General features: G+C 38.0%; 1 protein-coding gene across 1 annotated transcript; it reads right to left on the reverse strand.

Moving 5' to 3' along the window:
• Positions 1-25,088: 25,088 nt before the first annotated feature.
• On the reverse strand, positions 25,089-120,377 carry HHIP (hedgehog interacting protein). The gene is made up of 13 exons (XM_014066027.2): positions 119,627-120,377; positions 97,308-97,500; positions 81,536-81,692; positions 78,866-79,067; positions 52,289-52,440; positions 50,238-50,411; positions 48,320-48,463; positions 45,511-45,632; positions 45,022-45,145; positions 42,822-42,952; positions 40,712-40,793; positions 27,828-27,976; positions 25,089-26,955 (listed from the first exon to the last, which is right to left on the reverse strand). The coding sequence occupies exons 1-13, from the start codon at positions 119,897-119,899 to the stop codon at positions 26,762-26,764; spliced, it is 2,097 nt and encodes a 698-aa protein (XP_013921502.2). The 5' UTR covers positions 119,900-120,377; the 3' UTR covers positions 25,089-26,761.
• Between the last annotated feature and the right edge of the window lie 23,802 nt (positions 120,378-144,179).

Raw genomic sequence — 144,179 nt, forward strand, 5'->3', positions numbered from 1 at the left:
TTTATGTAGCATATTAGGCATTGGCAAATAACTTGCACAAGTGACCTTCCTGAATTGCAGTTTCCACTTTGCTTCACTACTTACTTTACATTTATTTTATTTTGCTAATGGTCTATGACAGAGCAAACTTCCAAAGAAGAATTAAGTTGGCCAAAGTTTAATGTAAAAGCATGTTGCATTACTGATTCTAATAAATAGAGTTAACCAATATATTTCAAGTATAACTTGGGCCTGGGCAGAGATTTGGGGATTTGAGAATGTTGTTAGACACCGAGAGCAAGATATGAAACAGAATCAGGAGGAGAAAGCTGACATCGTGACGATACGACGTGCAATCTTGGAGCTCCAAGATCGCAGTTGATATTTCTGCCACTGGGTGGTCCTTTTGGACCTAAACTGTCCCGAAGATACAGTGATAGAGAAGAGTATGTCCTGCTGATCTCAGGGACACCGCAAAGTCTCTGATTGATCCAGGAGAAGCTCTTTTTCCTGATGACAGAAACCCAGCCCTGAAGCTGCTGAAGTTGGGACAGCTCCGGAACGGAAAGAAAATGGAAGAGAATAGTGTATCGGAAATTTTATTATTAGAAAAGAGACTACCCAAAGAAAATTAAAACTAAATTAAAATTGAAGACAAAAGAAAACAAGTGGCAAAATTAAGCTACATTAAACTTAGTGTGTTATCCTTTTTTTAAAATTCTCTTTTTACAAAAGGAAGTTCTGCAAATGTTTCCTATTTTTCAAATTGGAAGGCTCAGTTTTTCTTCTACTTTTTATTTTTTACTTTTTCTATATATATACTTGTGGATTAAAAATTTCTTGCTTTTCTACAACGTTTGATTGGATTGTGTTTTTTTTAATTAAGAATTTTTCTCCGTAAGTCTGCTATTTAAAAAGGGCTGTAATAGCAGAGAGAGAAAAAGTAACACTGCCACTTTAAGGCTGAGGGCTGAATCATTTTATTTTCTTTCCATTCTTTGATCATCGGAGTTCCTTTCAGTTTGTTTATTGAGAGTGATAGTGGAAAGAGCATGGTTTGTTTATACAGCTGCTGTTTTGGAGTTTTTGCCTTGAAGGCAAAGTTTTGACTTGAAAGATTATAATGAACTTGTTTGGAATACAATAAAAGCCTCAAATGCTATAGTGGCAGTGTTTATAAATTGGAAGGATGGCGCAACATGAAAAAGAAACATTAATATTGCAAATGATTATGTTTAAAATTCAAAAGATATTAATAATAACATAGAAAATTGATGAGAGTGGATGACGCAGAACAAAAACAACAAAAGGAGATGGAAAAATTGAGAATATTTATCAAAAGAAAGTTTGGAACAGAGTTCCAAAAATTGAAGGAAAAAAGGAACAGAGAGATAAGAAAATTGTGGATACGTGGTTGGAAATAGTAAGAATGGACTATGGAAAGGGGAGATAGGTGGACTGGAACTCTACTACCTCAGACCTCAAAGTACAGAAGAAGAAAAAAGAGAAAATTTGATGGAAGTAAGAAGAAAAATCTTGACTGAAACATCGGTGATAACCAAAGATAAGTTGATGAAAGGAACAGATGGAAAGTTTTGAGTGCTCATACGATATACAATGAGCAACAAGCTGCGAAAAGAATTCCATAAAAGACCCACTAAGAAAACAACCAGAATATTAATTCCACAAATGACACGAGATATAAAACTGCACTACTACTGGAAAGATACAGGTTGATGTAGTGAAAGTTTATAATAAAAATTGTCAAATTTAGTTAAATTTAGAGTATTATATATAGTCATATAAATAATATTGATAATAATACATATATTGGTACTAGTTTGAGGATATGAAATTTTATACAAACTGCAAATGAGGACTACAAGAGGAGACTTTATTTGTTATTAAATATAATCAATTTTTATTTAGAATATATTAGAAAGATGAAATGTTATCGAATGGAATGCTATTATATAGTTTTACCTCAAATTTAGGATATTTCATACAAAAGGATGTAAAAGCAATTTATAGTCAAATGAATGTTTAATAATTATAATAATTTTTATATAATATACTGGATTGATGATATGAGAATTTGTTTGAAATGAGTTGATAATTTGTGATCTTACATACATTTGAAAGTATCTATGGAAGTGATGCACAAAAACTTTACAACCAAACGACATGCTGTACGTGATTGAAAAAGGTTCTATGTGTTATTTGTTGTCTGTTTTTGTCTGACCAAAAAAGAAAAATATTCTTTTTTTAAAAAAAAACCAAGAAAATAGAAATTAAGAGCTGGAAGAGATACCTGCAGCAATAGAAAAAGAAAGGAAGAGAGGAAAAGGAGGGAAGGAAGAGAGGAAGTGAGCAGAGGAAGATGGAAGAGGGAAGCAGAGAAGGAGAGAGGGTAAGAAGGGGAAGAGGTAGAGAGAAGTAGGGGAGAAGGAAGGGAAAGGAGAGGAGGAAAGAAGAAGGAGAAGGGAGAGAAACAAAGAGAGGACAGCAGATGAGAAGAAGAGGAAAGGAAGATAGTGAGGAAGAGAGGAAGATGGAAGGGAGAAGAAGAGAGGGTAGGAAGGGGAAGAGGAAGAGAGGAGGGGAGAGGTAAGGGAAGAAGGAAGGGAAAAGAGGAAGGATGTAGAGAAGGGAGGGAGGGAGAAAAGGAAAGGAGAAGAAGGTGGTGTCAAAGTAGACGAGGCATAGTAAACAAAACAACCCGAATGGAATATTACAATTCTATAAATGGACTCCAGTGACGTGCAGTGAGCTTTATGGCTGGTGAGGCAGCAATTTTTTTAGACTTGTGGGCTTCAACTCCCAGAATTCCACAGCCAGGCATGCTCAGTTCCGATTTAAAGCGACAGCATTTTTCCCCCTTGCAAAATACGTTTTCCCATTCTTTTTCTTCTCCCTCCCCCCTCTCTCAAACAGACACACGCACACAGAGAAGTTGGATCCCTCTCTCACTCACTCACTCTCAAACAGACACAAACACAGAAGTTGGATTGGATATATTTTCCAATGGCTTGAAAGCAGCTCCTCTGCCATACCCCCCCATTCCCCTGCTGCCTTCCGATCTGAGCCTTTGATTGCAGGCAAAGGGTGTCTCATTTTGTTTTGCTCGGTTGCGCTTTGGGCTCTTTTTCAGTGGCAGCTTTGCCTGCTCTGGCTCCAGAGTAGACAGAAGAGGGCAAAAGCAAAAGGCTCGCCCTTAGGAAGGTTGAGCCGCGCCGAGCCCCGAAGCGCATTGCGCTCTTCGGCTGGCTGGCTTGCTTGCTTGTCCAGCAGGGTGGGGGGAGAAGGAGAGGAGCAGGGCTCGGCTGGGTAATAGAGAAAGCTGTGCCTTGCCTTGAGGCTCAGATGTTGCAAGCCGGGGCCTCAGAGCCGCCGCCACCAGGAGACCTAGTGACACGAGCTGCTTGGAGCAAGGGAAAGCCTGTGCCTTGCGCCCCAAGCGCGGTTGGCTGCATGGTGACTTTTCCCTCCCTTTGATGTTCCCCACCAGGACCACTTGGATGGGCTGAACGGGACCTCCGCCGGTGACCGCCTCTCCCAGCTCTCATCCCTCAACCAGGCGGTGGCATACTCCTCGGCTCCCCCTCTGTGCCACACGCCGGCCTCAGACTTCCAGCCTCCTTACTTCCCATCCCCACGCCTTCGCGATCTCCTCCCAGCCTGGGTCAGAGCTGTGCCGAGCCCCCCCTTCCCAGCTCAGAAATGGAGAGGGGGGATCGAGGCTGTGAATAGGGCCCCTTCTACTCCTTTCTGCTGCTGCCCGCCCGCCCGCCCGCCGCCGAATAATTCTTCCTCACCGAGCATATCCAGCTGCTGTGGGAAGACTGCTCCTACGAGATCCTCAGCCAGAGGACCAAATTTGGGGAGAGCCAGCAGGCTCACTTGGGCACTCCGTGCGGAGGCTGCTGCCATTGAGGATATGACACAAAATCAGATATTCCAAAGGATGTCTTCCAGTCAAGATGCATAAACTGGGGGGCTATGTAGAAACCCCACTTAACTTTTTAAATATATATATTTTATTTTAAAAAATTAGGTACAACAGTAAAAACTAATACAAATTAAACTTAAAGAGAAGACAATGGAAAAATATATTGGGGAGAAAGAAAAAGGAAGAAAAAGACAATAAAAAATATAACCAAAAGAAAAGAATCATATAAAGGAGTTACTTCCATCCTTCATCACAACAGGTGTAAAAAACTGTGCTTCTTAACATTTCACATTTTTTCTGCTCCATGGATTACAGGCAGTGGTGGGTTTCAAATTTTTTTAGAACTTCTTCTGTAGGTGTGGCCTGCTTGTGGGAGTGGCTTGCTGGCCATGTGACCAAGTGGGAGTGACTTGCCAGCCATGTGACTGGATGGGCATTTCCAACTTGTAAAATATGGTGAAACTCACTTAACAATGCTCTTGCTTAGCAACAAAAATGTTCGCTCAGAAACTAGCATTTCAAGCACGCAAGTCTTAAAGCTCTCAAGTTTCAAGACCCTTGCACCCCTAACCCTTTAGAGAAAAAACCCCCCAGGGGTGTTCAAACTTGACAGCTTTAAGACTTGTGGACTTCAACTCCCAGAATTCCTCCTCTCGTTCTTCATCTTGATGATGTGCAGATGGGCGGGGGGAGAGAGCTGGAACCGGTTCTAAACGGCACTGTAGATTTGTGGAACCTCTTCTATAGAACCACCCCTGATTTCAGGGGACATTATGGCCAAAAAGGCAGCTGGATGCAAGATTCAGGCTGCTAAAATTTTCTTTGGAAGAAAAATAGAACTGGAGTTTACTAATATGTACATATATACAGCATTTTTTTTTTCATGAACCAATGTTTCTACAGCTACTTGTGATCAACTGGCAATTGCAGGTTCCCTCATACTCTGAGCCATAAATGTAGACATTCACTGACTCAAGTTTTGACCAAATCATCTTTTTAATCACTTAGGAGCTTTATTTTCTTTATCATTTTATTAAACAATACAACAAAACATGAACAAAACTATCAGAACCACAAGCTTACCAGTCATTGTCTTGGACTCCCCACAATGCAGAACTTCTAAGTTGGAGACATAGTGTTGTCAATGAAGGCCAAGGATAGAGTGGAACATGTACATGTGGAAATTTCTCCAGTTGTTTGATGTGCATTGTGAAGAGTAGGATGAAGGAGCAGGATTGAAGCTTGAGACAGATTGAAACAATAGTTAAGGAATACCAGTTTACTTAGAATGAATTTAATGTACAGGTTCAGAAGCATGTTCTAGGGAACTGAAAAAAGTTGACATTCTGGCTAAGTCTTTATGTTTTGGAAAAATCTGGGAGTGAACAAGTTTTTTATTTTCAGGAAGGAAATGAAGGATCCTGGGAATCAAAAATCAATCAGACACTAATAACCTGAAAAAAATTGTGCAGCAGGTCATAAAGAACTCAATATATTACCAAAATTACCCAAAATTATGGATTTATAGCAATAGCAATAGCAGATTTTTATATACCGCTTCATAGGGCTTTCAGCCCTCTCTAAGCGGTTTACAGAGTCAGCATATTGCCCCCAACAACAATCCAGGTCCTCATTTTACCCACCTCGGAAGGATGGAAGGCTGAGTCAACCCTGAGCCGGTGAGATTTGAACCGCTGAACTGCTGATCTAGCAGTCAGCTGAAGTGGCCTGCAGTACTGCACTCTACCCACTGCGCCACCTCGGCTCTTGCCAAATTAATTTATTTAACTTTTCAATTGGGAAAGTTCCTTGATAGACTGTGGGACATATGTTCAGTTCAGCAAAATGTTTGACAGAATATCTCGTGTCATATTGATTAGCAAGCTTAACTTAACTTACTTAAGCAATGGTGGGGCTGGGATTACAATTAAGTGGATACAGAACTGGCATGAAAGTTCTTTCTTCATTAAACTAGAGAGAAGTATGAAATGTATGAAATTAAGTGATGAAACTAGTATGTCTACTCTTTGACTTTTTGAGTTTTCAAATACCTTAGGATTTAACATGCTATCTAATTTTCTTTAAAGTTCAAGTGCCGGCTGAAAGCTGTCTGAAATGCTTTAATTTGGATTCCTGTATTGAGCATAGATTTGGACTTGATGGCCTAAATGGTCCTTTCCAGCTCTACAAATCTGTGGGATATTGCTTTGTACCACACATGACTCCTCCATATTTTCAGGTGAACATAAGATTGTTAGATGTTGTTTTATCATAGAAAATTAGGGAGCCTTACATATTGTCAGCCTCTCAAGGTAGTTCAGACTAAGAAACTTATATCATGTAGGTTTATTGTAAAGCTATTATAACAGAATCTTGCTAGTCTGAATTTGCTTCTACGGTCTGACCTAAGCATAGTACACAAAAATATATGGTACAATGTCCTACCTGTCAACAGCTATTTAGCTTCAACCTCAATAATACATGGACAAACAATAAATACAAACTCAAGATAAACTGCTCCAAACTGTATTGCAGAAAAATACAACTTCAGCAAGAGAGCGGACAACACCTGGAACTTTCATGCTCTACCTGACTCTGTTGTTATATCCTCTAACCCCCACAGCTTCAACCTTAAATTGCCTACCGTGGACTTCACCCCATTCCTAAGAGGTCTGTAAAGGGGGCATGCTGCATAAGCGCACCAGCGTGCCTACCGTCCCTGTCATACTATCCCCATTTATTTGTACTCATTTCCTTGTCCATGTCCATGTTTATATTTATACCTGTTATCTTGTACATGTTCAACAAACTAACTAAATACAAATACAAAACTAGGGAAGGGTTTGTCAGACATTTATTCACATTACATTTATATTTTGTAAAAATAAAACCAAAACTGGGTAGGTGAATGAGAAATTGTGTAGGTATTTTAAGTAAGTTGCCCAGAATGTGTCTGGGAAAGGGTAAAAATAGTATAATGAACACTTGATAGCTCATTTGATAGAATCAAAATTGCTATCACAAAAGGTGAACGGTAATTGGGGGGAAATTTTGACAATTAAATAATGTATAAGTTTTCAGGAACTTGAGATAGTCTGTAATTTAAAATTGGGAATGCAAAGAAGTAAATCATGGAGTTGAGGAAAGGATAAAAGTGCACTAAAGGGATAGAGAATAACTAACAGCATCTGGAGAGAACAAAAACTAAAAGTGAAACTAGTAAGATAAAACAAAATGTAGATTGCAACCAATTACCAAAGATCAAAACAATTTGTGGCTGAAACAGCATGCTATATAAAACAAATATAATTTTTCCTTTTTCTTTGAAAAGCCATATTGTGAATTCACGGCACCCTGAAATCTTTGCATCTTTTCCCTCAGCTTGATATCCAGGCTCCAAAAGATCTATCTAAGCGGGCAGTATATGTTTGTAAAATAGTAGGTCTATATTCCCCTGCCATCAAAGATCATATTAAGATCCATAGGTTTTTTTCCTCCCCCAACTAAACAATAAAATGGGCTCATGGGTGTACAATCATTTAAGTAGGGAGCATAGTGCTACCTTCTCTGATGTGCCCTAATGGAATATATATGCTACAGGGCTTGGCTGCTCATAAATCATGTTATCAACACCTTTTCCAGTCACATGGAGCCAATCATAACTGCCACTATCCATTTCATGGAAAGGCAATGTACATAATACAAAGCAATCCTTGAATCCCTAAGATTAAAAGCAGAATCAGACTTTGCTGTTTCAATAAATAGCTCCCTTTTCTGTTCTGGACATAGCTAGTCTGGGTGAAGATCCAATGATTTTCAAAGAACTTTCATGTTTAAAGTACAATAAATAAGGAATATAATATAATACAATGCAGTGCTATGCAATACAGATTCAGCAAAACTTGGATATCTACTGTAGTACTAATTTCACAGTAAATTTCTGTCTGCCTCTTTTTTTCATTTCTCCCTCTTTCCCATTTATTTTTCCATTGGTATTATAGACTTAATATATAGCAGTTTAAATTGATTTTATCTACTAATGTAACAACTGATTTGCTGATTCATTAGAGTTTCATATATTGGCACAATTAAGGATGCTTCTGAACATTATTGTTTATACTACATTGTTTATTCACATATTTTATATAGGTGGTCCAGGCATCATGGTCTTCTATTTTTAACTTTATTAAATTTCTATTCTTTTAGTTTTTACACTAAAGCAAGCATGGTGCTTTATGATCAATCAGGAGCCCATTATCTGGAAGCATCCTTCAACATAAACACTTTTTTGAGAATATTAAAGCGAGTCTAGGTTATTTGCAATTCAATAAATATAAAATAGCATATTTATAATTTATTGTTTTCCACTATAGCAGTGGTTCCCAATGTGGGGCCCATGGCCCATAGGGGGGCAACTTGATTTTTAATGTAGGCAATTTGAACCTTGTTTAAACCAAGTTAATGGTCTTTTAGGCTTTCTCCACATGAGTAGAGTTCACTTTTTGAGTAAAGTAAGAATTATATGTCACGGATGGGGGGGATCAGAATTTTAGAGATGCTTAAGTGGGGCATGGCCAAAAAAAGTTTGGGAACCACATAGTAACCTCCACTGCAAACAAACAAATAAATACTGTAATACAAATGTGCTACTCTGTCTCAGTTCCAAAAATAATAATTGGTCACTATCCATTTCTCTTCACTTTTTCTAATGCTATAGCAAGCATATGAGAATACATTCTTGCATATCTTAATAGTGAAAATCCCAATAGGATTATAATTAAAGAAGGCTGGCAAAAAACGAAATTTTGATTTAAAAAATTGTCTATATCAAGCATATTATAAAGGTAGCCCTTGACTTAACAATCACATTTTCCAATTCTAAGCAAAACAGTGATTAAATGACTTTCTCCCCATTTTACAACCTTCCTGACATAGTTGTTAAGTGAATCACTGCAGTTGTTAAGTTAGTAACATAGTTGTTAAATGAATCTGGCTTTTCATTGACTTTGCTTGTCAGAAAGTCGCAAAAGATGATCATATGACCCCAGGACACTGCAACCGTCATAAATATGTAAGGATCTTAATTTTGATCACGTGACCATGGGGATGCTGCAATGGTCATAAGTGTGAAAAATAGTCATAAGTCCCCCCTTTTTAGTGCTGTTGTAACTTTTAACTGTCACTAAATCAAAGGTTGTCAAATCAAATCAAAAGTCAAGAACTACCAGTAAAATAGGTGATTCTGTAAGATGTGTAAGGCTTTATATGAATCTTTATTAAGGCATTTTCCCCAACTTAACATCATCCACAATGCCTGATTAGTCAGTTTCAAAACATTTAGATGGTGGCACATTGAAATGTCCATCGCTATCTGTTGTTCCTGCTTCCAGATGCTGCCTGATTAATAAAGCAAATGATTTTATTATGACTAGCCACTGAGTACTTGATCAAATATAAAAAGTGCTCTAATGCATTCACAGACTAAAAAAATGTTGGATTTATATGTGCTCAGTCATTGACAATAATCAGCCAGCTAATTACCACTTTTTCCCATTAATTTAAAACATTGGGTGAGGTAGAAAGCATGATAGGTATCAGGAGTAGAAGAGTTTGGCTACCTAGTTCAGGGGTGTCAAACTCGTGGTCCATGGGCCAGATGCATCACACGCTGGCCATGCCCACCCCTGGTTTAGCAAAGGGGGGGGGAAGTTGCAATATATCACATGACAACAATGTGCCGTCACGGTTTTACACCCCTGACGTAGTTGGAACATTAAAAGATATGCTTATGCTTCAGATGAGTGGGGTGAAAATGCACAGCAACATTTTCATACACGTGTCTAAAGGGCTCTACTTTCTAAATTTTGTTGTAGGAAGAATAGTAAGTGAGAAGGCGGTGATTTCTACATACCATTTTTTGAATTGTCTGATTTTATGATAATACTTTAGAACTTTTAACTACATTTTTGACTGCCTAGATCAGGGCTGTCAAACTTGAGGCCCGTGGGCTAGATGTGTCACATGCTGGCAATGCCCACGCCCAGTTAGCGAAGGAAAAAACAGTCCTGCTGTGATGACGCAAGCTTGATACCCCTGGCCTATATGAACATGATAACCAAAGTCTTTCAAGAATAGACCTTTAAGATACAATATTAAAGTCATGCATTATTTCAAGAGGATGAATCCTAGAATATGCAGATTTAACCATAGCTGTTATCTTAGATTTTTTTTTCTCCTTCATGCTGCCTAACATCACGTGAAGTCATTGTCCAAGAAGCTGGAATTTGATGTAGATTAAGTCTTTTTGTAATAAATTCAGGATTCAGCATTTTTCTGTTTGTCCTGCTCTATTGGAAAGGATGATTTTGAGTATGTGCCATCAAATCAGTGTAGATAAACCTTCTCCATAATAAGTTGTGCTTCAACTGGTTTTTCAGGTCTTCAAATGGAGCACTTAGCACTAAGCACTACTGTAATTGAATCCATCCAAGTTGCTGCTGGTTATCAACTTTATAGAGGAGTGGAAGTGATATTCAATTATTAATGTACTACAGAATAGTGAAATGTTGGCAAATGAAGCTAATGACTAGCATTTCAAAATTATCTCTTTTTTTCCCATCAGAAAACCAGATTGAGTTCCACAAAATTGAGCTGATGAACTGCCTTAATATATGTGGAGTGAGACTTCAGCATCAATCCCCAATTCACATTTAAAATTTAATGTTAGTCCATGCCATGCCAATCCCTGATACTGAAAATTTAAAACACAAAGAAGAAAAGATTGGTTAAAAATTATATCTTAATTATTTTCAGCAGTGACTATAGATTCATTACGAATGTGTAGCAACAAGTTACACAGAGCGTATTTGTCTTATGTGCACACCATGAAGTACAAATAATGGCTTTGAACTAGAGAATATCTAGCAGTCAGATGAAAAGATTCAACAGATGGAAAAAACACAAATCAGTGAAATGTGCTACCAATCTACTTGGGAAGCTGAACTTGTCTACAGATACAGATGTTGATGAGAGATCTCAGGGTTATATTACCTTAAAGGAATGTATTAGGTGAATGGGTGGTCTTCAGAAAAATTAACATTTGAGATAAAAATCAAAGCAAAGGGCCACAGAGAGAAGAAGAAGATATGGTTAACCTCTTTATTTAGACATGGATTCAGTTTCAGAAGAGACCTTTTTTTCAAAAACATGACAGCATTTGGCTCTCTAAACAGAAATAGTTTGTGGGCAGTGATATGACAACATTTCACAGCTGCATGAAAAAGTATTTGGTTCACCTGGGGTTTTGTGTTTGATACGATGCGACATAATAAAGGACTGAAGTACACTGCATCAAGAAATAATCTCTTATGAAAAATGAAGAATAGAAAAATATTAAAGATTATTCAATATAATCCACCAGAAGATGCTGAGTTTGATTTATGTGGGTGATTACTTTTTGTTTGATTTTAGAACTTTGGGATACCTCACCTATTTTTTCATTCTTCATAGGTATTTGGGGAAATATAATGCTCAGAAGCTGGTATTATAATAAACTTTTGTCACCTTGCTAATTCTTAGGCTATTTTAGTCCACGAGAAGGTATGAAGATAAAGCAATAAATGGATACAAGATGCTCTCCGTAGGCATTCCTTTTGAGAGGACTGATTTCTTTTCCACTACTAGCATTCTTTCTTTTGGTCTGGGTTTTCCAAGGGAGAAGCAAACCAATTTACTCTTCATTCCATGACTGCACATTGAATCCACAGGAGAAGAAATGGTAACCCATCAAGCTTCCAAAACTGTATAGCATCCCATCCCACTAATGCTTAATTCTGGGGTAGGCAACCTTGTGAGTCTGGTAGGCACATTTGGAAGTTTGAGATTTTGTGGGTGCCACAGGGGGTGAGGAAGGGGGAGCCATTAAATTCGGTAATACATTCTGGTGAGCATAGTCAGTCATAAAATACCAATCTTCCAAATAAGTCTTTAGCTATTTTTGGATTTGGTTGGTCTGACAGCAGGATACCTCTCTAGAAACTCAACATGATAGGTTTAATGGTATAGGGGGAGAAATGGCAAAATAAAGACTTGAGTTCAATGTTGTCCGTATTATGCTGTAGAGGAAAAAAAATCCAGAAAAATTCTCTCACTGCTTCCTTATGGGAGTAGGGACAGAAATTTGGTGTGTTGCCAACTGCTGTATTCTAATTACAGGACCCAGAATGGAGTTAGTTTTAAGAGATTGGAAAGAAATCCAGGAACCATCCATTTAAATGCTTTATCTATCTTAGTTTGATTACAATAATTACCTAATTTATTAAAAGAATTATCTGATCTATATTTGGACAGGACACACACACACACACACACTCCAGAGAGAGAGAAAATCTGGAAAAAGGCAATGATACCAAGCTTGGCAGACTTTCTTTTTACACTTATAATTATTGTTGTTTTTCCTTTGCATGACAGTTTTGTTTATGAAATAGGGAAGTTTGGTAGGTTTAGTTCTTTATCTTCATTTTATTTTTTTACTAGCATTATAAAGCATTGTACACTAAATAAGGCTGTACTGATGATTGGTGTTCATTTGAGTTCAGTTTAAAGAGCTTATTAGGAAATGTATTACATTAACAATATTCTCTGATTTAGATATTTGAATTTTGTTTGTTAGCCCTTCTCCTGCCAACCTAGTCAGGGGTGGGTTGCTGCTGGCATTACTGCCGGTTCAGTGCACGCACGTGTACAGTTGCCTGTAAATGCGCAGGCCACTAAAAATGTCAAAAAAAAACCATGCCGCAGCGTGGTGAGTCTGCCGTCCCTACCAGTTCAGCAACCAAGTTGCAATTTCCATTGCCGGTTCACCCGAACAGGTGTGAACTGGTAGCAACCCACCTAAATAGGTACCACTTTGGTGGGAAATTAACAGCGTTCCATGCACCTCAGCATATAGTCATGGTGGCCACATGGCCACAGAAGCATCTCCAGACAATGCTGGCGCTCTCAGTTAGGAAAAGGAGATGATCACCATTTCCTGGAGCCGGAAACCTCTGGACTGGGGAAACCTTTACCTTTTTAAAAAAATTGTTCCATATGTATTCAATTTATCTAATTAATAAATCATATTGTTTTGGTCTGTTTCTCCATAATTTGGTGTATATGTTATGTTCCTTACATGATTCTGGTGAAATTTCTTTTCATTTATCAATTAATTATGTTTAATCTATACAAATGATCAATTTTTAAATAGTTGCATTTTCTCATAATTTTTTGTGTTTATAGCAATGGTCCTAAATAATATGTATTTTATGATGTATGTTTTTTCATTTTTAAATACTATTATATGACCAAATGTTTTCAAAGTTGATATTTTTTTTTATAAATGCTCAATCACATATTATTTTTTTACTCAGTAGTGATAAACAGGATCAGATTTGTAAATATGCGTATTGGGGGAAAAAAAAGGATACTAATTCTTAGAATCTGAACTGAAACCAGACTTAAAACAGATCCATTAAAATCAATGAGAGTAATCTTTTTATGGATTTTGGCAAGTTAGAGTAAATCTGGATTTGTTAGAAATATATTTAATTAAGCTATTGGTATAGCTGCCAGAAGAAGAAAAATATTTTCCTGATTGTAATCAAACACAAATTGATTTATTAACAAGCATCTTACCAGCAGCCAGGAGGCAAGAATCCCCAAAGAATGGAATTACTTTTTTGATGGGAGAGGAAGATCAAGTTTTTAAAGCCTTATGAAAGGCAAGCAAAGTTGGGAACCACTCAAATTTCAAGGGGTGTACTGTTATAAAAGGTAGGCAGCACAACAGAACAGCACTGGGCTTTTCCTCGGCCCCATTATATGGTATTGTTTCACGGGTAACATATGCATTGTGGGCATTAGTGATATTATCCTACCTTCCTTATAGGTAGTTAAGACCAGCGTATAAGCTGATATTTTCAGTATGTTTTCAGAACTAGAATCAGTTTACCAAGTTAATAATGCAATCTTCCAGAGAAAGAATAAATAAAAATTTAATGTATCATGCATCAATTGTAAGTTTCTCTTGTATGGATGAGGATCTGAGAAATTTGCTAACCCAAGTCAAAGCAGGTATGAGGTACAGTTGTCTGTCAACTAGAGTGAGTGGTTTAATGGGAATGAAAGGGAATGAACTGAAAGACATGTAAGACCATTAGTTGCTCTACCCTTCTCCTTCAACCAAATATTTCTGCAGTGATGTTAATTTTCCACCCAGACAGTACTGAATGAGGTAAGAGAAGGGAACCTTCCATATAGCTTTACCAATGGATACTGTGTTAAATTTTCTCTGCTTGGAAGACTTCTGGTGCTATTTCAAAGATTAATGAATAGCATCTTGTCAAGTTTAACAGATTAGCATGCTTTAGTTTACATTGATGATGTAATAAAAAATTCCCTGAGTGGCGGGCTATTCCTTAAGAATTTGCATGAAACTTCTATGAAAGAAGCAACTGAGAAATAATCATTAAAGGGAATGTGCCAGTTTGGAGGAAAGTAGTTCCTACTTTTACTCTTAAAAAAAACATTGGGTGTCCTTTTTATTTTATTTTATTTTATTTATTTAGTTTGTCACTCGTGTACAAGATAACAGGAATAAGAATAAACATGAATAAGAACACAGGAAATGGGTACAAATACATGGGGACAGTAGGGCATGGACGTTAGGCACACTGGTGCACTTATGCACGCTCCTACTGACCTCTTAGGAATGTGGTGAGGTCTCCTCCTTCTCAAATTACATATGGACTAAGCAGAACTGAAATAATTAACCAAACAATATATCACAAATAAGATGACTTAAAAATATGACACAGTAGTAGAGACAATTTATACCAAATTATACCACTTAAGCAGAACTGTTAATTAACCTAATGTTAATTAACATGCTTCAGCAGCATCCAGAATTTTTAAAATAACACCCACTCATTGTTCACTTTGCAAACTTATTCTAGCACTGATACTAAGAAGAAGGTTGCCGGTCTTAATAAAAAGGAGAGGGTATAGTCTTTCACATAATCTATCCAACTACACATAGGATATGTGAAAAAATCAATAGCTTTAATCCCCTAGCACAACGGCCCCCAATCCTTTGGGCACCAGGGACAAGTTCCATGGAGAACTTTTTCCATGGACAAGAGGGGGCATGGTTTTGTGTGCTGTCTGCATCCACAGATGAGGCTTTGCTTGTTTGCACGGACCGGTTATGGCATGCCACGGCTCAGTACCGGTCCACGGGTATATCTGCTTGCTCAACTCATAATTTATAAAGTTTGAAAAACTTCTTAAAATGTATTTTATCTTTGAAAAAGTGAAAGCATACATTTACCATGGCTTATCTGTAGGGTATCAAATATTGTACATGTTAACAGATTCTAAAGCAAATAATTTATTTATTTCTGTTACATTCCAAATTATTATTGCTAGAGTTTGGTGCCAATTGTACTGAATTTTTAAATCTTTATAACGATCTAAAGATTATAACGTGAAGCTTGAAAACTTCTCTTGATTTTATGAGATTTTGGATTTTTTAAGATTTAAAAATATCATTTATTTTGGACTTCTGTGAGTATAGTTTAGAATAGTGAGCACTTACATATTCCTTAATTACACACATTTTCAATCCCTGGTATAACTTTAATTTATTTATTTATCACATTTAGAAACTGCCCATCTCCCTCATAGACGGATTCTCTAATAGCTTTAGGCTATTATATTGTGATTCACACAATCCTAATAATGTTTGTTTATTGGTTGAGATAATTTTATATATTTTTTTAAAATTCGAATTCTTTTTTGTAGCATATTGGTATATTGAGCTATCTATTCAAAAAATTATTTAAAAAACAGTTTATGGCCAATGGATTTTTATATTTTCAATAAACATTTGGAAAGCCATTAATGGTTATCTCTGAGCTTCCTCACTCTTGGCAAGCCTTCACTTATTCCATTTAAGGATACTAAGCAATGAGTTCCGACCTTTTTTGGAGCAGTAAGATCACACTGGAGAAACCTAAGCTAAAGTATTTTCTTTCTGAATCAAAATCCCTCCCTCCCCCTGCAAGATATCCAAATGTACTGATATTTTTGATTATTTTGAAAACTCAAAACTGGACAGGTTAAATAGTAGTTGGGTTGTTCAATTTCATGAGATTCACAACATACCTTGCTCTTCTGGTCAATGGCCCCAGAATCGTTATCTATTATGTAACTTCCATGGCAGGTATGAGAAGCAGAATAACAGAAAAGCAGAATTGGAAAAGACCCTGGAAATCTTGTAGTCCAACCCGTTGCTCCAGCAACAGACCATATACCAGTGATGGCTAATCTTTTTCTAAAGATGTGTCAAAATTGTTCCCATCCCCCTGTGCATGTATGCGTGACACTCCCACTGCACGAGGTGGTGGTGGTTCACTCTTCCTAGGCTCTGGAGACTTTCCTGAAACGGCCTCCCCCGGCTCTCTGGAAACAAACTTCCAGTTTGCCCGTTGGGCTATTTTTCACTCCCCCCAGGCTTCAGGAAAGTCTCCGGAGCCTGGGAAGGGTGAAAATCATCCAATGACCCAAGGGGAAGTTTGGGAAAAAACTTCTGGTTTGCCCACTGGGCCGTTTTTTGCCCTCTCCAGGCTTCAGGAAAGCCTCAGGAGCCTGGGAAGGGTGAAAAATGGTCCAACTTCATCCTCCTGGTGCAGCTTTTTGTTTGTGTGTGTGTGTGTGTTTGAGAGGGCGAGGGAGCATATTGAGACAGTTCTTTAGTTTATGCACTATGTCACACTCCAATACTATGCCTTTGGGCCTTCTGAAATTTTAATTATCCAATCATAAGCAAAAACAATGTTTTCAGTAGAATGAATTTCCACTTCTACTTACACCTGCCAGCCAAAATAATACTAGTGGTATTGCTAACATGGGCTAAGGAGAAAAACCTAAATTTTCTGAATCCTAGTGCAACTTTGTTTGTGTGTGTGTGTGTGTGTTTGAGAGAGAGGGGAGGGAGGGAGAGAGGGAGGAAGGAGGGGAAGGGAAAAGAAAAAGAAAGAAGGAAACTTATTTAGCAAAGGAGAAAAACAAATGCTGTCGCTTTGAATCGGAACTGAGCATGGCTGGCTGTGGAATTCTGGGAGTTGACGTCCACAAGTCTAAAAAAATTGCTGCCTCACCAGCCATAAACCTCACCGCACGTCACTGGATGTTGGAACAGTTATCATATCATCCCTAATCTTTCTTTCCATTAAACTAAACATACCCTATTCCTGCAACTGTTCTTTGTATGTTTTAGCCTTAAGTCCCCTAACCATGTTTGTGCACGCTTTCTAGATTTTCAACATGTTTTTTATATCATGGTGATCAATATTCCAAGTGTGGTCTTACCAAGGGAAATGTATTCATGTGATCCTGATTCTATCCATTGATGCAACCTAGGACTATGTTGGCTTTTTTGCAAGCTGTGGCACACTGCTGTCTTGTATTTAAGTCCTGCAGCTGCCAAAAAAGCCAACATTCCTAGGTTAGTATTAACAGAGGGATAGAACTAGGACTCCAGGATCCCTCTCATAGTTACTACTATTGACCCAAGTACCACTTATTCCATACCTGTGCACTTGGTTTTTCTTGCCTAAATAAACCTTACTCAGAACTGAGTTTAATTTTGTTAAATAGGAATTCAAGTCTGCCAAGATCCTTCTGTATCTTGAGCCTATCTTCTGTATCTTAGCCAACTTTTGCCTTAACTAAATATAAAGATGGGTATTAAGTACATTTGCTAGTTTGAGTTGATCAAATAGAAAGGCAGAATAAAAATCCAATAATAATTTGCCAAGAAAACCACAATCCACAATTGTTGAGTCCAGTTGAAAGGTGCATTGGCCTGTTAGGTTCATGAATGATCCAGCATCCTATTGGAAACTAAGGTTTGGGGGTTGTTTTGTGGCAAAACGATGGGAAAATGAGGAAATGGCTGAGGCTTTGACGACTACATAAATATTTATATCCTGAGAAGAGGAAGAAACCACAGAATTTGAGGCGGCAACATCATCGGGGGCAGATGACATTAGGTGCAGCCAAGAGGCTGCCACCGGGGCCAAAGAGTGACGCAGCCAGTCCAGGTTCAGATTTTTGACCATCTCCCTTTTCCTCTCCCATTTTCATCTTTTCTTATCATTCCTTTCATATAACATGAAATAAACTCCTTTAATGCAGGGGTCTCCAACCTTGGCAACTTGAAACCTGGAGGACCTCAACTCCCAGATTTCCCCTCCAGGCTTCAAGTTGCCAAGGTTGGAGACCCCTGCTTTAATGCACTTGGCTGACATTCATTCAGGTTTTTTGCTCCAGCAAGAAATGGATCCCACGGCTAGAGAGGATGGGCGATCTATTCCAGCCGTGGTGCAGATCTTTTAATCTGAACGGCCAAGGAACGATCTCCAGTGGGCTCTCCATGAAAACAGCATTTTCTGAAACCCCCTGTTTTTTGTTTAATTTCTGCCTGTGGAAAAATTATGAGCTGAGCTGGACGGAGCAAAAAAAACAAAACCAGTTCTTCCCATCACATAGTAATGCCTGGTTCCGGATTCAGATGTGCTGACGCAGTTAACAGGCTCGCAAAAACAGGTGCGTCGCCGCTCGGCGCGCAAGAAACCCAACACGTCTCTCTCCCTAGTCTAGGACAAAGTCTCCTTCGCCTCAAAAATCTGGGGGGAAAAGCCTGACTTCCTATTGGTTCCCTTCTATCGGAGCGGAGAATGATTGGCTGGTGGGTGTGTTAACCTTCCTTTTCACCCGCTCTCCGCCACGCGCAGCAGGAGGCCGCTATGATTGGCTGATCCTTAGGGCAAATCATTCCCTTGGCTTTGTCCACTGCAGTTTTTCATCCCATGAAGTTATAGACGGAGACTAACCCATCGTCTTACTGGGAGCGCGGGATATTGATTCTCTTCCTCGGATTGGCTAGATCGAAAGAGGGGCGGGGAGAGAAGAGAGAGAGAGAGAGAGAAGAGAGAGATGTGCGCTCAGGGATGGGCGGAGCCTCTGAGTGGGAGGATAACCCGTTCTGAGTCGGGCTGAGGGCGAGGATGGGAGTGAAGCGTGTGGTTGTTTTCGCGGTTAAGGCGCGCGCTGCCAGGGTTCGTCGTCTCCGACGCCCGGGTGTTGCATTGTGGAGCTGCACCCAAGTTTCCTGTCTGCGATTATTAGGACGCCCCAGATTCTCCACAACTCGGTTCTCTTGAATTCGGCCTTTCACAGGCAGTATGAAGTCTCCTTCCTGCCTACCGCTCCTTCGTGTTGATTCTTGGCAATACTGATGACCCCATTTGCTGCGGTCTTTTTCTTTGAGTTGTCTAGGTGCGGTGGGACCTCCTGGTGGTTTCACCTGACCAGCCACCGAGAACATGATGACGTATTTCGAAATTTGACAGAATTGTCCTATACACTAAAATAATGCTGATTATTGATGATATTTAAATAATCGTAAGATCTTCCTGAAGTGTTTGGTGGCAAGTTTTCTGGGGCTGGCATTGTTTTCTCTCTCCAGTGATATTACTAATACCAAATTTTGATGGAGAAATCCAGATCTTCAACTGAACAAGGTGAAAAGGATTGTCATCAATAAAGATTTACGGTGTTTTATCACTGTCCTCATCCTTACCAGTCATATTCATAAACATACTATGATAATAGGGTAGTGATAGTTATAATGATCATAATTAAAGATTAAAGAAAGTTATAAGTAGTTCTGACTTCATTTATTGTGGGCTTGAAATAAAGTGCTTCAAAATTGGATTTGGTGTTGAACTGTCAGATTCAAATTGTGATATATAGAGACCTCTAGGGACTGTAAATGAAAATTGCAGCTCACGGTGTGCAGACTAAATTAGTTAAATATAATAAAATGACAGTGGGAACTCTTGAAAGAAGCAATCTGGAAAAGCAAAATAACATTCAGTCTCCAGTTAAAATATTGTCTGTCACATGCATATTTTCCCCTAAATATGATAGCAAAGAGTTAATACAGAAAAAGAATGAAAGGGAAAAAAGACATGGAAAGTTTCATTTGCGCATGCGTTAGGCACGTGAAACCATTCCCTCTCCCAGGCCATTGCTGCCACCACTGCTACCACTAGTCCATGGACCCAGAAAGTTTGGTGACCACTGCTATAAGTTCCCAGTCAGCCACGAATGTAGATATTGCTTTTTATCTGATAAAAAACTGATTTATTATCTTCACCAGCTGTTCATTTATTGTGGTTGGGATGAAACCTTTCAACATTTGAAGATATAATCTTAGTGCATTTGTTTATGAGCCAGGGTGCCGCAGCTAAGCCAGGTGAAAGGTATCTATTTAGAGTTACAACTCTAAATAGATACCTTTTCTGTCTGGATGGTCTCTTGTGACGAGCCGATGGACAGAGAATGGAAGTAATGACCTTCCTCCCATATTTGGGCATACTGGGGGTTGTAACTCTAAATAGATACCTTTCACCCTGGCTTAGCTGATAAGGAGTCGAACTCTGTGGCTTAGTGGTTAACACATCTGCCTAAGATGCAAAACAGTACAGGTTCGAATCCCAATAAGGGTATGGCTAGCTGATGAGAGCTAAATAGCTTGAAATAGATCTATACTCCCTTTATTTATCAGCACAAATACAACACATATGTAAAAGGCAACAGTAAAAATATTGGGTTTCTGTCTGGATGGTCTCTTGTGACGAGCCGATGGACAGAGAATGGAAGTAATGACCTTCCTCCCATATTTGGGCATACTGGGGGGTGTAACTCTAAATAGATACACACACACACACACACACACACACACACACACACACACACACACAACAGTATTTAAGGGTCAACATTAAAAGTTAAGTAAAAGATGGGGGAGGGCCTTCAGAGCATTAACCAGCCCCATGACTGCATGTTCCTCTATAAGCCCCAAGAAGATGGCAGAGCCAGGTCTTTAGACATTCCCAAAAGGCAAGAAGAGGATCCAAAATGTATTAATTTCAATGGAACTTGCTCTTAAATAAATGTATACAAGTTATCAGCCTTGGTTGCTGAAGAGCACCCTTCACTTAAGCTGAAGAATACAATTCAGACTATAATAACTATATTGGTTGAAATTCTGGGTATTGTAGTCCAACAAATTTTATCAGGCTAGCTGAGGCTGTCTAGTACTATTTCCATCCTATTAATCACAGTTTGCTGCAGAGTTGTAGTATGGCATAACATACCATCAACAGGATGGTCTAATAAATTGAAGGACTACTCAAATGTTAAATGCTGTCACAGCTGTTTATGACAAGAGTGTTTGACTTAACACGTTGCAATAAAATAATGTTTACTATTAGATTGGCATATAGTTTGAAACTAGACATTGCAATTGTAAAACATTATTTAGGATTTATTGTATGTAGCTTGTTCAACAAATTATGGCTATGATTTGTGATTTAGTGTAATGTATAAACCATGGTAGTGTCTGAAGTAAGGGAGACTGAATAGCATTAAAGCACTGAACAATATCTATTTTGTTTTCTCAATTATCCAGGATATAATAGAAACATATTTTTCTCCATGAAATTCCTTCAAAAAAATATATCCAAATATATTTTTGAGTGGGAATGATGAGTGATACAGCAAACATTCTTAAAAAGATTAAAAAGTAATATATTTTATTGTGAAGGAAGAAAACAATGCATGACAAGTTGTAGAAGAAATACAAATATGCTAAGCAACATTAATTAACAATATAGAATTCTTAAAATAGACCATCAAAAGAGAATCCACACATTACACTTCTTTCTTCGTTGAAAAAAATCTGCCTTATTTTTTGTTTGTAATTTTATAATGTACGTATATAAGAGTTGAATAATGAAGTGCTATGTAGAGAATAAGGATTTCTATAAATGTGTGGTCAGAAATAACTGCTGGATCTGGTAGTTTTTAAAATAATAAATGGCCATTAAAATCTTCTCTTTTTGTCTTTAGATTTTGGATATTGATAACTTTCAAGATTGCAAGTTTTCTTCGGTAAAGATTAAAACTTGGTACATGGATGATTTTTCAGTATCACTGTTTGTTATTCCACTCAGTAGAAATGAGTATCTGATTGCTTTTCATTAGTCACATTAAATTAGTGTTCATATACATCATATACTACTTTGTGTGGACACCTCCTGTCTGTTAATGAGCTTTTAAAATGTAAACAAAGTAAGGAATATTGTGATGTCTAACGTTTCAGGTATCATGGGCTTTCTTCTTAGTTCTTGATTATAGTCCTTGATCAGAAGTGTCTTAAAAGATTAATATAATACTATTGTGACAAAAGTTATTATGTACTTCTGCTTCATTTCTATCAAAAAAAATCAAGAAATCCTCTTAATATGATCACTGAGAGAAATTGGATTTTGTTACTTTTTTTTGCTGCACATTTCCTTCTTTTATCATTTGACAAAGGTAGTAGTAACCATTTTTAAGCAATAATGAAATTAAAATTACTGATATTTTCTAATTTATGATGAGCTGTAGGCAATTGTTTTTTGTGTACCACCAGTAGAAGTGGAAAATATTTTTTTCCTGTTGAGGTATATTCATCTAGATGGGTCTCCCTCTGCGATAATGTGTTGAAAGGAACTTGCCAATGGCAACAGGCCAGGCCAGAAACAAAAGAGAATGAGCCGCCACTATTTTTCTCTGTCTCCTCTTTCCATCCTGCCTAGTAAATTGCCAAAAGAATGGTAAATTACTTTTACAAGTCATCTCAATTTATAACTTGATTGAAGGCTCTAGCCAAATATACATTTGCATAATAAATATAGGGCAGGCATGAAAGTTTAGATTGCTGTGACCCTAAAATTATATTTGGCTGCCATTTTTTTTTAATTTGCAAATTTATTATGTCATAGGTTGTATCATTAAATATCCGTAAACTTATCCGAAAATGATCCCCAAATCCCACTACTATTGTAAGATTGACCTTTCCAATGTGCCCAATACAATCTTTGTGCAAAAAAATTAAAATAAAATCATGCAACCCATACTGTAAATAATTGCTCCATCCCATTTTAGTGAGTAAAAGAAGGGGGAAGTAACATTTAATTTAGTTCTATGTGTTTTCCACACTCTATTCTCATGAAATCCTCTACCTCATTACATCATTATCAGGCAACTGAAATATGTGATCTATTAATATCTGAACAACATCCTTTCACAAACTATTGTTTCTGGATATATTGCAATTTTAACAAGGCTAACAGAGAATTCTGAAAACCATATCCTATTAAATCAGCATGCAGAAGGCATGAAGAAACAAAGTACTGTAGTTTCTTATTCGGAATAGTCATAAATAAATAAAATGGATGTTGTAATGATTTGTCTATCTTTTCTTTTTGAAAATCTATAGAAACGATAGACAAATTATGAAATATACACCAGGTTACAATATAAATTATGTCTCTTTCTGCTTATTGTGGTTTTCATACAAGCACATAATGGCAGAGTTTGTCACAGATCATATTCATTTCATCATTTTGACTCAAATCTCCAGTTGCAGATGAATGAGATTGCACAGTAAACTATATATTCCCAGGAACCTAGCAGACGAAGTTCTGTTTTCATTAGATAGAATGCCTACTTAGACATTCAGATTCAGTGTCTTTATCCCAATTATACTTTTTATGAATTGTTACACCACTTTGGTATTACAAAATATACATTATACTACTACCATACAAGCAGTACAACTAGATATTATTTATTATTTTTATGACAGTTGCAAATGACTGATTCTGCTTATTCTATAGTTTTGAGTTACTAGGTGAACCTTGATATTATATTTTTACTTGTTTCAATACTTTAATCTCCAAGCAATGATTTCTGGGTATCTTATTACTGCAATAAACTTTTTATTCTTTAAACTATTTTAGTAGTGTAAGAACAAAAATTATTTTCTTAAAATGGATGGAATTGTGTAAACTTAGAAATAACTCTCCTTTCGTTCTCCACAAGGACTCAATTACTTAAAATTCTAAACTCTTATTTATGTATAGAAGCTTCCAGCATTGACAGAACTAGGCAGCTGCCTCTTTCCCTAGAAGCTCAGATTCTGTTACTATCGATGCCATATTGAACAAAGGAAGATTGGATAATAAAGCCTGATGTGCACATATAGTTCTTGGGGCATGTTTTTAATGGTAAAACTTTTCGTGAAGCAACTCAGTAAAAAGACAATTAAAAAAGCCATGGAAATAAAGAGTCGTTATCAAACTACAGATGGAAGCACTTACAAGGTTCATCACAAGATCTATCACACTACCTAGCAATGAGGTGCTTGTATGATTGGAAGAACATTCTCTTTCCTGGAGTAAAAGAGTAATTTAGTTTCCATGCTCATTTAATTCTGAACCTTCTCTGAACAGAGCACAAATTGATCTACAACATGTAATAATAGCAATAGCACTTAGGCTTATATACCACTTCATAGTGCTTTACATCCCTCTCTAAGTGGTTTACAGTCAGCATATTGCCCCCAACAAGCTGGGTCCGTATTTTACTGACATTGGAAGGATGGAAGGCTTGGCAGTGATCAGAGTCAGCCTGCAATAATGCATTATAACCACTGTTACTATAATAATTATTCATATTTTTAATTACAGTTCCTTATTCACTAAGGATTAATTAAGCACTTAACCAATTTCCATTTGTCAGGAAGTTACTTGAAACCCAAGGTGGATGGACTCATTTTCTTCTCTTGCTTAAGCAGAAATATTTGATCAAGAACAGTCTATCATACGGACTCTGTGTACAAATTTATTATTAAAATATAATAAATATTTTTATTTCAGCCTGTAGGCTTTCTCCTTGTCTACTGAAGCCTCATTCAAGCAATGTATTACTTAACATCTTTGCATAGTACTGGAATAGGAACAGGTGTTTTATGAATTGTGGTATGAAGAACACACTAATTCATTCCTTTTCTCAGTGTGAGAAGATTTCTCTGTAAAAACAATAGCACAAAGAGAAATTAATATCTGCTGCAAGAATGAACTACTCTGACCTGTCCTGAGTATCACAGAAATAACATTTAAAATTCTGAGAAAATATCAATCAAAACATTAACAATTATGAATACAGCATGTACACCAAATTTATTGATACATTTACAAAAATGAAACAATATTCTGTTTATTCTCCAAGAAGCATTTACATTTTAAACCATATTTGGCAATAATATTTTTTGATGTTTTTATACATGTTCTCTTACACAAACAATTTTTTTTAGTTAAAGTGACCAGTCATTGGCAAGGTTTTATTTAGTGTGAATTTTGTAATAACATATGAAGGCCAGTCCTGATACAGTGGCAAGTATTTTATCAGTATTTAAAAGGACCAATTAGTTGGTACTACTACTCTGTGGATTATAAACAAAGAATGGCATCATAATATAGGTCTATATTAGTCCACAATACATTAAACAGTGTGCTGGCTCTTGTACTCTCCAATTAAGGTGAAAGAACATATAACTTTAGTATTTTACAATGCTGTTCATCTAGGTGATATCTATATTATAAAAAATAAAATAAAATAAAATCATATAAATATGTAAAACAAACCCAGTGCCCATTATTAAATAAGATATTCAATAAAAAGCAGACCTTTTAGAATTATTGTTTTTAAAATATATGGATATAATTTAATTGTTATAAAATTAAAACAGTGTGGAAATCAAGCTGTGACAGTCAGACTTGCATCTATGTTAGGTAAAGCAGTTAAGTGCATAACATTCTTTTACAATGATAGAAGTGAAGATTACAAACTTATAATGAACTGCCTATATAAGAATGCATGAAGGAGTTGTGAAATAGAGCTAGAGTGGGAAAAGTAGATTCATATGGCCATGTTTTTAACAAAGTAACAGTGATTTCTCTAGTCATTTGAACAATTGCAACACAGTCCTTGTTTAACAATTACCTCATTTAGCTACCACTTGCAGTTACAATGGTAAAAAGTAACTTACAACCAATCCTCATATTTATGACCTTCACAGATCAGTAAAGCAAAGAAAAATTTTGAAGCACAGTCATAGTTTTGCTTAATGACTGCTTTGCTTAACGACTAAGTTGCTGGCCCCAGTTGTGGTTGTTAAGCAAGGGCTACCTGCAGAGGTGGGTTGCTCCCCCTTCGGGCAAACTGGTAGTAGAGGCAGCAGGAGACTCTGCCGACCCATCCAGATGCTTCTGCATATGTGCAGAAGTGTTGTGCATGCACACAAGCAAACTGGTAGTAAAAAAATTTGAAACCCATCACTGACTATCTGTAGCTCTTGCTATATTAGCTTTCTTAACCTTTAAAAAAAGGTTTTAATGGGAGAAAAAAATGGCCCAATGTAATATTCGATGGAAAAGTGGTCATCTGAATCCATTTGTCATTTTTGTACTTTTTTTTCTAATTATTTCAAAAATTTCAGAACTCCTTTCTGATTGCAATAATAAAATAATGATAGATTAACATTGGTAGAACATCAAAGAATTCATAATGACATCAGTGATATTTTCTGTAGCTTCCAGTGGAATTTCCATGTAAATTATTCCACCTGAAAATGTAATGTTAATGTTCCACTAATTATGCAATCAGATATTTGTAAGTGAATGGGTACATTTCTGAAAATAAAGACAGATTTACACATCCAAAGGAATCATTGAAGTTTCAAAGCAGGAAAACAGTCTTTACAAATAAAAGGAAAGAGAAGATTCAAAAATATATGCCCATTGAAAATGTAGTGTCTCTAAATAGTCCCAGAAACTATACAATGTAGCTGGTTAAATCCAGCAAATAAGATGTCATGTCTATGATCTGATCAAAAATACCTGCCCTTGTCACTCTTCGGATGTTTCTATCCATTTGTTCACATTGAGAACCAAGGTATCCTTTTTTACACAAGCATTTATTTGGTCGTATGCAGACACCACCATGTCGACAGACTGGATCACACTTTGCTGTAAAAAAAAAAAAGTAAGAGTTGAAATCTTCTGTTAGTATTTGAAGCAAAATATGCAAAGGCAACAATGTCGGTATCATGGGGGTGGTATGAAATTATTTCAGACAACATTTTGAACAATGCACACATTTTATTACAACGAAAATATATCTTAATGTTTAAAACTAATTCTACATGTTCTGCTTATCTGATGTCATGCAACATATATAATTCAATTTCCTTTTTCTGTGCAGAAGATGTTGCTTTGATCTGCAAGAAACTCCAAGTATGATCATTTATTCATTCTAAAACTAAGTTTTAAAAATGTCAATTAAATATTTAAACAAGATATTTAAGTTTGTTTCAATACGGGCTTTAAGTTCTTTACAGAGGATTAGGACTCAGAAACTCTTGTGAGTGGATATTTCACATGTCTGTTCAGAGATTGATGAATGTATTCCCATACTTCAACATTTATAATCTGGTGCCTTTCAGATGAGACAGGACTGCAGCTCCCAGGATTTCAGCCAGTATGGAAAGTGCAAGGCACAACATTTTGGGAATTTAGGCTGCAGACTTATATGTACTCATGGGGAGTCAATTCTGTTGAGTCCAATGGAGCATTTCTGAGTAGACATTTTGGATTTAAAACTGGGTTGAATGATCTAAGAGTGTCATCTTTGAACATTTTGTTAGAGTGAAATCTTGAGTGCAATATTTGCCTTGTGATTGCAAATTTACCTATGAATGTTACTAAACGAATTCTGAGTTCATAAATCAGGTTTTTTAGTCTATTTCTCTAGACATTCATTATAAATTTTTTTAAAAAAGAATGTCAGAAATTGTTATTGGCTTGCTATGTTCAGCAATTACTATGAATAGAATACCCACCAGTTCGGCAGAATTCACCTTCCCAGCCTTGATTACAACAACATTTTCCAGTGGGAGTACAATGCCCATTTTGGCAATGCCTTGAGCATTCAGATGTCAATATCTGGGCAGGAAATGCTGTTCTTTTACATTCTTCTGGAATTAAAGGCCTATGGGGAAAATACAGGAAATGCACCTATTTAAATGTCACGATCAAAGATAAACAATTTACATGTATCTTCATTTTTGCAGTCTTCATTTTTATTCTCCAAAACTAAAGCTGTTTAAAATACTGGACCATGAGGCAGTATTTTTGTAAAGTGCAAGAAACAGAAAATTTAATTTTCATTATGATAATCCAGTGTGCTATTTAACAAACATTGCTACTATAGCCAGCAAAAATATTTTTAAAAATGCCAAAAAACCTTATTTTGTCAAAAAGGATTGTTCAAAATTAGGAGTCCTCTGAATATTAGTAAAGCCAACGTGGCACCTTTTAAACTGTATGTAAAACAGCAATCATTATTATAAAAATGATACACATATGAAGATGTATTCCAAATTCATATTGACAATCACATACAGGAAGTTCACACAAGAACACGTATTCACATTGCACACTTTACTCATGCATACTTTTAATTGTGTTTTGATTAATTCTCAGTCCTCAATGTTCACTTGATACATTGAACCATAAACTAACAAAAATGTGATTAGCTCATAAGTGAGCATCTCTCTTAGTCTTCAGGAATGCCTTTCAAATGTGCTTCTCAATGATATAGTCTAGATTTGGAATGTTAGGTAACTCTATGGAATGTAGCCAGAATTAAACAGAAAGTTTTATAGATGAATGTTATAGTTACAAAATAGCAACAGCACTTATATATTGCTTCACGATACTTTACTGCCCTCTCTAAACGGTTCACAGAATCAGCATAATGCCCCCAACAATCTGGGTCATCATTGTACTAACCTCAGAAGGATGGAAGTCTGAGTCAACCTTGAGCCAAAAATATTGCGACCATATAATTATTGCACGAAGAGTTAGCTAAAACACGTTATGGGCATTTGTTATGCTAGAACAGGGCCCTCAAACTCGCAGGCTAGATGTGTCACACGCTGGCCACGCCCACATCCAGTTTAGCAAAGAGGAAAAAATCCTGATGCGTCACGTGACACCACTGTGGCACTATGAGTTTGACACCCCTGTGCTAGAACTTCAAATCTCTGGATCTTTGGCAATAAATATATGTAATGCCAGCATATTTGAAGAGCATTTGTTAGAACAAGACTGCTTTAAATCTAATTTCATCTGTCCCTTATCAGAAGCAACTTCATTAAAATGATCATGATCCTAGTTATCCTGGTGGTGAGAAGAAAAATTTTCCATCTTCAAATTATAACAATGGGAATATGTTATGGTATAGAATCACCAGCGGAACATAGAAAAACATCTACTTTTCTCAGAATAAATACAGCCCTCTTTCAGATATTTTTCAGTACATTTGCTTTCTTACTGGGAAGTTTGCCAAGTGCTCATTACTTGATTTACTGCAAGGGAATGAAGTGGGAAGTAAGGAAAAGAACCTTTCCAGCTTTCGGATTTTTTTAAAAAGCTCAGCAGCATATCAAATGTATTCTTATATGGTATACTTGTTCATGACCCCTAGTCTTTAAGCAATTCTGTCATATTTGAAAACTAGCTCTACAGATGAAGTCTGTATCAGTGTTAATAGCTGTGAGGTCAATGCAACTGCTAAACAGTTTGTATTACTGTCAGGGTGGTCATAAAAACAACACCTGCTGTATGAGGCCTTGGCAGCTGGGTCAACAGGCACTGTGGGAATTTATCAATTTAGGGGGCCACTTGCGTTGCACTTTGACGGATGAATCGGGAAAGAACTGGCTGGTGGAGCTAAAGTTGCTCAATTATGTATTACATACTTTATGATAGCAGACGCAGGATTTCCTTGCACGCATCAGAAAATAGGAAGATATAAACAGATAGGTATTTTTGCCTTATAAAGGGAAGGCCGCAGAGCAGTCTATGCAAGAAGAATGGAACATGCAGGGAAGGAGGGAGAGAAATAGACTGTTGCTCTGAAGCTAATTTTGAGCTTACATATTCAAGGAAATTTATTGTGAAAAAAATTCAGTGCATAAAATTAGGCAAGCATGCCAATCAATTATCATTTCATTAAAGCTAAAGTATACTGAAGAATTGCAGCTGACTTCAAGGTTTATTTATATTTTTGTTGAAGGAAATCACCTTTTAAAATTGTTCTTTGTGGATAGCTTTTGCATTAATTTATGAATATATGATTCTCAAATAAGTGCAATAAAAATTAACAAATATTTTAACATATCTTAATATTTTATCTTATTTATTAAAAAGGTAAAGGTTCCCCTTGCACATATGTGCTAGTTGTTCCTGACTCTGGGGTGTGTTCATCTCTGTTTCAAAGCCGAAGAGCCAATGCTGTCCAAAGATGTCTCATGTGGCTGGAATGACTAAATGCTGAAGGCACACGGAACACTGTTACCTTCCCACCAAAGATGGTTCCTATTTTTCTGCTTGTATTTTTTACATGCTTTCGAACTGCTAGGTTGCCGGAAGCTGGGATAAGTAATGGGAGCTCACTCTGTTACGCGGCACTAGGGATTCAAACTGCCGACCTTTCTGATCTTAGCCACTGAGCCACTGTGTCCCTATAGATTTTATTTATTAGTGAACCATATATTCATAAATTTGAATTAGGCTACAGGTCAAGTCAAATCCTTTGATATCTGTAAGAATCAAGTTTAAAGTGTCCCTGAGAGATGGCTGTCTCATCTTTACTTGAACAAATTCAGGAAGCCACTCTTTTGGGTTGTTGTTTTCATTGTCATATTAATTTTATTGCTAGGATTTTTTTCTAACGTTACATCGAAATCTGTATAACTTTAACGTAAATGAATTTTGTGTCTTGCCCTATTAAATGATGGTGGACAACTCTTTTGACCTTCTTAGTGACATCCTTTAAAGCTTTTGAAAAAAGTTTTCCTAATCTACCCCATCTTCTGTTTAGACTGCTCAAAACTAAATATTCTGTGCCACTTCCATTTCCCTTAATAGAACCAAACTCATTCTGAACAATCAGTTCCAGTTTATATGTATCCTTCATAAAATAGAGTGGCCAGATCTGAGCACAATAGTTGAAATGGAGTCTGACTAATGCAAAATAAAATGCAACAATTACACCCAATGATTTGGAAATCATATTCCTTTAGTGTAGTTTAAAATTGTGTTTGATTTTTTCCCCACCTGTATCACACTGGTGGCTTCAGTTTGCAGTCAACCTAAGTTCCAAGTGTCTTTATGGTTTGCTCTGGAATTCTAACCACTGTAAGAGTTATTGGTCTGGAGTTATAAAGATAGGGACAATTTTGTCCTATAATCATTTAAAGTTTAATTAGTTCTCCAGCATTTCTTAGCCATAATATTTAAAAGTTCTGTCAGCCCATTAGCTACTTCTGTTTATTAGAAAAAATTCATTTGGTCCTGGAGATTTAAACTTTACTTTCTATTCCAAAGCTGTATTTCTATCAACCTTCATCTTCAGTTCTGCTCTTTCATCCTTCCTATGACAGTTTCCTGGAGCAATACATGCTTTCTTGCCTTCTTTAACAAAAAGTTGGATTGTTCTCTTTCCTTTGTTACCTTTACTGTTTTGCCTTCTTCACTGAACAGCTGGTATAATATCTTGTCTTTTTCTTTTAACATATCTTAAGAAGTTTTAGTAACATCAGATCATTCTGAGATTTTGATTTCTGACACCAACTCTAGAGTTTTAAGTTACTGTTTATGTTTTTCTTTTGGGATTTGGCATTTTTTCCATTCCATGCATATTTCCTTTCTTGTTTTCAGAGCTTTACTAAGATTTAAACAGCTATATTGGCGTTTTCTGTTGCCTTCTTGCTTTTTTTCTCTCATTGGAATTATTTACATGAACTGAGCAATTTCTCCCACTAACTTTCTCTGCTATAGAATCTTGCTTACCATTGCTATAAATATATTAAGATTACTTTTTCAAAAATCAAAGATACATGTTCTGTTTTAGTTTAATTTAAAAACAATAACTTCAGCATTACATGGTCATTTCAGCCAATATTTCTGCTAGTCTCAATAAGAACTTTCACGTTAATAATCAGTATTAAGTCAAGGATAACTGATATTCTTCTACCTTTCTTCAACCTTCTCTTGGTGAGCCAGGTGTTTGTTGGAAAGACAATGGTTGGTAAATTTAAACAAATCTGAGTAATTATGTTTATTAGGACAACTTAAAAAAATACTCTCAAAAAAAGAAACTTTTAAATAATTTTGAAGCATTATAACATCCAATCTGTGCTATCCCTGCAGAAATATTACTAAATGAAATGGACAAAATATAGTTAATACCTAACCAAATATTATTTAAAAATTTTAAACAGGAAACGTCCTTCTTAAGAGGAAAGGAATGAATGAGCAAATAAAGCTTTAAATAAAAGTAGGGAGAGAGGAAAAAAAAGGAAAGGCAGGGTGTGGAATGTGTGGTGTTTATGTTTTTTGGAATGCTGGAAATTTATAGCAATTGGAAAGCGGTAGGTTCCCTAGTTAGTTAGAATTGGCACGTTTCTTAAAATACTTCAAAAATCCGTCTACACATAAAAATAAAGCTAATATATCATTATACCAGTGGCCTTCTTAATGTAAGGAACATCTTTTCTTATTTTAGGTAGCCTAACAATGTTAATTTGTCTGCTTTCTATAGAGATTACACGCAGGTATGAACACTAAATAAGGAAAAATCTCTGCTGTTACCAGGTACCAGAAATGTATGTTAGAATACATAGAATACTATTGTTTTAAAGGTATGGGCCATGCTTTTCAGATGGGCATGCTAGCTAAAAATTTGGGGAGTTATACTTTAACATTTTTGAAAAAATCCAGTTGGGAAAGGTTGCTTTGGGATAACAAATGATTATTGTACAGGGCACCATTCATTCCTCAAATGAACTGGGAAAGCTTGGAACTCTCAAATGCTTCTTCAACTTTACCATATACCATATTTTTCAGAGTATAAGATTCACCGGAGTATAAGAAACACCAAGGTTTTGAAGAGGCACTTTAAAAAAAAAAAAAGGTAGGTAGGTAGAGGGATAGAGAGAGAGAGAGAGAGAAAGAGAGAGAAATATAGTAGGTAGGTAGGGAGAGTGAATAGTTAGGTAGTTAGGTAGATAAAGGGAGAGAGAGAGAGAGTGAGAGAGAGAGAAATACAGTAGGTAGATAGAGGGATAGAGAGAGAGGAAAAAAATACAGGAGAGAGAGAGAGAGAAATACAGTAGGTAGGTAGGAAGAGAGAGAGTAGGTAGATTGGTATATATATATATATATATATATATATATGTTTGTGTGTGTGTGTGTGTGTGTGTATGTTGTATATATGTTTTTCACGAGAATGGGCTCGTTTTTTGTCAAAAAAAAAGCATGCATAGCCTTTAGAAAGCTTATAGAGTGCTGCTGGTGGCTGGGGGGGGGGGAACGGGCTGTTTTTCTGTCATTTCTGCCCTCCCCAGCCCCCAAGAGCTCTCTAAAAGCCTCCATAAGTCTATGCATGTCCATTTTGGTGAAGGGAGGCAAAAAAATGCTGTATTCAGTGTATGACGCATCTAGATTTTCAGCCTCTTTTTTTGAGGCAAAAAGGTGTGTCTTATACTCCAAAAAATACGGTATATTCTTGCGGATAAGCTCACAATTTTAGGTGACAAAATATAATCCCTAAATTGGGTTTGACTTATCTGCAGGTAGCATTCTATCTGAATATACTATATATGGTACATTTAAAATTGAATTTCTGATAAGAATTTTAAAAAAATGGATCCAATGAATATTCCTTTGGAAACCATTTTTAAAAATCCTGTTTTCATTGATCTAGAAAAATATTAGCACCAGTAATTAAACCATAATTGATGTGATCAATGAGTGCCATGACTATTATTAATTATCTTCCCCCACAAGTATTATATTCCTCCAATATATTATTACACCAAATGGCCTAGGACAAGGCAATGCTATCCTAGAAAAAATATTAACTAATCAGAATGTTTATTGTACTGGTTTGAGAAATTGATACTTGGTATATTTCTATGATATTGGAAAATGTTTTAATTCAATGTAATAATTCCTTCCCATACCTCATTTTGATGTTTGGTATACAGAAAGTTTTGGTTTTACATGCATTGCCCTTGAAATCCTACCACCATCAAATTAGAAGAGATCCATCATTCATGTTTTTACTCTCAACAATTGGCCTGAGATTCTGCTGCAAACATGCAATTCATGCAAACTGTGAAGAAAATCCAGGAATATATTTCTATAGATTCAGAAGCTTGTATTTTCATGAGAAAATAGAACTTGGGAAGTGTGGATATATTATTATTATACAATTGTATCACAACGGCCAGTTGTTTCGCCGGATTTGGTATTGGTTACTAGTCGGGCCCCACCCAGGGGCCTAGGACGTCGTAACGTATTTTTGTAATATGCATGCAGATCCAAGCAGTGCGGCTTTTTGCATTTGACTGATGGTGATTTTGTCCATTTTTAACTGTTTTAAATGTAATTCCAGTGCTTTTGGAATAGCACCCAGTGTGCCAATTACCACTGGAATTACCACTGCTGGTTTGTGCCATAGTCGTTGAATTTCAATTTTTAAGTCCTGGTATTTTGCGATTTTTTCATGTTCCTTCTCGGCGACCCTGCTATCACCTGGTATTGCGATGTCTATGATTGTAACCTTATTTTTCTCAATCATTGTGATGTCTGGTGTATTATGCGCCAGTATTTTGTCCGTTTGTATACGGAAATCCCACAAGATCTTGACCATCTGATTTTCGGTGACTTTTTCAGGCTTATGTTCCCACCAGTTTGTTGCTGTTTTAATATTATAATTTTTGCACAAATTCCAATGGATCATTTGTGCTACTGAATTGTGCCGCAATTTATAATCAGTCTGCGCGATTTTTTTACAGCAGCTGAGTATGTGATCAACAGTTTCATCAGCTTCTTTGCAAAGTCTGCATTTGGCATCATCAGAGGATTTTTCGATTTTGGCCTTAATGGCATTTGTGCGGATAGCTTGTTCTTGCGCAGCCAGGATTAGTGACTCTGTTTCTTTCTTTAATGTACCTGTTGTTAACCATAACCAAGTTTGTTCACTGTCCACTTTATCTTTTATTTTTTCCAGAAATTGGCCATGCAGTGCTTTGTTCTGTCAACTCTCCATTCTTGATTTTATCACATCTTTTCTGTATTCTTGTTTCGTCTGTTGGGCCTTCAGTAATTTTTTGTTCTTTACTTCAATTAATAGATTATTATTATTATTATTATTGTATACTTTTTGAGACTCATCATTTGAAAGTTGCACTGAGAATGTTAATAAGGCTTTAAGTGTTATTTTATGCTCATGTACACATATCAAAAATGGTAACTCTATAAAACGTCCTTTCAGTTTCATTTCATATGTATTTCAAAGTATTTGCTGTCCTTATGTTAGGCCACACATTAAATAGCGAACAGAGAGTTTTGCTTTGAGAGGTCTGGCGTTTAAGATATGCCAATTTCAGGCCATTCTAAATGGTGAGGTAACAAGAGCACAAATCCAAGGTCAAACAAACAGCCTCTTTGTAATCAGAAACTAATAGTGGATTAAAGGTGTAAAATTCACCTAAATCCACACACCAACAGACTAAACAATCTCAGTGAAGTGGAGTAGTATTTGTTTTATAAAAATACTTTCGCTAGAAATCTTTAATAAACAAAACAAATAGAAGAGCATGATTGGCAGTAACATCTGCTTCTTAATTAATAACATGTTGTTTCAATGACAGATCCATGACAAATCATTAGAACTTTTTCTGTGGCATGCAATGTTATTTAATTTATAGTTTAAAAGCTTTTTATTTCTCCCCTACCACAAGCAAAGGCTCCAGGATCACCTTCCCTACAGCTCTGTCAGTTCTTGCAGATCTTACAATATATATTTCAATAAATTAATTTTCAATCATTCATACTAGATCCTGTCCAATTTTCTTAGAAAGAGAAACTTTTCATGAATATTTTCATGAAAAACTTAAAACATTTATATGCAGAAGCATCTATACAAAAAGGCACACATACAAATACATATGGATAAGGTGTAGCATTAAAAAAAATGTATTAGAAAAGTTGCTTACAATAGTCAATCTATTGGGAAAGTTGTGTGCAAATATTAATATAATTGTATGAGTTTCTCTATGTTGCTTTTGATGGAAAATATATTCAAAATGGGTATTGCATAAATAGACAACAGCCCATTGTAACATTTCAATCAGAATAGAGCTGGAAGGTACCTTGGAGGCTTTCTATTCTGTTTCAGACAGGTGGCTGCCCAGCCTTTTCTTTAAAAGCTACAATCTTTGAAGGCAAGCTGTTCCAGTGGTTAATTGTCCTCACTGTTAGGAAGTTTCTCCTTAATTAGAGTTGTTACTCTCCTTAATTAGTTTCTATCCATTGTTTCTTGTCTTGCTTTCTAGTGCTTTGGAGAATAATTTGACCCCCTTTTAGAGTATCTGCACAACTTTTAAGATCTGCGCAAACTGTCTTGGTATGTGGAGTCCTTGAGTATGTATACTAGTGAATGATCCCACTTTTTATTAATTTTAACTTTTATACCCTGTTTTTATTATACCTACTTGTTTTTATTGTTATAGTGGGGTGTGTATGTTGAGTATGGTTGCTTGGTATATATGAGGGGATCGGGAGTGCGGCCTGGATCCCCCTCCACTGAATGCAGAAGCAGAAGTGGATGGGGGCCCGGAACCACCTCTCGTCCCGGAGTGCATGGGGTGAATGGCCTGTCGGAGAGAGCAGGGCCATGGGAGTGGAGGAGGGGTCTACAGAGGGTGGGACAGGCCGGTGCATCCCAGTTACGTTTGGGAGAGGCAGGTACGACGGGAGCTTCAGGGCTGGCCATTACCGGGGAAGGAGGGTTCACTACGTCACAGCGATCCCTTGTTCCGGCCTTGATAGCTCATCTCAAGGACCAAGTGGCAAGATATGTCAGGGCCCTGGTCTCAGGTTGCTGTTGCTAAATGCCAAGTCTGTGATTCATAAAGCTCCCCTCATCCGGGACTTAATATTAGACGAGGGGGTAGATCTGGCATGTATCACTGAAACCTGGCTGGGCCATGAGGGAGGAGTCCCCCTCTCAGAAATGTGCCCAGAAGGATTTCAGGTGCTCCACCAACCACGACACCAGAAAAGGGGTGGGAGAGTGGCTGCTATCATCCGAAAATCATTAATTCCTCGTGGGATCCCTGCTCCGGAGAGTGAAGCTGGATCTAGGGGATCAAGTGGGCTTGTTCCTAACATACCTACCTCCCAGCTGCGTTACAACAGCCCTGCCTGCGCTTCTAGAGTCAGTAGCCGGACTGGCGGTTGAATTCCCCAAACTGATAGTATTGGGGGATTTCAACCTGCCATCTCTCGGCGAACGCTCTGATGGGGTGCAGGAGTTCATGGCTTCCATGACAACCATGGACTTGACCCAGGTAATTCAGGGTCCGACTCATACAATGGGACACACACTTGACCTTGTGTTTCTCTTGGGGCAGTGGATCTGGAATTGAAGGACATAGAGACCTCACCCTTGTCATGGTCAGATCACTTCCTACTGAGGCTGGATTTTCAGAAACTGCTCCTCCACTGCAGGGAGGTGGAGCTGATTAAGTGGTTCCGCCCCAGGCACCTGATGGACTCATTGGGATTTCAGATAGAGCTTGGGGAGATACCTGACTCCCTTGCCCACAATCCGACAGAGTCCTTGGTTTCTGCTTGGAATATAGCGGCAGCTGGGGCTCTTGACTGGATTGCGCCTTTGCAGCCTCTCTGCGGCAATGGATCCAGGAGGGCTCCTTGGTTTACCGAGGAACTCCGGGAGATGAAACGCCAGAAGAGACGCCTAGAGCGACGTTGGAGGGCCAGTAACTCTGAATCTGACCGAACACAGCTAAGAGCCTTTATTAGGACTTACTTAGTGGCGATACGGGTGGCAAAATGTGCTCATTTTTCCGCTCTTATTGCGTCTGCAGAATCTCACCCGGCCGCCCTGTTTAGGATAACTCGCTCCCTCCTGAAAGGAAGGGATGCGGAGGAACCCTTACAGGGAAGAGCTGAGGAATTTGTTCAGTTTCTGTTGGACAAAGTCTCTCAGATTCGGACGGACCTGGACTCCACTTGGACAGTACCTGCCGAGATGCCGAGGGTGGGCCTTGATCGGATTTCTTGGAGCGAGTTCCAGTTTGTCACTCCTGAGGAAGTGGACAAGGCCATGGGAGCGGTGAGTGCCTCCACCTGCTTACTGGACCCGTGTCCCTCCTGGCTGGTTTCGGCCAGCAGGGAGGTTACACAAGGCTGGCTCCAGAGGATTATTAACACCTCTCTACAGGAGGGATCTTTCCCGCAGCCTTTAAAGGATGCAGTGGTGAGACCCCTCCTTAAGAAACCTTCTCTGGATCCAGCTATTCTTAAAAACTATCGTCCAGTCTTTAACCTCCCCTTTGTCGGGAAGGTTGTTGAGAAGGTGATGGCCTTTCAACTCCGACGGTCCTTGGATGAAGCAGACTATCTAGATCCCTTTCAGTCGGGTTTCAGGCCTGGTTACCGAAACTGCTTTGATCGCGCTGACTGATGATCTCTGGCGGGCCAGGGATAGAGGACATTCCTCTATCCTGGTGCTTCTTGACCTCTCAGCGGCCTTCGATACCATCGACCATGGTACCCTTCTGCAACGACTGGGGGAGGTAGGAGTGGGAGGCACCGTTTTGCAGTGGTTCTCCTCTTACCTCTCAGACAGGTTGCAGTCGGTGTTGGTCGGAGGGCAGAGGTCGACCCCTAGGCCCCTTACATATGGGGTGCTGCAGGGCTCGGTCATGCCCCCCTCCTATTTAACATCTACATGAAGCCACTGGGGAAGATCATTCGCCGGCACGGGATTAAATACCACCAATATGCGGACGATACCCAGCTGTATCTGTCCGCCCCGTGCCAACTCAGCGAAGCAGTGGAAGTGATGTGCCAGTGCCTGGTGGCTGTTAGAGTCTGGATGTGAGTAAACAAGCTGGCACTCAATCCAGACAAGACCGAGTGGCTATTGATGTTCCCTCCCAAGGATAGTCCAGACTTTCCATCTATTAGCCTGGGGGGTGAAAGTTTACACCCCTCAGAGAGGGCCCGCAACTTGGGTGTCCTCTTGGATCCGCAGCTGACATTAGAACACCATTTGTCGGCTGTGACCAGGGGGGCCTTTGCCCAGGTTCTCCTGGTGCACCAGTTGCCACCCTATCTGGACCGGGAGGCACTTCGAATGGTCACTCATGCCTTCGTCACCTCAAGGCTCGATTACTGCAACGCATGGGGCTGCCCTTGAAGAGTGTTCGGAGACTACAGTTGGTCCAGAATGCAGCCGCGCAAGCGATATCGGGTGTACCTCGATACACCCATGTTACACCTATCCTCCGCGAGCTGCACTGGCTCCCTATTGGTCTCTGGACGTGATTCAAGGTGCTGGTTATTACCTTTAAAGCCCTTCATGGCCTTGGACCTGGATATCTGCGAGACTGCCTCCTGCTACATACCTCCCAACGGCTGATAAGAACTCACAGACTGGGCCTCCTCCAGGTCGACCAGACAATGCCGGCTGGCGGCCCCTCGGGGGAGAGCCTTTTCTGTAGCTGCTCCGGCCCTGTGGAACGATCTTTCCGCAGAGATCCAGACCCTTCCCACTCTCGCGGCCTTCCAAAAAGCCACCAAAACCTGGCTGTTCCGGCAGGCCTGGGGCTGCTGACCCATGAATGAGGTCCAGCCCGCAGCTAAGTCGAGTGTATGGTGTGTTCCTTTTAAATTGTTCCCGTTTTTCCCCTATTTTTATTTTTGTTTTATCTCTTTATTTGTAAGCTGCCCGGAGTCCTACAGGATTGGGCGGCATATAAATTTATTAAATTATGAATTACGATTTTTTTTTGTGGCAGCCCCTCAAATACTGGAATACTGCTATCATGTCACCCCTTGTCCTTTTCTCTAAATCAGTGATGGCGAACCTTTTCGAAACTGTGCCCAAACTGGAATGTATGTGCATGCACATATGCATGCCAGAAAACCAAAGACCAGCTGCCTGGTGCGCATGCTAGCCACCTGGTCTTTGGGTTTCCGGGATGAGCATGCACACTTGTCCAGTTGGTCTTCGGTTTTCTGGCACTTTCGTGCACGCTAAGACCATCTGGCCAGGGCACAGGCGATGGCATGCGTGCCCAGAGAGAGAGCTCTACGTGCCACCTCTGGCACGCATGCCATAGGTTCGCCATCACGGCTCTAGACTAAGCATGCCCAATTCTTGCAACCAATTGTTTCATTTGTATGTTACTAAGCTGGAATACTGGTGAGAAGACAGCACCCACTTATCTAATGAAGTCCTAGTAGTAGCTGGGTTATCTTGGCTTGTTGTGCCCTTGCAGATAGCAATCACGTGTTCCATATACAAAATTTTATATTGCAACCTGCTGATGTAGAACAAATATTCCACTTTTTAATTTATTTTTATCCCATCTTTAACATTTTATAAATATCTCAAGGTGACAAATATACCTAATGCTCCTTCATCCTAATTTCCTCACAACAATGCTATGAGATGGGTTGGACTAGCCCAAGGTCTCCCAATTGGCTTTCATGCCTTGTACGGGACTAGAACTCACAGTCTCCTGGTTTCTAGCCTGATACCTTAACCACAGTAACAAACTTGCTCTGAGTTTTATTATTTATTTGTTAGATTTATGTCTTATTCATTTCTTACCTTTTGGGATCAATGATTTTAAAGAGTTTTCCATTATGTGATTGTGTCATGCTTTTACTGCTTGCTAAGATGTAAATCTCACCTGTCAATGAAGCACAATAAATAAATAAATATTGGTATTCACTAAAAATATCAGGCAACATAAGCATTATGATGAAAAGTACACTGTTATGGATATGTTTATGTAGAAGGAATTAAATAAATTGACCATTGCATCAATGTGTATCCTCATTTTTAAAACTGCAAATAGAAGCTGAGATAAAGTAACTTGATGAAGTAAGAGTGGAACATGTTCTGGGTCAGAAGGTTCTGTAGGGAAAAAGGGGTGAAGATAACAAAAATGATTAAGTGATCATTGTATAGTGCTGCAAACTGAGGCTCTTAGACTTATGTGTAGAAGTGCTGTCATGAAACTCCTTTAGTCATTTTGACAAAATAGTTGGATTCTGCAGTTCTTTAGTCAAATTTGTTCTTGCGTTTTTGAAATATTGTGGTGCATGCTGTTGTTTGCATTTTCCTTAAAATATTTGGTAACCTGAATTATGAAGTATGCTTCATATTTCTTTACCATTTTTCCACAGATTATTTAATAATTTAAACAGGATATTTAGTGATCGGAGAGCCAAATGTATTCATAGGATTTTTTAGAAATAGAAAAAACAAATGTCAGCAGATATGTTGTAACATACTGTATTCTATTAGTATATTGCTGCCTTTTAGAGATACAATAATCAGTTTCTTTACAAGATTTAAGTAGATATTCAATATGCATCATATTTAGAAGAGTGAGAGAAGACCATCATAACATTCTTTGTATTTATACCATTTACAAAACCCTAAATCCAGATTAATAAAATGTAATTTCTGTGATTACATATTTTGGTTTAGTACAATGGTCTGTTTTATACTATATGTTAGTTCTCAAAACATTTTAGTCTAGAATCCCAGTTTTCAAGTACTTTTCAATCTCATGGTAGATCAAATTTTTAGTGGATTCTGTACTGAATAGATCTGTTAAAAATGGTTTTATTTTCCCTGCACTGAGCAGGAAGATATAATCAGTGGAGTAGTTTTTATATGTTTCATATGTTTATATGTTGCTCATCTAAAGTAAAGGAAACCATGGCCAGCATGACTGTATGCCGAAGTACATGAAACAGTTACCTTACCACCAATGATACCTGCTTATCTATTTGCATCTGCATGCTTTCGAACTGCTAGGTGGGCAGGCATTGGAGCAAGTAACAGGAGCTTATCCCTTTGCATGGCGTTTGGGTCTCGAACCCCGGCTGTCAGCTTTCCAGCAGATAAGGTCAGTGTCTGTACTCACTGAGCCATTGCACCCGCTTGTCATCCAGATTATTCCAAATTACCATCTATAATATTCTCTTTAAATATTGCTTGTACTGTAGATAATACAGCACATGTCTATTGGGACCATTAGGAATATGCTTCCTTCACACTTCTATAGCTCCATTGCCTATATAATTTAGCTATTTCTGACCACAGTTCAAAATATTTATCTATAGTAGTTTTTTCCAATTTGATGTTCTCCAGATATTTTGGCTTTAACATCCATAACTCTTGCTGGTGATACGTTTGTAATCTTAACATACCTGGAAAGTGTACTACATACTGGACAATCAAAGGGAATTCAGTCCTCACATTTTAGAAGCTCTGAGGTAAAACAATGGTGAATTAAAAATAGAGTTACTCTCTGAAGTCAGACAATTAGAAGAGAAAGGGTATTCTTCATATATAGCCCTGTTAAGGGGTAAATCTATACAAATGTTAAGCTTTCTGTTGCCAGATGACATTATTTGCAAAATTATTTAATTGAGTTTTTATAATTGACTATATCAACCTCCTACCATTTTATTATATTGTTATTTTTCTGTTTTAATATTATGAATGATTTGGCTCTTCTTCACTGGATTTGTCCAAGTGGAGGCTGGTTATTAATGTGTACTTCACACAATAAACTAAATGACTCTTCCTGGAATTATGCTTATTTTACAAAAATGTATTACCGTAAATAATCATAAGATAATTCTGGGATAAATTCCAATTAATATATTATAAAACAATAAGCAGTTGCTTTTTGTCTTACCCAATTCATCTTCACCAAATCCTAAAATGTGTCCAGCAAAGAAACCCTGACATGAACCACTGTTGCCCATACATAATGGTTTTTCTTGCCACTGTCTTGTAATAGGACTCTGTTGTAGTGTTAAAAAATTCCTAAAAACAGATAAAACAGATAAAAAGAGAAGGGTTACACAATGCTTCCATTAACTTTATTGAGGTCAATGTAGAAACTAAATATTAAATAATATCTGAATTGCAATCCATCTTTCTCCAAATTCTTTGGCATTATACCTTTCAGGTTGGGTTTTCTAGCAGTTGTAATCCCTACACATCTTGAAGGCACCAAATTTGAGAAGGTTGCATTTAAAGTCTGAGCTATAAAGCTTATGATTCAATTTTCATTTTGATAGATACTTAAAAGTGATTTTGAAGTTTCTACTCCAGTTACAACTGATAAGCCTATATAGATTGATATCATACAACCAGAGTTGCCCAAAGACTCGTTTTTAATGTGTGATAATAGAACTAACAGCACAATTGCCTATATGTTTCTTTTAAAGCAAGTCCCATTATGTCAACAGAATTGACAGGACTAACATAAGCATGGATATTCCAAAGGAGATTCCATAGGAGATTTAGAAATTCTCAACTAATCCCGATAAAAGTTAGGCAGGATAGATATGGTTAGTATTTAGTTCAGAGACAACAAGGAAATACCAGGGATGTAGGATAGAAAAACAAAGAATTAATAGAACAGAAACATTGCTGAGAAAATTGTGGGTGTGTCCATGTAATCACCTGAAGAAGAGCTTGATTCAAGAGAATCTCTACCTTTTAAGCATGAATAGGACGACAGTATGATTTGAAGCAATGCTTATAATTTTAACATGGGACCTTTAATGTCATTTAGAACACTATAGATATGTTTGCACAATACATAAAAATATTACTGAGAACTCACTATTTGTTTGCATTAAGGGTATGTCATACTCTAGAGACCTATATTCAATTGTGCAAGTTTATACAGCACAATCAATGCTCGTATATATGCCCTAGTAGAATATAAATGTGAGAGTTGTCATGAACTAGGGAGAATATACCTTCTCCATAAAGGGATCCTAGAAGCTGTCAATTTCTTCATTTTTGGGGATGTGCGTGGAAATTAAAACATTTCTGAATGAGGATGTTGTTTAGCTACCTTTCTCCTTTCTTTCCATATTTCATTCCCTCATGTGGCCAGAAAAAATAAAATAAATTTTGAAAGGAACAGCACTATTTTTTCACTCTAAGTTTGATTTATAGTGATAGCACCAACAAGAAACTAACATTTAATACTGCTGATTGAAGTCAAAGTAAATATCTTGAGCATTAACTAATCTTGAGAACTAACTAAGCCCATAGTTTACTGCGTGATCATATTTTCATGATATCCTTACCTAGACCACACAATCTAGGTAACATGATTCGAGTTGTGTTAGAGTCCTAACACAATACATTGTTATATGCTCCAAATACTTAGCATCTACTGGTATGGGATCATCTGCATTGTGTAAAAGCTGAACTTTCAAGAAAACAATGCAATTTCATGTAGAGCTCATTATAACGGTTCTGTCTAAATGCAAAGCAATGTTGTATTTTTTCCTAGAGGATTGGCAGTTATTTTTATTGGTGAAAAGTAACACAATAACTCTGCTCCTTGCATTGGAAGAACTCAGATCCGAATTAACCACAAACTCCAAAATTGATCTTCAAGATCAAAGATGAAGATTTACCAATCCATGATTTCCTCAGTTTATTTGAATTAGCACTAATTATAGCTGTTTATCTTATTAATTCCCAACTGCCTTCAGATTCATGTTCAGTTTTTCTACTATCTCCCTGTGACTAATAGATCAAAAAATAAGGTAAAGCTATATGTCATCTATATACCAATAACATTTTAGATCAAATTTAGTTGAGTTTACCTCATGGTTTCAAATAAAGGCTGAACATGGCAGAGAAAATGCAATTCTAAAGCAATGGAATAAAAGTCCTTCAGTGGCCTCATCTTAGTTCAACCTTCCATTAAGGGCTGGAACCATTATAATATTTTAAAATTAGATTTCTAAAATCCATCCTGGCAATACATATTACTAGCAAACTATCATCACCATATAATGCACTTTCATTTTTAAGTTAGAAATAACACATCACTTTTTCTATGAGAATTATAAATAATTTACCCATTGCGGTCTGCAAATATGTAACTTCCATAAAGTCTTTCAGATTGGCAACCTCTGTATATAAATCCACCAACCAGTGGTCCAGAACTGAATGGCTTAAATTCTAAAAGTGAAGGTTCGCTTTCTGGAAAAGAACTACCCTAGTGTTAGATTAAATTAAAGTTGATAAAAGCATGTGCTAAGAATAATTTAAAATACATTATTTCAGAATTAGGTTTATATTGAACAATTCTCTATAAACATTCACAATTAAGTTTCTCAGTATGTAACATGACTTATACCCAAATAATATTCAAGGAACTTCAAATACAGATGCTAAAAATAGCTACCATCTATGCCCATTATTTCTTGGCCTTCACTGTAACATGAACTTCTTTTAAAAAACAAAATAACATCTAACATCTGGACACTATACTGTTGCTATATTAGATTTTCTATCTATTTTTGAAGGGAATATGAATATTAAATGCTTCATGATCCAGCACTTACCATAATCTTTTCCTTTTATTATCTGAAGAATCCTCGCTGATGATCTGTTCTTCTCATTCGAGTCTGAACAAAGTATTGTTAAATTAATATTTACATCTGTTGGATGGCGATCCACTGCACACCTGTTCAAGGACATTGTTTTGTGATGACATGAACTAATTCATTTGTTTGCTACATATGACTTCTATTTCTATATCACCAATTTATTTCTATTTACTGATGTTAAAGTGTACATTCTTAAATGGAGCATTAAATAGCAATCATATGGAAACTGAGAAATTGGATAATTAGAAAATATAAATTCATAGGCAACTCACTCAGAAAAGAGCAAATATGTTTGAGTGCCTGGCTTCCAGGAATAGAAAAAATAAAAGAATTACTAGAACACAAAGAAACTTACATCCCAGTGAATACCAACCCATTAGAGAACCAGATCAAGGGACATTTCAGTGACTTCACCAAGAAAGGTCAAATCACCAAAGAAGACCAGTGGTAGAGGAAATGTAGTGGAACCAGTCTGCCATGGTTCTATGAATGCTTCAAAACACCCAAGCCAGACATACCTCTCTATCCAACTGTATCATTACCAAGGACCCTAACCTACAACATCTCTAAAGAATTGACAAAAAAGCTTGGACACTTCACAGCAGGAATTAAATACTCCATCAACTCACCACTATAGTGCCTCCAAAGAATCAAAGATGTGATAACAGATGAAGATGAAACCATGGTCCCATTTGAAGTCACAACACTTTTCGTATCCTTAGACCCAGTATTAGCCAAAGAATCCATGAGAGCATACCCAGTCTAACCAAATACACCAAGATTGAAATAGCCATAGTCATGGATCTTATCAACCTTTGTCTAACCACATACGTTCAGTTTGATGAACAAATATATCAATAAATCAAAGAAACACCCATGGGATCACCTTTTTCAGGACTCATAGCAGAGACTGGATAGCCATTTGTCTGAAATGGTATAGGGTTTCCTGCCTAGGCAGAGGGTTGGACTAGAAGACCTCCAAGGTCCCTTCCAACTCTGCTATTGTATTGTATTACTGTAATGGAACTCTTGGAATTAATAGCAGTCCCATACACACAACCCAAAGTATGGACCCAGTACATAAATGATACCTTTGTTATAATAACAAGAGAACACATACCAAACTATCAACACCACCTTCAAATGAATAAAATTCACTGGGAAAAAGAAAACAACATACTCCCCTTCCTGGGTATTCTCCTCAGCAGGGGCAGTGATGGCAAATTAGAAACATCAGTGTATCATAAAACCACTCACACTTCACACCTTGGGTTGTTGTTCTGGTGCTCCATTACCAAAGCAACAACAAAATCCCACAAGAGAAACTGTGTAAGAACATTATTTATATAAGCATAAAACTCACTGTAGTAATCCTGAACGTTAGAAAAGGGAAACAGACCATAAAACATATATAATATCTTCCAATAAGATGGATAGCCATGCAACTTAATCAAAAATAATCATTCAACCCAATGCAGCACAACCCATACAAGCTGTGAAAAGGATAACACTGCCATATGTCAAAAACATCTCAAAAACCACCAACAAACTATTACATCCACATGGTGGCATCATAGCACACAAACCAACCATTGGTGGGTTCCAGATCCTGGTGCAACTGGTACAGTGCAACGGGACCAGGCGTCCACCACATGAACACATGCAGCGTGCGCATGCGTACTTATTGCCTGCAATATTCCGCGATGCCTTCACAACGCTCCAGCTGCTCGGTGGAGCATCACGCAGGTGCTGTATGCTTTGTTCAAATACCGGTAAGGAGCACGGGCGGGTGATAGGCCCTCTGGAGCATCATACTGGAAAGGTACCTGGTGCTCCTGGCAGGCACTGGTACACCCGTACCGGGGCGTACCGGTCATAATTCACCACTGAAACTAACTAAAAATCTCCAAAACATCCAAAATAAACCAAAAGAACCCAGCAGCCCCAAAAGGAAAATCAAAAGTCACCTACAACATACAGTGTAAGGCAACAACAACTATGTAGGACAAACAGACAGAAGTCTAGCAGAGTGCATCCATGAGCACTAATTAACAGTCAGAAGATATTTCACAATACAGACTTAACCATATTTTCAACTGGGAAACTGTGAAGCCTACTAGACTAGGCCCAGTCCAAACACAGTAGATAATTGCTGGAAACCAGGCACTCAGTCAAATCAGACATTAACAGGCACAAAGAATATCTACATGCCATTCAAAAGAGACAATCAAAAAGCCGAAAGGAAACAAAAAGATCAAAACATCTCCTTACCAGCAATCAACACCCACATGAGCAGAGAATTAACACCAAGATTAACATTCGAACAATAAAAAAGCAAATAATATCCCAATCAAGGAACTGCCAAACAACTACAGTAAATAATAATCCAATAAAAGAATCACCAAGACCACTTCCACCAACAGAAACAGGTAAGCCACTAAAATATAAAATGAGAGCAAACTCCATTCCCTATGAGAACTGATGGTGTCACCTAGTTTGCTAGTGAAACACCTGCAAGGAAACAACCAAATTCAGAAAGCAGCAAGGACACCACAAACTGACTGTTCTAATTTTACACATTTATAACTTCTTTTTCTCATTAGTAAAAGAAGATTCCAAATACTTTGATGAAGAAAGAGCTACTTTAGGCTATATTTATTTAGCTTCTTTATTCCCTGTATTATTTTCCACATTGCTTTGATTAAGTTTTAGAAACTATGTTAGTATCCTTTTCCATTCTTCAAAGAAAAAGTAATTTACCTACCTGCCTGGATTATGGAGTCCATGGGCAAAAATTTCAGGAGGCTGATTAGTGCTGTTAAAATGTGGGTTAGACTGTGGTACGGAATAAGGCACATGGCAGAAATCAGTGTCTACATCCAACCGCAGTACCGAACCTGTAAAATCACTGAAAAAGTTGGAGACAAGATAATTTATTTTTAAAAGGCAAAAGCATTTTAACTTCTACTTTATGTTCTGAACAGTAGTCACTTGTTAGAGAATCTTTTAGAAGAGACATGACAGGGGTGGGGGATTTTTTTAGGGATGGTGTGGTGTGTGTGTGGATTGTTATGTGTGTTGGGCCTGGTCTCTGGGTGTTATGTGAATTTCGTTGTATGGGTATACTGTGTATATATGTACAATGACAATAAAATATAACTAACTATAAAACTAACTACAAGGGGTGGGGCATGGGAAGTCAAAGTGATGCAAACAGCATTGTGCCATTTTCCATGGACACTGACATATTACATATAGGCCAATATTGGTGAGGCTTGCTTTTTTTCAGAGTAACAAAAGCCAGTGATGTTGTTAAGAATGGAATATTCAAAGATTTAGAATCAAAATAATATACCATATTTTTAATTTTTTATTACATTTCAGTTCTGCTAGTCATTCAAATAGTTCAATCCACTGTATCTTTCTGCGCTTTGTGTCAAATTTGACTGATGTCACACATATTTAAAATACTATCTATATGGATATTATGGTAAAGGTTCCCCTCGCACATATGTGCTAGTTGTTCCTGACTCTGAGCATCGGTGCTCATCTCCGTTTCAAAGCCGAAGAGCCAGCACTGTCCGAAAACGTCTCCGTGGTCATGTGGTCAGCATGACTAAACACCAAAGGTGGATGGAACGCTGCAACCTTCCCACCAAAGGTGGTCCCTATTTTTCTACTTGCATTTTTTACGTGCTTTCAAACTGCTAGGTTGGCAGAAACTGGGACAAGTAACAGGAGCTCACTCTGTTACGCAGCACTAGGGATTCGAACTGCCAAACTGCCGACCTTTCTGATCGACAAGCTCAGCATCAGCAAGAAGCTTAGCCACTGAGCCACCACGCCACCGCGTCCCATATTATGAGATACATATAAATGTCTATCCACAGACATTAATTTCATTCTATATCTTTGCTTTAAGTCTATTAAGTCTATTAATACCTGGCTATTGCGGCAGGCCTGGGGCTGTAGATCCTTGATTGAGTTCCAGCCCCACTAAGAATAAGTATGTTGTGTTCTTTTAACTTGCTTGTCTTTGTATTTTAAATTTATTATTATTTTATTATTATTATTTTATTATTATTATTTTATTATTATTATTTATTATTCCTTCGGGATTGGGCGGCATACAAATTTATTAAATCTTAAATCTTAGACCTCCCCTTATTGTAATCGTAATGTGCATATCTCCTCTAAAAATCTTAACATCAAAATGAGCACAAATGAACAATGAATTCAATACAATGAAACTTTGGCAAGGTGTATGTATTCAGGTTCTTCATGCCTCCCCTGGACCCTGTCTTCCCCTCCCCAAAGAGATACCCCATACCATTTGGAAAACCTGATTTAAAAAAAAGTTTGTTTCTGAAAAATTAAGAAAGTCAATATGACTGATCTTTAATTTTTAATGGTCACATTTTTGTTTATTTTAAATCAGATTCTCTTCTGAAAATGAGTAATAGATAATAAATAACACAACTTTAGCAATTAAATTATTTATTATAAATTATTTCCAACTATTTGTCATGGGGACAAATTTTAATTTCTCATTCATTCAGTAAAGTGATATGAAATTATGTAAATATAGAATGGTAATTACTTATATTTCAAGAGCAGAATTAGGGTGGAAATTTTAAAAATCAAAAGATAAAAAGGTTTTTATCTACTGGAAATTCTTATACCTCAGACCATCCATCTCCTCCATATCATCTATTGTGATCATTCCATCACCAAGGATTATATATAAAAACCCATCAGCACCGAAAAACAGCTGTCCTCCAAGATGTTTTCTATGTAGTTCTGCAACTTCTAGGAAAGGTCTTCCAGTCCTCATATCAACTTGGTGTGGATTCTTCCTGCAATAAGTGGGGGAAGAAATGAATTCCAGTAATATATTTAACTCAAAGTAGGTATATCATTTTTGTTTTCAGCCTGTAAAATATTTTTAACTAGTGACAGACAGCAATATAAACAGTTGCTTGCCATAATACAAATGGATATACGTTTTTTGTTGCTTTGCCTTCCTTTTTGCAAGAGTTTGCAATGTGAATGAATTTGAATATTTAACAGTGTAGCAGGTGAAGGAGTAGATTCTAATTAACATGCGAGTAATTCAAATTCACATTTTCAGGCAGCTCATGAAGCCCATCTTATGGCACAATACTAGGTTGCCCTCAGATGACATGATGCAGAGTTGTTGTGCTGCAGAAAATCAAAGGACCCAGACTTCAAGATCAAGAGAAACTTTATTTTGGCCAAAAGGCTCAGACAGTGTAAATCCACATCTTACGTCTGAACAAAAGATCTGGATATAGTTTATACTATATAGTTCAAAAGCAGCAAAACACAGAAATATCTTAAAACATTCCTATTGGCTAAGCTCCTTATTGCTAGGCAGAAGCCGGTTGTCATGCAGGAAATATTGACTTATGCGGTTTGGCTAGGTGTGAAAAACTAGCTCTGTGGTTTGACATTTTAAACTTCCTGAGTTCAAGCTTCCTGTCTCAAAGATGCTATTTGTACCTTTCAAATTACAAAGATAAAAAATGACAGATCATCTAATCTGACCCCAAATTATCTCACTCTTATGTCCAAATCTCACTTTACAGCCTACTTTACTTGTGAATGTAAAATAGTGCTGGGATATGAGACAGGATATACAGCAAGTACTATCTAAAGTTCTTTGAAGGCAAGTCAGGATCTAAAACACATAGAGTTGCATACAGAGAGGAATTACTTTTAGATTGTCACTAATGATTGATTAAAAGGATAGGCACAAAAACACTTTCTAGAGGGAATGTATTTTGGTGGAATATAGTCTGTATTCCCAGAAGGGAGGGGCTGCATTCCAGAGGACCAAGAAATAGCAAAGTATAGATAGTTTGGTTGGGAGAAATAGGGTCAAGATAGTTCCTCCCTACAACTTGTCAAAGTGTATTTTTAATGATGTAAGTCATTCCTTTAGTTTGGCAAGACTTATGTCTAGGAATGAGGACAAATACAGGAAACTGCATTGAAATAAATCTGGGCGTCCTTCTTGGTTTTGGGGACCAGACATCTATGAAAGACCATATTATAACAGATAACAAATTGAAGAATATTAGGAACCAATCAATATAGTTGTAATCTTAGTGTAAGGAAAACATTCTGATAATGAGAATAAGCAGGGTACCCTGAATAGAACTTCTGAAATCATCATAAGGGCCAAGATTTTGCCTACATGTTACTGATTAGCCTGGAAAAGAAAGTAATATATTATTTATCCTGTGCACTCATGTCTCTCAATTAGTTTGTTGGTTATTCCTCAATATATAAGAAATCATTTAATTCCAAATACAGTGGGATATCAGATTTTTATATTATACACTGAATTATCTAGTAATCAGAACATTACCATAATTATTATTATCAGAATTACCGTTATCAGAATTATTAACATAAGAATAATTGAATAAATATAGAAGGGAGAAAAGTAAATGTAATTGCTTCTAGTCTCAAAATTATTTGCCTGAAATTTAGTTTGGATTGTATTATATTACACAATATAGTTTATATTATATATAGCATAGCAAAGCATAGCACTGTGTAATATCTATATGTATCTTTCATCAATCAAGAGTTTCATCTTTGAATGTAAAAGATACAAATGTAGGATTTAAGAGAGCAGACAAGGGACACAAATACTTTAAAGCATACTAGGAAACACTGTAGAGATTGTACATAAAATTGATACCTGAACACAGTGTATTCTACTATCCGAAGAATATGGTCATGAGGCCCACTAGCCCATCGTTCTTGGTTGGTGGTATAGGACAGATACAACTTCCCGTTTTTTTTGTAATCGGGATGGAATGCAAGACTTAGGAGCCCTCTTTCATCTCCACCCTGTAGTCAAATGAAAAACACAAAGAATTGTGAAGTTAATTATGTTCCTTATTGTGTTTAAGAAACAACCCCCCCCCCTCCCCAGTTTCTTTCTTTCTTGTGAGTATTCTTTGCCAGGCTTCTTTCTTCCTTTTCTGTTTATGAGGGAAAGGATTATAAAACACTTCTTCTGGATTGGGTGATGGGGGCAGGGATGTTTCTTGAGAGTTGGAATAAGGCAACTGTTTTGTTATCAGTATACAGGCCTCTTTACCTCCACTTTTATGGAGTGAGTTTTGAGTGGAATCTATGGGAAGCCATGAAGACAAGTTTAAGTGCTTGTGAGCATTCTTTATTGGATTACTTGGTTGCCTGTTGTATGCAGAAGGCAAATCAAAAGGTCTATAATCAGCAGTCACTTCAAGTATCCAAGCTTTAAAATACAGTGCCAACTCCCACTGTCTTGGCAATCTGTTTAGAAAACAGTTAAATTGCTTGTGTAATATCTAAAGCTTTGTTTTACCCTGGAGGCAGCTACATCACTTGTCACAACTATGGTGGTCTGTTCATCAGGGCTAGCAAGCATACTGTAGGTAATAAGCAGACTCCAGTCTCTTTGCATAAAAGCATCACTTTGTATGGGGGCCTATAGTGTACAGCTTTTTATTATTTCAAAAAAAAAAAAAGGAAAGAAAATGCCCAAACATCTTTCTTTCATTATTTATGTATGCCACACCGATTAGTATAGTTACATGTTTAGCATCAGTTTCACATACTGTGACAATACAAATGTCAGTAACAGAATAGAGAAAGACAATTCTCCCTAAATAAAAAATAAAAACAAGAAAAGGCAGGAAGGGTTAGATCAGAATTAGGAATTACAATAATCAGAAACTCTCCTCTCCGCCTTTCAAACAGCTTACAAGTATTCTTGCACTATTAGAAAATGTTCTGATGATATAAACATGTTCCCATAATGATAGAAAAATTATGGTTCAGTTCCAGTCATATTAATTAAACCACTGCACACCCAGTGGGAGTTAATTCAGTTATAAGCAATGTATGCACTGTTGATTTTAATGGATTTATTCTATGTAACTCTGGATTAAGGTTTGGATGCGAAAATTATATGTGAGACTAACTAATGTTTTAATACTATGTATATGGGAAGAAAGCAGATTGACTAAAGTCTGTGTGCTCTCTTTCCTCTTTTCTGCATCATAACAAGAGAAATAAATCCAATTTCCTTTTCTCTGTGTCCAATAGAATTCCGGAATTTATTTAATAAAAGATGGAAATATTATATTGGAACACATTATATAAAATTGCTGAAGAACCATTCTATAAAGTTAAGCTGCTTAGCTGAAAGGATCAAAATACAGAAAATTGCTTAGGCACATGCAGGCCTGTCCACTATTCTCTTCTCTTCTCCCCCTCCCAATTCCCCCTTGTTATGCTACACTAGAGGCCACCATCAGAGACCATTCCCAAATTTCCATTGAATTTTAGGTGAGGCTTGTGTGGCAGCCTGTAGGTCCATTCTCAGAGTTTCACTGCTCTTTGGATCCTAGCCAGAGTTCACTAGACAGCATTTTCAATAGCCTGATAAGTACTTCTCCAATTAGCAGCATGTAGGATGAAAGCTTTGCAAAACCATCAATCCCTTCTTTTAAAATCCATAAACGAAACTATTGCAGAGCAGCTTCGAAGTTACTTGGACATTCTGATGCCAGTTTTCTTCTAAAGAACATAATGGAACAATAACAATTCAAACTCTAATTATTCTTAATCTAATTGTCTTTCACTTGAATAACTTTTTATATGATTTATACACACTTCACTGACTCTTCATTTTTCGCTGTAAACTTATGTTCATGTTGCTTCCAGGAAAAGCATCCTGAAAATTTCTGAAAACAGCTGTTGAAATTCAAAGATCTAATTTACATTTAACTGACGTACTCTTTTAACAGAAATGAAATTCTAGCAAGTCCTTTTGTATTATATGTTTTTGGGTAATGTAGAAAATACTGCTATAATTATTGGCACCTTTTCCAAATTAATGGCATGTGTTGGGATTCCATTAACATTTAAAAATTAAATTCCTTTTTTTTAAAACAAAAAGCACTGACCACAGTGCAGTGATAAGCTGAATCTGCTAAAAACAATAAACCCACATTTGTGAAAATATACAGTCTGAATGATTTTGAAATCCATTTTGTATTAAAACTTCTACTTTTCTTTAGGGAGAAAGTTGAAAATTAGTATTTGACAGGAAACTATACCATTCCTATAAATGTGTATTTATATGAAATGGATCATCATATTATGGATGTACTGTTTGCTTCTATAGAACCATGTTATATGAAAATTTATGAGAACATTAATAACCGGTTTGACATTTGATTCAGAAGAACACTGGACACATTGAGGTAATTCTGTATTAGGTTATGAAAAAAACGAAATGAAATTCATGGCTTAATCTCTATGTGCTTTACTTAAGAAATATAAAAGTGCAAGAAGCTTTGGCTGGACATCTATGATTCTAAAAACAATCTTATTCAAATCAGATGTATCTAGAAGCTGCTCATTTGTCTTTCCCATTAACCTGACAAGAAAATAATACAGGTAGTCCTCAAATTACAACAGTTCATTTAGTGACCACTCAAAGTTACAACAGCATGTGAGCATCTTTCCTAACCTTCTGACAAGCAAAGTCAAAAAGCTAGACTTTTTGAAAAAGCTGGAAAAGCTAGATTCATTTAACAGCCATGTTATTAACAACTGCAGTGATTCACTTAACAACTGTGACAAGAAATGTTGTAAAATGAGGCATAACTTAACAAATGTTTGGCTCAAAGGCTAATCAGTAAATGCCAACAAATGTCTTGGTTAGCAACAGATATTTTGGGTTCAATTGTGGTTATAAGTCAAGGACTACCTGTACATTTCTTTTTTTTAACACAATGAGTTAAAATTTCCCAAATCAATAAATGTATTATCAGGATATGAAAAGTAATAAATTTCCAAGAAATAATGTTTGAGTTTTAAAGAGTTTTGAAACTTAATCACTTTCAACTTTCCTCGTTCTCTCCTTCCTTTTCCTTGTAATTGCATAGGTAATGCACTTCTTGGTATTTCGGGGACAAAACACTTAAGATTATTTTTTTTAAAAAATTACTATGTAATTTTATTCAGCATGTGAGCACTAATAAGCAGCATCTCCTCTTTCCATGTCATGCTGAATATGATATTGAAAAGCTGGTCTTCACATACAGTATATGCAGTGTAAGTCTTCCACACACTGTGTACAGAAAGGCTTCAAAGTTCTAATTCACATTAAAATTTTGCTCCCATACATAAAATAGAAGTTACAATCATTTGGGATTGAGATGTTCTATTATTTTGCTACAATATAGTTGTTAAAATCACTGTGCAATAAAGATCAATTGTGGTAATGAAAAAAGAAAATAATTTAAGGTCAGATTAGGTTAGATGAGAACAGTTAATAAAAGATCAGTGAACTTTATAGAAATTGAAACAGGTTGGTCATAGGGTCATTTCACATTATGCCACATTGTGCAGTTCTTTGAATACGACTATTTGTTTAATAACTGTTTAAAGTTACAGTGGTGTGAAAAAGTGACTTATAACTGGTCCTCACACTTACAACTGTCACAGTATCTGGGTGGTCACAAAATGTGTATGCTTGGCAATTGGTATCTAGTGACAACTGTTGCAAGATCCCGAGGTCACCATTTGCAGCCTCCCCAGTGGGCTTTCAATAAGCAAAGTCAGTGGGGGAAAACAATTTGCTTAGCGACTACAGCAAAAAGGTCATAAAGTTGGGTCCAGCCCATTTAATGAAAGCATCACTTAATAATGTTCCAATTGTGATTGTAAGTCAAGGATTACTTGAATTACATTGTCTACCGTTTTTTGGGGGGAAAATATCATAGTGGAAATGTAAGTTATTGTGTTAGAAATAATAGTTTCTATAGTTCCTCTAATAGAAGGTCCTTATGGCACATTCTAGTCATATATTTAATTTATGGTCAAAAAGCAGGACACTCTGCTATTTTACACTGTCATCTTTGGTTTATCTGCCAATAAACACAAAAATAGAAAGATAATAATGAAACAGGGGCTTTGACCAATCAAAATATTACTAATGACAAATAGAAGAACACAATATAATTTCTGACTCCCAGTTTCCATAAAGATGTTTAATGGACTGTAGCTAATATAGTGGTCATGCAGCTGAAGAGATTATCTTCACATCATTAGAATGAAATATAACACTGAAGTGCCTGACTTCATTGCTTAAGGTTTCACTGCTATCTGATATTATAGTATATAGTTCCCATTGTAAGTATAAATAAGAACTTGCCCTGACCTTTAATACAGCAAACATTTAAACAAGTTAGCAATATTATTATGAAATGGAACTTAGTGGTTTGGACCACCAAGAAACAATCATAATTTTTTAAAAATTTAAGTTTTGACCATGTGATTTTCCTTGCGAATTATGCAACTGCTTATTGAAACATTAGGGTTAAACTTTTAAAAAACGACACTTTTAAAGGAGATTTATAGAGTTTCTATTTCTACAATGATCATATCAACAATTAAACAAGACATGTTACTAATGCATCAAATTGAATTTGCTTGATTCTCTGGCTAAAATGTTGAATGCTAGACCAATAGAGAATTATGTAATTCACAGTTGCTTTAATGGAGACAAAAATAGTTTAGTTCCATAACTTCAATCATTTAATATTGTGAAATGCTTATAACTTTATTTATTTATTTGACTGCCTTACTCTGACTGGCTAATATAGAATTAAAACATAGAACAAAATAAACAATCAACACCAAAATGACAAAAATATAACATAAAACTACATAAATTGAGGCAGACACCATTTGTTCTAAACTCGATTTCATTTCTTCATTTAACATGCAGACTATACTATTAATAAAATGATCAATCCAGGAAGAACGTTGCCGTCCATACTACACCTGAGACACTGCACAAATAAATAGCACCAATAAATCTGGCAAGACAAAGAGACTCCAGCTTCAGGTTGTGGGTACTTTGGGCAAGCTATGCTTTATAAATGCTGCAACTTTTGCTTCAGATGTCTAAATTTATTGTTTGATGCCCAGATTCTTTCTCAAAGTAGGCACCTATACAAATAAATAAATGCTCCGCTACTTACTTGATAATAAGCAGCCTATCATATGCTGACTACAGATATGTTGGAAACACGTAATATTGAAGAAAATGTCGTAACCCAGCAAGATAAGGTCATTGAGACAAAACATGGATATCCTGTTGTTTAATACATCACACAATAAGTGTAAGCATCCAGTCGGGTGATATTTCTAGGTGAATTATTAAGTACAGTTTCTGAACAAGTCACTAATACCAAGCAATAGCCATTACAATCTAATACTGTAATTTAAGTTTCAGAATTGGTATTATAAAATAAGATGATATTCAACAATATCCTCAAGACAGAAGTACCATTTGTATTTAGTTTTAGTCCTTTTATACGTTGTCTCAAAAACAATGTCAATTTATCAAACAGCAATAATTGCTACTTAGATAATTTTATCAATATACCAGACAGCACTAGGCGGCGTATGCAGAATAGAATCCATTGCCTTTTGATATACTTCAAACACACTTGACAGTCAAAATGAAATTTTATAGCAACCACATTCCATTCTAAAGGCTGAAAATTATACAATTCTGATGCCCACTGTATTTGTCAGCTCAACACCTGAAACTGTATAACTTGCATAGTCTTGTTTATTAGCTTCATATGAAAACAAATAAGGGTTTTGTTAACATTTTTCCCTGGGACAATCAATATGCTATATATTTAATTTGTATATTCATGTACTTGTTTTGCAATATCATTTTCAGCATTTTGTTTAATTCAGAATACAGAGTTTCTACCATATTGTATGGTCTATTTCCCAGGTTGTGTGGAACAGTACGACTCACATACTATAACTCTGTGAACATATTCAATCATTTGCCCGAGCCCTTTATACAAAGAGTTATACTATTCTACTATATTGACTTTGAAAATGAGCAGTAACAGTTGTAATATAATCCATTTTCCTTTCTGAAGAATGACAGTAAATTTTGTTTGAAAACATTTTGCTTTTCATCCAAGAAGCTTCTTCAATTCTTAACTGGATGACAAGTGAAATGTTTTGAAAGAAAAAATCAAGAAAGTCCAGTTGCCTTTTAGAAAAAGCACTTTGGGACTTTGAGTCAAAAATGTTGTCTTTGCCTTAATATGAAGAAATGGTAATTTTGTAGCTGTGATCTACGCAATAGTTTGGAAAGGTGAGGGCAACAGAGAATGCATCAATCATAACAAGTGTTAAGAAGCCTATCACAAATTAGATTGGTTTTTGACAGCATATAATTATGTAATGAAGGACAACTTCCATGTGACACACACACAAATATCCAGGGACTATCTGTAGTCCAGGGCCTTGGTTATTCAGTCCTGTTTTAAGTTCTTTAGTGGAACATTGTTCTAAGACTACTATTCAGTTATATCAGAGGCCTTTTCAATTAGGGCTAATCCAGTTGCAGAATTCTTTCTCAGCAGGCTTGCCCAAAACCAGGTCTGTACACCTTTCATTTTCAGGCAAAAACAAAAGAAATATATAGACACTCTCTGCCATTTCTTATTTGTTTGCTTTAGTGTGATTTAAATAATGATACTGTTTGCTTGCTTATTTTATTTGTCTTTTCATTCAGGAGGGAAAACTTAAGCTATGTTTTCCCCAAGAGTGATAAAACAAGTCGGAGATATGTGGATTAAAAAGGATCAAATATAATGTTCTGATTCCCAAGCTGAACTTTAGCAATGAAACCAAGCTTTCAAAAGATTGTTTCTTCCTCTTCTTCACTGCAATTTATTAGTCCTTCAGTTCACTTTTATCCTTTTTAAAAAATGAAACGAAACACAGTTTCCTGTTAAAACTGTAGTAAGTACAAGAGCGGAGGCAACATTTTGAATGTTGTTTTCTTTTACAACAGTCTATAATTTCAAAAAAGGGACAGGGAAAACACTAATAAAAGTCAGCCATCATTATGATGTCATTGTTATGGTTTCCCCTGAAATAACCTAGCAAGTACAAATAATATTTGTAATGTGTGACATCATTAATATAATCCTTCCATTTCTCAAATTTTATGTTATATTTAGACATATTTCTTGTTTGTTGTAAAGAGTACCTTCTGCATGGCATTTGTTCCATTAACAAAACTCTGCTGTATATTAAACCATCTTTGCTGAAATACACATGGACATATCAGGCTAGAATTGATACAGATCCAGGGTGGCAATTCATGGAAAGTGATAATGACTTATAAATCAAAGACTCCATTACACTTAACTGACTCAGCTGGTCCTTTTGATTCAGTAAATGCTAAAGTAGGGGTCATGACACCTTAATTCTGTGTGGCCAATCTGCTATCATTGCTCTTATTGTTCTAGTCCTTGATAAATTGTGATGATTATGGGCACCTTGAGCCTTTCACTATCTCTGACTTTATTCCATAATGTTATTTTAAGGATGGAGATTGGGAGTGAGCCAGATCAGTAAGAACAATTTTGCCTGTATGTACAATTTACTTTACAAGCCCCCAGGAGGTTGCAGCACAGGACTTAGGATATCACTACAATAGAGCTCAGGATGTCATCACACAGCCCATTACCCAGGTCGTTACAACACAAAAGAACAATAGGTACACAGCCAGTACCTCAGCCACACAAGGATGTTATGAAACAGCCAACTAATCTGCAAACATCAACTCCATCAACTAATCAAGATGTTACAACACAGCCAATCAATCCACTTACAGCAACAAGGCCAGCACTCCACATACACCTACCAATATTTATAGAGGGACAGCAGCTCCGAACGTGCTTTGCTCACACAGGCATGAAGCCAAAGGCACCAGCCTGAAGATGAGGAGTGGGACCTCGTTGAAACGTCGCCAAGATACTCTCAATCTTACACGGGAAAAGACCCGAATATGCCAAAACCTGGACACCTGTACCCGTGAAAATCTACGAAAACAATTTACTTTAAATATATATATATGGAAATGAAATGAAATTAAGTTTTATCCAAATTGTATTCGAATGTGTTCATGTGGTGAACTGTGGTGAAGTAGCAGAAAATATTGTGCTAAATATAAATAACACGAGTTTGAAAAAAATTACTAAACTACCTCATAAATATATTCAACAGAGCATACAGCTCAATTTTGGACAAAAAGCTATGCTTTTACTTGTAACTGTGAAGTATACAAGGTCCTTTTGATGCTCATAATTATTATAACAGTCGTAAAAGTGATATTGTTTTTCAGAAACTACCATTTTTTGCACTCAGTCATTATATAAATATATTAAGAATTCTTCTGTGTTATCCTTATCAAACAAAACAATTGCAGTCAGCAGAGAACAAGAAAATTTCAGAGCCTGAAAGAACTAACAAGTTTGCAAAAGTGTAAAAAGTCTTTAAGGAAAAGGCTTCAGGCTTAAAAAAATTTTCCCTCCTGCAAAATCTCAATGACTGTTGATCATATTTAGTGGCCATATAAAGTTGAAAGACTATTAAATGGAAAGGAAGGAAGGAAGGAAGGAAGGAAGGAAGGAAGGAAGGAAGGAAGGAAGGAAGGAAGGAAGGAGGTAAGGTGGCTTAGGAGAAGCGTTTTTCTATACAAAACAAAATTTAATAGATTAGAAACTAGATCAAAACCCTTCTTGTGTGGACCTAAATAAACATAAAAATCAATGTTTGGAATTTGCTCATAAAATTTAACGGAATCTACCTGTTGCAAGTACATAAATATGATGTTATAAAATGTGTAAATCTTTCAGGGGGGGGGAGGGAGGGGATAAACAGTTTATTTTCCATTACAGATTTCAAGCTGGAAGGAAGTGTCAAATGACATATCCCAGGATTCTGTTTCAGATCCTGCACTATTCAACACTTTAATATATTTGTGTACAATGGGAGTAGTAAACATCTTAGAAGAAAGCACCATGATTCAGGAGTATCTTGACAAGTTGGAATGCTGGGTAGAAACTAGCACAATGAATTTCAGTGGAAACAAATGCAAAGTCCCACATATGGTAGAAAATATTAAATCACAAGTATAAAATGGATTGGATCCCATTGTGGAGCAGTGCATGCAGAAAAAGGTTGAATGGATCACAAGCTAGACATGAGTCAAAATTATGATGTAGATGTAGAAAAGCAAATCCCATTATAGATTGCATCAATAGAAGTATGTCAAAATCAAGATAAACAATATTTTTACCCCTATTTTGCTCTACACAGGTGACACCTAGAATACAATGACCAGTTCTGGGACTTTTGGTTTAGGGACATTGACAAACTTAAAAAGTTGCATAGGTTAGTAGTCAAGATAGCACACTCAGAGGTATGAAAGGAATGAGTGAGGAATAGTTGGAAGCAATGTGTATGTTTAGCCTGGACAAAGAAGGAAAGGTGATATGTGAGATACCTAAAGAGATGTTACACAGAAGATTTGTGGAAGCCAGGAAAAGAAACAATGGATTTAATTTAGAAGAAAGCTGATTTTGTTGACTATCAGAAAAAAATCCAAATGGTAAGAACTGTTTATCAGTAAAAGAAACTTGTAGGAGGAGATGACTTTCCACTGAGGATTTGTAAACAGAGGCTAGGTGATAGTTTGTTGGGTATGTTGTAGCCCTGGGGTAGGGGGGGAGAGGTTGAACTAGATTATATCAAAGATCCCTTCCAACCCTTAAATCTCACGATTCTTTCTATTTATAATAATCAAATGTTCAATCAATCTTATTTATTCTCACTTTGTTTCTGTATTCTTTCAAAATCATAGAGATTCTGGTTTGCTGTGTATTCTATTTTGGTTTTAAAAACTATTTATGTTTCATTTTTCTATGTCTAAGAGTGATTCCTACTCGTGTAGGTTATATATTTTTGCTCATTGTTTGAATACTTTAACCGCCTTGATTTTTGAAGATAAATTGTATGCTAATATTTTAATTTCATTAATCATATGGATCATAAATATTTATTCATAATAACAGCTCTCTAATTTTAGTGTAACATACTACTTTCAAAAATGTACATATGTTTTCAAAATGCAAAAATTTAATGCAAAAATTGCATTAAAAACGGTGTGCTGGATATGTTTTCCACCTTTTGTGAGTTTAGATCCTTCATTTTTTAAAATAATTGTACATGATTTTCAGAGTTTTTCTTTTATGAGTCTAATTGTTCAAGTTCTCCCAATAATCTTCAGTACCTTTCAAAGCCTGTGTAAAACTTTGGCTACTTTCCAATAATAATATCTGTGTTCCCAATGATAAATTGTACAATTTTATTATTAAGTTAACTACTCTAATGTTCAATCTTTTCTTATAATGTTTATTAATGTTATTTTGTTTTTGTGTTTTCCATCTCCATCTCCAGTTTCTTTTCTTTTCTTTTTTCCTTTCCTCATTTTTGCTTTACTTTTAGTAAACCCATTTTAAGCCAAACCCATTTTTTTTTATGCCGAGAGCTGAAAAGATACAACTGACTAGAGGTACATTTATAAATCCTGGAGTAATCATAGAGGATTGGTCAAAAAATATGGGTCCTTTCCTTTCTGTATATGGAAAAGGGGGAGATTTAGAAGCATTAAACAAAAGTTTGATTAAAGTTATTATTATGATTTCTATAGTTATGACTGTAAGAAATTCAAGTTAATTTAAACTGCATATTTATCTTTTGGATCTAATTCACTCACGCAAATATTATTTTTTGCAACAAAATAAACCAAATGCTGAATATATCATATGAATAATTGTTTTGATGGCTCTTGCATGTAGTCCAATATTCTTTCAACCCACAGCCAGAAGAAAAACTTTTGCCTTGTTATTAGTAAAAGATACAAGATGATGTAATTATATAAACTGCCTTAGAAACAAAGATTTTTTTTTAATTAGCAATCATATTAGCAGTGATTGACAGAAAATGTAGCAAACATCCATGACCCAATTCTCCCCTGACCAGTTGTACACAAGGTGAGAAAAGAAGTCAATTTTAAAATAATTATTGGCATTCTTGGGAAAGAAAAAGAATAGTTGCTGGAGGCAGAAGAAAAATAAGAAAGATGTGTTCCTGCAAAGGGTTCTCCAGAAGAGTAAGATGGGACTTATAATGGGATATAAAAGGATCTGTTTCCAGCTAAGCTGTGAGCAGAGATAATTCGAGCATCTAACAAATCCAAACTTATGCTGTGAGTTGTCTACCTGTGGTCCTTGGAATGAATTTAGGCCTTATATTCTTAGAGAATAAAATGCTAGGTGGTTACAGCCCAGAGTTTTATTTGGAAGTGAAATTGCCTGCTTTCCAAAGTATTAAGACAATCTGGATTGGTAAAAAGTGTTCAGGGAAGATGATTGAGGGCTTGATGAAAAGCAACACAGCTAATTTGCTGTGTTTTATGATTTTCTACAACTGAGACAGCTATTTTATGAATAGACATTTTGTGAAAGTACCTAAAACAGGCAATGGATATATACAAAGTAGTATTTGCCAATGCTTACTTATTCTACATTACAGAAGCATATAATCCTTTAACATATATTGATACTAACAATTAATACAGCATAAGTTTCTGTACTCTGAACATCCAGGAAATATTCCTGAAAAGATACGGTAGAAACCTTTCTCTATATAATTATTGCTATTGCATAGTACATATAAACTAGTAAACAGCATTTGAAGGCAACTATATTAATAGATGTGAATGAACATCGAATGCGGCTTGTTGGTCATATCTTATATATGCCTAAATACCAGTATCCAAGAATTGCATTATGTTGGATACCTGCTAGAGCAAAGAGAAAATGAGGCCGATCTTGGAAAACCTGGTGCCAAACACTTATGGAAAACTTTAAGATTATTGATGTTCCTTCGGATGATGCCAGAGATGCTGCAAATGATCAAAACCAGTGGAAAATACTTTCTATCGAATATGCTCTGCACATAACCTAATGATGATGACACTAATACATCAGGAAATAGAAAGCAAGTAAATACATAGCAAATAATTTGAAAAATCAAAATTATGACTTAAAATTTTGCAGCCCAATTATATTCCACCCAAACTGTATACATTCAGCTACACAATACACTATGAAATGAGAGAATAGTTTCATATATTTAAAATATATCTACCTTAATTGCTATAAAAGTAAGTCATGGGATAATGCTCTGAGTGGCCAGAATGGCAGAAAGCCAAGAGGCACAAAACTCTTCATATCTGTGTTTTGGATTTGTAAACTCATCCACATAAATATTTTACTATTAAATACAGTTTCCATACAAGATGGGGTATCAGGTTACTGAACAACCATGAGGGAAGGAACTGTAGTGATAAGTAGTGGCAGAAACATGTTGAAGTTCAACCATATTTTCTTTGCAGAAAACACAATGTTTTCCTGATTTGATGATTTTTTAAAGTACTGTAATATTTTAGTATAGAAAATAAGCCTATCATTGTATCTTTTTTTTTGGATATGTATTGGAAGTGAATTTTCTTTAAGAAGAATGGGAACTAGACTTATTCTGTCTATATAGTAGCTTCCATCAAATTAGCCATATTGTATAAAATCACTTTAAATATATTAAAATAAATTATATTTTTCATAATTCACAATTAAAAGATAAAGATAGGAACACAATATAGATGGCCATTTTTATTAGATTACTAGAAATACATCAGAATACTATTACTATATGTTTAGATTCCACACTACAAGTTCATTTAGCTTAATGCATCTGTATATGTTTAAATTACTCACATAAAAAGGCATTTCATTTCATTTTATAAGGCTGTTATTTATATAGAATTATATTGATATGATTTAAAGCTGGAAAGTCAGATAGTAAATCTGGATCACAAGGAGATTTTTCTTTATGGATTGCTAAAGTTATATACAAGATGGCCAACATAGATAAACCTCTTTCATTCTAGCATAATAACGTTATATTTTATTTTTTCCAAGAATATAACAAATTATATTATATAAATGAAATATATTTTTCATATTTTAATTGAATTATAAATAGAACATAAATAGTATAGGAACAGAACATTATATTTGTCTGGGAAATGTTATTTCTAATTATTAATCTATGAGCATGTTTAAGGTGACCAGATTTTCAGATTGGTAAAGAGGGGCACCTTTGACCGGGGGGGGGGGGGGCGGGCTTGATTAAAAATTTTATATGGAGCAACAAACATTTTCATACAATGCAAAAATAGTATTGTAATATTTTTTTTAGTTCAACATAACTACAATTTACAAATATAAATTGTAACTGTTGCCAAGCATCAAAATTTTGATCACGTGACCATGAGGATGCTGCAACGGTCGCTAAGTGTGAAAATGGTCGCTAAGCGTGAAAAATGGTCATCAGTCACTTTTTTCAATGTCATTGTAACTTTGGTCACTATACCACCTTTCTTGCCACAGTTCTTAAGTGAATAACTGCAGCTGATAAGTTAGTAACATAAGTGAATCTGGTTTCCCCATTTGACTTTGTCAAAAGGTGATTATATGACCCCAGGACACTGAAACCATCATAAATATGAATCTGTTGCCAAACATCAAAATTTCAAAGATCACAAGGTAGGAAAGGGATAGATTAAAAAAATAAGAGGGGATCGTACGCCCCCACCCACCCACTCCCAACCCCATCCAACAGAAGGAGACGAGAGAAGAGCAGCGGAGAGAAGGAAATCTCCATTCCCCCCGGCCTCTTCCAAATTATACACACAGACACTGCCCTCCCCATCTCACAGCCAATTCCAGCCGCACCAATTCAAGCTCCCAGAGCTCTCTTTTTTTCTCCACACCCCCCACCTCAACCAAACAAACGAGCAGAGCAGAGGAAATACAAGAAAAGCAACTTTTTTAAAAAATAAATAAATAAATAAATGAAATCCAAGGCACAGGAGGAAAATTCCCCTTTCCCCTAATTCTCACTTCCCTCCCCCATCCCGCCTCCCGATCCATTTAGGGTGGATTTCTTTATTTGCAATAAATCCTGGTTGTTTTTTTAAAGGAAGTAAAATGACAGATCTTCTCCCCCCCTCCCGCCCCCCCTCCTCACCAAAAGGAGACCGGAGAAAAGCAATCAGATCGAAAGGAATCGAATGTTTGGAAGAGCAGGAGGGGAGGGGGCTGTGAGCAAGCCGAGCGGAGGGAGGGAAACCACTGCCCTCTAAAGGCCACATCGGGAACGACACTTCAGAGAAATAAAAAAAAATTAACGGCGTCCTTTTTAAATCGGGACTTTTTGAACACGCAGCGGGAAATGGGACAAATTGTTATAAAGCGTGATTGTCACACTGAAATCGGGACGTCTGGTAACCTTAAGCATGTTGTTATTTTCATAGTCACCTTTACCATACTGGATTGAATCTAGTTTTCTTTCTCCTACTGACACTGATTGAAGATCTTCTCTAACGCCAGCTGCCTTGCAGTCAAAGCTTTTAGTAACATTACACAGCTTTCTCTAGACCCAGGTATCATAAGTTTGAATGCCATTAGGTCAGCTGTTTGAAGTCGTAGCTTTGTTTCTACTTAGCTAAAAGTTCAAATCATGGGCGAAATTATTGACAATGAGAAGCAACAAAAATAGGGCTGCCTTCTTACAAGACAGGGTGAGATGATATTCTCATGGCAGGTGAAGTTGGCAAAGAATATGAATGCTTCTTAGTCCCTTGATTAAAGTCTGGATGTGACAAACCTACACCTCCTTAGTAGAACTCTTTATGCCATAGAACAAAATATATTGGGCCTGCCTCAAATGATTCTGAATTCTATGGTCTAAATAAGGTAATTTTTAGCATATATCAAAATATGCTTAGAATATTGATTGATTAGTTTGTGTATGAGTTGTTTCTTATCTTTTAAAATCTAATTTGCTTTTCATTGCATGCAATGTATTATAGTAATTTGCACTAAAACAAATTTATTTTAAACAATAAAACTTTCTAAAAAGTTATTCAGTGTAAGGATCATGAAACACACTTAACACTGGCCATCAGTAGCCTAACAGAACAACAGCACATATTCAACCAAATGCCTACATTAATAGAAAAAGCTTCAACACTATCTGTGACTGTTCAAAGAGAATTCCGGAATTGGGGCATTTTTATCAAGATTGCCCTCTTTTGGGTTTCCCTCACTGGATCTTTATGCCCAGAAAAATCTATAAGAATGGACTTTGTCAGATAGCTAAGTGATCTTAAGGTATATAGTGCCTTATGTTTCAAGACAAACCTGAAAAGCTGGCAGTCAGTGTGGCTTCTTCAGAATAGAAGCATAATAAAGTAATATGTAGAGTAAGAAGAATAAAGAGTAGTAGTTTCAAATTAACCCATCTCTATAGAAATCAGAAAATCATAGTTGAAAGGGACCTGAGAGATTATCAATTCCAACCCGTGATCTGTATCTCCATCCCAGCTATCACATCTCTCTTCACATCTTCTGCAAGCTAAACAAACCTAGGTCTTTTAACTATTCCTTGTACGACTTGGTTTCTGATACTTTCACCATTTTGGTAGCTTTGTCTAGACTTGCTTATCTATTGGCGTATTTTTAAACTGGGGTGCATAGACCTGAATACAGTACTCCTTTGGAGCCTACTAAAGTAGAATAGAGTGGTATAATTAATTCTTGTGATTTGGATTCTATCATTCTCTTGATTTGCTCTTCAATATGTAACTGGCCTTTGCGGTTCAATTATACTGTTGGGATATGTTGAGACTGTGATCCACTAGTACACAGAAGTCCTTCTCACATGTGCTGTTCTTAAGCCAGAGTTTCCCCATCCTGTAAATGTTTTCGTACCTAGGTGCATGATTTTACATTTCTCTGTGTAAAATTTCATTTTATATGTTTCTGTCCACTGTTCTAGTCTAGGTTTTGTTGATTTTATCCCCTTTCCTCTCAAGTATTAGCAACATGTTCTGAATAGCTGCAGCTTCCAAGCTAATGCCAATGGGATCTCTATTCAATCACATATAAGATAGTGTGAACTTTCTAATTATATAATTAGCTTTGATCAGCCCAGACGTTTTGCAGCCTTCAACCAGATGCAGACAGAAAGCGCTGCACAATTGCCTGTAACTTGAAAATATTTACTCCATATTACTTAAGAATGCATATACTTCTATTGTGGTTTCTGATCATCAGAGCCAGTGAGGATAGTTGATGGGTAAATAAGATGGAAATAATATGATAACCATCTGGAAATTTGGTTTGGCATAAAAAAATTGGCTACATAAAATATAATCAACATTTATATAAGACCAAATGAAATTAAACTGGTGCAATGTTGAACATTGTAAGAGTGTTTTTACTTCAAACACCAGTCCTTCTGTCCCTTTTTCCAGACTATGAAAAAGTCCTTAAATATGTTTTTCTGTTGGACCTAATTTAGTGTATTTTCACAGCAACTTGTTAACAGTCTTTTATGTTTTATATAATCTCTTGGGTGGTTTGCATTTGAAGTTTAAAAATTGTTTACACACACTTTAGAAAACAGCTTAAGTTTACGGTAAAGCAGCTGCTAAAAACTGAAGCTACAGTAATTGCTTCTCTGAATGCCTATTGCAGATCCGTTTTAGAAGCAGGATTTGAAGATGACAGGGTTTGAATTTGGGAGTAGATGTACTTTGTCACAAGAAGACAGATAGGGTACTGAATACAAGATTATTAATTTTCCCTATAGCAAGTTATAGTTAATAAAATTGACTATCAGCTGTCAATATGGGCTCAATCTCATGGTTCATAATACAAACACACCCTTGTAACAAGATTTTGATTTCATCTCTTCATGGATGCATTCATTTCATGCCCAGCTGAAAAGGGGTTAAAGTTGTCTTCAGCTGTTTCAGTTTTAAAATAATGTTTTCCTTTGTCTGCTGACACAATTTTTGTGATGAACACAATATAGTATACTTAATATGGTTGACGATATGGTCAATGATTGATATCAGCCCACATCCTACTGGCTATACTTTCAGGACTACATTGGATTGGACAGGATTGGATTGGATTGGATTTATTCAATTTGTATGCCGCCCTATCCGCAAGAGACTCAGGGCGGCTAACAATCGAAGGGGGGAGGGGGTACAAAATGAAGATAAAAAGACAAACAGATTTTAAAAAATAACAACAGTCATACCCTCGAGTGGGGCTGATCGATTCAGCAACCCCAGGCCTGCCGGAACAGCCAGGTCTTAATGGCTTTGCGGAAAGCCGGAAGGGTGGTAAGGGTCTGGATCTCACCGGGAGATCGTTCCAGAGGGCCGGAGCAGCCACAGAGAAGGCCCTCCCCCGGGGAGTTGCCAGCCGACACTGGCTGGCAGATGGGATTCGGAGGAGGCCTAGTCTGTGGGATCTAATTGGTCTATGGGAGGTAATTGGCAGGAGGCGGTCTCTCAAGTACCCAGGTCCGATACCATGTAGGGCTTTAAAAGTAACGAGTAGCACCTTGAAGCGTGTCCGAAGACCAATGGGCAGCCAGTGCAGTTCGCGGAGGATAGATGTCAATCGCTCGCGCTGCATTCTGGACAAGCTGAAGTCTCCGAATACTCTTCAAGGGCAGCCCCATGTAGAGCGCGTTACAGTAGTCCAGTCTTGAGGTCACAAGGGCGTGAGTGACTATCCGAAGGGCCTCCCGGTCCAGATAGGGTCGCAATTGGTGCACCAGGCGAACCTGGGCAAAGGTCCCCCTGGTCACAGCCAACAAATGGTGTTCTAAAGTCAGCTGCGGATCCAGGAGGACTCCCAAATTGCGAACCCTCTCTGAGGGGCGTATAATTTCGCCCCCCAGCCTGAGAGATGGAATAGCTGGACCATCTTTGGGAGGGAACATCAATAGCCACTCGGTCTTGTCAGGATTGAGTGCAAGCTTGTTCACTCCCATCCAGACCCTAACAGCCTCCAGGCACTGGCACATCACTTCACTTCAACCGCTTCACTGAGTTGGCAGGGGGCGGACAGATACAACTGTGTATCGTCCGCGTATTGGTGGTATTTAATCCCGTGCCAACGTATGATCTCACCCAGCGGCTTCATGTAGATGTTAAATAGGAGGGGGGACAGGACCGAACCCTGCGGCACCCCATACTCGAGGGGCCTAGGGGTCGATCTCTGCCCTCTGACCAACCCCGACTGCAACCTGTCCGAGAGGTAGGAGAACCACCGAAGAACGGTGCCTCCCACTCCCACCTCCCGCAACCATCGCAGAAGGATACCATGGTCGAAGTATTGAAGGCCGCTGAGAGGTCAAGGAGCATTAGGATAGAGGCATGGCCCCTATCCCTGGCTCTCCAGAGATAATCGATCAGCGCGACCAAAGCAGTTTCCGTGCTGTAGCCAGGCCTGAATCCAGACTGAAAAGAATCCAGATAATCGGTTTCCTCCAAGGACCGCCGGAGTTGAAAGGCCACCACTTTCTCAACAACCTTCCCTACAAAGGGGAGGTTGGAGACTGGACGATAGTTACTCAAGATGGCTGGATCCAGAGACGGTTTCTTCAGGACGGGTCTCACCACCGCTTCCTTTAGGAGGAGCGGGAAGGATTCCATCCCGGAGAGAGGTGTTAACTATCATCTGGATCCAGCTACGTGTCACCTCCCTGCTGGCCGAGGCCAGCCAGGAGCGGTACGGGTCCAGTATACAAGTGGAGGCACTCACCGCTCCCATGGCCTTGTCCACTTCCTCACCCCGTTGAAACTCAGGGCGACAAATTGAAACATTGGTGTAGTATGCAGCAGAAACAGATAATTGGCTTCCATAAATATTTCTTATGTAGAGAAGTTTAGAATGTTTTAAAATAGCACTATGCCAGTTTTCAAATAAGAATTTAGTTCTGTTTTAAAGGCTAAAGGGAAGCTCAGAAAAATTGCCAGATTACGCCAACTGTGTGTTGCTAATTCTGCCGTCAATGAGCACATTATAGGTTTTCTGCTGCTTCTATTGATAAAGTTTTCCACGGCTGCAATTTTTACTGAAATTATTACTTTGGTAAAGTAGCAGCACAATTTTGCCTATTACTCTCCCACTTGCCTATTTCACAGGCTTCTTCCAGGAGATGCTGGCCATGGAAATTGACTGCCAGCAATGCTATTCTCTTGTAGCACTTGTTGAGGATAGACTTCGCTTGTTATCAATTACTCTTTCACACGAGCTCACAATATGACAGCTCACAATTTCCATGCCTGTGAGCTGTCAGCTACACTATCTTTAGAGTAAGACTCTTAGAGGAGCCCTAGATCCCAGTTTGCATTTCTTTTTATACAATTGCCCCTTCCTTATGGAAAGCAAGATTGTTTTCATTAGATTTATAGGCTGCCTCTTTTCCAAATACAGGTAGATTCAAATCTACTTAGCTCTAGTAATATGACAACATAATATATGCTGAAACTATGCATTGGGACTAATTCTAAAATTATTTACAGTCTGTGAAAACTCTACCTCACTGAAATTGCTGATTGTTTCAGGTTCTGAGGTTATATTTACAGTTAATTTAGCTAAGGCCAATGGGTAAGGGTTGTTTTAAATTTGTCTGAATAGGGACGCACTACAACTTTTCCTAATCTTTGGCCACGATTGTTAAGAATTCTGGGAACTCCTGATCTAACAATATCAGATTGGGGGAATGTAATTAGCCTGCCATATGGAGTAAAATATTGTTTTTGAAGACATAATTTAAATATCTTAAAAATATTTTTAAACTGTTTTAAAACTCTCTTTGCTTCCAGATTTGTCATGATTATCTATGTGCAAACTTTCGGTCATATAGTGGCTTTTGCATTCTTTGCACAAATAAAACAAAAGGGAAATATTCTAGCTGCACTGAATTTTGGTCAGAAATTGCAAATTTGGGCCAAAGTTATTTGTTTTAGAGAGCTATTGTGGGTCTTAGCTGAAACTCTGCCAATTGAAAATATGCCAGAATGCACATCATGTTCATGAAGGAGAAAGATTTCCCTATGATTATATCAAGTATGAACAGCCATACAAGGAAAAGCAAACACATCTGCGCTAAGCACTATGATGGCTAGCACATTATAAATACCTTAAGAAAGTAAATTCAGAGACCTGATCTTCCTAGATTAGATAAACCTCTGCAATGTCATAACAGACCTCCCTGGTGTTAGAACTACAAAATGTCTGTATTAATTTAATCACTGAAAGTTTGTGTTTGGTTTGAAGAATAGAAAAAGTCTGCTTTTTCTGACTTTATCAACTTTCTATTATTTATCCTGTTAAGTTAAGCAAGCCGCATAAACATTAGCGGCAGAAACACCATTCGCTTCAACATAACCTTCCATTAGAGCTGTGCAACCAGGCTCTAAATAAAAAACAAGAAGACAGGCTATTCTGTTAGCTATGTTATTCTGTTAGCTATGTGGGACATAAATTTTGGACTCTTCAAAGGGAAAGTATTTCCATCCCCCCTACCTGTTGCAAAAAGAAATTTTTAAAAAAGACTGCAGAGTTACAGCCTGAAGTAGTGCAAAACATTTTGCTTCCTGAGTCAGTATTTAGTCATCCTTCAACTCAGGGACGGTATTCACTTACTTTCCCTACCGGTTCACAAATATGAGCACGTTAGGCCTTCCGCACATGCGTTTTGATTGCATATGCGGCTTGAACATGAGCCTAAATAGGACGGTATAGAGCTGGGGCAGGGGGGTGGGCCACCGCGATTTCCACTACCGATTTGGGTGAACCAGTCCGAACCGGCTGAATTCCACCTCTGCTTCAACATATGTTCCAAAGCTGATAGGACAGGCTGCTTAATATTCAGACAGGTAACAAAAGGAAACCATATAGCAGACAAAGCATTGTTTTCTTCATATCTCACTGCCCCAATGTTCCTTAAGAACTGCTGCTTGAGATATTACTTTCTTCTACCAAATGAAAGATGATTTTGGTTACATCTGCATTATATATCACTAGAAATGTCTGCATTTATTGGTTTGCTTTCTCATACATCTTTTCTATTTTTTTTCATTGTCAGCCTTAATGTAAACTAAACCAAAAAGTAACAAGAATAAAACAATAGAGGGGGGAAAAACTATACTGTTTCTGCGAAAACTATATGGATTCTCATTTTAGCATCAGAAGTTGTGCTTGACTATGATGAGCCTATATCTGTGTAATCTTTGTCTATTCATCTTCTTGTGCATCCATAGCAGAAGAGGAGCTGCTAACTCATATCCCATCTAAATGATGACTAGTGAAAATTACTCCACATACTGTTAGCCATATCCAGCTTCTTCCAGGTTTCATACAAGCAAAGAATCACACAAATAGGATACTAAGTACCACAATACACTCTTTACTACTCTTTACCATCTTGGCAAGAAAAATGGAAAATTCTGTCTCTCCTTTTCTACACAAGACTTTTAATTGGTCTAAAGTGAAAGAAATTAGCACAGGGTTAATAAGTAGGATGAGCATGTCCAGATTTAAAAGGGCCACAGACATATTATAATAAAAATCTGTTTGAAAAATAACGATTTACTCTAATTCCATTGTTTACTTAAGAATAAAACTAGTTGAAGTCAATAATTCCTACTCCCTAGTAAGTGTACTTAAAATTGTCATGATAATTATATAAAGAAAAACAATAAAAGTATCATATGAAATAAAACTACGTACTACTTTCTATAGTATACGTTCAAAATGGCGAAATAAAAGATTATAGTAAATGAGACTAAAAGGTATTTTAGATATCTTATAGCAATTTGTGTCTACTAGTATTGTGCAGGATCTCCAGTGGGTTGGATGAGAGTCACATTTTTTTAAAGAGGAAGTTGTTAAATACATCGAGGAAATGCTGTGGTTAAGTCTCATAATCCCAATATTTTGGATTTAAATTGTTGGTGGTTACTTCTGCTAGAGGATGCCATGATGTGGCTATTAGATTTCTCTTCTGTCCTCTTTCCCTCTTTCTTTCTCTTTCTTTAATTATACATATTTTAAATGACATGTCATTTACCTGTTTTTTTTTTACTAAAAACTTCTTCTTCCTACAACAAATTACATATCAGATGAAGATATTCTGAACACTTCTTAAATAGCTGAATGTCAAAATTGAGTTGTACTTATAACAAAACAGAAACATAGATTATCTAACACTGTGTGTGGGATGCAGCTCTAATTCATACAGTGCTCAGAAAAGAAACTGGCAGTCTTGATCATACTACACACATCTCCATAATAACAGGTTATAAAGCATACAATTTCAAGAACACCCACAATGAAAACTACACTTTCCAAACAGAGACTTGTTTTGGACTAAGCTCAGTTCATTGGCACCAGGGGATTCTTCTTGAGGAAACACAGGACATTAAACCTACACATGTGCATGTAAAATGATAAAGAATTATCATCATTCTTCCTGGACATTCTTCTAGTCTAAGACACTGGGCCCAAAATCAACATTCTATAATCTTTAGCATAAACATACTACCCACATGTCATCAAAGTATTCCACATACAGTAGCATTCATTAGAGTGATCTTCTTCAGATTTATAGATTTCTATAAGGCTCGAGATATATTATTGAGAGCTAAAAAGTATTATGTCTTTAGCTTGTTCAAACCTAGTTTATGAACTTTATGACATGTAATAATATGTCTTTTTATATTTTACATCTGTTTTTTTTACATTTGCTGTTTTTACCCGATTGTTGTGCAGCCCATAGTAGCTGTTCGTAAGATAGGTAGATATATAAATTTATTAATAAATAAATAAAACATTTCTTAATTTTAAGAAAATGGGTGATTAAAATATTTTTAAAAATCAGTAAGAAAGGAACAATGCAATATGATATATTTTCATACTGATTAACTGAACTCAGAGAATAGACATAACTTGATAGATGTTACATCTTATTTTGTATATGCACATTCTTTCAGCAATCATAATATTTGTGAACAGAATATGAATTTTATCAAATTCAAGGGATGAAATGCTCAACAAGTAGCTTAAAGTGCAATTTTATTTTTTTGTAATTGCTATTTGAATTATAGTTTAGAAGTCTATTTATAAATCTTAAAAACATTTAATATCTAGGCTATATTTTGCATTGTTTTCTGAACAGATCAACTGGATTATGTCTATAATATGGAAATGCAGTAAATAGTTTGCCCTATCTAGGATCCTATTTTTCTATAATTTTTTTTAAATGCATACTATGTAAGTTACAAATATTCAACAGTGCTTAAGTCTGTTGTCTCAAGATCTTAGACAATCAATTAGAGAAGATGGCAAGGCATCCCTGTATTTTAAAATATAAAAGAACCACAAATTCCTACATTGTTAAAAATGAATAATTAAAATATTCAAAGGGGATGCCTTTAAAAAATAAGCTAAAATACTTATAACATTTGAAGTTTCATATTTTTAACTGCTGTTGATTCCCTAAACAATTTTAATTACTTCCAGAATTTATAGGAAATATGACTATAGAAAGTCACTTGTGTATTCATTGTCTTCTGTTTCAATAAGGTGAATCACACTTAGCATTGTGCTAAATGATAGCTATGGACTTGTTCTTAGGAAATTTTGATTGTCTTCAAATAATCTGATACCAAAATCTTAAGCGAAGAGCAGAGATATGACACAAATTAACCATGGTCTCTGCATACATGATCTTCCATTCAAGAAGCATGTATGAAGTTTCTATTGGAGATAATAAGTAGCTATGTTATTACATTATTGAACGCCATCACTGGAAAGGAGAAAGGGATTTTATTATAACCTAGTAGGGAAGAAAGAATGGACTTTCTATTCATTTTTTTCTGCATATTTTCATTTCAGGCATGATAATTGGTTCTTCTGGGATCCATTCATAAATACTTAGTGCATGCCTATGTGGCAAATACATAGATAGTTGAAGGAAGGGCAGATGCACCTTTTTAACATGTAATAGAAAGTGCACACATGGTAGGACCTATCAATGATACCTGAGAGAAGACCATTATATAGGATGTTTGAGAGATCACATAGCTAGTATGTTGTCTAATTATTACTATATTTATTTAGCCAGCAATAAAAATGAGATAGAGCTGTATATATGAAATGTGAATAAATGAAAATAAAAATAATTTTTACATTTTCTTTATAACATATAATTATTGAAGTTCAATATTGGCACTTTAATAAACATATTTTATTGACATGATCTGGAAAAATACATACATCCAATGTATAGGTATATGTAATTTAAAAAGAAAAAGAGAAAAAACTTACAAACACACATACACACACACACACACACACATGAATGATATTTCTTTGCTTTTATCAATAAATTACAATAAATAAATTGTGGCAAACTATTCAGATTATACAAGGAATTATATAGAAATATTGTATTGGCTTGTTAAAATGAATGATATTTCTTTGCTTTTATCAATAAATTACAATAAATAAATTGTGGCAAACTATTCAGATTATACAAGGAATTATATAGAAATATTGTATTGGCTTGTTAAAAAGAGGTAGAAGTCACTTTGTGTAACTGACTTCACTGTGGCATTCAGCTGTAGAAAGAAACAAAGGAGCAGATGTAGTTCAAGATTTAGGGAAACTTTCCATTAAAATTTAAGCCATTGTGACATGTAAAAACAATTCATAGCTTGGAGGGGTGCATAAGGTGGCTGAGGTCAAGGAGACCAGCCCATATATTCTTAATAGTCTCTCTCTAGTTTCACTCACTTGCCTGACATATGTTTTCTCTTTCATGGAGGTTCTCTCATTCTCCTTGGATGATTTATATTTTCATTATGTTTCTATATGATTTATGATTAAAATACTATCATTTTTAAATGGTTGATTTCAATACAATATCATAGCTTCCTCCCACCAGGTGGTAGGAGAAGCTATGATTATTTCCCCATAATTCCAGGTAGCATGGCTTGTCAGTAGCAATACTACCTGGAAATTAGGAGAGTTGTAATCCAATGCATCTGGGTCATGTGACAATATGATTTTTATACAATCACTTTGTCAGTTTCCATGACATGTGTTTTTTTTCAGTATATGACTATTCAAACTGCCTAAGGAGGAAAAGTTAACTAGTCTTACAGAAAATTGTTTTCATAGATCTTATCAATTTCTATACTCTTTCATTATTACTTTTAACAAAGCAGCCTACAATGAAATGACATATCAGGTTTAATCACAAAAATCTAATGATCATTCAAAACAATCACTTTCATAAAACTTTTATAAAAAAAATGTCTCAGGGAATCAAGCTTTAGGAACATACAGTTTATAACATACTAAAATGCAAGCTTTTTACTCAGATTAATGAAGAGGTATATAAATAAAATCAGATTGCAGTTATTAATCTGAATATAGATTTTTATCTCAAGTTTTATCTCAATATTTCAATGCCATGCTGTTTTAAACAGATCTAGACTTTAAATAGAATAGCTAATATATGCAATAGTACTTTCAGGTAAGTACCTTTTTGATGCAATCATGCAAAAAGAATCCTAGAATTAGAAAATATACCATTGCTTTATGATAATCCTAACATAGCACATACATTTTCATGAATTTTCTTTAGTTACTATACCATTCAGTTGTAAATACATTTACTAAAGTATAACAGGTTCGCTTAGCTATTCCATTTTCAGTTAATATCATTTAATAAAAATCACTCCATTTATTTTAATGAAAGTTTCCAATTTCATAGGTTAATGCCTTAATTTTGAAAATAAAATAGGTTTTTCTAAAGGAATATGTTGTGACACATACAATCAAAATTAAGGAGGAAAAGGAATTTTTCAATATGTAAATAATAGTGAAGAATTTAATTTTAATCTAAGCAAAGACCTATCCTTTTAAATAGCTGATGCAGTGAGAGCTCCCCCTTCTGTATATAACATTATTTAATAACAGACAGGGTGAATATATATCATAGAAATAATTTATAAAGAGCTGCCATTTTAATTGAGATGGAAAATTATCTGGTTCTAAACTGCATAACTATATCACATTTATAGCTGTACGCTCAACGAAAATTGAATATTTTACTTGGAAAGTCTGCACTGTAACTGTTGACTGAGTAGCTCAGTTCAAACCATGGTTGCATCTTAATCATGATTAATGCACATTAGGCTGAAGCTTTCTACTAACTTAAATGAAAACCTCATTTTAAAAGACTTATGTTCTGTTTTATTATTTACTTTCTAAAGTTAAAATTAAGCAAAATTGGAAATAGTACAAAATGTAACACAAAATTAGACTTAAAAGAAAGGAAGCCCCCAATAGTAAATAAAAGGAATTCCAACCTTTATTCCACTTTGAACAATTTTGTGTATGTCCAGAAATGGTTCTTTGACTATATCTCCTTCAGGTGTTAATATTTTCACATATCCTTCCTTCTCAAGGATGAAAAGACGGTGTGATCCATCCCCAGAATGTACTGCTCCAACAGGTTGCCTGAAACCACTTACAACTTCATGGAGGCAAAAGCAATTGTGTTTATGTTTCCTAAAACAAACAAGTAAGAACATTATTTTAATTTTCCTCTTTAATAGCAAAAAATACAAAATGTGATATATTGTTGCCATTTATTTAGCATGATATATTTCAATTTGAAGATAAAGTAACTTTCACTTTTAAAAAATGGCTAATTAAACTGATGATTGGCCATTCTTTTATAAGCTAGGTTTTTTATTAACTATCTACAACAGGAGTCTTGAATCCCCAGGCTGTAGTCCACTACCGGGCCTTGGCCCATTCAGAACTGGGCTGCGTGAGTGGTGGTTGCTCACACACGAAGCTCCATTTGCCTGCTACTCACACAGAACCTTCCCCTCTCCCCGCTCCCCGGCTGGGCCACCAAGCCAGAAAGGTTGGAGACTGCTGGTATACAATATTAGTTGATGTTTTATCCATGGGAATTTACATCGAGACATGGAAATAACATCATCTGATTGGACCCAGGAAGTAGATCTTCTCTGTCATTGTGCCTGGGCCTGGAGCATCATCAACCCAAAGAATGGTACACTCCGTACTGTAAATGTATTGATCTTTAAAACAATTGAGTTGGAGTGTGATGCAAGCCTTTTGCATCCTTGGACATATTCATTGAATTTTTTTATTTATTTTCTAGACATGCATTGTTCTTCTTTGTTATATTGTTTCTTGCTCTGTCATATGCTGCCCAGAATTTTGATGATGTTGGGTGGTCTTATAAATTTGATGAATTAATAATAAATATTAATTGTTTGGAGTTTTAACTAGTTACTTTCAGAGCCTGTTTTTTCCACATAAAGAAACAATGAACAAGACTGCAGAAGAAGAGGCAGTAGAAAAAGAGAGCACCTAACACAGATTAAAAGGGAACATAAAATTGAAAGTTTGAAGAAAAATAGGTGGGCATGGAGATAATGTCTTTGGAAAGTAGCAATATGACTCTACCAGTAGAATATACTATCTGCTAAAAAAAAAGTCTTTTTGCTTCAATTGACTTTTGTTTGTGTATTTATTTCCTAAACTTTCTGTTCAGAAATTTTCTTATTATAAATTAGGAAAAAATGAACATATTTATTCTGCATAAAAATAGTTTGTTCCTATGATAATTTTACTTAAAGAAGAAATACGGTTTCCTGTCTGTTCTTCTCTTCTGAAAAGCCACTCAGAAAGGTTGGGATGATCTTCTGAATAGTGTAGAATGTTAATTCCCTATTCTCCATATGTCTCATCCAGTGGTGGGATTCAAAACTTTTTACTATCAGTTCTTTGGGCGTGCTTTGTGGGCATGGCAGGGGAAGGATACTGCAAAATTCCCTCCCCGCTCTCAAAATTTTTGTTCCACAGTGTCTTGGACTGGTTGTATTGAATTTGTAATTTGGTTGGTCTCCTTTTATATCCTGCCAGTATTGGTTGCCTAGTTCTACCTACTGTAGAGAGTTATGTCAAACACATGTTACCAAAATATTTTTCTAGTTTTTGATAGCCTTGTGGACCAAAATGCTTTACTCAGAAATCATAGTGATATAGATCATTCTGAATGTTGGTTGTACAGAAAGAAGAAAAGTTATGTAGAATTGCTGGAAATGTAAACCTTGAACCAGAAATAGAAATGGTATATGGTGACCCTAGATTACTGTGTGATCATTCCAGGTTCTAAATGAAATGTGATTTTTTTTCAACAGGTTTTGAAATAGTGCTGTAAGGAAATCAGGACTAGATAAGGACTGTAAATTATTATATGCCTGAGAGCTATATCATGCTTGGCAAATAGATCTGGGTTTAAAGGTTTTATAGTTGAAAATCTAGCATTCCCTCCTTTTATATGAAAAAAAAACTGCTGTTATTCTGTTAAAATAGTAAAATGAATTCACAAAGCGTAATATAGAAGTCAGAAATAAAACTGGGCTAAAAGAGTCTGGAATAAATTTATAGATATTTTAATTGACCCACAGTTGGATATTTGTAAACTCATACTCACGATGAGCATAAGCTCTCATTGCTAAAAGCAATGCTTGAATTTTTCATTAATTTCCAATGATTATCAAACATTTAAGAAACATCTTTTTTAATTGTACTACATTTAAATACTTCTATTCCATTTCTAATAATAAATGATTGCATTGCCTTTTGGAGTTTGTGAAATCAGGCAGGTTATAAATAATGTAAATAAAATGTGGAAATTAAAAATATGAAAATATTGAGTAGAAAGAATAATCAGGAAAGCAAGAGTGATATTAACATGTAACTTTGATAAGATTTCAGATAAGACATCTGCAATATATTTGATCTAACAATTTTATGAATCATTAGTAAAGTATGCATTATGCAAGAATTTAGTACTTTAAAGAACAGTTTCTTAGCCAAAACTGGAATAATCAACATCTGGATGACAAAGCTAGGGAGCATAAGCAGAAACTGACAACACATTATCAAGCTATGATGACACGATTTGTGAATTAATTATATTTATCTTTAGAAACCTGCTTAAATCTTCTCCTTTGCCATATTCTTCTATTTGATCCAAATAGTTAGAAGATGGTCCTCGAACTTGTTTTCTTGGAAAATCTGGAAAGCAGAGACCATCATCTTTTCTTGCATAGTAGAAACAAAAGTCATCAGCAGTAATTTGGAGCAAACCTTTGAAAAGGAAAGAAAAGATATTTAGCAAATTAGTGTTTGCTAATTAGTGTTATTTTCTATTTAGACTTTTCTACAAAGGAATGTATTGAAACATTTCACTAGCTACCATTCTGGTTCACACATACTGATAAAACATGATGTTACCCAAATCAGTATGATAAGTTAATATGATATTAAAATTCATACATTACATGTAATAGAATGTTACAGAACTACTAGCATTATGTGTGAAGTCTTCGGTGCTCTCTGAGCTTAGTTGTTTTCTTGCAGACATTGCAGAAAACCACCAAGCTTAGAGATCACCAAGGACTCCACAGATCAACCCTGAGTTACATATATTCTCTTCAATTGGTATATTAGGTATGAACTAGGCCACTGACTAATTTTGATGTGTTATTTCTTAAAATACAAATATTCGTCCCAAGAATGTACATAAGTATACTCTTTATATTATAGAAGAAAAATAATATAGGCAAATAAGACCAGAAAAGGTTTATTAGCATTTGAATCTCTGCAGCAGAATTTATTTATTTGTATGTATGTATGTATGTATGTATATATATATAAAGTTTTGAGAAATAGCAATCACCAAAACGTTACAGCCTGACAAGTACCATTAATATCAGAATCTATGGACAGAAGCTTTGAACAATATTGAATATAGGCATCATATTTATAAAGGTTACATTAAATAATAAGAGATATCCATTCATTTTTGTATCCTACAATTATTTCATGAGGGAATTTTTCATCAATATTTTTCATCAATATACAAGTAGTCTTTATTTTATGAGTGTTTGTTTAACGATGATTTAAAGCTACAGTAATCTCAGAAGAAGTGACTTATAACCATCATTGAAGTTACAACTATCACACCATCCTAATGGTCATGTGACTGCAATTTGGGTATTTGGCAACTGGCTTGCCTTCTCGATGAGTAGAATGGTGTCATAAACATGATTTGTGATCTTCCTAGCCAGTTTCTGACAGGCAAAGTCAAACTGGGAAGTCAGATTTACTTAACAATTGTGTGTTTCACTTAATAAGCACATGATTCACTTAACAACTACAGTGAATCATTTAATGGCACTGGTAAAAATGTTCGCAAAATCAGGGCTGGTCATGTAAACGACTTGTTTAATGACTACCATGCTTAGTGACTGGAATTCGACTCTACCTATACACAGAGCCTTCATAATGCATGAATGCCAAAAATAACTCATAAACCAAACATCTGTAAAGACTAAAAAACAACATAAATCTTCTCCATTGGGACTCTTAAATTATTCTATTGTAAGAATATTTATTTCTTAGGATCTTATGTTTCCTTCAAATGATTATATTTTCAAATTTTACTTTTACTGTTTTATCCTTTTAGATATTAGTCACTCAGTGTCTCTGAAGTTGGATAGACTTGAAATTTGAAGTATAAATAAAATAAAAAGTTACATTTGTCCTATTTCACTGGCACTTCTTTAAATTCTAGAATGAGCCCTATGTGAGTATATGAGTTTTTCAGAACATAATAAAGTAAAAAAGTTTGGCATGTAGTGAAAAAGTGATGGTATAACATGTTGGACATAGATACAGTTCCAACGTTTGTTTAGTTGTTTTTATTTAATTTAGTTCACAGCATGCATGTCACTCTAAAAATTCTAAAATGTTTCAAAGGAAAAATAGGTATCTTTAATAAAAAATAAAAGCCTGCCAAATATTTAGATATATTATTTGTGACATAATGTATTTTTATTCTTGAGGTATGTAATAATATTATATAAAGATCACATCATAAATCAATAATAAAACTGATTAGAACTCATGCCAAACTCTCAGATTTAGGAGCAGCAATCGAACATTCCATTTATAGATGTTTTCCAGACTATCAACAGAAATATTCATAAAGATGTAGTCCATGTAGTCCTGAAAAACAATTGACCAGATGGAATGAAACCATCTATCTTTCCACTTTGCTGAATTTACAACTTTCTTATATTACAATATAAGAAATAAGAAATATATACATATACATAAATACATATTACAATGTATTGTTATCAAAATCAAACATAAGAACAAAATGGCCTTGAAAATTGAACTAAATTCTGAAATTCCTTTAACTACTTTCATGCTAAAGTTTATTTTTAAACATGTTCCGAAGTTGTAATTGCATTAAAGTTTTACAAACGTATTCTGAAGACCATCAATTTCCATAAAAATGATTTGGGAACTGATTCTCTGATTGTAAAAGTAACAAATATATTTTTCATACGAGCATATAATATTTTACACAATCTATATGAAAAACTATTGTGTTTCTGTGAATTATATTGATACAAATTACATATTTCTCTAAAATACAGTATGTGATCAAATGATTTACCTTTTGTCCACATAAAATAATCAGCCTAAAACTAAATAATTCATGGAGGTCCTTAGTTGTATGCTTTGAATACACAGTAAAATTTCAGTATATACAACATCTCTATCAATCTATCTAATATATTCAATTGATTCTACATTGCCCAAACGAATGTATGAGCAATTATTTTAGATACATAATGCCAATAAACAATATTCGTGGATAATTCTACACAATGAATTAATGGGAGAATTTGAAATAAAATAAATAAAAAAATGTCTTTGTGGAATAAATAGTGTAAACCCACTTAATGATATCAAATATCTACAAATGCATAGGCTGCAGGAACATTTGTCTTCCAGCCATATAGCATCTATGACAAAAATATATACGCCTGCACAGCTTTGACATAACCTGTAACAATTAAAGCTAGAACCACTGCTTCAACCCATTTGTCTCTTCCTAGTTTACTCTGTCTCATTCAGTCCTATTCTTTTTTCCCCTGCCTCTCCTTTTAGAAGAAGGCAAAGCTATTCTTGCTGAAGGACTTATCATTGATTATAGAAAACTTTTGAAATTGGGCTGAGTGTCCCATGAATTTGAACAGAAAATTTAAGTTGCTCTTGCACTACATCAAATTTTATTTCTTGAACCCTCTGTTACATTGTTACACACTGCATGGTGGCGCAGTGGTTAGAATGCAATATTGCAGGCTAACTCTGCCCACAGTCAGGAGTTAGATCCTGACTGGCTCAAGGTTGATTCAGCCTTCCATCCTTCAAAGGTCAGTAAAATGAAGAGCGAGATTGTTGGGGGAAATGACAGTTGGTCTTACCTGAACTGTTGTTTTAGGAGGTTTTGCAGGAATAGCCAGGATTGGGTATTGCGATGTCCAATTGGCCTCAAGACAGAGTTAATTTGAAGCCACACCTCTGTGCTCCTTGCTTCTGGTTCCCAGTTTCAACAAGTTAAGACCACTGCAAAACACCTGAAAACAAGTCATAAGGGAACACCCCCTACCCCCTGAACTCCCCCAACCATGGACCAATGCTAGGGCGAGAACCTGGCTAATCCTGAAAAACCTCCTAAAACAACAGTTCAGGTAAGACCAACTGTCATTTTCCAGAGGAATTTTGCAGGATTAGCCAGGATTGGGACATACCCAAGTTAACGTCCCTCAGGGGGGGCACTATTGGTCCTGGGCTCTTCATGCGTTACCACCTGTTGCATCAGCTGATGCAAATGCATCTAACCTGTAGTGCCTGATAAAGGGAGATGGGGACACCGACGTAGCTGCCCTGCAAATCTCCACGATAGGCACCAATATGGCCCTGGCCGCCAAGATAGCCACACTCCTGGTGGAGTGTGCTGTGATGCCCTGGGGCACTGGAAGGTGCTGAACCTCATAGGCCAATGCGATGGCCAGTTTGATCCACCTCCGTATAGCCGAGGAGGACACCCTCTTTCCCAGGGAAGACGGATAAAAGGAAACAAAGAGTGCCTCAGGAAGTGCCCTCCGTGCGCCTCAGGTAAATGCGCAAGGCACGCCTGAGTGCCAAAGGCACTCCCTATCATGAGACGGGTCTGGACAAAAATACTACCTCCTGTGATCTGTGGAAAAGGAAATTAACCTTGGGAATAAAGGTTGGATCCAGTCGCAGGACAACCCGATTATTGCGGAATGTACTAAGATCCGACCTGGAGGACAACGCCCCCAGTTCAGAGATGCGACGGGCTGAGATGACCACCACAAGGAACACTACCTTAAGGGTTACGAACTTCAGGTCAACCGTCCTCAGAGGTTCGAATGGTGCTCCTGTCATTGCTTGGAGAACCGTAGTGAGGCTCCATGTCGGAAACTTGTGGACAACTGAGGGACAGAGATTCCCCGCACCCTTCAAAAACCTCTTAATTAATGGGATCTGGGAAAGTGGAAGGAGCCCCTCTCCCCGACTAATCATGGAGAGGGCTGCCACCTGTCTCCTGAGAGTGCCATGTGAGAGCTCCCTATCCAATCCATCTTGGAGGAACTCCAAGATGTGCAGTACTGAAGCCTCGCAAGGATTCACTACCGAGACACGGCACCACTCTGCAAAGACCCGCCAGGTGGAATCATAAATCCTAGTGGTGGAACCCTTGCGTGAAGCCTCAATTGTGGAGATCACCCTCTGTGAAAGCTGGGTGGCCCTTAGGCACTCCCGCTCAATCTCCACATGGCTAGCTGCAGCTACTGTGGCTTGGGATGCACCAGGTTCCCCTGTCTGAGGTCCACATCCTTCCCCGGGATCCTCCATGGGTGTGACACTGACAGGCACATTAGGTCCGCAAACCATGCCCGGCGTGGACAGAAGGGTGCCACTAAGATGAGCTCCGCTTTCTCTGATATCACTTTCTGAACTACCCCAGGGAGAAGAGGAAGAGGAGGGAAGGCGTAGAGCAGGCCCTCTGCCACGGAATCCGAAGCATATTGACTCCCTCCATCCCCTGAACCGGGAACCGAGAAAAGAACCGATCCACCTGAGCGTTCTGCGGTGTGGCAAACAGGTCCACCTCCGGATGGCCGAACCTGGAGCAGATGGCCTGGAACAGTTTCGGAGAAAGGCTTCACTCCCCGTGGTCGACAGTGGCCCGACTGAGCCAGTCGGCTTGGTGGTTGTTCACTCCTGTGATGTGCTCTGCCCTGAGCAATCGAAGATGCCTCTCTGCCCAGGCACCGAGTGCCATCGCCTCAGTTCAAAGAGCCCTGGAGTGTGTGCCACCCTGTTAGTTGACGTGAGCCTTCGCGCCCATGTTGTCAGTCACCACCAAGACGTCTTGGTCCCGAACATGGTCCTTGAAGTGCCGCAATGCCAAGTGAATTGTTCGCAGTTTCAGCCAATTTATATTGTGTTGGAGGTCCAACCAGGTCCAACGCCCCTGCGTCATCCGGGACTCCAAGAGAGGTCCCCACCCCTACAAGCTGGCATCCGTTGTCAAGATGAGGTGCTCTGGCTCCCTGAACTCGCAGCCCTTGTGTAGTGCTGGGGAGAGCCACCACCTAAATGACAGCTGCACCTGTGGTGTCACTAGAACCTTTTCCTTGGAATTGCTGGAGTTTGACCTCTGATGCGGCAGGAGACACCATTAGAGCAGCCTCACATGTAGACGGGCCCAAGGCACCACGTCTATGCAAGAAATGAATTTCCCCAGCAAGCTGGAGAGCACTACTACAGGAACAAAACGTTGACTTCTAACTTGTCTAACTAAGGCTAACAAACTAACTTTACGGTTGTGGGACAGGAACACCTTCCCCAGCTTAGAGTCTATGATGGTCCCCAGGTGAGGAATCCTGGTGGCGGGAACAAGGGAACTCTTATCTAGGTTAACCGAAAAACCTAACTGCTGTAGTGTGAATACCACCAATGAAAGATCCTCCCTCACCTGCTCAAACGATGCTGCTTGGACTAAGATGTCATCGAGATAGCATTGGATCCTGACAGAGCGCTCACGGAGGTAAGCCGTCACTGCAGCTAGGACCTTAGTGAAGGTCCGAGGCGGCCAAGCCAAACGGTAGGGCCCTATACTGGTAGTGGCTACCAAAATAGGAGAACCTGAGATACTTATGATGGCCAGGGAAGATGGGGATATGGAGGTAAGCCTCTGTCACGTTGATGGAGGCCATGAAGTCATCGCATCTGACCCCCGCCCTCCATCCCCCCCAAACTCTTCGGAACGACAGAGAGGTTGGAATAGAAACCTGACCCCATTTGGTCTGGCGAAACTGGTTCCACCACCCTAATCTCTAGGAGGTGTCGGATCACCTGCCTCATGAGAGAGCGTTTATCTTTGTTCTTGGTGACCGAAAACATCCGAAAGTGGTTCGGTGGAATGGAGAGAAACTCTAGGTGCAGGCCAAATCTGATGGTATTCAGAACCCAGGCATCAGTGGTAATCTTAGCCCAGGCGTCGGCAAATAGAAGCAGTCTGCCGCCTATGGGTGGGATCGCTATTGACCTGTCTGCCCCGGCAGTAGGGATGGCCACCTCTCCCCTGAAAGGGCCTCTTCCCCTGGGGTTGGAACCTAGGCCTATCCCTGGTGTAGTGCCTATCCGACTGCCTATCCGATCTCGCTGCGCCTCCTGATCTGACTGACAATAGGACTGCTTCTGAAAGTAAGGCGCAGACTTCTTTGCGGGCGTAGGCATGACCTTCTTTTTATTCTTGTCCTCAATGAGGATTGGATCCAACGGGGTACCGAAAAGGGATCCCCGGAATAAGGCGATGATGTCAGGTGCCACTTTGCCTTGTTCTCCACTTGCTACCCCCTCAGCCACAGGAGACATTGGGAGGTCACTGTGGCCACCATAGCCCATGAGGAATACTTCATGGCATGCAGAGTGGCATCCGCAGTGAATTGAGCAACAGCAACCAGCTTGTTGAGATCTTGATGAGTACGCACCTCCTCAGGCGAAATCCTTTCCTGCATCTGTTGTAGCCAAAGGATAGCCGTGCAATGACGCAGAGGCAGCTGCCTTGATGGCCCACGAGAAGACTGGAATGTTTTACGAAGGGTCAGCTCCGCCTTCTTGTCCTCGGCCTTCAGGTAATAAGCTACATCACTGGACACCACCGTTGACATGGACGCCAATGCCACCACTGGAGTGTCCACTGTGGGCACCTCCAACGCCTCAGAGAAACTAGATTCCATGTTAAAGAACCTCCTATCACTGCTGCTGGGGTTGGGAAATGTTCCTGGCTTTTCCCACTGCTTCTTAAGTTGTTCTAAGTTGTTCTCTAGGAACAACATAGGGGCAGGGATGTCTTCCTACCCTGGAGGAGGCTCTGAGTAAACTCGATCCTCTGGCTTTTTCTCCGGACCACTCTCCTTGGCACCTGACCTGGCACCCTCCGTCTCACCCAGTTGTGCTGTGGCCCTGGCCTTGCACAACAGTGACTTGAATAAATCCGGAGGAAACAGACCAGAGAATGCTGGTACCTCAGGTTTTGAGGGATCCTCATCATCAGACATATCTACCTCTCTCTGAACCTGATCCCCCGTCATGGAACCCTCGCTAGCCAGAGAAGAAGAAACAGGCCGGCACACCTCCAAGGGGGAAGGCCTTGGCCTGGCCTGAGCAGTGGCATCCCCCGGGACCTTTGCTACCATTGCAGGTCACACAGACCCTTTCTGTAACCCAGCAGAAATTCCATGTGAAATTGCAGAGGAGATAAACCTCTGAATGCTTGCTGGAAGCTGCTCCATGTCTCTAAAGAAGGTATCCTCCTCCTCCTCTTGTGCACAGCCTTCAGACTGTGGAGCCAATGATGGCCTGATGGGACTATCCCCCCTGGCCCCCCTGCACTGAAAAGGATCCCTTAGAAAGGGGCCCTGTTCCACCATGGAAACTGGGGAGGGGGGAAGGCGAAATGTCCCTGAGATACACTGGGGAATCCCCCCTGTGAGGAGACCTAGATCTGGATCTAATGGGCGATCTAGACCTCAAGGGAGAACTAGGCCTACCGCTCTGTTCAGCCATGGACACCTGCTTTTCCAGAGCCCTGGTCCTCCTTTCCTCATCCTTCTGCAAGGCCTTGGAGGATTTCCCAGCTGCTGCAGTTTTTCGCAGTCTCACAGAGGTTGTGGGCCTCACTTGGGCCTCACTGGAGGTCCCCTCCCCAGGGAACAATGGGGGGAATCTGGCCTTTCCTCTGCCTCTGCCATGGTACCAGGTCAGGGCCCCACCAGGTTCAGCCCACCAGAAACAGCAGCGACCAAAAACAGCTTCCCCCAATCACTCACGGCCTCCACATGACGAAATCAGCCTCTGGTAGACCTTTCCTGCCCCTTTTGCAAGTTGTGTGGCTCTGGGCCTCCTGGCGTCGATCTGGGCCTGCAGGGCCTTGCCGCTGCTGCTGCAGAAAGGATGGCCACCCAGGAAGGTAGGGATGAAAACGAGGCTTCATAGCAGCCTCTGTACCAGCCCATGTGGCCTGCAGGAATTGAGGCCCCAAAATGGCCACCGTAATGGCGTCCTACCTCTAAAGCCCCAAGAAGCAACTTTTAAATCCCTTACCAGTGGCTGGGAGCGAGCCACACCAAGGGGAGGCTTCCGGGTATCAGATGGAGGCAAGGGGAAGAAGGCAGGGAGAAGGAATTTGCAGGATGGCACTGGATTGTTTTTGGAAGAATCAGGAACCAAAAGCAACCTTTCTTTCTTCGGCCAGAAACTGGGAACCAGAAGCAAGGAGCACAGAGGTGTGGCTTCAAATTAACTCTGTCTCGAGGCCAATTGGACATCACAATACCCAATCATGGCTAATCCTGCAAAATTCCTCCGGAAAATATGCTGATTCTATAAACCACTCAGAGAGTGCTCTAAAGCATTATGGAGGCTATACAGAATGTAGATCAATTGGGAATTCACCAAGAATTCATTAACAACTCCAACTATTACCAATATATTATAAATGCATAGGTTTGGCTTATTCATATGACTATCCAAATGTTTAGAAAGGTGAAATGTGATACTCATGTCATATAAGTTATTCTAATAGCAATGTTGAGAAATGGAATATTTTATTCATTACACTAAAATGCATGATATCAATTCCACACCATAATAAAAACAAACCTATTCCACTAAGTAGATATTGGAAGTTGGGCACAGCTATTGAAATGAAGCCAAGCAAGATCCTGGCTGCTTTAGTTCTTATAAGGGAGACTACCAGGAAATTCCAGAGCTGTAAGTTAGACTGGAAAAAAAGAAAACCAAACCGGTGGCAAATCATTTCTACTCTTTTTGCCAAGAATACTGCACAAACACATCTGTCAAGCTCAATTTAAGATGCCTTTATTTTCTGATTGGTATAATTAAATAGCTATACTACACATTTGTGTTTCCTCTCAGAAAGACAGTCAATATTTCTGTTGAAGAAGCCAGCTATTGAAGCTTTTTTCTCAGTAATCAAAACTATGAAACTTGTTAATTCCACCAAAATGAGTATTCAGCTCTTAGAAAACAAGGGCTCTGCTATTTTAATGATGAATATGTATACCGAGTATTAGGGAGTTTCTTATGGATTTGAGATCCTCATCCATAAGATTGCGCTATAAAGTAATTGTTAGTTTTGAACATGCTTACTGCAACGAACAAATGTGTGTACACTTCTGTAAATGGCTAAATCTTTAAGAGACAATAGAAGTGAAATAAACTGTAACACTATATATGCTTTCTTAGAGCAAAGTTCTACTCTTAATATTTTTTTTTAATTTTTATAAATTTTTATTTCTCATATATACATTCACAATTATATAATCTCATAACTGTTGTTAATAATATGTATTTATAACAATTTTCCCCCTACAATTGACAATATAATTGAGATTGCTTTCTTACCATCCCATACACCCATCTTATTTTACAACAATCCTACTTCTTCTTCCTTCCTAATATTTATATTACAACAAATAAAACAAATATTTGTTATAAAACAAATATTTTTAAAGTAATTATATTTTACAGTCCATCCATTTTTAGTTCCATAAATAGTAATCCAATCTCAGAATAGTACTTTGATTAATAAAGAAATCACTCTACTAAAAAGAACACTAAATTTGATTGGTCATGGGAATTCTGATTGGGGGGGGGGGTAGTTTACGGTAGATAATTCTCTTATCCACTCTTAGAATAGATAGAGTTGTTATTGGGGTCTTATTGATATGGAAAACCCAATTCTGGTTGATAGTGTAGCATGCAAAGTTCAGTGCTCTGTCCAGTGCTTAAAGCGATATTTTCATCTGGTTCCCTTTCAAGGCAACCTGGGTGGCCACAAAAACCACTTGACATCTTGATGCACTTCAGCAGTTTTACATATACACAAACTCTGTAGGAAAATAAATTTGTCATTTGTCACCACATATGTTGATCTGGGGAGCGAGGCGCTTTCGACTCCAGCTCCTGTACAGCTCAGATGCCTCTCTCCCCGTTGTTTCAGCATTTTATTCTTTTTATTCTGCGCAAGCAAATTTTCCCTAAGAATAATGAATTTTTAGTAGAAAAAGTATAGTGCAATTTAGCAGATTTCTCTCTCTCCCCCCCCCTATATACATACACACACACACACACACAAACACGTGTGTGTGTGTATATAGATATAGATATTAGCATGTATGTGTATGTGTATGTGTATATGTGTGTGTTTGTGTATGTATGTATGTGTGTTTGTGTATATATATATATATATATATATATATATATATATATATATATATATATATATATATATATATATATATATATATATATATATATATATATATATGTCTGTGTGTATGTATATACATACATACATACATACATACATACATATCCTAATTAATATTATACTAACTAATATTATGTACAGGATTGTTGTTATTATTAATACTAACCTCTCTTGGAGGCCTGCAGCATGAGCCAAATATTTAATCTAATCTGTTAGCACTGTTCAACAGGCAGTCTTAGCAACCATGATGTATTCTGCTTTGCTCTGGAGAATGCAATAAAGAGTAAGGAACAGCTGGTTGAAGAAATCCTAAGAAATATCTCTGTAGTTTAGAAAGACAATAATAATATTTTCATATTTTAATGAGTTTAGATACATGCTAAACCACACTAAAGGCATCTTTTTCAAAATGTTCCCTTATGTTAATCAGAGAAGACTACCCCCCAGGTCAAAGTTATGCATCCATGGGATTTCTAAGAAATAAAAGTATAGTGTTTTTAAAAGTGTTTCTTAATTTATTTCATACTAGTCTGCTCCCCTTTTAAACTTTTTTGCTTTTTTAAAAGCTGCATTTATTTCATAAATGGTTACTGTTTACTTTAAAATGTGATAAAACAACACAACAGTCTATTCATGCTGTATAGACTATGTTCAGATGTAATATTACATCAAAGATAGATTATGTGCATAAAATTGAGGATTTCTTGTGTATTAAAAATCATAGTGCTCTGTTGCATTCAGGCTCAATAATAGTATTGTTTCAATTTCTGAACTTTGGGAAATAGACTAATGTGTGTCACAGGATATACTAGGACTCATACAACCAATCTTAATTATGGGTTCTTCGATTCCTTCCAAACATTATTAGCAAATTATTAATTTTTGTAGTTTCATCTTCCAGCTTTCAATATCCTAAGCAATAGTTCTTAGAATTTTCAGCCAACAGAAAGGGATTTTTGTTAGTTGCAAAGTCGTATCCGACCCATCAACATTCCTCCAGGACTTCCTGTCCTCTACCATCATCTAGAATCCATTTAAGCTCATGCCTACTGCTTCAGTGACTCCATCTAGCCACCTCATTCCCTGTCATCCCCTTCTTCTTTTGCCCTCAATCGTTCCCAGCATTAGGCTCTTCTCCAGTGAGTGACTGGTTTGATTGCCTTGCAGTCCAAGGGACTTACAGTACAATACAATAGCAGAGCTGGAAGGGACCAACCCCCTGCCTAGGCAGGAAACCCTATACTGTTTTAGACAAATGGCTGTCCAACATCTTCTTAAAGACTTCCAGTGTTGGGACATTCACAACTTCTGGAGGCAAGCTGTTCCACTGATTAATTGTTCTAAATGTAAGAAAATTTCTCCTCAGTTCTACGTTGCTTCTCTCCTTGATTAATTTCCACCCATTGCTTTTTGTTCTACCCTCAGGTGCCTTGGAGAATAGTTTGACTCCCTCTTCTTTGTGGCAACCTCTGAGATATTGGAACAGTGCTATCATGTCTCCCCTAGTCCTTTTTATTAAACTAGACATACCCAGTTCCCGTTCTTCATATGTTTTAGTCTCCAGTGCCCTAATCATCTTTGTTTCTCTTCTCTGCACTCTTTCTAGAATCTCCACATCTTTTCTACATCGTGGCGACCAAAACTGAATGCAGTATTCCAAATGTGGCCTTACCAAGGCATTATAAAGTGGTATTAACACTTCACGTGATCTTGATTCTATCCCTCTGTTTATGTTGCCTAGAACTGTATTGGCTTTTTTGGCAGCTGCTGCACACTGCTGGCTCATATTTAAATGATTGTCCAGTAGGACTGAGCCAGTCGAGATATTTGTTTTTGCTTTGAAGAAGCTTCTTGGTTGAGACGCAAAACATCTTCAAGGAAAAACAAAGGAAGTCCAGTTTCCTTTCGGAAAAGCACCTGTGGGACAAGTGAAGAACCACATAGACAGAACAAAGCTCCAGAAGTTGACCATAAAGAGTTACATTGCAGATCCCTTTTACAGTTACTACTATTGAGCAAGGTACTACCTATACTGTACCTGTGCATTTCGTTTTTCTTGCCTAAATGTAGAACTTTATTCTTTTCACCATTGAATTTCATTTTATTACAGTGCCCAATGTTCAAGTTTGTCAAGATCCTTCTGTATCTTAAGCCTATCTTCTGGAGTGTTGGCTATTCCTGCCAGCTTGGTGTCATCTACAAATTTGATGAGTTCCCCATTTATTCCTTCATCCAAATAATTGATGAAGATGTTGAAGAGTACTGGGCCTAAAACAGAGCCTTGGGGTACTTCACTGCATACTTCCCTCCATGTAGATGCAGTTCCATTGAGGACTACACGTTGAGTGCAGTTGGTCAGCCAGTTACAAATCCATCTGGTGGTGATGGTGTCTAACCCACATTCTTCTACTTTATCTAGTAGTAGGTTATGGTCTACCTTATCAAATGCCTTACTGAAGTCCAAGAAAACTATATCGACGGCATTCCTCTGGTCCACTAATTTTGTCACTTTGTCAAAGAATGCAATAAGATTAGTCTGGCATGATCTGTTTTTCACAAACACATGTTGGCTTTTGGCTATTACTTTGTTTGCTTCTAGGTGTTCGCTAATTCGTTGCTTGATTTTCTTTTCCAGAATCTTTCCTGGTATTGAGGTCAAGCTGATAGGTCTGTAGTTTCCTGGATTTATTTATTTTTTCCTTAGATGGGAATCACATCAGCTATTTTTCAGTCCTCTGGCAGTTCCCTGGTGCCCCAGGATCTCTGAAAGATATAGTTTAGTAGTTCTGAGATCTCCTTCAGAACCCTGGGGTGTAATCCATCTGGTCCTGGTGATTTGAACTCATCTAGGGTAGACAGGTGCTCACTTACCGTTTTCTTTCCTATTTGCAGGAGTCTTCTCCAGCACCCTAGTTCAAAGGTCTCAATTCTTTAGCACTCAGCCTTTCTTATGGTCCAACTTTCACAGCCATACATTGCAACTGGGAAAACCATAGCCTCAACTATACACACTTTTGTTGGTAGGGTGATGTCTCTGCTTTTTAGTATGGTCTCTAGATTTGCCATAGCTTTCCTCCCAGTCCCATCTGCGGAGATCTTAGAGCTCAGGAAAGTAAATCTGTCATTACCTCAATTTCTTCCCCATCTATTTGTCAGGAATTGAGAGAGCCGGATCCAATGATCTTAGTTTTCTTAATGTTGCATTTCAAGCCAACTTTTGCACTCTCCTTCTTTACCCGCATCAAGAGGCTCTTTAATTCCTCTTCACTTTCTGCCGTTAGAGAAAGGGATAGAGTATTCCTAAAACCCATTGAGGTTGGAAAAATTAACTGCCCTAAATTCCTCTGGATTATGATCCTATGTGATCATCCAACATAGATTTGGATGGAATAAATTCTCTTTTCTGTTTTATAGTGCATAAAGAATCTCATTTACAATGTTGTGGTCTTTTGTATTTATCAAAAGCCTCTGTTTATCTGATGTGTTTAACAATACCATGGAATTTCTCCAAGAACTATAAATCAGTTGAAAGTTTGATTTAGCCTTCTTGCATCACTACCAAATCATCTCTTTTATAAGGATAAACTTTTGAAATATGTTTACAAGCCATTTAGTATTATAATTCATATTTGCATCCAGATTATTATAACATTATAATTTAATCTTTTGGGATAGACTTTGTTTATCATTCCTCTGATCCATGTTTGAACTTAACAATCTTTTTTCCCCTCCTGTTTCATGTTCACTTCACTTCTTCTTCTTCTTATGGTACCTCAGTTCTTCTATTTCTTATTGCAAGACATTATCTAAGATCTAAACCTTCTCTTAAGCAATATTTTAATTTCAGTATTAAAAAATCAGTGGTAATACATCATTTCTAAACAAATCTGAAAATGAGTATAAAGGCTGTCAAAACCAATATAAAACATAAATACAATACTCAGATTAAAAATTGCTTATATAACAAAATTATGTGTTAGAAACTCTCCAAAATGTTTAAGTTAAAAAAATAATAATAGTTGAAGGAAGCCATCTGGAATCCTCCAGAGGAAATATCATCAGACTGATAACATAACAAATCTTAGTGGTGGACTAATGACCAAGATGTTAATTATTTCAGTAGAAACACTGGCCTATAAGAATGTAAGTAACTTCAAACAGGAAAACATTTACAAAATCCACCCAGAAGTGGCTCCATTCACCCTACTCACAAGACCTGAGAGAACAACCAAGTCTTTTAAGATCCTCTAGAATGCCATGAATAAGCTACATGGCTCTCAGGAGGGTTCACCTTCTAATGACAGCTGCCTTGGCTGAGATGGCATATTTCATGGGTTCTCAGAGATGGCATTATTTAAAGAGACCATACCAATTTTCTTGTCCTACCCAATATCAGTTAGGCATAAACCATGGGAAATACACCCTCTCAAATAAACTGGTCTAAAGCTTTATGTTCCACTAAACTGCTCAAAATATATGCATCCTTGATTAAGAAACACAGATCTAGGTAACATTTTATAATCACAATCAGTACTTTCTCGATAGGGAACATGAGTATTACATCAATAGTTTTTTTTACAATGTATACGAAATTTAAGTAAACATGGTGACCATTTTTTCTTGAAAAATATAAAGGACAAATTTGAAAATTTGAAAATCTTAAAGGTCCTTATAAGAATTTTTAAAAAGGGTTTATGTTGATAACTTGGCTTTATAAACAGCAGAATTAAGAAAAACTACAAATTCACATAGTCTAATAAAAATATCTAAAATCAAACAGTACATTTTAAAATAATTCAATTACCATATTTTTCACATGAATGTGAAAGACTGCATTAAGTGGTTTCATTTGTACAGAGAAAGTTAAATGTCAAAATAAAGGAGTTTTAGAAAAATAAATACATTTAAAGTAGAACTTTCTGAAGTAAAAGACTGTTCTTTATAATAAAGGACATGTGGTCACAGTAGCTATATATCACCTTAATTTATTATTCTTTGCAATATTTTACCTGGGATGTGACCTCTGCAAGTGTAATAGAATTCCTTGCAATAATCCTTGCACAGGAAAGGAAGGGCTAGTTCTCTTTCCAATGCTTCCTTCACAGTTGAGTGGAACAGATTCTGAGCATTCGGTGAACAGTGAGCACATCTGATCTCCTGCAGCAGCTTCACACATTCTGTGTTGTTGGTAACAGAAAAGATCTGTAAGCCACAAACCAGAAACATATAAGCTTTTTTGTATCCTGCAAAGCACACTGCAATCTAATGTAAAAAGCTATGCTAATGTAACCAAGATTGTTATTTGTTAAATCTATTGTATGTACAAAAAAAAGTCATTGTTGCAATTCTGGTGATCAAATAATAAAAATATAATCATATATGATATCACACAGGTATTAAAATATAGCTTAAAATATAGCTTATGTTTAAACATTCAATTATACCCTATACAAGTAATTTCTCTCATCTAGCTCATATTTGGCTCTGTGAAACCTGATTTGAAGCATAATAGTTTGCATATGATTCCAAGTTGGTCTTCCCCATACTGCATAGGTTGGCTCTTCCTGAGAATGGCTATTTGATATGCATACCTGTTACACATGGTTTCACTCACTCCCATGACAGAGTAAAACTGTTAACAAAAGAACTAGAAAGCTTTAGTAGATGAAGACCAGGTTGTGGAAAGGTGCTGATGCAATTCTCACTCTAGCATCAGCACAAATAATACGTAGAATAATGAAGCTAAATTATTCATGTAATAAGTAACAAAGCTCTGGCTTCTCTTTTCCTAATTCTTTGTGTGTAAACAGAACACAAAATTGAAGCTGTGGTGTGCATAACTTTTTTTACTAGCATTTAGCAATACAACAAAAAGTGCTGTTGCTGTTTATGTCTGGATAAGTTGTTAGGTTATAATTCCATAATGTATGTTTTGTTTTCACTGAAATAAAGGTACTGTAAATATGTGAAAATTACATCCTACTAATTCGAGATAATTGAAGAAAAAACCACAAACAATAAAAGGACAATTTGCATTTATGCTACTAATTACTGTAATACTGAAAAGTAATTACATTTAATATAATAATATAGTATACTGTATTATGCTTGCCCAAATACATTCCAAGACAGTATTTTTACTATATGCTAAATTTTAGCCAGTATTTTACACCTAAACCTTGGCAAAAATTCTTCTCTTATCTTTTTAAAGATACTGTGGACTGACAAATACACAATATATATAGAGACCATATAATTTTTCTTTATATTTATTTGTTTGTATTAATCCAAATATATCTCTAGTAATGATGATGCAAATTTACTGCATTATTCTAACAGAACTAAAGTAAACAGGATACCACTATTACACTTATATAATTAATCAATTTAAAGTTCACAAGGTCAAGTTACACAATTGATAAAAGTAGTCATAGGTAGAGATTGTGAAGTTAACTTTTATACAAGGCAAGTACTGATACACTTGTAAGATCATATAACTATTATAATGTGTAAATTTATGGCAGTTTATTTTGTTTAATTTTATGTTATTTTGTGGTTCTAATAATTGTTTATTAAACTTTCTAATGGTGGGATGCCGTGGCTCAGTGGCTAAGAAAGGTCAGCAGTTCAGTGGTTCAAATCCCTAGTGCCGCGTAATGGAGTGAGCTCCCATTACTTGTCCCAGTTTCTGCCAACCTAGCAGTTCAAAAGCATGTAAAAATGCAAGTAGAAAAAAATAGGAGCCACCTTTGGTGGGAAGGTAACAGTGCTCCATGCGCTTTCAGCATTTAATCATCCCGGCCACATGCCCACAGAAATGTCTTCAGACAGCACTGGCTCTTCAGCTTTGAAATGGAGATGAGCACCGCCCCCTACAGTTGGGAACAACTAGGACATATGTGCAAAGGGAACCTTTACCTTTAAACTTTCTAAAGTATATATGAAATCATAGCTCCTCTAAGATATTTCTTTAATTAAGGGGGGGAAAACCACTTCTCTAGCCTTTTACTCAATTTGGATGTCGGCTTGCCTTCCTTAGGTCTGACATAAGCAACTAATAGATATGGTATAGCAGCAAATTATACTGGATTTATATACACCATCATATACACAGAAGATAAGAACATGCTTCATGAACTTGTTTATGTGCATATTAACTTTAGTGTACAGATATGGAAGTTGATTTAACAACAAAAAATCCTCAGCTATGCAGCCAGTATTCGGAGGAAAAATAACATTCTGGGCTGCTGAAAAAGATCAAGTTAACTGAAAACCAATCTGATATCAGTTCTAGGTGGTTTGAAGCTTAGAATAACTAAGTTGAAGCTGCAGTAGAAAACCATCCTCAAAATATATTGAAGTGGAAACTACTACAATAATCATAAATTCTTAGGCATACAGAACAGATAATATTTTAACCTGTTTCTTTTTATGATGTCATAAAACTTGCATTTTCTATCCTGGAAAAAAACTGCATTTCAAATATGATGTTATCATTATGACCTCATACCTATATAGGTAATCCTCAACTTACAACAGTTTATTTAGTGACAGTTCAAAGTTACAATGGCACTGAAAAATTATTATGACCATTTTTAGAGTTATAATCTTTGCAGCCTGCCCAATATCATGTAATCAAATGCTTGGCAGTTGGTTCATATTTATGACTGTTGCTGTGTCCTAAGGTTATGTGATCACCTTTTGCAGCCTTCTCACAAGCAAAGTCAATAAGGAAGTCAGATTCACTTAACAACTGCAGTGATTCACTTAACAACTTAGGCAAGGAAGGTCATGAAATGGGGCAAAATTCACTTAACAAATGTTTCACTTAACAACAGAAATTTGAGGCTCAAATAGAGATGTAAGTTGAAGACTACCTGTAAGTTCATCCAGCTTGGATTTTTATCCAAACTGGCAAATATCACAAATTGTTCATATTTCTATTTCTCCCACTGACCTTACATTATAAATTGGATTGTTAAATAATATATTTATTATGAGGTCCATTGACCATAAATGATTGAAAGTTTGTGTATAACTATTATTAGTTTGAAAAACTAATTTAAAAGTATGTTGAAGGTCATGAGCAACAAGATTCATCAAAACATTTAACTGATTTACAGTATACCTGCAGAACATTCTTTAAAAGGTAACTGAGGATGAAGGTAGCAAAGAATATTTATGGATCTTGTAATATAGATACCACTTAGAACCACAATGGGTACTTGAATTTTGGTTGCTAAGTAATACAATTGTTAAGCAAGTCATCTCTTAAAAGCAAAAGTTGATTTTGAACAAGTGGAATGAAAAGAGCATTGATGTTTTGGAACTTTGGTATTGGAGAGGTTTCCTGAAAATATTGTGGATAGCCAAGAATACAAATGGATCCTCAAACAAATCTACCCAGATTTCTCAATAGAGCTAAAAATGAAGGCTCCAGTGCTAAGACCGTTGGAAGGAAAGAAAAGAAGAGCACAACCAGCAGCCAGATAGATTGACTCAAACACAGTGGTGATGAGTGCACTGTTAGAAGATTGGAAAAAGCAAGTTAGGAATCATCATGGACGAAATCTATCTTTGTGTCCATAGGAATTGGTAACAATCTGATAGCACATAATTAACTAGCTGCTCCTTATTAGTAAGCACAATGTCCACAAAAAGAGATTCAGACCGTCAAACCATTGTGCTCTTTGCATAGTGGGAAGATTCAAAGTATAAAATAGTCTAGATCTATTTTTCTTAAACTTTCTTCTCTTAGGACCCTTTCCCACTTTTAAAAATTAAAGACCACAAAGGAGCATTTTTAATCAATATTTATTGTATTAAAATTATAATTGATTCATTTGCTGCTTACCACTATTTCACACAACTGTTTGATGTTATTGTAATATTGCATTATTTTTCAACATTGCTGTGAAATAATTTTGATTTCATAGACCTCTGGGAAGGCCTTGATGGATCCCTAGAAGTCCTAGGACTACACTAACACCGGTGTAGATATTTAATAATAATCTGGTTTTGTACATATCTGTCTTGCCATCAATTCACATCAATGGAGTATCCTACTTTTGATAACTGGCAAACAAAAATGATACATAAACTAGGCCATTACATATTTAATTAATAAGCATAGACATTATTCTGAAATACAGGTAGTCCTCAATTTATGAGCACAATTGAACCCAAACTTTCTGTTGCTAAGTGAAACATTTGTTGAGTGAGTTTTGTCCCATTTTATGATTCTTCTTGCCACAGTTCTTAAGTGAATCACTGCAGTTGGTAAATTATTAACACAGTTGTTAAGTGAAACTGGTTTACCCATTTGCTTGTGAGATGATTGCAAAAGTTAGTCATATGACTCCGGGACACTGCAACCGTCATAAATGTGAGTCAATTGCCAACCATTGGAATTTTGATCATGTGACCATGGGGATGCTGCAATGGTCATAAGTGTGAAAATTGTCATTTTTCACACTCTTTTCAGTGACGTAACTTTGAACAGTCACTAAATGAACTGTAGTAAGTCGAGGATTACTTGTATAGTAAATGGGCCCTAAATGGGTGGGAGAATAGCAATAGCAATAGCAGTTAGACTTATATGCCGCTTCATAGGGCTTTCAGCCCTCTCTAAGCGGTTTACAGAGTCAGCATATTGCCCCCAACAACAATCCGGGTCCTCATTTTACCCACCTCGGAAGGATGGAAGGCTGAGTCAACCCTGAGCCGGTGAGATTTGAACAGCCAAACTGCAGAACTGCAGTCAGCTGAAGTAGCCTGCAGTGCTGCATTTAACCACTGCGCCACCTCGGCTCTTTGAAGAAGATGGGCTGGGCATACAACCTCCAATCCTATTGCCCCATTCTTTAAAATAAGATGGAACATCTCTTGCAGTTTAAAGAACCACAAAGTGGAAAAGAAATTATTAGCCTTACAAAGTATTAGCGACAAAAACTTTATCTCAGTATTAATTTACTGATGCAGCATAGGTGTTATGTAAATTAGGCAACAGCTGGCTTGATTCCTGACTCAGTGTTTCCAAAGTGCCTGAGCTGACCTAGAAGATATGTGTTGGCCACAATACTTCCCTGAGTGGAGAATGTAGTAGAAACTGGACAGCAGTAGCTGCAATAGCTTTTGTGCTTCCTACAGCTGCATGGCTGGGCTGCCCAAAGGAAAAAGGCAGCTGTGACATAAAGAGCTGACAGTGGCAGCTGGAACTTTGGATAGTATCAGCATTTGAAAAAGGCTGTGGGAGGAAGAACAGGAGTAACAGTGATGTTTACTACAAGAAAAAATAGGGGGGGGGGGGAGAAGAGAAAATTGAGACCTGACACAGCAGCAATCAAAATAGAGATGGAAATTATGTTAGCAGCCATTGCTTACAACAAAAGAATTACAGCTGAAACATATTTAGGGCTTGCTCCATTCATCTCCAATTGGATGGTGTTCTTAGAAACCAACCTGATTAGAGAACATAACATCACTGTTAGGCAAGTAAGTGGAAATGTTTTCTTTCACCCCTACTTTTCTTTCACCCCATCCTACTTTAAACAATCATTTTGTAAATGAAGCTGTAGATTTTTCCCGTTTTCATGTTGCTTTTCAAAAAAACTACTGTCAAAACTAGATAACTACTGTAATTTTTACTACAACCTCTCTTTTATTCAGAATACATTGACTCTGCAATGTTAATGATTGAGCTTGTCACCATGGGCTCTGCGGATTAAAGACTGAGAAAACATCTGGAACTTTCTGTTTGATCTCTGTATAGCTAAGCTGACATGTATCCATCAGCAGATACTTGAGTCAAGTATTTCTATGATGAACCAATAAGTTACAGGTAATCCACAAACTATGACTATAATAGGGATCAGAAAATTCCTCATTAAAAGATGAGTAAAGCATCACATGATTGCACCCATTATTTTGGGGGGGGGGATGCTTTTTTAAAGCAAGACATCAAGTAACTGTCACTTGTGACATTCCTTACCTGGTTGCCCCATTGACTTATTTCGTCAGAAACCAGCTGGTAAAATTGCAAATGATAATCACATGACTGCATGTAACTGTTGTAAGTATGAGCTAGTTGGCAAGCACCTATGTTACAATCATGTGACCATAGGAAAGCTATAATAGTTGTAAGTGTGAGGATCTTTGAGCAAGTCACTTTTTTCAGCACTATCCTAATTTCAGACAGTTGCAAAACAAATGATTGTAAATCAAGGACGGTCTCTATAGAGTTACCTTAATAGTTGGGCGCATGAGCCTTGATCTTGCTAAGACAACTTGAATGAAGTGTAAGTGTTCCTCCAAGTTTCTATTTATTGTTGGCTACATACTTTTTCTTTCTGTATGTGACTTTTTCAGACAAGCTGGGTATGACATAAAAATGTATGGGGTTGGAATCTGTGAGGTGCTTGATTGGCAGTTGTTTTATTTTTACCTCACTGATAACTGTATACAGATAGTCATCGACTTACAACCATTTGTTCTCTGACATTGGTTGTTTTCTTGCAACCAAGCTCAGAGAGTAACGTCAAGGACCCTTCAAATAAAATGTACATTGAATTACTGTATACTGTATATTATTTCAGATATTGAGTAAAAGATATTGTACTTGCAAAGTAGTTTTTTTAAGAAACTCAATTTAAAAATTTTGAAATTTCAACGCTGAACTACAAGTATTCTCCTTTATTGATATTTTAGTTATTTATCCTCTCTGTATACTTACAACATATTTTGGATTTTGTATTATTTAAAACAGAGTGAAATATCTATTTTTTATTAGATAAGAGTTTTTAAAAACTTAAGCTGTTCATTGACTAATTTTAATGAGTTTTACACAACACTAAAGGAGTATAATAGTCTTTAGTAAAAAAAGAATCAACTTATTCTTATGTTTTATGTTATAAACTTCATAACTTTGGGATTTGCTCAAGATGTTTCACAATAATTGATTTATGCATGCATACTTATACCAATTATACTTTTTCCTTCCAAAAAATAATGGGTAGCATTCCAGCTATTTTCTGCCTTCTAATAAATGTTGTAACCAATTAATTTGATATTCAACACCTACTAACTTTATTGAGGACATGGTATATGAGAGGTATGTGTTATGACTTAGATTTGTAATTATTAATGAATTGTTCAAGCAAAAGTATAATTGTTTTTGCTATATACTGCACTCATTCTGCTCAATCAATTGCTATCTTTGCCAATTCCAGGATTGTTAATTCAGTTATATATTTTGTAATTTATATGTATAGCATCCTGCATCTTCTGAGATACTGCAATTCTACAACATATAATGACCATCATGTTTTATTGGTTTGATGGTAACCATATAAGTTATCTTCAAAGTAGATCAGAGGTTGATTTAATTTTGTGATTTAATACATTTAAGCTAATGAAATGTATTGAAGGTATTATGATTGCCTTGACATTGGAATATCAATTTAATTATTAGGCATTCCTCTTTATATTCCATATTTGTAAACTACTATAAGGTAAAGGTTCCCCTCGCACATATGTGCTAGTCGTTCCCGACTCTAGGGGGCTGTGGTCATCTCCGTTTCAAAGCCGAAGAACCAGCACTGTCCGAAGATGTCCCCGTGGTCATGTGGCTGGCATGACTAAATGCCAAAGGCGCAAAGAACACTTTTACCTTCCCACAAAAGGTGGTGCCTATTTTTCTACTTGCATTTTTTACGTGCTTTCGAACTTCTAAGTAGGCAGAAGCTTGGACAAGTAATGGGAGCTCAGCCCGTTATGCAGCACTAGGGATTCGAACTGCCGACCTTTCGATCGACAAGCTCAGCTTCTTAGTCACTGAGCCACTACATCACTTTTACTATATACCGCGTCCCTTTTAGAACTATACCTTCAAAAAATTATATCATATTTTTCTTTGACTGCATCACATGTTTTCTGTAGCCAAACTAATACGGAGCAACTCGAGTAGCAAGTTCAAAAATAATGGGTAAAAAGAACATTGATCTTACCTGAACATGTTTTTCAGGGGAAGAGAGGGAGTGGTCATGTGTGGGCATTCTCAAAGCCTGATTGGTCCAAGAGTGAGAGTAAAACTTCTTAAATGCTCCTTCCTGCCTTTCTAGACCAGTTTCCTCAAAGACAAACAACGGAACTGCAACAGATACAACCAACAAAAAAAACCCGGGAGAACGCCCGGCCCTCCCCTTGGACCCCCCTCTAAAGAAGGGTGGGTCGTGACCACTCCCTCTCTTCCCCTGAAAAGACACGTCCAGGTAAGACTAATGTTCTGTTTCCAGTGGAAGAGAGGGAGTGTTCACGTGTGGGACATACCCAAGTTCAGTCCCAGGGAGGGAAAAACAAACAGAACTATGGTCCAAGGGGAGCATCAGCTGCTACCCTCTGCAAGACCCTCTGACCAAAGGAAGTGTCCGCTGAAGCGAAGGCATCCAGTCGATAATGTCAGATGAAGGGCGTCGGAGAAGCCCAAGTGGCTGCCCAACAAATGTCCTCAAAGGGGGCCCTTGTGGACCACTCCGCCGTGGTTACGGCACTCCTAGTCGAATAGATGGTAATACCAGACGGGACAGGTTGCCCCGATGCCCCATAGGCCTCTACAATGGCCTGATGCAACCAACAGCCAATGGTAGCTGAAGGCACCCTGGCTCCCAACGTCTGAGGTTGGAAAGAGACAAACAAAGCCTCCGACTGGCGGACCCCCGCGATCCACCGGAGATAAATCCGCAAAGCACGACGAACGTCAAGATGGTGCCAGAGCCTCTCCCTATCACTAGAAGGCCCCGGACAGAAATCTGGCAGGATGATTTCCTGTGCCCTATGGAACGGAGTGTTCACTTTTGGAAGGAAGGTAGGATCAAGCTGAAGGACCACCCTATCCTGGTGGAAATGACAAAGGTCCTCCTTAGATGAAAGGGTGCCCAGCTCTGAAATATGCCTGGCTGAAGTAATGGCCACCAGAAAGGATACCTTAAGGGGCATATGAACAGACCAAAGTGGTTCGAAAGGAGGTCCTGTCAGCGCCCGGAGAACTAGGGGCAAATCCCATGTAGGGAACCTGTGTATGGGAGGAGGCCTGAGATTAGCCGCCCCCTTGAGAAAATGCTTGATCAAGGGAACGTGGGAGAGGGAAGAAGACCCCCCCCCCCAAGACTGAAGACAAAGCTGCCACCTGATAGCGCAGAGTGTTGTGTGACAGACCATTGTCCAGGCCCTTCTGCAGAAAGTACAAGGCGTTGGGAACAGTGGCCCTGGCCGGATCAATGCCAAGAGTTGTAGATCCGGGTCGTCGACGGACGCCTAGAAGCCTCGATGGTGAGAATGACCCCGGAACACAGGTTTGCCCCCTTTAGGATCCGCCATTCAAGAGCCAGGCGGTCAAATGGAGCCACTGGGGATCTGGGTGAACCAGGACCTCTTGGTGCAAGACCACCTCCTCCTGCGGAATCCTCCACGAAGGAGCTGCTGAGAGCTGGACCAAGTCCATGAACCAGGGTCTCCTGGGCCAATAAGGGGCCATGACGATGACTAGTGCCTTCTCCACTACCACCTTCCTGAGGGTCCCTGGAATGAGGGGAATGGGAGGGAAGACGCAGAGCAGACCCAGGGGCCAACTGCTCCTAAGGGTGTCTGTGCCCTCTGCCCCCCGGGACAGAAAACCGGTAAAGAACCGAGGTAACTGCGCATTTGCCGGAGTGGCAAAGAGATCCACCCACGGAGTGCCAAACCGCGGACATATCCTCCGAAACAATGACGGGTGGAGTTGCCACTCACCGTTGTCCAGAGTCGCCGACTCAGCCAGTCCACTTGGTGGTTGGACAGGCCGGAGATGTGTTCCGACACCAAGGACAGCAGGTGCCTCTCCGCCCAAGTGCCGAGTCGCAGAGCCTTAAGCCAGAGAGCCCGACAGTGAGTCCCCCCCTGACGATTTATGTGGGCCTTGGCGGTCACATTGTCCGTCAGGAGAAGCATGTGACGGCTCTCCACCAGAGCCTGTAAGGGCAGCAGGGCTAGGCGGGCAGCCTTCAGATCCAACCAATTTATGTTGTGTCGGAGATCCGAAGCTGTCCACCTGCCCTGTGCCAAGCGAGCGCCCGCCAGGGCTCCCCAACTGAACAGACTCGCGTCCGTGGTTACGGTCACCCTGTCCAGCTCCCAGAAGCAGCAGCCCCGACGAATGGCCGGGGAGAGCCACCACCTGAGGGAAACCCTGACCCCCACCGGGAGTCGGAGAGGATGAAGAGAGTTGCTCATCCTTCCCCTTTGGAAAGGAAGGAGTTCCCACTGAAGAGGCCAGAGTTGGAGCCTGGCCCACAGAACTATCCCTATACAAGAGACTATCTTGCCCAACAACTGCAATAACGTGAGAATTGAAACTGACCAACTTCTGCGTACCTTTTCTGCTAACAGCCGCAGACTTGCTTGGCGGTTTGGGGACAGACGAACCACCCCCGACACCGAGTCTATGACCGTTCCCAGGTGGAGAATACACGTGGACGGGGACAGATGGCACTTTGGAAAATTCACCAAAAACCCCAGGGCCTGAAGATTCTGAATGGTAAGACGAAGGTCCGCCATCGCCCAGGGAAGGGAACCCGCCTGAACCAAGACATCGTCTAGGTAGCATTGGAGTCTTACTGGGATGGAGCGGAGATGAGCTGCTAGTGCCGCCAGCACCTTCATAAACGTGCGTGGGGCTGAGGCCAACCCAAAGGGAAGAGCCCAGTACTGGTAATGGCGCTCCCCATGGGAAAATATCAAAAACCTGCGATGAGCCGGGAGAATTGGAATATGAAGATAGGCCTCCATCAGGTCTATCAAAGCCAAGAAATCCCCCTTTTGGATGCCCTGAAGGGTAGACTTTAGGAAAGACATCTTGAAGCGCATGTATACCAAGAATTGGTTCAGACGCTTGAGGTCCAGAATTGCTCTCCAGCCCCCCAAACTCTTAGGGACCACAAACAGGTTGGAGTAGTGGCCCAATCCCGTTTCCCCTTGGGGAACTACCTACACCGCCTGAATGTACAGAAGGTGTTTTATGGCCTGATCCATCAGGTGGCGGCACTCCAGGCTCCGAGACGGAGGGAACGACCGGAAGAGGTTCGGGGGGTGGGGTGGAGAGAAACTCTAACCTGAGGCCATGACGAATCGTGGACCTGATCCAGGCGTCTGACGTGATCTCGGCCCACCGATCCGCATAGAGGAGCAGACGGCCGCCTATGGGACGACTCGGGTTTGAGTCACTTCCCTCTGCGGTAGGGGCGACCTCCGCCTTCATGAAAGAGCTGCCGTGATTGGTGTTGAAACCTGCCTCTGTCCTGGTAGGACGACCTGGAATACTGTCTTTCGGACTTGAAAGAGAAGAAACGTTGGTGATGGTCATAGTCAGGAGCCCTATAAGATTGCCTACAATAAGGAGGAGACCGCATCTCGGGCTTTTTGGTATTGGATGGAAGGACCTTTTTCTTGTCCTTATTCTCAACAAGAATAGGTTTGAGAGCCTCCCCAAAGAGATTGGGACCTTTAAAAGGGGCAGCCCCAGATTCCACTTGGCCTTGTTATCCATCTGCCAATTCCTAAGCCATAAGAGATGGTGGGAGGTAATGGATGTGGCCAATGCACTGGACGCGAACTTGACCGTGTCCAGAGTCGCATCCGCAGAGAATTGAGAGGCCGCAATGATCTTTGTCAGATCCTGGTGGAGTCGCTCATCCTGGATCGGGATGCGACCCTGGAGCTGGTGTAGCCACATGACAGTAGTCCAGTTGAAATAAGAGGCCGCTGCCGCAGATTTAACGGCCCATGCAGTGGCATTGAAATTCTTCCTCAGGGTAAGCTCAGCACGCTTATCCTCAGGTTTCAATTTATCCGCCGCATCCCCAGACACCACCGGGGACAAGAAAACCAAGGTAGCAATAGGAATGTCAATAACAGGCAACTGGATGGCTTGGGCAAAGGCCTGCTCCACATTGTAGAAGCGACGGTCATTACTCCCTGCATTAGAAAAATTGGAGGGGCGGGCCCACTGGTTGGTCAGGACCTCCATAAACAAGGGGGAACAGGAATCTCCTCCTTGTTCGTAGCCATGTTGGAAAACATGGACATGTCCAGGTCCCTAGGTGGGGGAACCGTGGATCCCCCATCCCAATTTTAGTGGTCTTCCTCACCTTGTTCAGGAGTGTCTTGAACATGGCTGGGCCCGAGGAAGATGGAGGATCGGGGGGTGCCGCATCCTCGTCCTCTGAAAACCCCATATCATGAGGATTCTCCTCCCCCAAGTCCGAGGCCTCGCTAACCATGGATGTGGAGGAAGCCCTATACTAGTACCGGCCTGGTCCCCCTTGAAACCTGGAAGAATGGGAACTCCTGTCCCTTTGGGCAATGCCCCGCGAAATGGCTGCAGAAATGAACCATTTAATACCTTCAGGGAGGTGTTCCACATCCTCCATGTCCCTATTAGATGTGCTAGGCCCCTGAGATGCCAACCTGCATGAGGAATGAGGCCCCCTAGATGTCCCCTCCAAGGGATCTCCATAGCTGCCCCCTGCCAGGCGAGGGGAAGCTACAGGAGAGGGGGAAGGAGACCTCGTTCGCCTGGAGTAGCTGTGAGGCCCGGCTGGGAAGCCCGAGGAAGAAGAAGGGCTGAAATCTCGAGGCAAAGAACGCCCAGAAGGAGGCCTAATTGTGGACCTGGATCTGCTAGGAGAGGCAGGCCTAGCAGACTTGGCCTGCCTCTCAGCCCTGACAAAAGTTTTCTCTAATGCCTTGTGCCACCTGGCCTCCTCCCTTGTGGAGGCCCTAGAGAGGCGCTGGCTGCCAAAGGCCTTGCCAGGAACTCCCCAGTGTTGGGCCCCTGCTCCAGGCCCACTTCTCCCCCCAACTGGCCCTGGGGGATTCCTGATCCCTCCTCCATACTCCCCACTTATGTGTCCTGGAAGGTGCAGAGGAAGAGCAGGCCTCTGTAGGCCCCACCGGAGCCTGGGCCTCCAAAGGAAAGCAGACAGGCTAGGCCAATCGCCCCCCCCCCCAGCCTGTGTCCCCCAATGGACGCTTGAGCGAGGAAGGCCTCGCACATGTAGTGGCAACCAAAATGGCCACCGGAACTCACTAACAGCCGGCACGGCAAGGAGAAGGGCTGGACAACGCCGTAACAGGCTCTCCTGAGCACCCAACGCAGCACCAATGGCTCACACACCCCTTTTAAGCGCAGCGCACAGCAGCCAGCCCAATGCGAATGGCGGCTCCACAGACCTCGTGGTGCTAGCGGAGCTTTCTGCTGGCTTGCTAACGAACCACGGCCTCCGCAACAGGTGCGCTGGAGCACAGCACCCCCGCAACCCCGGGTGATAAGTCTGCAGATGGGAGTCCCTGAACACCCCACAGGCCCCCCATCGCCGGAGGCAGAAAAAACTGACCCCTGGGCCGCAGCTACGAGGAATAAATTTTCAAATAATTTTAAGCAATTTTAAATGTCCAATTAAACCGAATGTATAAACCAATTGAATCAACTTAGCAAAAAAATACACACTATCTCTCTACTCACAACTCAAGCAGTGCTTGGACCAAGAGACTGAGAGGAAACTGGGCTAGAAAGGCAGGAAGGAGCATTTAAGAAGTTTTACTCTCAGTCTTGGACCAATCAGACTTTGAGAAAAGCCACATGTGACCACTCCCTCTTTTCCACTGGAAAATAAACAGAATAATGCTTAACGTATTTAGAATTTAGCAGATTTAATTCCAACTGTGGCAACAGGAATATCACTTTGATTAGTAATCTCTAAGCAACCTTTAGCATAATGATCATCATTAAAGTCATTTTACACTTAAAAATAGCACACACACACACACACATGATGAGCTGCTTTCAGAATTTTTGCTTCAGCATCATAGACTGCAACTGCTAGTCTTAAAACGAATGGTTTTGCTACAATCTTTGCTACAATTTTCAGCCTTGAATAGGAAGCATGTGAAAACTGACAGAATCAGATGATAAGCTCATACAGCTCAAAGGGTGGCCAAGGAATTATTACAGTATAGTCTTTATTGTCATTGTACAAAATAAATACAACGAAATTCTGCTCTAAAAACTAGCCTACCTCCTACATCCCTTCTGAAATGGTTTTTATCCAAGCATTGAACAGCCATTAATATCTCATGTATCCTGAATAGCAGTTAATGTTATCTACCAGCCTTTGTTTTTATTTTAGAACCAACTAATTTACTGATTTATGATCAAGTATTTCTATTTTAAGCAAAATAGTACGCATACTCTCTTGAGAAGACATTGTAGTGTCTGATTATAGCATTGGCAAGGCTGCACTATTTTAATAGTGGAAATCTTTTTCTAGTAGATGTGATGAGTTTTACCTTTAAAGTATTACAAAGGCGCAGGAGTGTCCTAATAAGAGTTTGCCAAATCCACATTAGAATAGACAGAAAAGATAAATGAAGAATAAACATAGAAATGATCCAAGGTAGAAAAGAAATATGAATTTTTTGCCCTCTTCCTTAACACAAAGTACTCCTGATAATAGCTTCTGATTGGACTGCTATGATCCAAAGTGTCCAGCTGGCATCCAATTTGCTTTACTGTCCCCTGAATAGGTGTGTACTGGAAAAGAGCGCTTAGGGATAATTTTGCTGGCTTTCTTAGCAAGAGTCTCTACTTTAGGAATATACAATTATTTCCTTATTCCTCCCTTGAAATTGTAGGAAAGTTTAGTCCATTTGTTCTAAAGTTCTTGCCTGTGCAGAATATCGCAAGCAAGTTCTTGTTCAGTCTTAGTAAGACCACACCTGGAATACTGCAACCAGTTTTGGTCACCACACTACAAAAAATGCTGTTGAGACCTTGAAAAAGGTTCAGAGAAGAGCAATTAAGATGATCAAAGGTCTGGAAACTAAAACATGTGAAGAACAGTTGCAGGATTTAGGTTTGACTAGTCTAGAGAAAAGAAAAACCAAGGGTGATATGATAGCAGTATTTCAATATTTGAGGGGCTGACACAAAGAAGAATGGATCAAATTATTCTCCAAAGCACCAGACAAGAAACAATCATTGGAAACTACTCAAGGAGAGAAGAAACCTGGAATTAAGCAGTAACTTCCTAATAGTGAGAACAATTAACCAGTGGAACAGTTTTCCTTCAGAAATTGTGGATACCTCATCACTAGAGGTTTTTAAGAAGAGACTGGACAGCCACTTGTCTGAAATGGTATAAGGCCGTGATGGTGCACCTATGGCATGCGTGCCACAGATGGCACGCGAGCCATTTCTTAGGGCACATGAGGTGTTGCCCTGTCAGCTTTAGCACGCATGCGCGCACTTATCTAAAGCCTCTGGAAGACAAAAAATAACCCAATGCGCAAACCAGAAGTTCTGGACCAGACTTCCGTTTTGCACATTGGACTGTTTTTCTCCCTCCGGAGGCTTCAGAGAAGTCTCCTGAAGCCTTTGGAGGGCAAAAAACAGCCCAACACGCAAACAGGAATACAGAAAATGAGCCTTTTCCAGTCTCTGAGGGCCTCTGGGGGGTTGGGGAAGCCTTTTTTGCCCTCCCCAGGCTCCCAGAAAGAGTCTGGAGCCTGGGGAGGGCGAAAAACCGTGCCATCACATGCCAAAAGCAGCGAGAGTGCAGGGGCGCGTAAAATTATGGATGTGGGCACACGCATGCATGACCCCCCCCGAGCTCCCCCTGCTTTTGGCACATGATGGCAAAAAGGTTAGCCATCACTGGTATAAGGTCTCTTCCTTGAACAGGGAGCAGGACTAGAAGACATCTAAGGTACCTTTCAGCTATATTCTAAATTGTTCTTGTCAATGTTTTTTTTCCTTAATGTTGTGCAACGATTTCCTATTTTGTAAATTGTACAATAGAGACAGCCCTAACATTTTAGACTTGCGTTCAGGTTAGAAATACAGTACATTTCATTTTTATCACTAGCTTCTATTTCTAATGTGTATTTTATGAACAGAATGTAATTATGTATTTCAGAAAAATAGTCAAATGTCATTATGTAATCAGAAAATAAAAACATGTCCACAAGCAAGAGAGGGGAAAAAAACAACTTGCCCAAAACAGATTTATGTACCAGATGAATAAAAAATAAGATTATTTTAAAAATTCATAATTAATGAAAATTACATTTTAGAAATGATTCAGGAAGAGCGCAACCAAAATTATTGTACTCCCCTATGATGAATTTACACTGATATATTTCTAGCTTAGAAAAAAGTGTGAGCAAATAGAATGTACATCATATTCATAAAATTACATCTTATCAGTGCAAGTGTAAAGAGATAAATTTTTCTCACTCAGAAAATTATCATCAGGGTCATAATCATAAAATGCTAAATAATAGAAGATTCAGAAAACTTCTAGGTAAAGAAGATGTTTTTTAAAAAGCAATTACGTTGGAATATTGAAGTTTGGGGATTTTGGGGGGTTGTTTTACCTGTCTGGAAACTGATGATGCCTATTAACTTTGGTAATTTCAACAGGACTTAAGTAGATTGGTCTCACAGTAGCTACTGGTGATGGCAATTCTATTTTATTTCTAACCCAAGAAACAGTATATTCTTGACACCTGCAATGGGGCCAAGAAATGGGAAAATTCTATTATTGCCTTTGAGTTCCCTTATGGATGATTATTTGGTCTGATTCACTTTTTAATGTTCATCTAAACATCAGAGGCAAATATTTCTGGTATCCTAGATTTGTCTTGTTTGCCTATAGCAACGTTTCTCAACCTTGGCAACTTTAAGATGTGTGAACTTAAACTCCCAGAATTCTGGCAGTTGGTACACACTTCTTAAAAGTGGCAAAGTTGTGAAACACTAGCCTATATAGTTGGGCTGGCCATGATAAAAGATTTTAAGAATACACACAGGGAAATATTTATCATCTGAGCAGACAACTATACTACCCTCAATAAAACTGCATCCTTAGAAATGCCACAAAATCTTCCATATTGTGCCCTGCTGCATAGTCAAACAAAGGTGTCTACACGCTACAAATGTCTCTGAACGGTTTGAGACATGAAAATCAAATGTGTGCTAGATGAGTCTTCCTGAAATATGGAAATGTTTCTACAGGAAAACCCCATTTTTGAAATCTAGATGTCATATGAACATTGTGGTCACATTACGGAATTACTTATATGAGCTCAGGTGCTCATATGGCTACCTTCCAAGACATCAGACTAGCCAACTCATCATTATCTACTGTAGCTGAAAAAAATAAATTTTCCAATGTCTTTTCAAACATACTTTACTACCATCAGGTCTATGATCAGTCCACTCAGGACTGATGAGCGAAGAAATCTATGGGCAGGTCATATCATCCATATGTTGGAAAAGCACATACCCAAAGAGTTCCTTCTGCTGGAAGATGTTCAGAGGGAGGATAGAAGAAATGGTACAAAGAGCCATTAAAGACTTCCCTGAGCTTACTGTGAAAACCTCCCTACCTGGTTTGGCCTCATCCATTGGTGCTGTCAAGCTTATGAAGCAATGCACACTGTTGAAACACCATATAAACCAACAACTGCAGTGGCTACACATTTCTGTCTAGCATGTGCAGGAACATTCAGTGCCCAAATTAGTTTGATCAGTCATTCTTCGGAGACAACATATCTAGTCTTAACCTAATTTTTAAATAGTAATATTGAGGTCTTCAGTGGTGATGACAGAACGGATATCAGGTACCAAACCTGGCAATTTTGCCCACAAAGGTCTGTTCTCAATTATTCTCAAAAATGGATCTGTTAATTGAGCTATTTTGAAATGAAGATGACAGTTACTCAACCTGATCTTTGGAAAATGTTTGCTCATATGCAGTACATAACATTCAGTTCTTGGCTTTACTAACTGGCAAAAAAAATGTACTGGACATGAATAAATGGATTAATTGCTTCAAAAGCACCAATAAATTCAAATTTATTTTAATAATAAGCATGTCTCGAAGCTAAAAAAATCTGCTAATTGTTTTTTGTTTTCAAAAGTAATATATAAAGCCATAAAATCATATTGAGTTACACTTTTGTAACATCCATTCTAATTATTCTGTCTAGTGTTGGCTAATTTATTACACCTCTTAATTTATTACCTTTTAGACAATTCAGATAAAGTAATGGTAGTTATTGAAAGATTTGGCCTGGCAATAAGTTAATAGCAAAAACCACAATGAACACAGATTGACATAATTTCTGCATATGAAACCTGGGTTCATGTAGATAAGTGATGTTTGAGATTGGGGGAAGAGAAAAGTTCAAATCTTTTAGTTCAAGCTTTAACATTAGTCAGTATTTGAAACTTAAAACTACGGTAACTTCTTTTAACTGCAAGCTTGTTTATCTGCCAGTTTGGACATAAACTTTATCAGGTCTATAGTGCTAGATTATGTCATTAAGAAGTTCAGTTTCATTTTTAGGACAATAGATCATTGTACCAAGGCAGCTGTTAAAGGAACCCCAAGATGAGTTATTTGTTTAGTTGCATGTGTTCAACAATAGCTTTTGTTTAAGAAAGAATTAGACAAAAAAAATGATCTTAAAAGGGCACACTTGAAAACAATTACTTTTCATTCATTCCACAAGAACCTCAGTTGTGAAACCATCTAAGATAGAGAAAAACCACTATACTTGACAGTTTGCAAGCAAACCTTTAAACCACACACAAAATATTAGAATGTATTATTTGCTGATGAGATTAGTGAATTAAATCAAAGAATAAAATGTCAATGATAAATTACACAAGAGAAGATTGTCATTTTATCTCTGTTTCAGCTTTGTGATTCTTAAGAGACTGGCTATGTTTCTCTTAGCAATCATTAATTTTGATCATAAAATTATCAAAGGGCTGACAAATGTAATCTTAACTTTGGAGGTTCTTTGTAATTAAAGTAACTGCTGAGCATGCTGCTTTACTTTAACTCTGCTGAAACAGTTCTTCCTTAGAATATTTATTTATTTGCTTGTTTATTTGTTTGTATCTCATCTTTATTATTTTTGCAAATAACTCAATGTGACAAACACATTTCCTCCTCTTTTTTCCTCAACAACCCTATGAAGTGGGTTGAGCTGAGAGAGAATGACTGGCCCCAAGTCCTTCAGCTGGCTTTCATGGGTAAAGGGGCACTGGAACTCATCATCTTCCACTTTCTATCCTAGTACCTTCACCACTATACCAAACATATATGCTTTGTTACTTCAAGATATGTTAATGTAGTTTTTGGATTCCTTCCAGGTTACAGATAGCGTTTGCTATCTTTAAATGTATTGGATGCATTTTGAATGAAAAGTCATGCCTCGGATGTCTAATGCACAAGAAATGACTTAAAAAAACCCAACAAATTCTACATGCATCTATTAGAAAACTTTATCTGGGAGCTACTTCTATCGAACTCCAAATGCATAACCCTTTGCATGCCTAACTAATCTTAAAACGTATTGCAATCAGAGTGAATTAGGTATGTATGAACAGGATTGCATTGTATGTGTGCTTACTATCACTCAAATGTAAAGTAGGTACTTTTTTTCTTTTGTATAAATAAGCATTTAAAAAAAATACAATTGAAAGTATTTGGTGCATGCTCTCTCTCCTCTATGATAACATTTATGTCTTCCAGTTAAGTACATTGTTAAAATGTTACAAATGTGAAAAATGCTGAATACAAATTAGAGATGAAGTTTCATAACTGTCACAAATTAATAATAACTCCTAGAAACTCAAAAATTGTTTAAAATCAGTCTCATTGTTAATTCATCACATAAATACAACTTATTATTACAAAGTCTCCAGGGAGTTCATATAGCAGATGCTATGCTACTGCTGTAGTGGCTAACTGTCGATGATGCTAACTGGACAGATTAAGGACATTTTCCTTCCCAGTTTGGCTTGGGCATTTGTGGGTTTCAGTTAAAACCTTTAGAAAATTATCTGAATGCAGTTAGTGTGCAGTTAATGTGATTACCACACAGGAGCTTGCTGACACTACCTCTGGCCAAACATGAGGAGAAAATATCCATCCAAGCTCCCTTGCATCTGGTAAGAATAGAGTTTGATTCGCTGAAACCCTGCAGCAAAGGCAGCTCTCACCCATCTGGGAGCGGAGGCAATAGGACAAATGCTGCCTCAAAAGGCATGAACATTTGGACAGAGCTGGGGACTGAAGGAGAATGATGTTCTCCAGTTTCACCCATTAGTGAACCAACCAACAAACACAATGGTGTTGTTGTTATTCTTTTGCCATAAGCAACAGGACTCTGTGTGTGGGCAGCAGTTTAGTGGGGAGGAGGATAAGTCGACCCCTTTTTGTCCTATTGATTTTTTTCCCTATTTGCATGACTTGAGCAAATTAAATGATGCAATATGGCTTTTTGTTACAAAACAAAGTGAGAGATACCACCCAGACACATATGTTGATTCGTAGAAGCTGTTTACATGAGAATGGGGTGAAATCTACCGTGAACTGAGCATAAAAATTCGATTCAGCCTGGGTATTTTTTTTAATTGTGCCTGGGCCAGAAAGACTGAAGCACAAGTTTTCCAAGCCACTCTCAGACCTTGACAACTGGAGTGTTGTAACAGAGGAATTCTTAATTAAACTAAATGCTGGAGGGGGGGGTGAGAGGGAGGGCAATGAGAAAGACACCTGATTGTTTGTTTCACGTGCAGTGATTCTCAATGACATTTATTCATCCCATTTCCCTCCCTAGCTTGAGTTTTGCACGTTGCACTCCTGATCAAAACAATAGACTGCAAAACGTATAACATCCACATGGCTGAAAGGCAGTGAATTGCAGCCCAATCAACAGGCAGAAAACTTTCCTATTCCAAAATAGCTAGATTGTCATTTCTCACCACATTTCCAATAAAAGTTACATATTAATGCTCTTTTCTCAAGTCAATGAAATGTATATAGAGGGTTCTGAAGTATAAGTGACAATGTACTAGGCATTCTCTCTTGATGAAACTAATGTCAACCACTGCACATATGATGTTATCCTATACCAATTTGCTGTGAACAAATTCATGGAATTCACTCATCCTGTCATCTCAGCTTCTCTCCAGAGGAGCCTGACTTAATTGCGGGAAGACCTGAAGACATCATAAAAGTTTTGCAGTATCCTGGCATCATCTGCTCTCCCAGTTACCATCTGCTATTTGAAGTTTCCTGCCCAAACATGTGGACAAACTGTGCATACTTTTTTCACTTCAGGGGGAAAAAAACCTATCACCACCACCTTAATTTACAATTCATCACTATCATGGTATGTCAAATAAATCCAAGAAAATCCACTAAACCTTCTTGGAAGCTTCCTCTATCTGCATCATCTCCTTTCCAGCTTTAATCCAGATTCTACTGGTTTCTACTTTATCAATGAACTCATTTTTCCTATTTGATAACTGAAATTCTCAGAAGGATGTTTCTATTCCTTTCCTTTGCTGGTTCCTTATCTCAAAATTTGTCTTCTAAAATAAATACATAAACCTTGCTCTCTTCATAACATATTGCTTTCCTCCTCTTCTTCCGCGGATGTTTTGAATCCCCTGAGCACCTAGCTAGTAATGGCAGAGGTGAAACAGACTGTTTCCTGCATGCAGGATTTATTATGTTGCCTAATTATTCTTCAGCATTTAGAATGCATTCTCCTTCTAATTTTGAAGGTCAGTAATAACTCCTCCTCCTCCTAACCCACTTGAAATAGTTTTCCCAGATAGAACAAAGATTTAGGATGCTGCAGTAAGATTCAACACAAAGAAACATTTAAAATTAACCCCATTTGGTAAGAAACCCCCCCCCCCAATGGACTACATCAATACCAAAAGTTCAGCATCTAGAAGGAACAGCATTTTCCCATACTGTTTCTCTATGTTCAATGAAGTCCATTGTTCAGTCACCTTTTTAAATTTCCTTTATTCAGCTTTTCCTCAATATAGAGCCTTTCACAGGTAATAGATAACAGCTCCAACAATTCTCGGTGAGCATGACAAAGGTATTTAGAAACAGTGCCACTGTAATCCAAGGAGGGACCACAAGGAACACTTCTCAATCCACAACTTCCTACAGCCAATGAAGTGGCCTTCAAAGCCAGCAAAACTCAAAAACCTAGCAAAGATGATTTATTACCTTCTTTATTACCCTGAAAAACCTCTCCAAGAACCGGTAAGTGATGTTTGTGAGTTCCACCTCTTGCTGATTGTCCTTCCTCTCCCAAATCACTAGAACCCTAGATCCAAAGACTCTTTTCCAATAAACTTTTGCATGCCCCTTGGGTCTCTCACCCAACCTTATCCAACCCAACTGGCGCCTACCTTGTTGCTCTCTATCTGGAGCAATCCTTGCCTCTCACCCCTGGAGCAGCAGGACAGGCGAGGGTAGAATCCCTGGCACAGCAGCTCCCCTCTGTTGGGGGGCTCTAGGAGCATCAGCCTCCTGTCTCGCTTTTTCAGGCGTCTGGGGAGGCTGCCATTCAAGCACCTTCTCCTCTTGGCAGTGGTCTCGCCAAACTTGGTTTCCCCTTCAAAGAAGCAGAGGACCAGGGCCACCGAGAGCAGCTTCAATGGAAGCATTTTTAGCCCCACCATGCCGCTTGGGAAGACTTCAAGCGCCGGCTGAGGTGATCAATCCCAAGGCAATCCAATGAGGCAAGGCTACTTCCCTTAGGGAAACCTCGGAGTTTGTGGTTTTTATACGGGAGGTGGTGGTCGCTTTCCAAGGCGAACGAGCGAGGCGCGACAGCTGAGGGACGGGCAGCGAACAAAACCCGGCGGGCAACCAGACAGACAGGCGCACGCCCCAACTGAGCCAAGGGAAGAAGATGCTGAGTTTCGGACACGGGACGTTTGCGCCACTTGACAAGAGCGGCCGCAGGTTTAACCGAGATGCCCAAGCGCCGAGCGTAAACTTCCCTGGGCGGAAGTTTCTCAGCGCTGGCGGGCGAAGCGAAGGAGGTGACGGTCGAGATGGAAGCCGCAAGTCCCTTTGCGGTGTTCCATACACACGAAGCTGCTGCCGTTCTAAATGGGACAGGCTGCCGGGCGTGATGCCTCCTCTGCTGCTGCCGGCGGGAGCTGGAGCTCACTAGGGCTCTCATGTTTCGCTCCCTCTTTTCTTCTTCTTTTTAAGCAGCGCGCGGGGAGGTGCTGCCACCGCGCGCCCCTACACGTCACCGAGGAAGCGTTTCGCGGGGATGAGACGGAGAGGAGCGTCCGAGCACGCGCGGCGGCGGTGCGAAAGAGCGCGAAGAAGGCGAAGGCGCGGCATGGAGTCGCCGCTGCCGCTAAGGACAGCGCGTGCGTGAGCGAGCGCGCCGAGCTAAGAGGCCCGAGAGGGGGGGAGTTGGGGGAAGAGGAGGGGGGGGGAGAGGGTATGTTCGGCGTCACTTACCAGAGGGCAGGTAGTCTTCGACTTTAAAAAGTTCGTCTAGTGACCTGTCAAAGTTACTACGGCATTGAAAAATGTGACTGGTGGTGACCATTTGAAGGGACCTTGGTGGTCTCTGAGCTTGCTTGTTTGCTTACAGGCTTTTCATTACCCAAACTAGGTAATCTCATCAGCGTTAATGTTAACCTGATCTTGCATAGCTTCTTCCCTGGTAATATTGTACTACTAACTAGAGGACCAATTTTCGAATACAGCTCATCTTTCTGGAACCCGTGCTGCATATCAGACATTAATACAATTGGGAGAGTCCAGAGATATTTCACGAGAAGAGTCCTTCACTCCTCTGTTCACAACAGAATACTTTATGCCACTAGACTTGAAATTTTGGGCTTAGACAACTTAGAACTACGCCGCCTTCATTCTGACCTAAGCGTAGTACATAAAATTATCTACTACAATGTCTTACCTGTCAATGACTACTTCAGCTTCAACCACAACAATACACAAGCACATAATAGATACAAACTCAAAGTAAGCCACTCCAAACTTGATTGCAGAAAATAAGGACTTCAACAACAGAGTGGTCAATGCCTGGAATGCACTACCTGACTCTGGTTTCTTCCCCTAACCCCCACAAATTTAGTCAAAGACTGCCTACTGTTGACCTCACCCCATTCCTAAGAGATCTGTAAGGGGCGTGCATAAACACACCAGTCATCCCTGTCCTAAAGTCCCCATTTATTTGTACCCATGTCATGTATCCATAATCATGTTTATATTTATACATGCTTGACAAATAAATAAATAAAATAAAGAGAATATCAAGATCCGCACATTTCAACCTTGAGCAACAAAGATTTTCCTTTATTGGTTATGGCCATTTTTCACAGTTACGACCTTTGCAGCAGCATCCTCATGATCATGTGATCTCCATGATTGTGTGATTAAAATTCAGTTGCTTGGCAGCTGGTTCATATTTACGACCCTTGCTGTCATAAATAGTCATTTATGACATGTGAACCTTTTGCAACCTCCTCACAAGCAAAGTCAATGGAAAAGTCAGATTCACTTAACAACTGAGTTACTAACTCATCAATTGCAATGATTCACTTAACAACTGTGACAAATGGGGTTGTAAAATGGGGCAAAACTCAATAAATGTTTCACTTAACAGAAATTTTAGGCTCAGTTGTGATTGTAAGTCAAGGACTACCTGTACTACAGTGCACTATGCACTATATTTACAGTCTTGGATTTACAGTATAAGTCATGGAAAGATTGATCACTATTTTTTCTGTGGGATCAAAGTTTAATATTTTGTTTAAAAAGAGAATGTTTACAATATACATATATGTTATTTGCTCCCTTTTCTGTCTTTTAAAAATATTTTTATATTTCTGTATAAGGCAAAAAGGAAACTAAAATTCTGAAATATTGGATTTTTATTTTTTTTAAAAGCAGTAACCTTGGAGCCAGCACTAAAAAAGTCCTGTCTTTGGTTACTTCCCAGTTATATCAGCTGTTCTCAGCCTGAACTCGGAAATCTGGGAATTACTCCAAAAATGTGAAAGATGTTGTCTTAGATGTTTGGAGAACTGTGGGAAAATCTTCCAAAAATGATGGAGAGTATGTTCTTAGAAGATTAAGACTGAGGACATCGAGGTCAAATCCCTGCTCAGCTATGATGAGTGATGATCTCTGCCTAATCTGTTGTGAAGGAAAAATTGAGAGCAGAGGAAGTACGACATATTATATGCACTGCATTGAATTTCTTGGAAAAACCCTCAATAAAAATATGTCATATGTTAATCCACATTAAAGATGACATGTGGCATATTCTTCTTAAGAAAATGCATTTTAGTTATATGCAAAACAGTCATTGACATTATTTCTGTCTGACTTAATGATTGTGGGGTTTTTTATAGGCTCATGGATTGACTTGATATTTTAGAGGCAAATACATCTAATTTCAAGCATGTTCTGATTTCTTAGTCTTGAGATAGTTAGCAAGTAATATATAGTTTGTTATAGTGGAGGCAGAGGAAGAGAAAAGTTGTATCATGAAGTGTTTAAAGTTTATCAGATTTTGCCAAGTTATTCATCCTTTGGCATTCAAATTAATTATTTTCAACATTATCATGTGGAATAATACAATTATTCCTTTGATTGATAATTCCTATTGATTGATAATACAATCAATTTCTGTTTTGGAGAAAACATGCTTTATAATATAGTCTACAAAGTACAAACTCAGGTGAATGTATTGGAAAAGGGAAAAAATATAGAAAAAACCATAAATCCATACATATTTAAGTAGTTCCATGGAATTTTGACTCAATCCCTATTCCCCCTGCAGGCATAATGAACAGACGAGTTGTTGCTACTAATATAAGTACTTGTTTAAATCATTATAGCATTTGCATCATTGAGATGAAAATACTATGATTTCATCAGAGTTTATTATCTAAATCTGTAAGCTTAATTCATACACCTGGATGCACATTCAAATAACGTTTTTTTAAATGAAAAATCAAAATATTTAAGCTATTTATTTTTAGTCAAAGACCAAAATCAGATATAGACAGACAGACAGACAGATGACAGTCGCCACAAACCTCTTTAGTACTGGTTTCCAATACAGGGAATTAAAAAAGCTAATCTTTTTCAGTCCATCATAAGCTACAATCAACATCGTAGAACTAGCAATGCTTGTAGTCATCACTTGAACAACTCCCACCTCAGCCATATGTGTGTGTGCATGTGTGCATATGTATGTACATGAGTGGTGGGTTCCTGACCAGTTTACTACTGATTTGCTGAGAGAGGGCATTTTGCATGCATGCAAAAATTTTGCACGTGCGCTGCACAGAAATATACCAGCAACAGGAGAAGAGACCAGGGAATCAGTTCGGGGGTGTGGCAGGCCTGGGTTGCTGCCAGTTCCAGCAACCCAGGCCACCAAACCACTACCGATTCAGCCGAACTGGGCCGAACCAGTAGGAACCCACCACTGATGTACATATATGTGCATATAAACTCCAGAGGATGGTAGAGGACAGGAAGGCCTGGAGGAATATTGTCCAAGGGGTCGCGATGGGTCGGACAAAAGTCACAATGTGACTTTACACAATGTATATACCTCCCACCCTGGCTGGCTGATAAGGAAGTCGTTCTCTGTAGCTCAAATGGTTAACTCCCTGCCTGGGAGGCAATAGAGCACAGGTTCGATTCCAAACTTGGGTATGGCTAGCTGATGAGAGCTAAATAGCTTGAAATAGATCTATACTAGTCTCCCTTTATATTTATTTATCAGCATAAATATAACATATATATATATATATATATATATATATATATATATATATATATATATATATATATATACACATACACATACATACATACATACATACATACACATAACACACACACACATACATACATACATACACATACATGCATACACACATATATGTATGTATTTATGTATACATATATAATTTAAGTCACAGTCTGGTTTTTGATGGCCACCCAGAGATACAGTGCCTCTGTCAGGCAAGATGAACATTGGTAAGTGATCACAGAGTGATGTTTGATTTTAACATTTCTGTAGAAGAAATGAAAGGCGAAAGTCAAAGAGAAAAATGAAATAACACTGAGTCTTTTAAAGAATAAATTAAGCTACTGAACTCCAAGGTCAGTGTGGGATATTATAAAAATATATTTTATTGCTCACTTAAAGATGGACATTTACAAGAGAAATAAAGCCCACTAAAACATGGCAGAAATAACGATGGGACAGGATATTAGTCAAAAATATAATGCTTCTAAACTATGGTGAAAGTTTGAAAATTGGGTAAATGTTAAAAAATTAAACCAAAAAAAGTATGGCTTCTATTGTTCAGCATAAAAATAATGAATCATTGCTAATAAAATCACCAGAATCAAATTATTGCAGGATGAAAATAGGAAATCGCACTGGACAGCCAGTGATTGTTTTGTTACACATTTTACTAAGACACATGTACATAAAATTCATTATAATAAGCTTACACACAACATAATGCAATTTGCACTTTTGAATGAACATTAGATACATTGAATAAGCTTAGCAATGTCCAAAGACATTAAATTAAGCTCCTTAATTTAATGTAATACTACACCTATTGTATATATGATGCATCTCATTTACTTTAGTATGGAGATCAATTTTATACCTAATGGAGCAATCATTTTCACCTTCTTTTGTAATCCACAATTTCTTTTATTTATTATTACAATCAGTGGTTAATAGTAATGGACAGACTAATTTATGAAATACAGTTCTCCCTCCCTCCCTTCCCAAAGATTAATTCCTGATTTTTAAAAAAAGCACAATCCCTATATGTTTCTTTTTAATATGAATACATCATAGAAATATATATATAGAAATATATTTCAGATTTATTACTACATATCATTAATGTCACCATTTGTTAATGGGCCTTTTCTATGTTGTATTCCAACCTGTTAGTTCCTTTTTAATAGTCAACGTAATCATCCTCAAGATTTTTTATACCTTGTCTTTGAATTCAAAATATACAATTTATATCATGACAGATCCATAAAAGAACTTTTTCCAAATTATTGAATATAAAGTTTAATATATATGTCATATTTTATTGGCTCATATATTGAGTTTTAGACATCTAAAAATTTAAATGGTGATGAACTGGAACCACTGTGTCTGTACAGTAGTAGTCTAATATGTGAGGATAAAAAATACAGTCCTTGTTTTCTACACAAGGCTACAATACTAGTAATAATTGGAATTGTTATTTTTCACATATCCCTCAGCATACTATTCCATTTTTGAAAAAGTAACAAGCTTTGAGTTAATTTGGACTTGTTTTTCCTAAGTGGTGTTCCAGAGATGGTATTCAGCCAGTTCTGACAGGTTCTGGAGAACCGGTAGCTGAAATTTTGAGAATGGGGAGGGAATGGGGATTTTGCAGTATCCTTCTCCTGCTACGCTCACAAAGCAACGCCCACAGAACTGGTAGTAAAAATCTTTTGAATCCCACCACTGTGGTGTTCCCACTCCAGTTCCCACTGGAGAGTAAAAGACAATTTAGATCATGAGAGTTTCCCATTTATGATACCTCTTCTTCCTTCACTGATTATTCAGTTTCCAGTCATTATTTCATAGATGACAATACACTGTAATGCATTACATTTGGTATGAGCAATACATATGTTGGTTTTTTCCAGGTGCAAAAGTCTTTGCACAGTAAAAATTAAATGGCCAAATACCAAGAAAGACTAACATGATTTCTTGCCATTTTATGGCAGAAAGAAAAATAAGTCTTCTTTTAGGCTTCACATCAAAGAGACAGAAAACCAACTATGTATGCATATATGCACACACTGACACATACTCACATGGAAAACTGAATTCTCCCAAAACATATATGGTCACTTCCCTAAGTGGTTTACTCCGCTTATTGCAGCTGTTGGCTGGTCCCCCACCACCACCAATAATACAAATATGTCTCAAAGCATTGAAAGATTAGCCATCCAGTTTCATATGGTAACATCAAAGGCACATGAAAACAAAATATTTATGAGTTGGCACAGACAGATTAAATAACAAGGCATTAAATAAATATGGTCCATAAATTAGAGGGCTAAAAACAAGGGGAAAAAGCAGTAGCAGCCTAGTGGAACAAAATGAGGTCAATATTTTTTAAAGCATAATGGTATTGATGTTGTTATTGGTGATGCCACTGGGCAGCAGATCAATATTTTAAATAAATGATAAAATATTGCTAATATATTGTGTTTGTTTAACTCACACAATATAGTGTATACTCATCACTTCTCACATATTACTTTTAGTAGGAATATTGGCAAAAAGATATTCGGTACAGTCTTAATTGTAAACACTATTCCATTTTCCATTTACTGCTTCTGTTCACAGAAAGTAATTTGATTCACAGGAAGCTTCACCTTTAAAAATAAATGGGGGGAAATTTAAGCATTTCTGCTTCCTTGAATGTGGAGAACACTGTAACAGGGGCAGTTTTACAGGGGAATTTTACTTGACAATTGTTTTATGTACAAATATTTATATTTAAATACTTATTTTAAAATATTTATTTACAAATATCCAGAAAATCATAGTGAAAACATAAAGGCTAATTAACATGCATCAGATTCCCAAAGAATTGCAGAAAGAGGACATCTGAATTTGAATAAAGTTAAACTCATCTGACTTGAAATGCAACATGAAATTTCTTTTTCCTTCTCTGCCATAGATATATTCCCTTCCCTTCTAAGAGCCGAGGTGGCGCAGTGGTTAAATGCAGCACTGCAGGCTACTTCAGCTGACTGCAGTTCACCAGTTCGGCTGTTCAAATCTCATCAGGCTCAAGGTTGACTCAGCCTTCCATCCTTCCAAGGTGGGTAAAATGAGGACCCGGATTGTTGTTGGGGGCAATATGCTGACTTTGTAAACCGCTTAGAGAGGGCTGAAAGCCCTATGAAGCGGTATATAAGTCTAACTTGCTTTGCTTCTCTCCCATTCCCTTCCTTTCCCTATGTGGTTTTAATATATTTTAAGTCGCAAGGTAAATCATGGGTACTTTGTTTTTATAGAGCTGAAGCATAAGTTCTTCCCTGCTACAATGTTTCCATAACCCTATAGACCCGTGATGGTGAACCTATGGCATGTGTGCCACAGGTGGCACACGGAGCCATTTGTTAGGGCACACGAGGCATTGCCATGTCAGCTCCAGCACGCATGCGCGCGCTGACCAGCTGACTTTGGCCTTCTTTTGAGGTCGTTTTTCGCCCTCTGGAGGCTTTCTTGAAGCCTCCAGAGCACAAAAAATCAGCCCTACAGTCATACTGGAAGTTCGGGAGTGGACTTCCAGTTTGTCATAGGATTGTTTTTCGCCCTCTGGAGCCTTCAGGGAAGCCTCCTGAAGGCTCTGGAGGTTGAAAATCGGCCCTACCGACAAACCGGAAGTCACCATTCCTGAACTTCCAGGTTCCCCGTAGGGCTGTTTTTCGCCCTCTGGAGGCTTCAGGGAAGCTCCTGAAGTCCCTGGAGAGCCTCTGGGGGGAGTGGGGGGAGGCTGTTTTCACCCTCCCCAGGCTCCTAGAAAGCCTCTGGAGCCTGGGGAGAGTGAAAAAACCATGCCAAAAGGGGGGGGGGGCTGGTAGCACACATAGCATTATGGGTGTGGCATGCCCACGCACATCCCCCCTGCGCTCCCTCTGCTTTTGGCACGGGAGCCAAAAAAGGTTAGCCGTCACTGCTATAGATCATATGTACAAACATCTAGGAAAGCAAAGGAAAATCACAAGAACAGGTGATAATGGAAGAATTCCCAAAACAAAAGTAGAGTGATCCTCACAGTACCTACTGTGGGCAGTAAGCTTGCCTTCCCAGGATGGATAGTAAGGGGGGGGGGCGGGGGGTTTCAAAAATTGTTCAAACCTACTCTGTGGGTGTGGCCTCCTTTGTGGGAGTGGCTTGCTGCCCATGTGACCGTATGGGAATGGCTTGCCGCCCATGTGACCGGATGGGAATGGCTTGCCACCCATGTGACCGGATGGGAGTGGCTTGCCGCCCATGTGACCGGATGAGAGTGGCTTGCCACCCATGTGACCGGATGGGAGTGGCCAAGACGATGTCACTGAATTCTTTGCCCCAATGGATGAACTACAATAAGATTAAAATAAGTACAAAAACAATAAAAGAGCTACTTACAGAAGGAAGATGACTGTTCTTGCCAGTCTTCAGTATCACGGACTCCAGTGAATGGGCTGCACAAAGAAGAGACACAGAAAGCAAGACTTTAACTGCGTGCACTGCATTGGGATGAAACCAGCACACAAAATAATAGAAATGGAAAATTACTCTCCTTTTTTGCGTCTTCTGCACCACCGCCTCAGCATCTTGCTCCAAAAACCTGCACAAAGGAGAGCCAAACTTTCACTGTAGGAATTGGGTTCCATGTCTCAACAGGTATGCCAACAACACTTATCACCATCAGGTTACTGATGTTTGGAATAATTAGGCGTGTTCTTTGCTCTGAACATATGAGGTTCATTTTTGAGGACCCCCTTTCCACCTCTGCTGAACTAACAGCAATTGTCCTGACAATGTCTCTAGCTTTTCTGACACTGTCAGGAATTTTGTAGTTCTCTGGATTTTTCAGCACTTTTTCCAAAATATCCCTGTAGTCGTTCAAATCAATTTCATAATTAAAAACATGGCCAAATTCAACCAATTCTTCCTCTGTGTCACCCCATGGAATGACTACATCTTTCATGTTCCAGCAACCTGGCTCCAAATAGGTGATAAAGTGTAACTTTTGTGCTGCTGGCAATAGGCTACCTGTTCTTAGATGGTCGCAATCCATCAGCCTTTTCTTTAAATTGGTAATGATGCTTTGCAACAGTTTTTCACGGGGAAGGGCAACAAACGGTTGATTTGGAGATAAATTCATATTTTGGAAGGCTTGTGTTTTAGCAATTCCTCAAGTTCTCTCTCATATTTGCCCTTTTTCTGTAGTAGCACTTCAACAGCACCGATTGTTCACAACACTAACTTTTCGGCCACAATGATATTTGTCGCTCTCCCCTGTAGGGCATCTGACAGGACAGAAATCTCACTTAGGATGTCGATCATCAGGGCCAAATCCTGCCAAAAAATTAAAATTTGAAAACGGGAAGCCATGCCTGGGAACCTTTCGTTGCCTTGAAAAAACTGATGTAGCGCTGGATAAGCACGCCACACAGCCATGGTTGCCCTTAAACTACAGGCAGCTCATCTTGGTCCCAAAACTCTGCAAATCTTCACTATTTCGATGCCCAATTGCTCAGAGATTTGGAAGAAGTCATTCTGGCTCTTGCAGGATTTGTGGAAGGTGGTGTGCACTTTATCCAGGAAGATCTTGAAGTGATTGATCTGCTTCACTTCTCTTATTGCATCATCCTGCACAAGTTGCAGGCGGTGGTTCAAGCAGTGTCAGATGATGATGTTTGGGAATTCTTGAGTTATTCTGGCGCTGACTCCAGATTTTCTTCCAAGCATAACGTTGGCGCCATTGGAGCAGAAAGCGATTAAGCTATTCCGTAGATATTCGGTGGTGAATCCAACTTTGTGCAAGCTTTCCATTCCTGCGGAATATATGGTCTCCGCATCTTGTCTCTGTAATTCCAGAAACTCAATGAAGATGGTTGCTGGGCATTCTGGATCCTCAACTCTAACAAAAACTATCAGTACTGCTCTCGTTGAAAGTGTTGAGGCTTCATCAATTATTAGGCACACCTTTCGATTATTTGCAATAATCATTGAAAACACGGTGGTCTTGATCTGTTTTGCAATGAAGTCAACAATTTTCACTGCAGATCTTCGTGAATGCAAGCCAACTCCTACATCCACTCCAAGCATATTCAGCAAATTTTCTTGTGCTTCGATGTCTGAGAATGGATTACATCTCTGCGCCAGATCGTAAATGGTGGAAAATATTGTGCAAGTACTGGATAAATGTTTCTCAGTTGACTTATCCAGGGATTTGGTGAAAGCTTCCTGCTCCTGTTGCTTACTGGTCTCCATGCAAATAAGGTGTGCCTTTGACTGAAAATGTTCCCTTAATTTTTTTCTCTGCAATGCTTGTTGTACATCCTTGCTTTTCCCTGCTGGTGACACCTGGAAATGTTTCCACTCTTTGGAAACATGAATACCATTCTCCAACGCGAACATGGGCTTTGCACAGTACGCACAACCCACCTTCTTGTTGGATACTTCCAGTCCATCAAACTTGTCCTTGAAGTGTTTGTATTGCTGCAAATTCCAGCAGTCAGGAAGTTGTGGAACTGCAGTGGAATCGATGGACTTGCTGCTTTCTCTGACCTCAACTGGTGGAAGTGGTCGTGCTGGAGGTGCTGGCAGTGCTGGTGCAGCTGGTGTGCTGGTGCAGCTGGTGGTGCTGGTGCGTCTGGTGGTGCTGGTGCATCTGGTGGTGCTGGTGCGGCTGGCGGTGCTGGTGCAGCTGGTGGTGCTGGTGCGGCTGGCGGTGCTGGTGCGTCTGGTGCAGCTGGTGGTGCTGGTGCGGCTGGCGGTGCTGGTGCGGCTGGTGCAGCTGGCGGTGCTGGTGCGGCTGGTGACTGCTTTGGATCAGCTGATTCCTCAACTCTTGGTTTTTTGGAGAAGAAAGCGGTCATACTCTGTTGCCTCTTCTTCATTGTGCTATTTAGATCTAACTGCTGCCAAAGAAATAAAACAATATTGGACTCAATTGTGGTTGTAAGCTGAGGACTCTGTAGGTAACAAGAAGGGACCTCTGCTTTCAACCAACAATGTACAGTCTTTTCAGGAAGGATGAGAAACAGGAAAGATATAAACAAACAGGAAAGATATAGTCTTTCATCCAAGAAGATAGTTCAAGAATGAATGTCATATTCCCAGAGCAATACAGATTTCCTTTTTCTGAAATTTAGTTCTCAATTCCAAACGACAGGAATATATGAATTCATATGAAATTATGAATTAGTACTTAGGTTGATCCAAGAAGCTATTCAGAAGTTAGTGGTTAGAAGCAATGTAAAGGAAGATATGGAATTAAATCCACAAATATTTTGTTGGCTATTTGAAAGGGAGTATAATATATATATTTAATTTTACACATGTTAGCAGCTGCTGGAATTGTGTTTGCACAACAGTGGAAAAACAGAGATATGTAAATGAGTAAATATTACAATGTGCAGGAATAAATAAATTGACAATTAAAATCAAGAAGGCTTCGAATACTTTTTCACGTGGGATTGGTTTTAGCTATTGCCAAATAATGGAAACAGGAATTAGAAAGCCAAAAGTATGAAAGAAAACACCAATTATGTAAGGAAAGGTCCCTAAAATGTATAAGGAAATACTACTAGATCATTATTAATGCGTAGATAACTGTGGGACATTACACACACACACACACACACACACACACACACACACAAACTATGATGGAAAACACCAAAAAATAAGAATCCCCCCCAAAAAAGACTGCAAATGAAACCAGTTTTTTTTCCTAAGCCTAAGGACAGGAGACAAAGACAAAGACACTGGAATAAAAACCATCAAGGCATTGTGTGCAATTTTAAAGGACAGGGGCTCACAGAACCATCAACCACCTCAGAATTACCTAAACAACGAGGGTGAGTTACAATGGCATTGAAAAAAGTGACTGATGACCATTTTTCACACTTAGCGACCATTTTTCACACTTAGCAACCGTTGCAGCAACTTATGGTCACGTGATCAAAATTTTGATGTTTGGCAACAGATTCGTATTTATGATGGTTTCAGTGTCCTGGGGTCATGTAATCACCTTTTGTGACCTTTTGACAAAATATAATTTTTTTAATCAAGCCCCCCCCACCTTCCCGGTCAATGGTGTCCCTCTTTACCAATCTGAAACTCTGGCCACCCTATGTAACCATTATTTCAAAGCACAAACAATAATTTATACTGTAACTATTTTAAGGTATAGTACCCAGACATAGTATACTGTAACCATTATTCCAATGCACAAGCAATAATTTATACTGCAACCATTTCAAACTATTCCACACACAATAACTTAAAATGAAACCATTAATAATATTCCATACAAAATAAATTACAATAAAACTATTATAAAAAATTCTATGCACAATACATTTCAAAGTATTTATTACAGAATATTTTAAAATGGTTTATTTTAATTTATTTTGGATAGAATCTTTTTTTAAACAGTCTAAGACAATTTTAAAAAAGATTCTATCCAAAATAAATTAAAGTAAACCATTTTAAAATATTCTACACTCAATACTTTTATGTAAAACTATTTTAAAAAATTCTATGCATTAAATAAAATATTATTTTAAAATACATTAAAATAATAATAAAAAAACCCGGGTCACTTACCAGCAGCAGGCAGAATCAGCAGCACTCCGATGCGATGGATGGATCCTCATTGCGATGGCAGGCAGCAGGAACAGGTAAGACACTGGACTGGAGGGACAAGGCTAAGGTCACTTAGGTTGCCTGGCAGGCTTAGCCAGCCAGGTGAGGCTAGAGAGGGGGGCTTCCCTTGCGAAAGCTAGGCCGCTGCCGCCCCCCCCACCCAAAGGTGGCCGTGTATCGTATGCGAGGCCGCGGCTTTCACAAGGGAAGGCCTGGAGGCCTTCCCTTGCGAAAGCTATGCCGCTGCTGCCCCCCCACCCGAAGGCGACTGCGTGTCGTATGTCAGGCCGTGGCTTTCGCAAGGGAAGGCCTCCAGGCCTTCCCTCGTGAAAGCTGGGCCGCTACCGCCGCTACCGCCGCTACCACCGCTACCACCGCTACTGCCCCCCCCAGCTTCCTACTGCCATTACCACCACTTCCACTGCTACCGCCCCTCCACCCGGCTTCCTACCACTGCTACCACCCCTGGCTTCCTACCACCGCTACTGCCGCTACCGGCCCCCACCAGGCTTCCTACCGCCGCTACCGTCGCTGCTGCCCACCCGAAGTCCCGCCGCTAGCGTCCCGAGTCCCGCCGCCGGGGCTTGGTTGCTTACCTGTGGGGAAGGCGAAGGGAAGGTGAACTGAACGAGGTGAAGCACCAAATGAGGCATCTCGGCAACAAATCTTTTTGAAAAGACTCTTTGAGAGAAAGATTCTTTTCAAAAGAGGAATGTTAGCCGTTGGCACCACACTTTTAAATGAGGCCAGCCTGCTCAATGATTGGCTGGACTACAGCCAATCAGTGAGTGGCAGGCTGGGCTTAGTGCAGACGGGTGGGGGAGCGAGCAAGCAAGCGAGCTGCGACATGCCGGCAAAAGGGCGCTTTGCAGCGACAGGGGCCAGAACTGGTACCAGCGTTCCAGGAAGTTAATTACTTCCGAGTTCACCGATGATCCGGTTCGTGCAAACCGGGGCAAACCGGGAGGAACCCACCCCTGGGGGGGGGGGGAATGATTAGTCTGATCTTACAGTGGCCATAGTCCAGAGTAAGCCCCAGCCCAGTTCCATTACTATCCCATTGCAATCTGAACTGGTATTTCTGAACCTGGCTTAAGAAACATAACCCAGCAGAACAGAAACAAGCAGTGTGGAATGACCCAGTTAAACTAAATACTAGGAAAGGAAGAAAGAAAGCCAAAAAAGTCTGTAGCTTTATAGCAGGTGTAAGAAAGTGTGTACATGCCTGCTAAAGAATTGCTCTGCAGAAAAATGAAAGGAGAGAAGGATATTGAAAGTGGAGTGGAGAAAATTTCCAGAGAAACATAGCTGCATCAGATCCCCCCTAATATGGGAAAGGAGGCAATGGTCAAATGGGTGTTGAAGTTCAAATATGGTAAGTTTCCTGGAACAGAAAATACAGTAGTGATATGCTTTGTTCCTAGAAAGAGACTAAGTCAGGAGACAAAAGAGGAAAGCTGTATAAAAAGGTGACAGATAAAAGTTTCTTTATAACACAAAACTTTAGATGGAATTGATTTGTGCACATCCTGATTGAGATATGTACCATTCCTGAATTCACAGCATTAGGTAACACACGCGGGACTGTTTGCAACTGAAATTTATTTTATGTATTTATTACAGTGGCTTCTATGCCATTTCAGTCACCTAAATCTAAGCTTGCAAAAATAAACATCACTATTACAATGCCAGCTGCCAGATACAACTGTCTATTCATTTCTCAAATTGAAATGCTGTCTGGAAAAGCCAGATCCTAACTAGATTCTTGATCATCTAAATTGTGAGTGCTGATATTATTTACACAGGGTGAATTATTCCAACAAACAATGAACACCATGCTTCACAGGGAATAGCAATTTTCTTTTTTTAATATATATATTTTCAACATTCAACATTCCTTCTCTGTCAAGATGCTCTGAGCAGGCAAACTCTAGTTGACATGGTCTCTTAGATACTAAGGCATGCTGAATTGCACTCAGCAACCAATTAGCAAGCTATTCTTTCCCATCAGCATGATGGAATGTACTTTGACAATATTGATTGTTCTCATTATATTTATTTATTTGTATCCCACCTTTTATTTATACAAATAACTCAAGGCAGCAAACATATCCAACACAGCTTCCTCCTTCTATGTTCCATTAACAAGTGGGCTGCATTCTGTACCGGTTGGGTAGTGTCCAAGGACAGCCCATGTAAATCAAGAGTACTGTGACCAAGACATGGAAAAGTTATGAGTGACTCTTACCAGTGTTTTATTCCAGACTAATGAACCAGCTAAAACTGCATGAAAATCTTCCTAGCCTTAATTTCCATCTATTCTTTTCCATCTGTGGGAACCATGAACGTATTAAAATGCCCAAGTTGAGAACCAGCTAAAGTTTATGGTGTGCTGAATTTGGTTAGCCTGGGACCCAGAAGACATGCTATCTTTGGTGGACTGAGAGAATGAAAAATTCACACCTTTCAACCTTGAAAATATAGTACAATGATAATGATTACCTTCTTTCTTTATTATTAATGATTTAGGAGTCAGATGTTTTGTATCTTATTCAAACTTTTTCTTCTACATGCAAATTGAAGGCCTTCAAAATGCAATACAGAATATTGATATGAAGATTAGCTGTAATGCAAGAAATACACTTAGAAATTAGTGTTTCTTAGTTTCACCTTTAGTTGAGAAACTATTTTAGTAGTTAATTGGCTAAAAAATATTATTTATTGCCTTTTTACTACATGCCTTTTTTTCAAATGGTGTCCCAGAAATGCTTTCATGTGTCACTAAAAGCTCTCACTGTCAGGCAAAAAACATACAAAACACAACATAATAAAGGTTGGAAAGAGAAGGGTGGGGAAGCAAGATTGACACTCCAGCAAAATCAAAGAAAGCTAGAGTTACTGTATATATTGACATAGGCATGTATAAAACATGGTTAAAAATAAAAAAAACCAAGATGAACTGAGTCACCTAAGTTTCTCTGGAGTATGCCACAAATGCATATAAATGTGTAAATTACTTCCCTCTTTACATTACATAAATTTTACTAAATTACACAATTATTTGACTAATAATCTTTATATGAAGTTTATGTGTCTCTCTTGAGGTTATGGAAGCATTTTGTTCATTAGCAAGAAAAGTTATTGGTGTAATTTATTATAATTAAATAATTATGCCCTGTGTTTAGAAAATGGTTTATGTTGGCTACACCCATTCTCCTGTGTGGCATCCTTTTTGAGCCATTTAAAAAAGGAATGCAGCATTGACCTTTCCCCAATTCAGTAAGGTATCTTGCAGACGAAGCTTGGAATTGATGTGGAGCATGTGAAATAGATTTTCCTAGTCTTGAGTCTTGAGACATTTGGGTTGTAGTACAAATGATGAGAGGAGGGGTAGAGGAGAAATAACAAGACAAATATTTGACAAATACCAACATTTTTGTGAGACTAGAATTTTCCTCAAACCTGAATGCATGTGGTTGCATATAAAAATTGCTTAAGGGATGGTGGAATTGCTTTACAGGATTAATGGAGAAACAGATTTTGTGGGTAGACATTTGGACATTTGGTGTGCACTTAAGAGTGAGGATTACAGTCTGCAACACTTTCTCTGAAGTTAGTCATGGATAAGTAATGCATTATTACACAAGACATTCACAGATATTTTAAGCTCTCATTTCCTTTCTTGTGAGATCTATGGCTCTTTTTGGTTGACAAATAATACAATTCAAAGTATAATCTTAATGTGGGGTATGTTAGGTTAAATATCAGAAGTAACTTCAACTATGAGATAAGCCAAAACATACAGAAACCTTCATTTAATCATTCATAGGCTAATTAAATGAAAATGGAAAATGCTTCTGTTGAGTTCCAACTAATGTGGTCAATCTTGGCTGATCTTAAAAAGCTAAGCAGACTAGGCCACCAGGGAATCCCAGGTCTGAAGGCTAGACTGGGAAGTTGAAAAACATCTTGGAAGGTCATTCAAATTTGGGTAATTTTAATTTGCACAGTGAAATCTTCCCAGCATGTTCTTGCCAGAGAAATCATTTAATATCCTATAAATTTGCTGGAAATAGCGTGGAGGAACAAAAATAGGAAAACCTCTTCAAATAAATCTAGTTTGGAGTAAACTCCATCTTAATCACATAGATCCAGTTAGCAAAAGGAAAACTACAGGTGGTTCTTGACTTACAACAGTTCATTTAGTGACCACTTAAAGCATTGAAAACAGTGGCTTATGACTGTTTTTAACATGTATGACCATTGTAGCATCCCTGAGGCCATGTGATCAAATTTCAGACACTTGGAAACTAGTTTATATTTATGACGTTTCAGTGTCCTGGGGTCATGTGATCACCTTTTGCAATTTTTTGATAAGCAAAGTCAATGGGGAAACCAGATTCAGCTAACAATTGTATGACTAACTTAATAATTGCAGTGATTCACTTAACAACTGGGGCAAGAAAGGTCATAAAATTGGGTAAAATACACAACAAATGTCTCACTTAACAACAGAATTTGCAGTCGTAAGTCAAGGACTACCAGTATATCTTCAACAAAAGTGCTGTTGTAGACAGCCCTTTTCTATATAGATGTAAAAGAATCCAATAAATTCTAAATGCATAGGCAAATATATATAAACAGTACATTGTTTGCTGTTGCATTAACCAGGTTGGGATTTCCTTTGAAATTCATAAAATAGATCAAGATATTATATGAGTTGTCTACATCTAAAGTGAAGATTTATGGTTTTTCTGCTACTTTCCCTTTATTTAGAGGAACTAGACAAGAATGTCCACTTTCACTTTTGTGCTATTAGACAACTATAGGGACATTTTATAGCAAAAAAGGATTGTGGTTTATCATAACATTGTTTCCATCCAAGATAAAATATAAAAGTGAAAACCTAAATACAAGCCAAAAATAAATAATTTAGCAGCCTGAATTTAAAAATAGGGGACATTAAATCATAGAAAGCTTTTAGACTTTTAAAGACATTTCAGAAAAATTGCAAAAGACCAATCTTTATCCAATTATCTGCAAAAAAAAAGGCTAAATATATACTAAAAAATGAAAATTCCTATCATGAGCAATAGATCTTGCTAGACAAAATGCCTTCCTGCACTGTTGGTCCTCTTTATAATCTGGAGGGATTATAATATGAAATGTATTTTTGTCTGTTGAATAATACCAACACAGTGGTCGTTCCTTAAGATTTCAACTCTCTCATCGATGAAAAAGTTCATCATTAAAAAGACTTTATTAACTGTCTGAAAAAAGAGGCTGCAATATGACTTGTCTTCCCAATATAAAGTTGTTATTCTTCAGCAGAGTTCATACAGCATTACAAAAGTAGTTGCTATTGTTCAATCATTCAGTGACTTCTGATTCGTTATGAACTCAAGGATATCACTTTACAAAGTGTCATTAGTATTGTTTCAGTACATAGTCTGATTTTACTTCATCTAGTATTGAATTACTGGTTTTCCTTGTAGTTCAAGTTATTCTCTACAATTTTGACTCTCACATCCATTTTTATTCATTTAGTCACTCTGATGCTCCAGCTTTCATAGCCTTATCTTGTAATTCAGAAAACCACAACCTTGATAATATATCCCTTTGTTGTCATTGAGATGTTTCTGTGCTTTAAATATTTTGTCTAGTTCTGTCATAATCTTTTCCTCACATGGCAGACATCTCTATTTCATGGCTATAGACATGTCAAATGTTGAGCCTAGGAAGATAATGCTTGTAACTACTTCAGTTTGTCTGCCTTTAAGCATTTGGTTAGTATTGTCTGTTGACATAGTCTTAATTTATTTAAAAGTTGAGCAACAGCTTGGCTTTTGCACTCCTGGCTTTCAACTTCAAGAAAAGTTTCTTAAGCTTTTCTTGTTTCTAGATGTCTCAATGATTTCATTAGGGTAAATGTAAAGGTCCCTCCTCACACATATGTGCTAGTCATTCCCAACTCTAGGGGGCAGTGCTCATCTCCGTTTCAAAGCCGAAGAGCTAGCGCTGTCCGAAGACATCTCCATGGTCATGTGGCCGGCATGACTAAACGCTGAAGGTGCACGGAACGCTATTACTTTCCCACCAAAGGTGGTTCCTATTTTTCTGCTTGCATTTTTACATGCTTTCTAACTGCTAGGTTGGCAGAAGCTGGGACAAGTAATGGGAGCTCACTTAGTTATACGGCACTAGGGATTCGAACCGCCAAACTGCCAAACGTTCTGATTGACGAGCTCAGCATCTTAGCCACTGAATACCATGTCCCTTTAATGATATCATTAGTATTACATACATTTTAATTCCAATTTCTATTTCTTCTGGTCCCTGCATTTCATATAATATTTTCTGTATACAGATTAATCAGCAAGTTGCCAGGATACAGCTTTGATCCATTCCTTTTCAAGCTTTGAACCATATTTCTGCTTTATGTTCTGCCATTAATGCACATTTTGTCTATGAGTACAGGAACAGCTGGATATCCTTTTGTCTTTGATCTATCCATGATACCATAAACACCAGTGCTACTTGTGCTTGACTCTTGTCTTTCCAAGTAGCACATTGACTCTTTTGCAATATGAAAGGCCTATCTTGTTGATAGACTCCTGATTGTGTTTATCTATTTTTTGGCTTTTTTGGCAGAATACTGGAGTGACCATTTCCTTCTTTCAGTTAAGATATATACTTTTCTTAGCCGCTTCCAATCTACAATTTTCAGAGTAGTATACTGCTAATATATTTTGTATGTCTCTGATTGCTAACATTTCTCAACTTTTGTGGGAATCTTTTCTCAATTTTTATGATTATTACCCAAGGGGGGTGGGGGTAGTAGATTAGTAGTTAATGGCAAGCTTTCTTGGAAGCCATCAAAATAATTAAAATAACCCAGAACCCCTCCAATAACAAAATAAAAGATAATCACTTGTTTCTGGTTCCAATAAAATAAATTAAGTAGTTATTTGAGTAATAAAAACAGAGCCATCTTGACTAGAAATCACAAGTAGTATATTTAGCTGCATTTCAGAAACAAAAAAAACCCCTATTTTGATTTCTTCATAAATAATATACCTGAATGCATTTTCTCCTCAAACCAGCATATCCGTACATGTCTTAACCTCAAGAACGCATGTTTAGGTGCATTTTGGTTATTTTTTTAAATAAAAAACTAGAGTAGCTTTGTTTTAATTTGTTCATTAATCTTGAAAATCTAGTTTAGGTCAATTAACTTTGAAAGGTTCATGGAACAAAAATAATATTAAGCATCCTACTACACAATCTGAAGTAGTTGAAAATATGTATGCCTATTCTAAGCAGGTTTATTATGTGGTTAACATTTATCTCAGTAATATGAGATGGGTGGATACACTTAAACCAAAAAAATCCTTAAGGATAACAGATAGCCTTCTGCTTGTAGAATCCTAACTTGATATGAAGAATGTTAGAAGCCTGGAGTCCTTTCTCTAGATATAGCTGGGCAAATGTAGGAAGTTCTTGACATAGAAGATCCTTTGAATATGTCATTCTCTATATTTTTTTTTAAAATGTTCCAATTGGTTATTCCTAAACTGCATTATCATTAAATATCGAGGCAAGTCTATGGATAGTATAGCTTTAAAAGAATCTGCAACACATTAATTTGTATATACATTAACAAATTTCTTACTATTGTAACATATACTGAATTACTTTGGATCTTTTGGACCTCCATAATTAGAAGTGGAAACCGAATATCTGGAGAACTTTAGACTAGAGGAAGGATTTTTAAAAGCATTTTGTTTAATTCTACCTTACATAGTTATGTGTTTGATAAAATCAAAGCCAGATTCTATTGACAAATTTCAGATTTTGAACTACTGCTGTAAATATTTAATTTCTTATTCGGGAATAGCAAAAATTAGTAAATGTTAAAACCAGCTAAAATCATTTTACATTTGTAACAATGGCAAAAATTCTTACACTGGTTTGTAATTTCTTAAATCTTGGGATTCAGAAAATGTTTAATTGAAAGAGACAATAGCAATAGCAATAACACTTAGACTTATATACCATTTCATAGTGCTTTACAGCACTTTCTAAGTGATTTACAGTCATTTTACCAACCTCGTAAGGATGGAAGGCTGAATCAACCTTGAGCCAGTCAGTATCAAACTCCTAGCAATGAGCAGAATTGACCTGCAATACTGCCTTCTAACCACTTCACCACCACAGCTCCAAAGTTGCCTTTGTTAAGTTTTATACATGCTCCTTCCCTCAATTATCAAACAACTTAAAAAGTTATATATTATATTTGGAAAGTCTTTAAAGATAGTTGAAAAATTGCAGTTTCCTCTAAAATATAGCTTTGAGGCTGAATCTGTTCATTTATCATGAACTGATGTCTTACACTTAATTTCCATGGCTCATTTACAATGACTTTTATGACTTAGATTGAAGATAAATAAAGGACTGTCTCCTTATCTTCTGTATGTATATCAAAGTCTTTCTTAAATGAAAGTTCTTCCGAGAATATATTAAGCTTGTAAATCTCCGCTTTGACAGTTATAAAATCAAATAATCCCATAGAAAATGACAGAGAAAACAGGATATAAAATAGATAAGATGGAATGTTATAGACTAGAGCCATGATGGCGAACCTATGGCACGTGTGCCATAGGTGACATGCGGAGCCATTTGTCAGGGCATGCGCGCGCTGGCCAGCTGACTTTGGCCTTCTTTTTAAGGCCAGTTTTAGCCCTCTGGAGCATACAGGCTCCGGAGGGCAAAAAACCGACCCTACAAGCAAACCGGACTTCCAGTTTGTCCGTAGGGCCATTTTTCATCCTCCAGAGCCTTCAGGGGTCTCCAGGAGGCTTCCCTGAAGGCCCCAGAGGGCAAAAAACGATCCTACAAGCAAACCGGAAGTGACTTCCGATTTGTCCGTAGAACTGTTTTTCGTCCTCCAGAGCCTTCAGGGAAGCATCCTGCAGACCCCTAAAGGCTCCGGAGGACGAATAACGGCTCTACTTCTGGTTTGCCTGTAGGGCCAGTTTTTCGTGCTCTGGAGGCTTCAGGAAAGGGCCTCGGGGGGGGGGGGAGGTTGTTTTCGATCTCCCTAGGCTCCTATAAAGCCTCTGGAGTCTGGGGATGGCGAAAAAAACCACACTAAAAATGGGGGGAGCACTGGGGTCATGCGCATAGCATTATGGGTGCCACATGCTCGTGCACGACCCCCCTGTGCTTCCCCCCGCTTTTGGCACACAAGCCAAAAAAGGTTTGCCATCACTGGACTAGAGAATAATTATTTGCCCATTCTTCAGACTGAAGCAAAATAAGGGCAGAACTAATGGAATAAAATTCAAATACCATCCCCATAGATTTGTACAAATTATTATAAAAAGATTGAAGCAAATGATTTTGTCAACTATTTAACATATTGTGACAGATACATTTCTCCTAATAGAAGCTAATAGAATAGAGAAATTCACAATGGTATTTAATTTTGATTGTCAAAAACTTTACTTTCCCTATGGTGATCTGCAATAACAATTGAAATGGATAAGTATTTCCTTGAGATCAATGGTTGTTTAAGAGGAATTGATGAGTCAGGCCCCCCTTGGGGGCTATTAATCGCAGCCGGTCATAGTCTATAGGAAATTTTCCAGGCTTATTACTCCTACTATTAAAAGACAATGTTTCTTTTTAGAAGAAAGTATTTGTTAAAACTTTTTAATCATTTATTTTTAACATTTGTCTCTCTTTCTTCAAAACCAGACTTTCTCTAAGCGACTCACACCAGACACATGGTCCAAAATCTGTTTAGGTAATATTTTAAAATCAAAGGTGTATATGCATAAAGAGAAACCAGGTCTTATAAGAGCCAATTTGGTGTAGTAGTTAAGGCATTAGGTGACAAACCAGGAAGTTCTACTCCTGCCTTAGGCAAGAAATCAGCTGAGTGACTTTGGGTCAATCTCTCTCTATCAGCCCTGGGAAGCAAGCTATGGCCAAAAAAACGTCAACTACTTGTCCATACAATCGTCAGGAGTTATAAATTGATTTGAAGGCAAAGCAAACACACACAAAAATCAAATCCAACCATGCCTTAAGTATCTTATTGGCCAAATATCCATTTCGCTTATTTTATGAATTTAGTTAATAACTTCTTTGATCCACATTGATAAAAACGCATGCTAATAGCAACATAACTCAGTTTGAATGTTGAGATATCTCCCACCTGTACTTCACAATAACAATCCTTACAATGAGAGCAAACTGAGACATACCAACAGCTAAGAATCACGCAGCGAGTCCCCAGTTTTAGTCCTTGTTCAATATCTTACCATTACACCACAATTATCAAAAAAGTATTGCTAGCTGTAAATAAAGATAAACAAATGATTTAAATTAGTCATTGATCTATATTCAAACTGAAAATGAATCAAGAAAAACTGATTAATTCAATTTTATTACTTCAGAATTATTACTATTATTACATCACTTTTTCTCATTTTGTTGCTTTCCAGATGTGACATGATTACAATTCCCCAAGTCAGCATGTTAGGTGACTAGGAAGCTGGGAAAAGACTGTGGTAGTTAAAATTAGACATCTGTCTCAGGTATTTGTTAAGTGTTATTTATATCCATTGCTTTTGAACCCAGATGTTCCATCATCTGGAGGCAATGCCTTGTGGTAGCAATGTTTCTTACTGCTGCATTGTTACACATAGCTGCCTTCTGTAATACTTCATAGAACACACTGCTAGTAAATATTCCTGATCAAGACAAATGCAACAGGCATCTTGAGCCACCTTTCTAGCAGGTGAGCTATTGGTGAGAGAAAATCTCAAGATTCATTTATCTCGCCATGTACATGTATACATCCGAACTAGACTCTGATTTCATGGTGTCATATAATATATGTAGCTATATGCATAATTTTGTATTTATTTATTTATTTATTTAGTCATGTTTATGTAGTGTATATTAGAGATGGATACCTGTATGCAACAAAAGAGCTGTATGCAACAAAATTTCATTTTAATGTATGCCGATTAATGTTCATTCAAAGAGACAATACGTTTATTCTAAGGTTAGATTTGGCGGTTAGCACATGCATTGTTCTGCTCTCATAATACTTGCTGGCACTCTTTCATTAAGGTATGATTAAGGATGACATCACATGCTAGGACTGAAATAAAATTCCAGTCCCCTCAGCTTTAGTAGTTTGGAGGAAGTAAGAAGGATGAGCTGTTGTAATTCAGCTCAGATTGGGCCTGGGACCAGCAGAAAACAAATACAACACCCTATATTCTACCTTGAACCTTTATTGGATAAACTCAATCATACAACCATTACTCTAGATAGAAGATGGCTTATACATTATTTAGTCATAGGCAAGTCCTTCACGCTTTGTATTTGTGTATCTTGCCCGTGATAACACTACATGCAATAGCCTATGGCTACTCAAAATTAAAATTGGTCACAATATGGAATTAATTTTG

The sequence above is a fragment of the Thamnophis sirtalis genome, unplaced genomic scaffold, assembly GCF_051295495.1.
Source record: "Thamnophis sirtalis isolate CommonGarterSnake01/CBP01778 unplaced genomic scaffold, rThaSir2_p1.2 scaffold_10, whole genome shotgun sequence".
In the NCBI taxonomy this organism is placed as follows: Eukaryota; Metazoa; Chordata; class Lepidosauria; order Squamata; family Natricidae; genus Thamnophis; species Thamnophis sirtalis.

What these genes read in the sequence shown, in the direction of transcription:
- HHIP (XM_014066027.2), bottom strand. Translation starts at nt 119,899, where the DNA reads ATGGTGGGGCTAAAAATGCTTCCATTGAAGCTGCTCTCGGTGGCCCTG. An exon ending in GAGGAGATGGATGGTCTGAG is followed by an intron (nt 48,464 to 50,237) that starts GTATAAGAATTT and finishes CAACTTTTTCAG; the next exon opens with TGATTTTACAGGTTCGGTAC. An exon ending in ATATTTGCAGACCGCAATGG is followed by an intron (nt 42,953 to 45,021) that starts GTAAATTATTTA and finishes ATCTGTTTTTAG; the next exon opens with GAATTTTTTAACACTACAAC.